The following is a 111,326-nucleotide window of genomic DNA, read 5'->3' as shown; positions in this document are numbered from 1 at the left end:
ATAAATTCAAAAAACTCGAAATCATTCCAAGCATCTTTTCTGACCATAATGCATTAAGATTAGATCTCAATTACAGGAGAAAAACTATTAAAAATTCCAACATATGGAGGTTGAACAATACACTTCTGAATAACCAACAAATCACAGAAGAAATCAAAAAAGAAATCAAAATATGCATAGAAACTAATGAAAATGAAAACACAACAACCCAAAACCTGTGGGACACTATAAAAGCAGTGCTAAGAGGAAAGTTCATAGCAATACAGGCATACCTCAAGAAACAAGAAAAAAGTCAAATAAATAACCTAACTCTGCAACTAAAGCAACTAGAAAAGGAAGAGTTGGAGAACCCCAGAGTTAGTAGAAGGAAAGAAATCTTAAAAATTAGGGCAGAAATAAATGCAAAAGAAACAAAAGAGACCATAGCAAAAATCAACAAAGCCAAAAGCTGGTTCTTTGAAAGGATAAATAAAATTGACAAACCATTAGCCAGACTCATCAAGAAGCAAAGAGAGAAAAATCAAATCAATAAAATTAGAAATGAAAATGGAGAGATCACAACAGACAACACAGAAATACAAAGGATCATAAGAGACTACTATCAGCAGTTGTATGCCAATAAAATGGACAACGTGGAAGAAATGGACAAATTCTTAGAAAAGTACAATTTTCCAAAACTGAACCAGGAAGAAATAGAAAATCTTAACAGACCCATCACAAGCACGGAAATTGAAACTGTAATCAGAAATCTTCCAGCAAACAAAAGCCCAGGTCCAGACAGCTTCACAGCTGAATTCTACCAAAAATTTCGAGAAGAGCTAACACCTATCCTCCTCAAACTCTTCCAGAAAATTGCAGAGGAAGGTAAACTTCCAAACTCATTCTATGAGGCCAGCATCACCCTAATACCAAAACCTGACAAAGATGTCACAAAAAAAGAAAACTACAGGCCAATATCACTGATGAACATAGATGCAAAAATCCTCAACAAAATTCTAGCATTCAGAATCCAACAACACATTAAAAAGATCATACACCATGACCAAGTGGGCTTTATCCCAGGGATGCAAGGATTCTTCAATATCCGCAAATCAATCAATGTAATTCACCACATTAACAAATTGAAAAATAAAAACCATATGATTATCTCAATAGATGCAGAGAAGGCCTTTGACAAAATTCAACATCCATTTATGATAAAAACTCTCCAGAAAGCAGGAATAGAAGGAACATACCTCAACATAATAAAAGCTATGTATGACAAACCCACAGCAAACATTATCCTCAATGGTGAAAAATTGAAAGCATTTTCCCTAAAGTCAGGAACAAGACAAGGGTGTCCACTTTCACCGCTACTATTCAACATAGTTCTGGAAGTTTTGGCCACAGCAATCAGAACAGAAAAAGAAATAAAAAGAATCCAAATTGGACAAGAAGAAGTAAAACTCTCACTGTTTGCAGATGACATGATCCTCTACATGGAAAACCCTAAAGACTCCACCAGAAAATTACTAGAGCTAATCAATGAATATAGTAAAGTTGCAGGATATAAAATCAACACACAGAAATCCCTTGCATTCCTATACACGAATAATGAGAAAGTAGAGAAAGAAATTAAGGAAACAATTCCATTCACCATTGCAACGAAAAGAATAAAATACTTAGGAATATTCCTACCTAAAGAAACTAAAGACCTATATACAGAAAACTATAAAACACTGATGAAAGAAATCAAAGAGGACACTAATAGATGGAGAAATATACCATGTTCATGGATCGGAAGAATCAATATAGTGAAAATGAGTATACTACCCAAAGCAATTTACAAATTCAATGCAATCCCTGTCAAGCTACCAGCCACATTTTTCACAGAACTAGAACAAATAATTTCAAGATTTGTATGGAAATACAAAAATCCTCGAATAGCCAAAGCAATCTTGAGAAAGAAGAATGGAACTGGAGGAATCAACTTGCCTGACTTCAGGCTCTACTACAAAGCCACAGTCATCAAGACAGTATGGTACTGGCACAAAGACAGACACATAGATCAATGGAACAAAATAGAAAGCCCAGAGATAAATCCACACACATATGGACACCTTATCTTTGACAAAGGAGGCAAGAATATACAATGGAGTAAAGACAATCTCTTTAACAAGTGGTGCTGGAAAAACTGGTCAACCACTTGTAAAAGAATGAAACTAGATCACTTTCTAACACCACACACAAAAATAAACTCAAAATGGATGAAAGATCTAAATGTAAGATCAGAAACTTTAAAACTCCTAGAGGAGAACATAGGCAAAACACTCTCAGACATAAATCACAGCAGGATCCTCTATGATCCACCTCCCAGAATTCTGGAAATAAAAGCAAAAATAAACAAATGGGATCTAATTAAAATTAAAAGCTTCTGCACAACAAAGGAAAATATAAGCAAGGTGAAAAGACAGCCTTCTGAATGGGAGAAAATAATAGCAAATGAAGCAACTGACAAACAACTAATCTCAAAAATATACAAGCAACTAATGCAGCTCAATTCCGGAAAAATAAACGACCCAATCAAAAAATGGGCCAAAGAACTAAATAGACATTTCTCCAAAGAAGACATACGGATGGCTAACAAACACATGAAAAGATGCTCAACATCACTCATTATTAGAGAAATGCAAATCAAAACCACAATGAGGTACCACTTCACACCAGTCAGAATGGCTGCGATCCAAAAATCTGCAAGCAATAAATGCTGGAGAGGGTGTGGAGAAAAGGGAACCCTCTTACACTGGTGGTAGGAATGCAAACTAGTACAGCCACTATGGAGAACAGTGTGGAGATTCCTTAAAAAATTGCAAATAGAACTACCTTATGGCCCAGCAATCCCACTGCTGGGCATACACACCAAGGACCAGAATTGAAAGAGACACATGTACCCCAATGTTCATTGCAGCACTGTTTATAATAGCCACGACATGGAAACAACCTAGATGTCCATCAGCAGATGAATGGATAAGAAAGCTGTGGTACATATACACAATGGAGTATTACTCAGCTGTTAAAAAGAATTCATTTGAATCAGTTCTGATGAGATGGATGAAACTGGAGCCAATTATACAGAGTGAAGTAAGCCAGAAAGAAAAACACCAATACAGTATACTAACACATATATATGGAATTTAGGAAGATGGCAATGATGACCCTGTATGCAAGACAGCAAAAAAGACACAGATGTGTATAATGGACTTTTGGACTCAGAGGGAGAGGGAGAGGGTGGGATGATTTGGGAGAATGGGAATTCTAACATGTATACTATCATGTAAGAATTGAATCGCCAGTCCATGTCTGACGTAGGGTGCAGCATGTTTGGAGCTGGTGCATGGGGATGACCCAGAGAGATGTTGTGGGGAGGGAGGTGGGAGGGGGGGTCTTGTTTGGGAACGCATGTAAGAATTAAAGATGTTAAAATTTTAAAAATAAATAAATAAATAAATAAAATAAAGAGTCCTCAAATACTACATAGAATATCAATATGTGATGACATAATTATGCAAAATTTTGAAAACATTTGATAAAAAAATTTTAACACAAAAAAAAAGAAAGAAAGAAATCTTCCAACAAACAAAAGCCCAGGTCCAGACAGCTTCACAGCTGAATTCTACCAAAAATTTCGAGATGAGCTAACACCTATCCTACTCAAACTCTTCTGGAAAATTGCAGAGGAAGGTAAACTTTCAAAATCATTCTATGAGGCCACCATCACCTTAATACCAAAACCTGACAAAGATGCCACCAAAGAAGAAAACTACAGGCCAATATCACTGATGAACATAGATGCAAAAATCCTTAAGAAAATTCTAGCAATCAGAATCCAAAAACACATTAAAGAGATCATACACAATGACCAAGTGGGCTTTATCCCAGGGATGCAAGGATTCTTCAATACCCACAAATCAATCAATTAACAAATTGAAAAATAAAAGCCATATGATCATCTCAATAGATGCAGAGAAAGCCTTTGACAAAATTCAACATCCATTTATGATAAAAACTCTCCAGAAAGCAGGAATAGAAGGAACATACCTCAACATAATAAAAGCTATATATGACAAACCCACAGAGAACATTATCCTCAATGATGAAAAATTGAAAGCATTTCCCCTAAAGTCAGGAACAAGACAAGGGTGCCCACTCTCACCACTACTATTCAACATAGTTTTGGAAGTTTTGGCCACAGCAATCAGAGCAGAAAAAGAAATAAAAGGAATCCAAACTGGACAAGAAGAAGTAAAACTCTCACTGTTTGCAGATGACATGATCCTCTACATAGAAAACCCTAAAGACCCCACCAGAAAACTACTAGAGCTAATCAATGAATAGAGTAAAGTAGCAGGATATAAAATCAACACACAGAAATCCCTTGCATTCCTATACACTAAAAATGAGAAAATAGAAAGAGAAATTAAGGAAACAATTCCATTCACCATTGCAACGAAAAGAATAAAATACTTAGGAATATATCTACCTAAAGAAACTAAAGACCCATATATAGAAAACTATAAAACACTGGTGAAAGAAATCAAAGAGGACACTAATAGATGGAGAAATATACCATGTTCATGGATTGGAAGAATCAATATAGTGAAAATGAGTATACTACCTAAAGCAATCTATAGATTCAATGCAATCCCTATCAAGCTACCAACAGTATTTTTCACAGAGCTAGAACAGATAATTTCACCATTTGTGTGGAAATACAAAAATCCTCGAATAGCCAAAGCAATCTTGAGAAAGAAGAATGAAACTGGAGGAATCAACCTGCCTGACTTCAGGATTTACTACAAAGCCACAGTCAGCAAGACAGTATGATACTAGCACAAAGACAGAAATATAGATTAATGGAACAAAATAGAGAGCCCAGAGATAAATCCACGCACCTATGGACACCTTATCTTTGACAAAGGAGGCAAGAATATACAATGGAGAAAAGACAATCTCTTTAACAAGTGGTGCTGGGAAAACTGGTCAGCCACTTGTAAAAGAATGAAACTAGAACAGTTTCTAACATCATACACAAAAATAAACTCAAAATGGATTAAAGATCTAAACATAAGACCAGAAACTATAAAACTCCTAGAGGAGAACATAGGCAAAACACTCTCTGACATAAATCACAGCAGGATCCTCTATGACCCACCTCCCAGAATATTGGAAATAAATGCAAAAATAAACAAATGGGACCTAATTAAAATTAAAAGCTTCTGCACAACAAAGGAAACTCTAAGCAAGGTGAAAAGACAGCCTTCAGAATGGGAGAAAATAATAGCAAATGAAGCAACTGACAAACAACTAATCTCAAAACTATGCAAGCAACTCCTGCAGCTCAATTCCAGAAAAATAAACGACCCAATCAAAAAATGGGCCAAAGAACTAAATAGGCATTTCTCCTAAGAAGACATACAGATGGCTAATAAACAAATGAAAAGATGCTCTACATCACTCATTATCAGAGAAATGCAAATCAAAACCACAGTGGGGTACCATTTCACACCAGTCAGAATGGCTGCCATCCAAAAATCTACAAGCAATAAATGCTGAAGAGGGTGTGGAGAAAAGGGAACCCTCTTACACTGTTGGTGGGAATGCAATCTAGTACAGCCACTATGGAGAACAGTGTGGAGATTCCTTTAAAAACTGGAAATAGAACTGCCACATGACCCAGCAATCCCACTGCTGGGCATACACACCAAGGAAACCAGAATTGAAAGAGACACATGTACCCCAATGTTCATTGCAACACTGTTTATAATAGCCAGGACATGGAAGCTACCTAGATGTCCATCAGCAGATGAATGGATAAGAAAGCTGTGGTACATATACACAATGGAGTATTACTCAGCCATTAAAAAGAATACATTTGAATCAGTTCTAATGAGATGGATGAAACTGGAGCTGATTATACAGAGTGAAGTAAGCCAGAAAGAAAAACACCAATACAATATACTAATGCATATATATGGAATTTAGAAAGATGGTAATGATAACCCTGGATGTGAGACAGCAAAAGAGACACAGATGTGTAGAGCAGTCTTTGGGAATCTGTGGGAGAGGGAGAGGATGGGATGATTTGGGGGAATGGCATTGAAACATGTATAATATCATATATGAAACGAATCACCAGTCCAGGTTCAATGCAGGATACAGGATGCTTGGGGCTAGTGCACTGGGATGACCCAGAGGGATGGTATGGGGAGGGAGATGGGAGGGGGTTTCAGGATGGGGAACACATGTACACCTGTGGTGGATCATGTTGATGTATGGCAAAACCAATACAATATTGTAAAGTAGAATAAATAAATAAATCCAAAAAAAAGGAAAGAAACACCAATGGCCTTACTGTCTGACTGTCTTGGTGCAGTGTGGGGTGCCTGGGTTCGTTGAGGTCCCAACCTTTGTTCTTTCTCCTTTCTCAGCCTTTGTATCTACTTCCCCATCAGCTCATTGCTCAGACCAATACTTGCCAACACAACCATGAGCAAACCTGGCAAATGGACTGTCTTGGTCAAACTGGAAGCACAGGTTCCAGAATATTTTGAGCAACACTGGTGGGGCCACTTGTCAGCAACTCAGGAGGCAAGCAAAGAACTCTCTGCCTACTTCTTCCTTCCTATCAGATTACACCTTTGAAATAGGCCCTGGCTCTTAAAACTCCATGAGCTTGTCAGTATACCCAAGATTCTCTAAATTAAAAAATACACTCTGCCATCAAAATAAAAAAAAAAGAAAGAAAGAAAGAAAATGACACCATTGATGATGAGCTTGGCCTTCTAGCCAAACTCTTGTCAAAGCAAAAATTTGCTTGTTGCCACTTGTTATCTGGTTGTAAATTTCACTTTGGACCTGGTTCTTGAAATGCAGTCTATTGAAACTTTCATACACCGTATTAGTACTGTTTGGGTTTGGAAGTCAAGGAAACAAAGGGAGGCAAGGAGTGTTAACAACAGCTATTTCCAAACCAGTGTCCTCTACTTATACAGTCTTTGCTTGGTACCCAAATGCAGAGGAGCACAGTGTAAACAGCTACATGTGCTGCCAGGTTATGTGTCGATGACTACACAGTTGGATTCTACCAGCTTTGTTCTTCACAGGTACAGTTCAGTTCAGTTCAGTTCAGTCGTTCAGTCGTGTCTGACTCTTTGCGACCCCATGAATCGCAGCACGCCAGGCCTCTCTGTCCATCAACAACACCAGGAGTTCACTCAGACTCACCTCTATTGAGTCCGTGATGCCATCCAGCCATCTCATTCTCTGCCATCCACTTTTCCTCCTGCCCCCAGTCTCTCTCAGCATCAGAGTCTTTTCCAATGAGTCAACTCTTCACATGAGGTGGCCAAAGTACTGTAGTTTCAGCTTCAGCATCATTCCTTCCAAAGAAATCCCAGGGCTGATCTCCTTCAGAATGGACTGGTTGGATCTCCTTGCAGTCCAAGGGACTCTCAAGAGTCTTCTCCAACACCACAGTTCAAAAGCATCAATTCATCAGCGCTCAGCTTTCTTCACAGTCCAACTCTCACATCCATACATGACCACAGGAGAAACCATAGCCTTGACTAGACAGACCTTAGTCGGCAAAATAATGTCTCTGCTTTTTAATATGCTATCTAGGTTGGACATAACTTTTCTCCCAAGGAGTAAGCGTCTTTTAATTTCATGGCTGCAATCATCATCTGCAGTGATTTTGGAGCCAAAAAAAAATAAAGTCTGACACTGTTTCCACTGTTCCCCCATCTATTTCCCATGAAGTGATGGGACTAGATGCCATGATCTTTGTTTTCTGAATGTTAAGCTTTAAGCCAACTTTTTCAGTCTCCTCTTTCACTTTCATCAAGAGGTTTTTTAGCTCCTCTTCACTTTCTGCCATAAGGGTGGTGTCATCTGCATATCTGAGGTTATTGATATTTCTCCCAGCAATCTTGATTCCAGCTTCTGCTTCCTCCAGTCCAGCATATCTCATGATGTACTCTGCATAGAAGTTAAATAAGCAGGGTGACAATATACAGCCTTGACATACTCCTTTTCCTATTTGAAACCAGTCTGTTGTTCCATGTCCAGTTCTAAGTGTTGCTTCCTGACCTGCATACAGATTTCTCAAGAGGCAAGTTAGTTAGTCGGTATTCCCATCTCTTTCATAATTTTCCAGTTTATTGTGATCCACACAGTCAAAGGCTTTGGCATAGTCAATAAATCAGAAGTAGATGTTTTTCTGGAACTCTTGCTTTTTCCATGATCCAGTGGATGTTGGCAATTTGATCTCTGGTTCCTCTGCCTTTTCTAAAACCAGCTTGAACATCTGGAAGTTCATGGTTCATGTATTGCTGAAGCCTGGCTTAGAGAATTTTAAGCATTACTTTACTAGCGTGTGAGATGGGTGCAATTGTGTGGTAGTTTGAGCATTCTTTGGCATTACCTTTCTTTGGGATTGGAGTGAAAAGTGACCTTTTCCAGTCCTGTGGCCACTGCTGAGATTTCCAAATTGGCTGGCATATTGAGTACAGCACTCTCACAGCATCATGTTTCAGGATTTGAAATAGCTCAAGTGGAATCCCATTACCTCCACTAGCTTTGTTCGTAGTGATGCTTTCTAAGGCCCACTTGACATCACAATCCAAGATGTCTGGCTCTAGGTGAGTGATCACACCATCGTGATTATCTGGGTCATGAAGATCTTTTTTGTACAGTTCTTCTGTGTATTCCTGCCACCTCTTCTTAATGTCTTCTGCTTCTGTTAGGTCCATACCATTTCTATCCTTTATTGAGCCCATCTTTGCATGAAATGTTCCCTTGGTATCTCTAATTTTCTTGAAGAGATCTCTAGTACTTCCCATTCTGTTGTTTGCCTCTATTTCTTTGCATTGATGGCTGAAGAAGGAATTCTTATCTCTTCTTGCTATTCTTGGAACTCTGCATTCAGATGTTTATATCTTTCCTTTTCTCCTGTGCTTTTCGCTTCTCTTCTTTTCACAGCTATTTGTAAGGCCTCCTCGGACAGCCATTTTGCTTTTTTGCATTTCTTTTCCATGGGGATGGTCTTGATCCCTGTCTCCTGGACAATGTCACGAACCTCCGTCCATAGTTCATCAGGCACTCTATCTATCAGATCTAGTCCCTTAAATCTATTTCTCACTTCCACTGTATAATCATAAGAGATTTGATTTAGGTCATACCTGAATGGTCTAGTGGTTTTCCCTACTTTCTTCAATTTCAGCCATCAACTACAGAAATATGGCCACAGTGTTAGTACAAATTTGGGGGCATAGTATTTCCAGTGAAATCAGTAATTTACAAAGCAGTTCTAAGTGAAGTACCCAGTGAGGAGCCAAGATTGGAAAGACTTTAAGAAATCCAGCAGTAAGAAACAAACAAGTACTGTTCTCAAGATGTATTAGAAACCACCCCAGAATATGAAACCACAAGGAAGAAATAGTAAGCCGTTATCATAAACAGCCCCTACAAAATAAAGGGCAAAGGAGGCCAAAATCTGTGAAGCAGGAAGTGCATAATCAAGTATCAGTCAACAGCCAGAGACCCTGAGATAGAGGGGAAAATCAGGAACCTAGAGAAGACACTTTCAGTGCTTTCAGCACTCAAACAACCTGAAATAACAGGCAGCAAATGGCTGGAGGGGGGGGGGGGGAAATGGAGAAAATTTAAAAGAGACAGATCTTCTCCAGGAGCTAAAAGATTTAGAATTGAGTCTTTTAAATATTCATAGAAAACAAGTTGCATACGAGAAATCAGTACAAATATATCTTCTTGTTAAATCTGATGGAGTGTTCTGAATATTCTTTGGCCCACATTTGTTGTTCACCTGCTATTTATTTAATATTCTGAATACACAGGAAAGGTTTTTTGTTCAATTAATTTTTTTCCAATGTGGGGAGGATGAGGAGTAAGATGTGTTGTTGTTTTTTCAACCAAAGCTTGTTGAACTAAAAGAGAGATATTACTATCTACTCAGGGACAGGATCTCATACATCAGTTAAAACCTCTTAAAAAGATTTTGTAAATATTTGCTTATTTAGCTGTGTCGAGTCTTAGCTGTGGTACACAGGATCTTTGCTGTGGCTCATGGGCTTAATTGCCTCAGGAAACATGGGATCTTTGTTACCTGACCTAGGATCAAAACCGCATCCCCTGCATTGGAAGGAGGTTTCCTAACCACTGGACCACCAAGGAAGTCCCTTTATTTGCTTTTTTTTTTAAGAGAGGAGAGCAAAGAAAAGTGAGTGACCAAAAAGGGAGAGGAATCCTGTGTGCTGACTCTTGTACTCTGCAGAGTCTCTGGTAAATTGTCTAAAACTGAAAAAAGAAAGAAAATGCTGAATATGAATAAATGTGTGTGGATGCTGGGTTTTTTTATAAAACAGTGAAAACTCTGAGTTAGAGTCATAGGCTGAAATAGAAAAAATGCATAATTTCATGGGAATGAGGAAACAGAAAAAGCTGAGGAAGAAGTAAAAAGAACTCAGAAATTGTGGGAAGGACTCTGAACTCTTACATTTGTGGTAATTACAGCCTAGACCAAATTTCACCAATTCATCAAAGAGTAGGGGATTTCAAGTGACATCTGAGTGACGAATCATAAATTGAGGGTCTTGGACATATTAAATATCAGGATATAATTCAAAACAGAGTCTTCTGTCACCAAGGATTTTACAATATACTTGGGGATACAGATAAGAAGTATTCATAGCAAGCCTGATCTGGGTGTGCAATAAACATGATAGAATCAAATAGGGGCACTTCAGTCAGTCTTGGGTGAGTCAGAAAACTTTCCTTTAGAATACGAGATGTAAGGGACTTCCTTGGTGATCCAGGAGTTAAGACTCTATGCTTCCATTGCAGGGAGCACGGGTTCAATCCTTGGTAGAGGAACTAATATCTCATGTGACACATGGCAAGGACCAAAAAAAAAAAAAAAAGTGAGATTTAAGATGAATATTCCATGATGAATTGGGGTCGTAGTCATCCACAGCATGTGTGTGTGTGTGTCTGGGAAGGTGTGGGGACTGGGAGAAGTGTGAGAGCTGCTGTAGGAAGCAATGCAGGCAGAAGGGCAGGAGCCTCGGGTATGATTGCAGGAATAAGAATAGTGGAGATCTGAATGGATGCCCCACCATGAAGAGCTTTGCTTAAAATACCAAGGAGTCTAGAATTTGTAAATCAGTTGAGAAGCATACAAGGACAATAAGTGAAAGGATATCATGACTCTATTTCTTCCTAGTTTATAGAGTGTTTTTATCATTAAATGGGTCTTGGATTTTGTCAGACTTATTTCTGTGTCTATTGAGATGATCATGTGATTTTTGCCCTTCATTCTACTGATATGGTGGAACACACTGACTGACATTCATATATTGAATCAATCTGGCTTTCCTTGGGTAAATCCAGGAATATACTTGCTCTTATAAGTTGCTGTACTCTATTAGTATTTTGTTGAGGGTTTTATGTCTATATTCATAAGGTTATTAGTCTGTAGTTTCCTTTTCTTGTAATATCTTTGTCTGGATAATACTGAGCTCATACAAAAGTAGTGAAGTACTTTCTCCTCTCACTTTTTGTTTGAGAAGTATTAGTGTTCAGTTAGTTCAGTTCAGTCACTCACTCATGTCTGACTCTTTGTGACCCCATGGACTGCAGCACGCCAGGCCTCCCTGTCCATCACCAGCTCCCAAAGCTTGCTCAAACTCATGTCCATCGAGTCAGTGATGCTATCCAACCATCTCATCCTCTGTCATCCACTTCTCCTCCTGCCTTCAATCTTTCCCAGCATCAGGGTCTTTTCCAAGGAGTTAGTTCTTTGCATCAGGTGGCCAAAGTATTGGAGTTTCAGCTTCAGCATCAGTCCTTCCAATGAATATTCAGAACTGATTTCCTTTTGGATTGACTGGTTGAATCTTCTTGCAGTGCAAGGGACTCTCAAGACTCTTCTCCAATACCACAGTTCAAAAGCATCAATTCTTAGCCACTCAGCTTTCTTTATAGTCCAACTCTTACATCCATACACGACTACTGGAAAAAAGTATTGGTGTTAATTCTCCCTTTAAATGTTTAGTGGAATTCATCAGTGATCTGGTTTTCCTTTGGGGGTAGTTATTTTAATTGCTAATTTAATCTCTTACATGCAGGTTATAGATATGTTCAGATTTTTTTCAATTTTACTCACATTCAGTAGCTTGTGTCTTTCTAGGAATTTGTCCATTTCACCCGTTATCTAATATGTCAGCATACAGTTGTCTTTGTTTTTCCTTATATCCTTTTTATTTCTGTAAGGTCGATGGCACTGTATTCTCTTTCCTTTCTAATTTTAGTAATTTTAGCCTTCTATTTCTTGGTCAGACTAGCCACAAAATTTTTGTTGATTTTTTTTTCCAAAGGATCAAGTTGTAGTTTCATTCATTTTCTTTATTGCTTTTCTATTCCCTGTTGCATTTATTTCTACTCTGAGTTTTATTGTTTTCTTTCTTCCACTTGCTTTATGTTTAGTGGCTCTTCTTTCTCTGATTTCTTAAAGTGGAAGACTACATTATTAATTTTTTAATAAAGACATTTACAACTTTATATTTCCCTCTAAACATCCATGTGTTAACTGCATCTCATAAGTTTTGGTATGTCTTCATTTTCATTCATCTCAAAATATTTTCTAAATTTCCTTGTGATTTCCTCTTTGGCCCATTGGTTATTGAGGAATGTGCTGTTTAATTTCCACATATTCCTGTCAGTAAGAATTCAACCCATTTTTTAATCAGATGGTTTGGTTGTGCATTTTTTCATATTAAGTTGTGTTAGTTCTTTATATATTTTAGGTAATAACTCCTTATCAAGCACATCATTTACAAATATCTTTTCCCATTTAGTATGTTGCTTTTTTGTTTTGTTGATTGTTCCTTAGCTGTGCAAAAGCTTTTAAACTTAATTAGGTCCCATTTGTTTATTTTTGCATCTGTTACCCTTGCCTGAGGAGACAGATCCAAAAAGATATTACTAAGACATGTCAGAGTGTTCTAACTATGTTTTCTTCTAGAATTTTTGTGGTTTCCAGCCCTATATTTAGGGCTAGGCTTCTCTGGTGGCTTAGATGGTAAATGGTGGCTTAGATGGTAAAGAATCTGCTGGCAATGCAGGAGACCCAGGCTCAGGTGAGGAAGAACCCGTGGAGAAGGAATGGCTACCCACTCCAGTATTCTTGCCTGGAGAATTCCATGGACAGAGGAGTCTGGTGGGCTACAGTCCATGGGGTCACAAAGAGTCAGATATGACTGAACAACTAACACTTCACTCACTTCACTTCACTTCAAGACATGTCAAAGAGTGTTATAACTATGTTTTCTTCTAAAATTTTTATGGTTTCCAGTCCTACATTTAGATGCTTAATCCATTTTGAGTTCATTTTCATGTGCCAGTACCATACTGTTTTGGTTAGTAAAGCTTTGTAGTATAATCTGAAGTCAGGGAACATGATACTTCCAGCTTTGTTCTTTTTTCTCAGGATCTTATCTTGTAGGGTAGTTCTGAAGTCAATAAATTCTTTCCACTTCTATCTGGGGATATTTTAAATCTTAATTTTCAAAGAACAGTTTTGCTGGATAAATACTGTGGGGTTGGCAGTCTTTTCTTTCAGCACTTTGAATGTGCCATCCTATGGACCACTGACTTCTATGGTTTCTGATGAGAAATTAGCTGTTAATCTTGTTGAGGATTCCTTGAATGCAATGTCTATTCTTTCTTGCTGCCTTCAAGATTCTTTCTTTGTCTTTGTCTTTTGTAATTTAATTATAGTGGATATGAGTTTCTTTGAATTTATCCTACGTGAAGTTCACTGAGTTTCTTAAAAGTGTAGATTAATGTTTTTCATCAAATTTTGGAAGCTTGCAGCCATTATTTCTTCAAATATTCTTCCTGCCTCTTTCTCCTCTCCCCTGGCAATGTACATCATTTTGCTCAGCCCACACATTACCCACCTCATGCAGGTCCCCAATGTCACCTGCTCAATCATGGGTAGCACCTTGGGATTTGTTCCCACATTTAAGCCAAAGGGAAGCTATGGCAAGAGGCACATAATGGCTTCTAGACTTTATTCCTCCTATGTACCTGCCTCTAATACCAGTTATTTTTGTTTGTCCTTGCTGTTGTGAAATGCTCAGAGTAGAAGATTCTTGAGTTGGCAGAGGCTAGTAAAGTGACTGTCACCCAGTTTAAAGGTCTTCATGCATCAAAGATGCAAAAACTTCATCAGAGTCAAAGTATCTAAACATCATTTCCTCTCTATGGAAGCATGATCTTCCCCCACATCAGAAAAATAAGAATCATGAGGAGGACATGAATTCATAATAAATTTCATCTTTATTATTTTACTCAACTGAATATATTTACACACACCTTCCAGAATTTATTAAGGGCTATACAGAGTACAAAAGTATTAATGATGACAGTCTATGCTCTTATAAATGGGTTAATCTTGAGATAATCTGAAATTTTGAAATTTTAAAAAAGCAGATGACATAGATCATGTCCTCAAAACATATATAAAGAGGTTAGTATTGAAAACATCTGACCTTACACCTAACTGGCAGATGTCATAGTTCTCATTTATCACCCACACTAGGTAGCTCTCAACATAATCTGCCTAGCCGTAAACAGGAACCAAGAAGCAACCTTAAGTATGGAGACACCCATGCCAATGAGGGGCAGAAAGGCAGAAAGACACTGGAATGTCAGTGCTACACTGGCCCCAAACTGCTTACTCCTGGATTTCTTGACATAAGACATGCAATAAACCCTTAACTTGTTTAAGCCATTATTATTTGAGTTCCTAAGCCTTGGGGAGGGGATTCTCAGTTGGCTCAGTGGTAAAGAATCCATCTGCCAATGCAGGAGACACAGGAGACTTCGGTTCATTCTCTGGGTTGGGAAGATCCCTTGCAGGAAGAAATGGCAACCCACCCCAGTATTCTTGCCTGGAAAATCCCATGAACAAAGGAGCCTGTCCACAGAAGGCTATAGTCCGTGGGATCATAAAGAGTTGGACATGACTGAGCATGGATGCACAAGCCTCAGGGAATGGGATGGGGGTGGAGAGAAAGAGAAAGGGAGATGAAGAGAGAAAGGAATGCAAAGGAGTTTTCAGTAACTTTTTCTGAAAATTCTAGAGGAAATCTAGAATTTTACTTAGAATTTTAAATTTTACAAGATTATCTAATTAGCAACTTTACCATGCTTCTAATTTTTGTTCTAGTCTGTGTCACCATGAATGATTAGCAATAAAGTCTTTTGATACTTCACAGATTCATGTCCATTTCCTCAGGGGGAGCAGAGGAGGGTAGACTGGGTACCACTTTCCACTCCAGCTTGGAACAAGGAAAGAAGTAAGAAGTAACCACATGAGGAAAAGAAGGTCCTGAGAGCGCCCCTGGGGGAGCTGGGGAGCTGGGAGAACCTGGCAAGCAGTGCCCAGAAACAGAGAGGCTCACAGAAGTCCAACTTCTCCGTTCTGCCATGCCCAGGAGTTAGCAGGACATTGTCTTACTCTCGTGTACTGAATCCCCTGGTTCTCATGTGACTATCTGAATTCTGACCCCAAGCTCTCCTTGGCCTTAGTCCCAGTGTCTGTCCTGACTCCAGTCTACCTACACAGGTGAAGTGATTCTTGTGACTTGACTCTGATCCTTAATATCAGCCTAATATCTGAAGCCCTTTAGCAGATTTCCCTACCTTATTTCTTCTTTCTCCTTTATTATCCCCTACTATATGCCCTGTCTGACTACTTATTTACCTACAAAGAGCTGAAGCATCACAAGCTGAGATGCATTCATCTCTCAAGCTCTCAAAGTCATGGTCCCTCTTCCCATCCCCCTGCCATGCCTCCCCCATGCTTGTAGCCTGAGGGTATCTTCAACTTAAAGAGACCCCATTTCATTTTCCTGGAAACTTTCCTTTAAATGACAGTAATTGGGAGAACTTTCTCTGAATATTTTTCTTATTTTTGCTTACATCCAATTTATGGCAATTTTTATTCTGTCCCCCGCAATTTATCACTTTACTGGCCATTGTCAAAAGCTCTGCTGCCTGGTCTTCCCTGGCTTGGCCAGTTTCTTTGTTATTAAAAGCACAATATCTCCCCTCACATTTTTTAATTATGCTCTTAAGATGCTTGTTATCTGTGTTATTAACATAATCATCAAGGTTCCCAGTCTCTAGCTCTTCCTTCCAGGTGAACAGCACAATCGTGTATTTCATAACTTCTGCTCCAAAGATGCGCTCTAGGTCCACCACTGCCTTTTTGTCCCCTGTAGTGATCCGTCCCAGCTGTAACACCACAACCAGAACTGTACTCCCTTCTTTATAGTAGGACCTACAGTCCTCGTCTGCCTTCTTGAGCTTGGATAGGTCCCCATCAGCTCTGGACTCCTGACAGAGTGATGGAGTGTCCACAACCACAACATCCTGCCCATTCCATGTTCTCCTGCCGACGTGGCAGCTCGTAGTGACCGGCTGTGCTTTCAGCTGAGAGTGGAACTCCGGGCTCCCGAGGATGGTGTTCCCAGTGGCACTCTTCCCAGTCCCGCTCTTCCCCACGAGGATAATGCGCAGGGGCTCTGTTGAAAAGAAAGCAGGAGACATTACCCTATAAATGAGATCAGAGATGCACAGAGCTCTTACAATACATATTATTGGGGTTTTCCTTATGACTTCGCACTTGTACCATGATCTCAGTCTTCCATTCAGGCCTCATAGTTCTCAATTGTGAATTTTACCAAGTTACTAATATCCACCTCAAAACAAAGATAGAAACCTATCTGATGCTCCTCTCTCCAGGAGAAATTATTGAATTATTTATCCTGAACCCACAATCTCATAGTTATACTTACAGGATTTTTAAAAAATGTATATCTTAAGTCCCTCTCTCATACCCTGAGAGAGTGTGGACACCACCTACCTCTACAATCTGGTCTCACTTCCCCATTCCACATCTAGATGTGTGAGCCCTTCATCTCCATCAAGACCACGCCCCTTGGTCCCCTCACAAGTAGATGCTCAGTTCTACATCCTTCCTTCAAGTTGCTAGTGTACCCTCTGGAGCTTTCTGCTCAGTCATCTAAACTCTATCCACTTCCCAAAGCCTGTTTCAAGTCAGGCTTCCTCCACGCAGCTCCTCTGACTTTCCCACATGCCTATGCTTTCAGGATCTCCATTAAGAATGTGAAAGGGCACACCGAACAGATACGCTCCTTTTGGTCTGATGTTCTTTTCAAGTGAGGATCTTTGAAGCAGAAGAGAATGGGATGAATAGAACTAGGCTGGAAGAATCCCAGCTCAGGTCAATAGAACTTGTAGCACTGAGTAGATGCGGACTTTTGCTTAAGCTGTGGGTAGGGTAGTGTGGTTGGATTAATCAAACCCACATAGGGCCATGTGGGGCATGACCCTCGGGAGCACCCAGGCTCCCTGTGCTTGTCCAGTAAAATGGCCCCCCTTCTCCAACAGAGGGAAGAGTAAAGAGCCAGGAGGCAGTCCTGGATCCTTTGTTCTACTCTTCTCTTCTTCCTCCCCTCTCCTCTCCTCCCCTCCCTCTGCCTCTACCTTTCCCCTGCCTTGACCTCTTTATCCACTCTCTTGGTTCTTTACTATCTCATCACCAGCACTAAGTGCTAAGCTCTGGGCAACAGATACACTGCAGGGAAGACAAGAGACTGGAAAAGGTCAACTTTTTCCCTCAAGATGTTCACCATCTAGTTGAAGGGATGGGAGAAGAGTCAGGAGAGAATTAGAGACCACGTCAGGACTTCCAGGTGGCTCAGATGGTAAAGAATCTGCCTGCAATGCAGGAGACCCAGGTTTGATCCCTGGGTCAGGAAGATTCCCTGGAGAAGGGAATAGAAACCCACTCCAGTATTCTTGCCTGGAGAATCCCATGGACAGAGGAACCTGTGGGCTACAGTCCATGGGGCCACAGAGTCAGACATGACTGAGTGACTAACACTTACTTACTTACAGTACAGTGCATGGAAAGGCACATAAGTTTAGTAAAATGCAGGCTTCCCTAGAGGCTCAGTGGTAAAGAATCTGCCTGCCAATACAGGAGACACGGGTTCGATCCCTGATCTGGGAAGATCCCATATGCCACGATTACTGTGCTTGTGCTCTAGAGCCCAGGAGCCGAAACTCCTGAGCCCACCACAATTAGAAAGTAGCCCCCGATCATTCTCTGAAACTAGAGAAAAGCCTTGGCGGCAACAAAGACCCAGAACAGCCATAAATAAATAGTTTAGTCCCTGGTGACTCAAGACAGTAAAGAGTCTGCCCGCAATGTGGGAGACCCAAGTTTGGGAAGATCCCCTGCAGGAGGGCATGGCAACCCACTCTAGTATTCTTGCCTGGAGAATCCCATGGACACAGGGGCCTGGAGGGCTATAGTCCATGGGGTCACAAAGAGTCAGGCACCACTGAGCAGGCATACATGTGGAGTTATTTCTGCTTCCCAGCAGGAGTGCAACATTGGGATCCCAGGCTGGAAGAAGAGGCTGAGTCAGGAAAGAAGCTGCAAGAGGCAAGCCCAGCTCTGAAACATTTGCAAGAAGGCTGGGGGCACCCATGCCGTGTCCAGAGCCTCTGCTGGTGCTGCTGCTAAGTCATTTCAGTTGTGTCCGACTCTGTGCAACCCCAGAGACGGCAGCCTACCAGGCTCCCCCGTCCCTGGGATTCTCCAGGCAAGAACACTGGAGTGGGTTGCCATTTCCTCCTCCAGTAGGTAGGTGCTGGTGCTGCACCTACTCACAAATGTTTGAGACTCCCTTGGGGACAAATTGTGGGCCCCAGCCTCAGCTAGGGCTCCAGGATGCATTATTTTTTTCCAGCTTTTTCCCAAAAAATATTTATTTTTAATTGGAGGATAGTTGCTTTACAATATTGTGTTGATTTCCGGCGTACATCAACATGAATCAGCCATAGGTATATATATATGGCCCTTCCCTCTTGAACCTCCCACCCCATCTCACCCCTCTAGATTGCTGCTGAGCCCTGGTTTGAATTCCCTGAGTCATACAGCAAATTCCCACTAGCTAGCTATCTTACCTAGGGTAATGTATATGTTTCCATGCTACAATCTCTCCATTCATCCCACCCTTTCCTCCCCACCCCCGCCATGTTCACAGGTCTATTCTCTGTGTCTGCATCTCCATTGCTGCCCTGCAAATAGGTTCATCAGCACCATCTTTCTAGATTCTGTATATATGCATTAATAAACGATAATTGTTTTTCTCTTTTTGACTTACTTCACTTTGTATTCTAGGTTCATCCACCTCATTAAAACGGACTCAAATGTATTCCTTTCCATGGCTGAGTAATATTCCATTGTATATATGTATCACAACTTCTTTATCCATTCATCTGTTGATGGACATCTAGATTGCTTCCATGTCCTAGCTATTGTAAATAGTGCTGCAACTCAATACCAGAAAAACAAACGACCCAATCAAAAAGTGGACAGAAGACCTAAGCTGGCATTTCTCCAAAGAAGACATACAGATAGCTAATAGACACATGAAAAGATGCTCAACATTGCTCATTGTTACAGGATGAGTTTTTGTTCTAACTTATCTAGATAATTTTCCACTTTATTTTGATGCATGATGCATTCAAAAGAATACAGATATGAGCTTAACAGTTTTTAAGGATTATCTTACCATGTGGATAGTCCTTCCTCTGAAATGTGTCTTCATTCACAGAATCCTAGAAAGAGAACAAAAAGGGGAAATGAGGCACACAGATCTAAAATCTCAGTTTTTCACAAAGTAAAGGAATGGAGACACAAGTATGTAATTCAGAGTAATTTGATAATTAGGATGTGATCAAATCATGGTCATGGTCACGGTCATGGTCCCTGCTAGCCTGTGTAGTTTTGTTCATGATGAAACTAATCTTAGGACCCCACTGTTGCTACTGCTGCAATAGGCTTCCCAGAAGTAAGAAGGTTGTGTTTCTCTTTGTTTATCTCTTTCTGACTTACTTCAGTCTGTATCTAGGTTCAGTTACCTGTATTCTAAGTTCATCCACCTCAATAAAACTGACTCAAAGGTGTTCCTTTCTATGGCTGAATAATATTCCATTGTATATATGTACCACAGCTTCTTTATCCATTCATCTTTTGACTGACATCTAGATTGCTTCCATGTCTAGGTGGGTTTGTGGGGCTCAGACGAGCCCCACAAATCCCATCTCACCCAGGAATTTTTCCTAAAGCACTTTCTAACTTTACTTCCCTGCAGTCCCCACTGTGAGCCATCAGGGAAGCCCATACTATTACTCCACTAGTAAGGTAATTCTTTCCAAAGTCTCCCAGGGTTCTTGCTATTCCTGGAGAAAATCCAGAAGCTTAGGAGAGCTTCTGGACTCCCTAGAAGAAGAAACTAGTCAAGTGAGGCCTGTGCAGTGCCTTTGAAGGACATGGAAGGGAGGAGATTGGAAATGAAGTTTCCCATGTTATCCCCAAGGTCTTCTTCCTTCACTGCACCCCCAAGAGAGAGATGACACTTCTAACGTGAAATCCAGCAGTTTGGATCCTTCCCCATCCAGACAGGCAACCGGAGACAATGAAAGATGGACAGTCAAACACACAATTAACATCCCCTTCACCTTCCTAGAGAAGCCTCACTCCCCACAGTTAAACTGGTATGAAATCATGGAACTTCCCTAGTGGTCCAGTGGTTAAGAATCTGCCTGAAAATGCAAAGGACATGGGCTTAATCCCTGGTTCAGGAAGATTCCATATGCTGCAGGGCAACTAAGCCCAGGTGCCACAGTTACTAAGCCTGTGCTCTAGAGTTCAAGTCCCAAAGCTACTGAAGCCCGTGATACTCTAGAGTCCGTGATCCACAAAAAGAGAAGCCACTGAAATGAGATGCCCGTGCACTGCAACTAGAGTAGCCCCCACTTGTCACAACTAGAAAAAGCCCACGGGTGACAATGAAGACCCAGCACAGCCAAAAATGAAAAATAAATAAATAAAATGTTTCTTAAATTGGCATGAAATCAGAAGTCTTAAAATCAACTAAAATAGCACTCCACCTATTTGTGTGAAGTGGGTGGGCGCGGGAAGGGAAAGGCCCAAGAATGAATGAGGGGGGAAATTGTTAGTAGAGTAATTGTAAAATAGTACAGGCAAGACTCCTTAAGAGTCCCTTGGAGAGCAAGGAGATCCAACCAGTCCATCCTAAAGGAAATCAGTCCTGAATAGTCATTGGAAGGACTGATGCTGAAGCTGAAACTCCAATACTTTGGCCACTTAATGTGAAGAACTGACTCATTTGAAAAGACCCTGATGCTGGGAAAGATTGAAGGTGGGAGCAGAAGGGAACAACAGAGGATGAGATGGTTGGATGGCCTCACCAACTCGATGGACATGAGTTTGAGTAAACTTTGAGAGTTGGTGTTGGACAGGGAGGCCTGGCATGCTGCAGTCCATGGGGTCACAAAGAGTCAGACATGACTGAGCGACTGAACTGAACAGGCAAGAGAAGAGGCTGACCTGGATTAGATGGTAGTCATGGTGACAGAGAGAAGCAGGTGGTTTCCAGGTGCCTCAGTCACACAAGATGATGACGCCCTGGAAGCCAAATGCCAGCTGGCAGTGGTATCAAAGCTGACATCTGAGCTTAGGTTTGAAGAGAATGGTGAGCAGGATAGTCATTGGCGGGATTGAGAAGAGAACTGAAGTAGAACAGATTTCAGAGGGAAAAACAAAAGTCTGGACATATTAATTTTGAGATCCGTCAAGAGGGCAACGTCAAATAGCAATCGGATGGATAAAGGAATCAGAACTCAGAAGAAGGACCTAGACTGAAGGGATTAACTTGGAAACTATTAGCTATAGCTAAAGCTCAAAGCTGTAAAAATGTGGAATTACCTGAGGGAGAAAAAAGTGTGAAGAATGGAGGAAGGGCTTGAACCAAGCCCTGAAAATGTCAGCTGTTAGAGGTCGCCTGAGCAACTTCACTTTCACTTTTCACTTTCACACATTGGAGAAGGAAATGGCAACCCACTCCAGTGTTCTCGCCTGGAGAATCCCAGGGACAGAGGAGCCGAGTGGGCTGCCGTCTATGGGGTCACACAGAGTCAGACACGACTGAAGTGGCTTAGCAGCAGCAGCAGAGGTCATAGAGGTGGATTCAGCAACCTCTTCGGTAGCAAGAGAGGAGAAGAAAACAAGGAGAGTGTGGTTTTACTGAAGCCAAGGGAAGAGAGGGTCTAATGAGTCATTTGTGTGTCCAGTACTATGAAGGTTAAAGTCAGAAAAGGACTTAAATGTATCTATTAATTTGCCAGTAAAGTAGCCTCATCTTCCCAGTTTATGGATAAATGTCCCCTTGTTGCTGTCGTTGTTTAGTCGATAAGTCATGCCCGCCATTTCCGTGACCTCATGGACTGTAGCCTGCCAGACTCCTCTGTCCATGGGATTTCCCAGGTAAGAGTACTGGAGTGGGTTGCCGTGTCCTTAAAAAACAAAATTCTATGCAACGTTTCACTTATTTGTGCCTTTATCTCACCAGCTCTAACAACAGAGATCCTTGGAGACCTTAACAAGAATTCTCACCTGGAATCTACTGTCTTCATCCCTTAAGTTCACTGTGTATGGTCCTTTGTTTCTCACCAAATCCTCGACCTTGCTGAGGAGCTCCTTCACCTGGACATCCTGCTCATCCTTACTTGCCTTGTTGTTGAAAGCGCAGTATTGACCACTAGAGCACTGAACCAAGTCCCGAATAGATGTGTTGTTTTTAACGTAGTCCTCCAGCGAGCCCTCCTCGTCCTTCCGAGTGAAGATGATAATGGTGTGCTTCCTGGCTTTCTCATCAAACACATTCTGAATGCGCTCGGCTGTTTGTCTGTCCTCCACCGTATAGTTGCCAAGGGGAATTACCAGAAGCAGGGCGTGGAGGCTGGGAGCCCAGAGCTCCAAGCAGCGCTTAATGTTATCCGAAGAGAAAATGTCGGGGGTGTCGATGACCACAACCTCCCTCCCCTGCGTGACCCCACTCCCTCTCTGGCAGCTTCTAGTCACCGGCTGCTCACTGAACCTGGACTCGAACTCGGCTTTGCCCAGAATGCTGTTTCCTGTGGCACTTTTCCCTGCGCCTCGCTTCCCTAAGAGAAGAAGCCTCACATCCATCCTGGAGGAGCCCCGCTTTGACTCGCTCTCCTGACTTGGGCTTCGAGTGCTTCTGCTGGGACAAAAAAGCAACACATCAGTAATCAAAGCTCAGCTGGTAAAGAATCTGCCTGCAATGCGGGAGACCTGGGTTCGATCCCTGGGTTGGGAAGATCCCCTGGAAAAGGAAAAGGCTACCCACTCCAGTATTCTGGCCTGGACAATTCCATGGACTACAGTCCTTGGGGTCGCAAAGAGTCGGACACGACTGAGCCACTTTCACTTTCAGTAATCAACTCACAGAATGAATAGAGGAACAGCATGAAAGTACCTTCTCTTTCTGACTCTTTTCTCTGAGAATTTGGACAACGGAAGTCCTAGATTCAGACTAGATGGGGACAAGGAATCTTGTTTCCAGATTCTTCTCTGTGCTCTTGTCTCTAAAACAAACCCAGGCTCTCGCTAGACCTCAACTCAGAGCTGGGTATTTCACCACCCTCCAGTGTCCTTTTTGAAAAGCAGACTGGGAGGAGTGGGGTTTATGAAGTTAGAAGTGTTTGTTGTAAAATGTGGGAAAACCTCAAAAATAGTGAAGGAGAAAATAAAATTCATCTGTACTCCCAACACCAAAAAAAAAGCAAAAACAAAATAAATTTAAAAATAAATCCATATTGGTAAAAACGTCAAAATATTGTTGATTGCCTAAACAAACACCAACCCTTTCTCTATACACATCACCAACTCTACATGCTGGAGGAAATCTACACACTCACTGAGATACACAGGACAAAGGTCCCCTTTTTAAAAAAGGAGAGGGGGGACACAGATGGCCATGTGCTAATTAATCCCTGTTGTGACCAAATGCATTACTTTACCTGGTACAGGGCTTAGCCAGTGTAACTAAGGACCTTGTGATGGGGAGATATCCTTGGGTCACTGTGGTGGTGGTAGTTTAGTCGCTAGGTTGTGTCCAACTCTTGGCAAACCCATGGACTGTAGCCTGCCAGGCTCCTCTGTCATGGGTTTCTCCAGCCAAGAATACTGGAGTGGGTTGCCATTTCCTTTTCCAGGGGATCTTCCCAACCCAGGAATCAAACCTGGGTCTCCTGCATTGCAGGCATACTATTTACCGACTTAGCTAAGAGGGTCACTGAGGTGGGCCCAATATAATCACGTTATAAGAGGTTCTAGAGTGAGAAGAGATGGGAGAACAGAAGCAGAGATCAGAGACAGAGAGGCTCGAAAATGCTACTCTGTTGACTTTAAAGATGGAGGAAGAGGTCATGAGCCAAGCTGGAAAAAGCAAGAAAACAGATTCTCAGGATCACAGCCCTACCCAGCACCTTGATTTTAGGACTTGCAACTTCCAGAGCTGTCAAATAATAAATCTTTGGGTTTTGAGCAATTAAGTTTGTGTCAATTTGTAACAGCATCAGTAGGAAACTAATACACTGTCTCCCAACTTCCCTTCCAGCTAAGGGTGTCCATGGGACCCCCTTCTCCCTGGTGAGAGCTCAGGGAATACTTGCTTGGGCCTTCTGGAAATGCTATTGTTTTCCTGATGGTAGGGGCAGACTCAAGTCGAGAGCTCCTGTTGTCACCCCTTGCCCCTTCTTCTTGCATGAAATTTTAATGTGATTGCAGGAATCACAGCAGATATTGTGGGCAATGAGGCAACAAATAAGAGGGACGAGACGTCAACATTCATCACCAAGCTAAAGGTGGTAGAGCAGAAAGATAAAGAGGGTCCCCAGTGATGTCATGGAGCTGCCAGAACACCCTCGAGACCCCTTGGTTAAATAAACAATTAATAGTCTCACAAGTTAAGCTGCTGCTACTCAAAATGGGATTCACAGACTAGCAATATTGCCAACATCTGGGTCCCTGTTAGAAACGCAGAGTCCTGGGCCCACCGCAGCCCCCTGCATCAGCACCTGTAGTTTCACAAATTCCAGGTGATTCCCGTGAACCTTCACGTTTGAGAAGCCAGGGTGGGAGTCACCTTTAGTTCCTAACTGACTCAGAATCCACAGAAAGAGCCAAGCTTCCTCATCCATTTCTCCAGGAGTCCATCCTTCCCAGATGATTCTGTCAGGTACCAGGGACCCCTATTGTCCAAGTGTGCCCCAAGGTTCTCTGTTGTGTCCCCTGGATTTGGTCTATTTGTGAACGAGAAAACCTTAATCACCAAAATCAATATGACTTCATTAGTATAATTTTAAAATAAAATTAAATAAGCTACTTTTCTGATCGAGCAAGTCCCAACCCCTTGCACATGTTCAAAATTTTCTTGCTACTCTCAGCTTTTTTATCTTCTCTAGAACTTTTCAATCAGTTGTCACTTTCCTGATGAAATGCTGAATATTATTGCATTGAATTCACAGCTTTGGTTGAAAAGAACTGACATCTCAATGCTGCTGCTTTTTGTTGATCAGTTTTAAATATGTTCTAATTTCAACTGTGATTTCTTTCCAACCCATAAATTTTAAAAAGTGATTATTAAAAAATATCTTGGGAGACTATCTTTTCATTTATTTTTGAATGTTATTGCTTTATGGTCAGAGAACAACATCTGTATGAAATAGCTGTCACTGGTAGAGGTTTTACATTTTGGCCAAATAAAATTTTTGTAAATGTCTCCTGTGGGCTTGGAAGGAATGTGCGGCCTATAATCATAGGTGCCTTTCACAATCAGGGACCCCACCTCACATCTGCTCCCTTAGTTCCAGTCCCCTAGTATGCACCCCCACCTCCTGTCTGCCTGGAAACCCTCCATTTTACACCACGAGATGGCAACCCACTCCAGTGTTCTTGCCTGGAGAATCCCAAGGGTGGGTGAGCCTGGTGGGCTGCCGTCTATGTGGTCGCACAGAGTCGGACACGACTGAAGTGACACAGCAGCAGCAGCAGCAGCAGCAGCAGCATGTCCCCTCCGTGTCAAGCCCCTCCTGGTTTTTCCAGATTGAACTGGACTTCCGCAATAACTTAACTTCCTGCTTCTACCCTTCTCCTAGAATCTGTCATCCTTCTACACTCAGAGACAGATGGTATCACTCATCAGCCCCAAGTCCCCCAGTGGCCTCCTACCCATTCAAAGAACAGGTAAAGCCTTCACGGTGGCATCACCAACTCAATGGACATGAGTTTGAGCAAGCTCTGGGAGCTGGTGATGGACAGGGAGGCCTGGCGTGCTGTAGTCCATGGGGTCACAAAGAGTCGGACACGACTGAGTGACTGAACTGAACAAGACCCTGCCCGATCTGGCCTCATCCACCACCTGTTTCCACCTTGCTTGTCTGCCTCCCTGATAGTCCTCAAACATGTGACCTTGGGGCTTCATGCTGGTGGCTCACCTGAGCTAGAACATTCTCCCCCCACACTTATGCCAGGCAGGTTCACTTCCTTTAGGTCTCCACCAGACATGTCTCTGTGGTTCAAGAGGCCTTCTTCAGTCATCCTATATTTAAAAGCTACTCTCCCCCCACACCCCGCAAACATATCCCATCTCCCTGCCCTGATTTATTTTTCTCCACAGCACCCACTTTCAATGAAAGGTGCATTCACTTGCTTATCACTTTCTTGTTTTGTCTCCCCATTACTAGAAGGAACTTGTTCTGTTTCATTCACTAGCATATCTACAACGTCAAGAAGACATTCAATAAATACTCGCTATGACTGAGCAGATGGTTACTGACTTGAAGGACAAGGAACCACAGCTGAAGAAAGTGAAGGAGAAAAGCCCTTATTCTGTGCAGCTATTTTGAAAGTTCCCACTTCTTATGAGAAGAGTATTGGTGGACTGTGAGGAAGAATCAGAGAAGATAGCAAAGGAAGGACATACACCTGCCCTCAAGAAGCTTCACCTTAGAGGAAATATAGGGCTGAGCTGAGGAGAAGCTCATCAGGGCCATGGATGGAGGCCTGGGCTCCTCCCTACAGGCATCTGCTGGATCTCCACATGATGCAAGAGGCAAAGCCCATCTCAGCTCAAAACACGCACCTCCAAGGTTACGGCAAGGAGAGAAGCCCAGTCACTGTTGGGACTCTTCTAAGAGCCTCTTCTGACCCAGACACACCCCTGTATAAAGACACCTTCACCCTAATTCCCTATATCCTGACTCTCCTTATTGCCATTGTAACACTGTTTCTATCTAGCATTATTTATTGTGTTTACTTTTTTCATTTTCTCTTTGGTGCCCTTAGCATGAAACTCTATAAGCGCAGAGACCATGCCTGTCTTGTTCTATGTCCCTGAGTTCTAATATTATGTCTGGCATATAGTATATGCTCAATGAATGGTGTGAAATAAATGGTAAGAGTGACAGACGTGAGGAAAGGAAGAAAAATTGTTTCTAGAAGTGGAGAGGGAGACTGAAGTGATGTCCCTTTGAATAATAAATAATAAAAGAGTAATAATTTGAATAACTTTGAATAATAAAAGAAAAGTGACTTTACATTGTTTCCTGATCAAGTGAAGAAGTGGTATATTTTTGAACATTAAATTTTTTAAAAGATTAGTGAGTAAATAAGCTTGAGGAAGCAAAGACCTATTTATTTCCCAAGTACACATCATTGTTTCATATGGTTCCTCATTATGATGAAATGTTTATTAGACCCCTTCCAGCCAATGATGCCATATTCAATCAGAACTAATTCTCTTTCCCTTTGTGTGTGTGTGTGTGTATATATATATATATATATATATATATATATATATACAATTGCCCAATCTGTACATTTTCTTCCAAAGGTACAGAAAATCCTTTTAAGGACAAAAGGGAACCAACCCACCCCCACTCTCTCCTTGATAACTCACATTTTCTCATCATCTCCCAGACCACTCTGGAGACCCCAACAGAGCAACAGAGAGAAAAGGACAGACAGACAGACTTTCTCCAGAACTCCTGCTGACATTCTGAGGCAGCCTCCACCTTCTTCTCAGGATATAGCCCAAAGGGGAACATGGCTTCAGGCATCCATCCAACCAAAGCTTCCTCCCATATCAAGGGCGGTCTATTTGCACTGAAAAAGGTGGTCAGAGAAGCTTCTGGAGCCCTTCTTGGAGAGCTCTCATTCCCAGCCCAGCAGGAGGAAGGGAAAGAGTTCACAAGTGACAGCCTGCTAAGTCACTTCAGTCGTGTCCAACTCTGCGCAACCCCATAGATGGCAGCCCACCAGGCTCCTCCATCCCTGGGATTCTCCAAGCAAGAACACTGGAGTGGGTTGCCATTTCCTTCTCCAACGCATGAAAGTGAAAAGTGAAAGTGAAGTCGCTCAGTCGTGTCCGACTCCTAGCGACCCCATGGACTGCAGCCCACCAGGCCCCTCAGTCAATGGGATTTTCCAGGCAAGAGTACTGGAGTGGGTTGCCATTGCCTTCTGAAAGTATTTTGGCTTTCTGACCAAACACTGACCACTTTCAATGCACAGTTAATGGAATCTTAATTGTGCAAGGGCTGGGAAATATCTTTTGATTTTTTTTTTTTTTTTTGAGCTTTTGAACTGTGGTGTTGGAAAAGACTCTTGAGAATCCCTTCGACCAGCCCATCCTGAAGGAAATCAGTCCTGAATGCTCACTGGAAGGACTGATGCTGAAGCTGAAGCTCCAAATGAGCTTTGGCCACCTGATTCGTAGAACTGACTCATTGGAAAAGACCCTGATGCTGAGAAAGATTGAGGTCGAGAGGAAAAGGAGACAACAGAATATGAGATGGTTGGATGGCATCACCGACTCAAGGGACGTGAGTCTGAGTAGCCTCTGGGAGTTGGTGATGGACAGGGTGGCTTGGCGTGCTGCAGTCCATGGGGTCGCAAAGAGTCGGACACGACTGAGCTACTGAACTGAAATGGGAAATAACAGGAAAGTGAATGTGGAAAATCAGTGTCCAAATGGCCAGGTTCCCTGCCCTCTGCTTCTCAAGGAGGCAGGCAGCTATCGCTGAATTCCCGAGGGCGGGGGTGGGAGGGTAGTACTCTGTGTCACAGCCGTGAAATTAGGGGATTCGAGGAGCCGGTCGTGCCCCCTGTTTTTCTTCCAGGCCTTCATAGGTGGGGAGAGCAGCCCCTCCCAGAACTGCCCCTTCCTGGGAAGGCTGCCCTCGGGCATGACTCCCGGAACGGCGGAAACCTCTGGGTGCCCCCTCCCCAAAAACCCGGCCCCGCAGGCTGGAGCGGGAGGGACATCCCAGAGCCCCTGAAAGCAAGCCCTCCAGGCGGCCCTGGGGGTCGGCCGCCTTCCCCTGCCCCGTCCCCGCCCGGCGCCCCGTGCCCAGGTACCCCGCCGCACACGCACCTCGGTCCAGTGCCCTGGTCTCTCACAGCCTCAGCGCCGCCGGGTCCCGCCGGCCGCTGCGCTGGGTGAGGCGGCCGCTCGGTCTGCTCAGGGGATGGAGGAGCCGCGCGGGTAGAGCAGGGCAGAGTCAGGAGCAATTCGGAGGAGGAAGAGGTTCCTAGAAATAGGTTTCGAGGGCGGTGGGAGGGGAAGTTCAGTAAAGCGACGCCAGATCAGCAGGGTGAGGACGTCAGCGTCAGGGCGGTCGGAGTCCAAGAGGGACAGCGCCCACCCAGCTCGGCGCGCCCACGGGCGGGGGCCCCCGCGGGACCGAGGGGCGGAGCCCCAGCCGAGCTTCCGAAGGGGCTTTCGGAGGAGAAGGCTGGCTGTGCCCAGGGCCCAGGACGGGGTGCCTCTGGGGGCAGCGCCAGCGGTGGGGAGGGCCCGCAGATCCCCGCCCCCAGCCTTCCTCTGGATCCGGGTGGAAATCCGCAAACACAGCTTACCTTCTTCTCCCACCGCGTCCCTGCCCTCCGTCGGCCCTGCAGCAGCGCTCCCGGCTTGCTGTAACAGCGGCTCTCCTGCCTTCCGAGGTGGGGGCCCTCCTTGAATCCCATCCCCGGAGAAACTGGGGCCTCGGACCCGCGCTGCTTCCCGGAGGAAGTCAATTTCTTTGCCCGGAGCTAGTCAAACGTTTGAAATGCTAGACTTCCGATGCTTTCCTAGAGTTCATAAAACGAAACCCTTTTCCCTGAGCCGTTTTCTAGAGGAGGAGGTCGAACGCAGAGGAAGACCTTATTTTATTTTATTGTGGTTAAAAAAAAAAACCCTCACACTGTTTAACACTGGATCCACTATCTTGGCCATTTTGAAGTGTACAGCTCAGCAGCATCACGTGTCTTCTCCACGTTGTGTAGAGTTCCAGAACTTCTCCATCCAAAAACCTGAAGCCCCAGGCCCATTCGATGCAAATGCCCCTCTTCCAGCCCCTGATAACCACCTTCTACTTTCTACGTCTATGATTTTGGACAACTCTGTATACTTCCTGAGACTGGAATCTGATGGTGTTTGTCCTCTGTGACTGACTTTTTCCGCTTAGCTTAACGTCCTTGCAGTGAGAGGACTTTCAGTCACCATGCAGAGGCCCTTGAGCTCACATTGCTACACCAGGCTGCAGGCCTTGAAATGTCTGACGTCGGTCGAGCCTCCAGGGACCAACCTGTGGAAGGAGGAGCAGTGTGAACTGCACTGGGTTTGAGGGGCTGCTCTGTCCCCATGGGGTCCCCCTCCCCTCTGGGCTGGTCTTCAAGTTCATTCTGCCACCAAGAGGGACACACCTTGGAGGGGAAACTGACAAAGGCTCGCCCATCCCCTATCCTACTTGTTGCTGTTCAGTCACTCTGTCATGTCCAACTCTTTGTGACCCCATGGACTGCAGCACACCAGGCCTCCCTGTCCTTCACCATCTCCCTGATTTTGTTCAAACTCACATCCTTAATTGAATCGAGGATGCCATTTAACTGTCTCCTCCTCTGTCGCCTCCTTCTCCTCCTGCCCTCAATCTTTCCCAGCATCAGAATCTTTTCCAATGAGTCAGTTCCTCACATCAGGTGGCCAAAGTATTGGAGCTTCAACTTCAGCATAAGTCCTTCCAGTGAATATTCAAGGTTGATTTCCTTTAGAATTGACTGGTTTGATCTTGCTGGCCAAGGGACTCTCAAGAATCTTCTCCAACACCACTCCTTAGTAAGGAGGACCCTCCTCCAAGAAGACTCTCTCCATCCTGCCTGGGGCACTGGGTCATTTCACATAAAATAGACTCATTAAAAACCATCAGGTAGAAGCCTGCCACTGGGTCAGTCAACATCCCAGCTGTGTCACTGCCCGAAGTGGAGGTCAGGTTATGGCTGGGTCACAGGCCGGATGGGATCTCATGTCCCCAAAATTGAGAAGACCATGAACTGAGATCAAGAAAAACTCCCTCCTTCTTAGATGAAATAGAAGCTGTGGTAAGCACTCTGAGGAATATCAAAGCTTCAAATAACTCATTCATGATTTAGCAACTTGGTTATTTGCTGAGTCGACCAGTTTGCAAAATGATCTTCAACACATTGGCTCCTGGAGAATGGACCTCTCTTCAGGGAAGGCGGCTGTTCCTGACTGGGCCCTGATCCAGGGAAGGATGGGACTTTTCTGCCCCCTAGTGGCCATGAGGGTAATGACAAGGGAAGCAAAACCACTCCCCAGAAGGCGGGAGGAGACGGGGACGACAGAGGATGAGATGGTTGGGTGGCATCACCGACTGGATGGACGCGAGTTTGAGCAAGCTCCGGAAGTTGGTGATGGACAGGGAAGCCTGGCGTGCTGCAGTCCATAGGGTCGCAAAGAGTTGGACACGACCGAGTGACTGAACTGAAGTGAGGGGGGTTCTGCAAGGGCTCTACCGGTAAGACACCCTTCCTCCCCTCCCTCCCCAGACTCTCACAGGCAGCAGCGGGAGGAAGAGGGGCTGGACTTCCAGAAACAGGATAAGCCAAGAAGGCACATGTTTTGCGAGAAAGGAAGAAGCTACCAGGACCAAGCACAGTGTCAGACACAGAGGTTCAAAGACTCTCCAGATGCGTCTCTGATTCAAGGAGCTCAATCAAATGAGGGAAAAGAGACTAAATGTGTGGTGGATACAAAATGCGTGTAGATGCTGCTATAGAGGTGTGTTCAGGGGGGCCATGGAAGCAAAGAGGAAGCCTGCCAACCCTGCAAGATGGAGGAAAAAAAACAAGTGGGAAAAAACTCATCAGCCGACCCATAAGCCAGCCATTTCCTGCAGCAGGTGCTAGAGTGAGGAGAGCGCGCACTGAGGACAAAGAGACTACATAGGGGCGCTCCAGCCCAGCCGCAGTCTTGACAGGCATCTGGAAATTTCCCCCAGAAGGACTTTCAGGCAGGAGAGGGGTCAATGCCGCAGGCAGGCAGAGTAAGGAGAGCAGCTTGAGCCCATGGAGGCAACAGGGTCAGGCTGCAAGACCAGTGAGAGGCTACTGCAATAGTCCAAGCTAGGAATAAAGACCTGAACTAAAACAGTGACAGGGAAATGGACGATGGAAAAAGGAATCGGTTTAGGAGCTAGAAATGGCACAAGAATAAAAAAGACTCATTCAGGATGGTTGTTACAAGCGTTCAAGTTGCCAGATCAAAGGGAGTGCTACTCACAACATAGACATTTCTTATTTCAGAAAAAAAAAAAGTATATGTTGTTTTCTTTCAAAAACAGGACATGTGTGTTTACTACAATTTTGGCAGATGGCAGTAAAAGTGTCTTGTAACTAAATTTGTATATTTTGACAGTTTGGGGATGAAATTAAATGTCTTACTCAAACAGAGTCCTTGTTTCCTACAATATTTATTATTAGGAAATAACATGCCTATTTATAAACACTTAACTTGAAGAAGAGGTATATTCTCATTTTATATAAAGGCTAGCGGTTGCCCCGGACTGACCAGCTGTGGGATGTCTGGGATCACACACTTTCTAGTGGCCTTTGTGGAGCTCAGGCTATGAGAGGCTGGGGTTTTCCAGGGAGATGAGCTTGTGGACACTGAGTTTAAGGTTCTAGAGTCATGGCAGGCAGAGAAATCCAAAAGGTCATTACTGGTCCCTATTTACCACATTATTCACACGAACCTCCCACTGAAAATAACTAAAACTAAACAGGATAAAGATGCTTAAATCTTCTCAAAAACGTCCAAGAAGCAAGAAGGCAATAAGGAGCTACCAGGTCAAAGCAAAAACCTAGACCTCCAAGGCATGCTTTTCCCTGTGGGCATGAGACCAGCCGGGAAGATGAGGATCTAGTCTTTGTAGCCTCCACAGCAGAGGGCAACAGAAACCAAACCCCGGGGGAGGCATCAAGACCAAGTGCAGCAGCCACTGTGGAAACAGTATAGAGGATCTTCAAAAAACTAGAACTAGAGTTGCCATAGGATCCAGCAATCCCATGCCTGGGCATATATCCAGACAAAACTGTAATTCAAAAAGATCCATACCCCTGTGTTCACAGCAGCCCTATTTACAATGGCCAAGATGTGGAAGCAATCTCAATGTCCAGCGTCAGATGACTGAATTAAGACGTGGTGTATAGGCATATACAATGGAATAGTACTCAGCCATAAAAAAAGAATGAAATAATGATATCTGCAGCAATATGGATGGACTTCAAGATTATCATACTAAATGAAGTAGGTCAGAATGAGAATGACAAATACAATATGCTATCACTTATATGTGGTACCTAAAATATGACACAAATGAGTTTATCTATAAAACAGACTCACAGAGAACAGGCTTATGTTTGCCAAGCAGAGAGGGAAGGGTTGGGAGTTTGGGATTGGCAGATGCAATCTCTTGTATATAGAAATAGATAAACAACAAGGTCCTACTGTATAACACAGGGAACTATATTTAATATCCTGTGATAAACCATCATCTGGAAAAGAATATATAGATATATGGAGGAAGGCATGGCAACCCACTCCAGTATTCTTGTCTGGAGAATCCCCAAGGACAGAGGGGCCTGGTAAGCTGCAGTCCATGGGGTCGCAAAGAGTTGGACATGACTGACGTGACTTAGCACACGCAGAAATTAACACACTGTAAATCAACTCTAAGTGAATAAGATAAATTAAGACAACAACCATGATTACCATATGCAAAATAGATGGCCAGTGGGAATCTCCTGTATGTTGCAGGGAGCTCAAATCCGCTGCTCTGCGACCACCTAGAGATGTGGGATGGGATGGGTGGTGGGCAGGAGATTCAAGAGGGAGGGAACATATGTACACCTATGGCTGATTCATGTTGATGTGTGGCAGAAACCAACCCAATATTGTAAAGTAATCATCCTCCAGTTAAAAATAAAAACAATAGCAACCACTGCAGCAGACAAAGGCAACCAGGCCAGGAAGACTATTCAAGGCTCTGAAAACAGGGACTAAGACCGAACTCAACCACTCAAACACCAGGATGGATGTTCAGGGCTGGGGTGAGCCGCTAGAAAAGCACTGGTGGGGGCTGGGGAAGCCTGTCACTGTGATGAGGCTGTGTGTGTTTGCTCACTGGAGCCCATCAAAGCCAGGCTTGACCCTCCTGGGCAGAAGAGAGATAGGTGGCTACATTTCAAAGGAGTAAACAGCTCCCACATCCTTAAGAAAGACAGTTCTGGGTTGTAAAACTGGCAGGAGGCTTTTAAAAAGAGTTACATCTCAAAGAGGCAGAGAAAGAATTTGGAATTACAAGTTTTCTCAAATAAATGATCCAAGGAAAAGGAGGTCAAGAGTCAGGAAGAGACAAGTCTGAAGCCGTCAGGGGGAGGAGAACATGAACAAACTGGGCCAAAGGTGGCCCGAGTCTCCCAACTCTCCATCAAGCAACGCAAATGGCCCCAGCAAAGACACAAGAACCTGCCCTGTCTTTACAGTCAGATCACCATTCTCAGCGGACTCTAAGAGGGCATCATCTCTCTGTGTCATAGTCCATTCATTCCCCCCACCCCCATCAACGCCCTCCTACCTTCTCCTCTCCCATCTTTAAAAAAGAATATTTTCTCAACCCACTTTCTCCTCCAGAGACCATCTAATTTCTCTCCCCCTTGCGGCATGTATTTGGAGAAGGAAATGGCAACCCACTCCAGTACTCTTGCCTGGAAAATCCCATGGACAGAGGAGCCTGGTGGGCTACATTCCATGGGGTCGCAAAGGGTCAGATACGACTGAGTGACTTCACTTCACTTTCTTTCTTGTGGCATGTGTTACTGATGTAGTTGTCTAGACTTGGGTGTCTCAAGGTGCTATAATCCCCTCGCTGGAAAGGAGATGGGATGACGAATGCCGAAGGCAGCTGCTCCATCCACAGGTTTTATCATCACACCCGAAGGATTTAATCAGAAGGACATCTGTCCCTGCTGCCTGGGCTGCTGGCTGGCAGGGAGGCAAGAGCAGGATTTTTAATAAGCAGATAAAGGCCACATTATTAATTATTAAAAAATCCTGCTCTAAGGCCACATGCTTCCCTGGTCGCTCAGCTGGTAAAGAATCCGCCTGAAGTGCAGGAGACCTTGGTTCGATTCCTGGGTCAGGAAGATTCCCTGGAGAAGGGATAGGCTACCCACTCCAGTCTTCTTGGACTCCCCTGGTGGCTGAGTCAGTAAAGAATCTTCCTGCCATGTGGGAAACCTGGGTTCGATCCCTGGGTTGGGAAGATCCCCTGAAGAAGGAAATGGCAACCCACTCCAGTGTTCTTGCCTGGAGAATCCCCATGGACAGAGGAGCCTGGTGGGCTTCAGTCCACGGGGTCAGAGAATCAGACATGACTGAGCCACTAACCACAAGTGCGAAGGCCACACGGGGGCACCGAGAGCAATAGTGAGGCCAGAACACAAGTAAGAAACCAGGAGGGACCTCGGAGGCCCCTTGCTTCTTACATCTGAGCCTCTGGTGTTCTGGCTTTGGGGGATTAAGGGCCAGGTCCCAGGCTCAGACAAACCACAGCCCAGCCATGGCCCACCTTCCAGAGCATTTTAGATAAATACGGATAGATAATGAAGAACAATTCAACACTCCTAAGAACTTCTGAGCTAAACAAAAATGTCCCCAGAAGCCTAGCTTGCCAATGGCGGCCTTGAGATTCCCACAAGACCTTCTTTTGTGCCCGGGCCTGAGTCAGCACTTTCTGAGAAGCAGAGAAGGAGGTTAATCGCATTATATACTTGGGAGTCGTTAAGAGATTTGATCACAAATGTTACTGCCACACACACACAAAGGTGAGGGGAAGAGGTGTTAACTAGCCTCACTGCGGCAGACATGCTGCAGTATATACAAAGATCAAATCATCGCAACATACAACTTTGTTGTGTGTTCAGTCGCTCAGTAGTGCCCAACTCTTTGTGACCCTGTGGACTGTAGCTCACAGGCTCATCTGTCCCTGGCATTTTCCAGGCAAGAATACTGGAGTGCGTTTCCGTTCGCTTCTCCAGGGTAATCTTCCCGATCCAGGGAGCGGAACTATGTCTCCTCCACTGGCAGGCAGATTAACTACTGAGTCACCTGGAAAGCCCAATCATACACCTTAAACTTACATATATTATATGTCAATAATAGTTCAATAAAGCTAGGAAAAACTTAGAAACTAAAAAGTCACCCTTCTATTTAAAAACATAAAGCTCACAGCAAAGATATGACACTCAGGCCCCCTGACTCCTGGTTACAGTGTCTTCTGTCCTTGATGAGATGCGTCCCGGAAGCCTAATGAATTATAAGAGAGCCCAGGCATGCAGTGTTCCAGAGGCTTCTCCAGGGCCCCACGGAGCACCTGGAATTAGTCTTTCATCAAAAGATGTTGGTGACTCTTCTAGAAATAACCCACCTAGAAATCACATTCTGCATCAGTACAAATAGGAAGCAGGTTCTATTATCTTGCTTCTAGAAAGTGGAAGCCTGCCTGGGGAGGTAAAGGAAAAACCTGCAGGGTCCCAGGTAGCAACATAGGCGCAGGTGTCTGGCCTCTTCCTGCAGCTCTGCACATGGTCTGACTTTTGGGCCGTGAACTTCCATCACCTCCCCCAAACGTTTAGTATGTTGCCTTCTCCTGAGATGCGCCTGTTCCAGGTGAGGCCTGAGATCCCCACCAAGTGGGGTCTCTCCAGCCCAATTAGTCCCCCTTGGCTCCCCAGTTTCTGGATGGCACTGTGCCCACCACAGCTTCCAGGCCTCCTCAGATTTCATCTGGTCTCAGGGCGATTCCACACAGAAAAGGAGGGTTCAGGCCTCACCGGATCTGCAGCATCTCGAAGGGAAAGATGAGGCGAGGACACTTCAGACTCAGCACTCACACCCCATGCAAAGGGGGCACTAGCAGAGAGGTTTCAAGCAAGGAAAACTCGCCTCCATCCTGTTCACGGTGGAAATGAAGAAAGCCTGGCTTCCATTTCTCAAACCCCTCGAATTAGAGAAACAGAAACTGCTCGGTTTATTCTTCCAGCCCGAGTGGGAGTTCTGGAGGGTTTGCCAAGGGCCTTTGGAAGTCCTGGAAATTCCGACCCGCTGATCACTGCATTGCCACACCCCTACTCAGGTGCAGATCCCCAGAGCCAGCCATGGCCCTCCCTGCTCAAGGGTCCCCCCAACTCTCCCCTCCATGCATCTCTTCTGCCTGCCAGGTGGGCTGCAGGCAGCCAGGGCGGGGTGGCGCCTGTCCCGCGCTGGGACGAGGATTCAGGGGTGCAGCCCTGAAATGGACACTGAAGGAAGTGCTTTGGAAGTGCACCTCACACTAAGTGAAGTAAGCCAGACAGGGAAAGGCAAATACCACCCGATATCGTTTAGGGGTGAAGCCTGGCGAAATGACACAGACCCACAGCATAGAAAACAAGCTTATGGTTACCAAAGGGTAACGGGGGGAGGGATAAATTAGGAGTTGGGGATTAACATATACACACTACTATGTAAAAAACAGATAACCAACAAGGACCTACTGTAGAGCACAGGGAACTCAACCCAATATTGTGCAATAACCCATAAGGGAAACGAATTTGAAAAGGAATATATATATAGCTTCCCAGGTGGCACTAGTGATAAAGAATCCGCCTGCCAGTGCAGGAGACATAAGAGACTTGGGTTCAATCCCTGGGTCGGGAAGATGCCCTGGGGGAGGGCTTGGCAACCCACTCCAGTATTCTCACCTGGGGAATCCCATGGACAGAGGAGCCTGGTAGGCTACAGACTATGAGGTCACAAAGAGTTGGACATGACTGCATCGACTTAGCACACACACACACACACACACACACACACACATATATATATATAACTGAATTGTTGTGCTACACCCTTGACATGAACACTAAAAATCAGTTATACCTCAATTGTTTTTTTTTAAGTTAGGAAATAACCAAAAAAAAAAAAAAACAGGAAGACACTCCCCAACAGGCATTCATGCCTTTCTTCGGGCAGAGAAACAGAAAATTCCCGTTAGGAGCCAGTTCACCCAAGATCACAGCTGGAAGTGACAGAGCTGGGATTCTAACCCAGTTTTAATACCAAGACTCACGCTCTTCCAACCTCAGCCATTTCCGTGCGGTGGTCACTGAAAAGTCAGTGGAAGCACCAGCAATACAAACAGCAGTCCCGTGGCATCCCACCGCCCATCCCACCTCATCCAGAAAGAAGACCCAGAGTGTGGAGCCCAGAACCTGTCTCTACTGGAAGCTGAATTAACGCTGCCTTTCTCAATACACTCCCTAGGCATTCCTAGCGTTCCTTAGAATTTTTCTAAGGTCAGGCAAACACCGAAATGACTTCCAAAAATTCAAAAGAGCAGCCATTCACTCAGAGAACTCTGTTACAGCTGAGCCTCAACCTCTGAAATCCAGGCAAGGGCTCAGCATCCCCCACCGGCTCTCTTGATATTTCAGAGGCATTGCACCCCACCTCCACCCCAAGGGATCAGACTCCTCTGTGATCGTAATCACGCCAAAGACCTAGGATTCTCTCAGAAGTGCTTTATGTCAGTTTTCCTTTTAAACACATTTAGTTCAACAACAACAACAAAAACCTTCAAGACATTCCAGCTTAGAACTGCCATTCTCGAGGTCAAAAATTGATTCATACTCAACTAGCTGATTGTCTTTAAGGCAATTTTATTTCCTCAGTAGCATTTGGGAAAGTTTTCAAATTTTCCGGTTAATGTATCCTTAAGTCGATTCGACCACGAAGCAATTTGGCCCAATTACCTATTTAATAATTAGATCATCTTTCCTCATCTTGAAGAGACCCGTATATGGCATCACCCCTTAAGAGAGCATCCTCTGGACTCCTCCCCATCCTCATGTTTTGGACAAAAGGAAAGGGCTCAAAACCAAGACTTTAAATCAGCCTCAATCATTTCCTCCCTGCCCCAATACTTCCGCTTTTTCAGAAGTATTAAGAAGGGAACATTCTAAGGGCTTGAAGGATTGGGCTCGAAGATACTTCACCTTGTTATTACAGAAATCTTCTAATACATGATAGTGGTAGACAAAACGCTGTAATGACCCCCAGTCCCCTCTTACCCAGCTTCAAATCATCAACACACAGTCAGTAGTTCCTCGTCTCTAGCTGCACCTTCTCACACCCATGCCCCAGAAGGTCTTGAAGCAAATTTCAGAGAGCATTGCATTCCCTGCGTAGGAACACTAAAAGTCCTTTCATTGTACAAGCACAATAACCTAGTTATTAATTCCATATTATCAAATATCCAATAAGTATTCAAATTTTCCTAATAACAGCCATATATTATCAATATTTTTATTGACATATAGATGATTTACAATTTTGTGTTAATTTCTGCTGTACAGCAGTGTTTCAGTTATATGTATTCTTTTTATTTTATTTTTTTTTTTACATGTTGATGTATTCTTTTTAATGTATTCTTTTCCATTATGGTTTATCACAGGATACTGAATATAGTTCTCTGTACTATATAGGAGGACCTTGCTGTTTATCCATGCTATATATAAAAGCTTACATCTGCTAGCCCCAACCTCCCACTCCACCCAGTCCTCAACCCCCTCCTCTTTGGAGGAGTCTGCTCCTATCGCCAATCTGCTCTCTATATCCGCCATTCTGTCTCTGTTTCATAGATGGGTTTGCCATGCTAAGCTGCTTCAGTCGTGTCCAACTCTGTGCGACCCCATGGACTGTAGCCCACCAGGCTCCTCTGTCCATGGGATTCTCCAGGCAAGAGTACTGGAGTGGATTGCCATGCCCTCCTCCAGGGGGATCTTCCTGACCCAGGGATCCAGCTGGCGTCTCTTAGGTCTAACCTGCCTTGGTAGGTGGGTTCTTTATCACTAGCACCACCTATGGGCGTGAAAGTGTAAGTGCAAGTCGCTCAGTCATGTCTGACTCTTTGTGACCCCATGCACTATACACTCCATGGAATTTTCCAGGCCAGAATACTGGAGTGGATAGCCTTTCCCTTCTCCAGAGGATCTTCCCAACCCAGGGATCGAACCCAGGTCTCCCACGTTACAGGCAGATTTTTTATCAGCTAAGCTACAAGAGAAGCCAACACCTGGAGTGGGTAGCCTATCCTTTCTCCAGCGGATCATCCCGACCCAGGAATCGAGCCCAGGTCTCCTGCGCTGTAGGCAGATTCTTTACCAACTGAGCTATCAGGGAAGCCCACCATACACAGGCTTATTTGTGCCACATTTTGGATGCCACATGTAAGTGTAACGTCTATATTTTAAATTTTTGCTTACAGACGAAAACAACCCACCATTTTCAGCTGGCCTTTGTTTTTCCCACTCTTACTACATTCTTCTTTTTCTCTCATCCTGTGGTCGACTCGGCAGCCTGTAGAGTTTGTGCCTCACCCCATTTGGGGCCTATTCCCGTTTTAAAAGTCCCTTTAAATAAATTTTGATGAGCAAACTTTCATCGCCAGATTTTTGGCTCATTCCCTTTGGAAAGTTACTCCATGTTTTCTTCTTCTCCCCTCTTGAAACTCAGACGAGAAATGTATGTTGAAATTCATTACCTCCATGTTTCTCTTCTCATCAGCCTTTGGGTCATCAACCTTCACTTCATCTCTAAGGGGACAGTTTACAGCTCTGATTTTTTTTTCACTCACTTCCATAGGGCACTCGAAAGCCTCATGGTTCTATTTATTCATCCAGCAAATATTTACTAACGGCCTGCATAGTCCCTGATTTGTACACTGTAATAAAAACGCGGCCAGGCAGGCCTCAGAAAACAAAGTCCAATTCACGCCACATCAGTTCTCGAAATGTGCGCTAGAGGGCGCGTCTTTCCCGTTGGCATCTGACAAGCGGCGTGGCTAACTATGTGCAGCCTACACCTCAGGACACAGTCAACCGATCATCTCACACAACTTGCACCTTAAAAACGAAGTAAATTCCATTTGCTGGATTCACGGACAAAAAGAGAAATATATAAATTACATAATTCCCCCCAAAAGGTCCAACTTTCCAGTAGACACCACAGGTAGAATGCTTGGGGCTTACAGGTTTTGCAAAATTATAAAAATGTTAAGGACTATTTTCATTCCAGAGTACCTAAAGAAAACTGAAAAATTGAAATCAATAAACTTTCAACTGAATGTCGATGAGAGTGACATATAAACTTTGCTGTTAACTGCAGACTCAAAAAGACTTCCTTATACTTAAAACAATTAACAAGTTTAATTCTCTAGACAGTAAAATTTCCTGAGTATGCCCCAGTAACGGCCAAGAAACCCAAGTCAGCTGACACAACCAGTATTTATACAGCACCTAACCTGTACCAGGCATTGTTCTGGGCTGTGGATGGACAGAGTCCCACTGCCCTTGGTACTTACATTTGAAGAGAGAGATAATGAACAAACCAACAAATAAATAAACAAGGTCATGTCTGTGATCACTGTGGCAGAGGAAATAAAGCTGTTGATAGGGAAAAGCACACATAGGGAGCTGTTGAGCCAAGCGTTTAGAAAATGTCTCCATGAGATGACAGCTATACAGATATCTCATTGACAAGAGAGCGCTGGGAATGTCTGGGAGCATAATTTTCCAGAATATTCCAGGAAGAGGGAACAGCTGCAAAGTCTTACCCATGAGAGGGTGAGTTTTTAAAAGATAAAGAAGAGTAGGAAGAGCACGAATAACAAGTAATCAGATGTGGAGAAAAGGGAACCCTCCTACACTGTTGATGAGAATGCAAATTGGTGCCATCACATGGAAAACAGTATGGAGATTCCTCAAAAAACTAAAAATATAGTTACCGTATGATCTAGTAGTCCCAGTCCTGGATAGGTATCTGAAGAAAATGAAAACCCTAATTTGAAAGGATACAGGCACCCGATGCAGTGGTGCAGTGGCCAAGAATCCCCTGCCTGTGCAGATGACGCAAGACTCACGGGTTCCATCCCTGGGTCGGGAAGATCCCCTGGAGAAGGAAACGGCAACCTGTTTCAGTATTCTTGCCCGGAGAATTCCATGGACGGAGGAGCCTGGTGGGCTACAGCCCATGGGGTCACAAAGAATTGGACACAACTGAGCGGCTGAGCGCCCACACACAATGTTTATAGGAGCTTTACTTACAATAGCCAAGATATGGAAGCAATCTAAGTGTCCACTGACAGATGAATGGATTAAGAAGATATGGTATATATATATATATATATATATATATATATATATATACACACACACACACACACACACACACACACACACACACAATGGAATACTACGCAGCCATTAAAAATGAAGTTTTGCCATTTGCAGCAAGATGGATGGACCTGAAGGGCATCATGCTTAGTGAGATAAATCAGAGAGAGAAAGACAAGTACTGTATGTTATCACTTATACGTGGAATCTAAACTATAAAACAAATGAAGAAATGTAACAAAGCGAACAAGCTCACAGATATTGAGAGCAAAACTAACCGTTACCAGTGGGGAGCAGGAAGGAGTGAGGGGCAAGATAGGGGTAGTAGCCCGCCAGGCTCCTCTGTCCATGGAATTCTCCTGGCCAGAATATTGGAGTGGGCTGCCATTCCCTTCTCCAGGGGATCTTTCTGACCCAGAAATCAAACCCAGGTCTCCTGTACTGCAGGCAGATTATCGTCTGAGCCACTCGCAGGTACAAACTAGAGGTATAAAATAAATAAGCTACAAACAGGCATTGTACAGCACAGGGAATATAGCCAGTATTTTATTATAATAACTTTAGAGTATAATCTATAAACAATTTGAATCTCTATGTTATATATCTGAAAGTAACATAATGCTAATATCAACTATACTTTCATTTTAAAAAAAATAGCAGAGGAGGAAGGCATACTGAGGTGAGGAGGAGGAAGGCTGCTTTTTCTGAATATACTGAGATGACCATGCCCTGTCTCCATTAATCTGTTGCAGTGGTATATTTTTTTAATAGATTTTCCTTATGTTGAAACCTCTTTATATTTTTTTAATAAACCCTTTTTGGTCATGATACATTTTTAAATATATTTCTGGATTTGACTTGCCAAGATTTTATTTTGGATTTTTGTGGAGAACCTCACATGTGAGACAGGCTGAAAATTTTCCTTCATTGTCCTGTCCTTGTCTGGTTTCATTTTCAAGGTTATACTAGCCTCATTAAAACATTTGGGGATATTTTCCCCACTATTCTCTGTTTATATATGAAGAATTATCATTAGAGGTTGAAAGCCTTCCCAAATAAAGCAATCTGAGCTCCTATTTTAATTAAATTTTACCTTTCTTATTATTTTTTCTCTTTCTTTGGGTATATTCTGTTGTTCTTTTCCTAACTTTTTAAGTTAAACTCTTGACTTCTTGATTTTCAAAATCAAGAAGTCCTCTCTTCTGATGAATATATTTAAGGGTTAAATTATGGTTGCATGACTCAAAGTTTGTAAGGTGGTGTTTTCACAGTCATTCATTCATTTTGTCATCTTTTTGTTAATCATAGGTGTACATCTTTTTATTGCACTTCACAGATGATGCATTTTTTTACAAACTGAATTTTTTTACAAACTGAAGGTTTATGGCAATATTGTGTTGGACAAGTCTACCTGTGTCATTTTTCCTACAGCATCTGCTCACATCCTGTCTGTGTCACATTTTTCTAATTCTCACAATATTGCATACATTTTCATTATCACGATATGAAATAATGTTAACATATTACATTACAGTGATCGGTGATCTTTGATGTTACTGTGGGACTTACTGAAGACTCAGATAAGGGTTAGAATTTTTTTGTAATGTAGTATTTTTAAATTAAGTTGGCATACATTGTTTTGTTTGAGGTATAATCCTACTGCACACTAAACAGACTATAGTGTAAACAGAATTTTTATATGCACTAGGAGACAAAGAATTCACGTGACGCTTCATTACAATATTCACTTTATTGCAGCGGTCTGAAAGCAAGCCCACAATATCTCGCAGGTGTGCCTGTATTTCTAATTTCATTGTATTCACAGAATACAACCTCTCAATGATACCTTTTTTTTTTTTTAACATCGTCCCATAAGTGGGACTGGAGAAGGAAATGGCAATCCACTCCAGCACTATTGCCTGGAAAATCCCATGGACAGAGGAGCCTGGTAGGCTACAGTCCATGGGGTCACAAAGAGTCAGACATGACTGAGCGACTTCACTTCACTTCATAAGTGGTACTGTTGTATTCACTGGCTCTGTCCCTTGATTTTCTCATATTGCAAGATTTCCTGACTATACTCAGAGTGCTGGCCAAGCTAACAGTCCCCCTTTATATAACCCTCTCCAGGCATTAGGGAGAAGGGACTGCAAATATTATCATATACCAGCCAGGCAGAGGTCATGGGAACAGAAAGAAGGTCCAATGGGGATTTTTTTGTTGTTGTTCCAACTCCAGCACCCTAACCAGAGCTAAAATCCAATCAAAACTAACATGCCCTCCACCTATCCCGGGGAGGGGCGGGGGGGAGGGGCGGGGGGGAGGGGCGGGGGGGAGGGGCGGGGGGGAGGGGCGGGGGGGAGGGGCGGGGGGGAGGGGCGGGGGGGAGGGGCGGGGGGGAGGGGCGGGGGGGCGGGCAGAGAGATTTGCACGTAAAAGTGAGGGAGAAACCAGAATCCAAGGCTGGACAAGTCAGACCCCAGGAGCCTGTCAGCTGACCCTCCCTTCCAGGAACACGTGCTCAGGCATCTCCGAGTTTCCAGGACTGAAACTTTCAGCAGGGCCACTGGGCCTGCGCCTGGGATGCCAGCTCTAGGCTCACAGGTCACATGGGAAGCGCGGGGAAAATGAGCTCTGTCCAAGGGACGGTGACTAGTCACATCAATCCTGTCCCTGGGATTCTGCAGCTGGAATAAAGAGGGGCACACAGGGCAGGCGGCCGGGCTGTCGAGGGCGTTGGCAGAGAAAACATGGTAACAGGCCCCCTGAGCCAGCACAGAGGCAAGGTGAGAAAGCGGTGACCAGTGTCCTGCTCCAGCAGCCTGAAACAGGCTGTTACATACAGACCAAGCGCTCCCCCGCCCCCAGGACTCTGTGGGGTCATTCCTCCCCAGGAGCCCACAGTGCACACCCCTAGTCATTTCTGGGGGTGCTCACGTGCGCCAGAGGCTGCCTGTCCCCTCTATCCTCCAGCCACTGTCTCTGCCACCTCTCGGGACCCACAGGCACCATCACACCACCCCACTCCCGAATCGCTCAGGCCCCACACCTGGACACAGTTCACGTTGCCCCTATCAACTCAGGCCTCCAGAACCCACACGCCTGAATCCTGATCCAGGGTGCTGCTTGTCTGCTAGCAGGTTTCCAGGGGCGGAGAAGGACCAGCTCAGCCCCTGGGGTCTTTCCGCATCTCCAAGCCACCTTGGTCCTCTGGTGCTCTGCCTAACAACAGCCTTTTAAAAATGATTTTTATTAAACACAAAGGGCTTCCCAGGAGGCACTAGTGGTAAAGAACCCACCTGCCAATGCAGGAGAGGTGAGAGATGGGGGTTCCATCCCTGGGTGGGGAAGATCCCCTGGAATTGGGCATGGCAACCCACTCCAGTATTCTTGCCTGGAGAATCCCATGGACAGAGGAGCCTGGCAGGCTACAGTCCATGGGGTCACAGAGTCGGACACGACTGAAGCAGCTTAGCACGCATGCCCAAACACAACAAGCTAATATGCTGGTCTGAGGCATCTGTGTTTGAAATGCTACCTAAGTCTAAGGCTGGCACGAGAAAAGCAATGGTTATCTGTTCTACGTGGGTTTCACCACCTCACAAAGAACACAACCACCTCCAATCTGTCCACCAGTGCTCTTTGATGAAAGCCCACAGCAGCAGGCAGAACTCGATACTAGTCACGATCTCATCTGTGCGAGATGCTTTGATCATGTAATTGAGCGTGTATGTCTCAGCAACACTGTCTTCGATTGAGGTCCTAAGAAGTGGAGGCTGAGCCAAAGATTCTGTTCAAGGGGAAGAAGAAGTGTTGGGAGGGGCTCTCAAGAGCAGGGGAGTGGGACACAGGCTCAGGTTGGGGAAGGAGCCAAGGATGTGGTCTCAGCAGGAGCCCAGTGTAGCCTGATCCCCAGAGCAGGCTGCCCTCAGATCTGGCCCCACACCCAGACACAGTGACTGCTGGGTCAGCGCTCACTCGAAGTGGCGGGGATGGTCTGGGAACAGCCCCCAGGCTAAGCAGCTGTGAAGCTGAGCAGTCAGTGCTGGAAGCAGCTTGCAAAGGGAATCTACAGGGTCCTGGCATTCTCCACTGTAGACATCCTCTCACCTGGGCATTACTAGGGTGAGGAGAGGGAGGCTTAGTGATGCTTCGAAGGAGGGTGGAGCGGGGAGTCAGGGAGGGTGCACAGACTGGGTGGAGGAGCTGCTCTGCTTTCTCAGGATCGGCCCTTTCCTGGACCTTTCTCTCCTGTGCTGTGCTCTGTGCTGATGGAAAATTCTCATAAAGCCAGGCTGGCCAGGCCAGGCTGGGCACCGCTGATGAATGCTCTGTCCCCTGGGGACGTGGGATGGAGGGGCATTATGTCTGGGATCCTGGACCCTGGAGGTTCCAGAAGGTGGAGACAGCGTCTTGTCTCTACACCCAAGCTGCTTAAGACAAATGGCATGCTTTAGTCTCCCGCCTCTTTGCACAGTAGGGTTGATGGCATGTCGGAGTCAAAAGGCCCACCCGAGAGAGGTGGGAAAGTGAGGTAGGGCAGACCACCTGCACACACGACAGCCTGGACCTCTTGTTAAAGGGCCGTTTCTGATTAGAGGTGGGAGGGGGCTGCAATTTTGCAGTATAACAAACCACGAGGTTGCTGGGTATAGCAGGGGTGCTGGACTGCCACTCGGAGTCCACTCGCCTGCCCTCTCAACTCTGGTTTTCCCTGGTGATTCGTCTCTTCCCACCCCGCCCCCCCCCCCCCACCACCACCACCCAACACACACACCACGGCCTCCAGGTGGAGCTGAGCCTCTTGGGGCGGCATGTGCCCAGGCCAGGCCATGCAACATGTGGCCCTCCCCAGATCTGCTGAAGCCACTGCTCTGGCAACAAGCATCAACAGATTCCGGCCGAGGATGGTCAGCCCTGCAGCTGGTTCTGACTCTCAGGGAAGGAACTGAGCCTGGGCAAGCAGAAGGCAGAGCTGCTGCCCGCTCCTTCCTGCCCTGCAAGACAGGGAGGCAGCAGAGAGGGAGATGGGCTGGGTCCCGGCACCACGGTCAAGTCCCCACCCTTCTCAGTTACAGATCCCATGGTTCCCCTTTAAGGTGTCAGTGGATCTGAGTTGAATGAGGTTCCTGCTTTGACTCACCCCGACCTGAGTCTGGTCTCCCAGGCCCTTGTCTGCGAGTTACCCCGACTCAAGACCCCCATCGGCTGATAGACACGATTGACGCAGCCCCAGGTGTGAGTCGAAGAGCGAGGCACGGAAGGAAGGTTCAGGAATGAGCCCATAACCATGGGCCATGACCAGGCCCAGCCCTCACCAGGGACTGGAGGAGAAATCACTCATCGAAGTCTTGGCAACCCCGCGGCAGGCCTAGCACAATGCCAGGCTCCAGCACCTCCTGCGCCAGGAGACCCTGGGCTGTGAAGCTGAAGCAGCGTGTCAGCAGCCGGACCTGCCTTTGGTGGGAGACGCAGCAGGATACGGCCCTCCCTCTGCGTGGTCTCTGCAGTGCATGCGGTACTTGTTCGAGTCTCAGAACCCGTGACGCAGGAGGAGCAGAGTCAGGAGAGGGACAGGACCGGCCAGGGCCTCCTGGTGGGGATGGGCTGGCGCCCAGGTGTCCCAGCGCTCAGGGACCGGCAGAGGGAACCACCTCGAAGGTTCTCTGCAGTTCTGCCTGGCCTCAAGCTGGGTAAGCTGCGGGGGCTTACTCCAAGGCGCCCTGATATCTATCTATTACCCAAATCCAGTAGCAGTCATTAGCCAGCTGGGGGAGCCCAAGCTGACTCACTGCTGTGACTTTGGAGCTCTGTGACTTTGAACGTAACCCCTAAAATGAAGGAGGCTGAGGTAGAGGCTTCCCTGCTCCCAGCTGAGCTCAAATGACCACTCCTCACACGAGCTGGTGTCGCGAAAACATCAATTCCTGTTAGTCAGCTCCGGCAGGCATCGGTCACTTAGGGAGACATCCAGCCTGAATGTCCAATGCCACACTCCTGAGGAGCCAGACAGGGAGGGGGAGGGGTGGCGGGGGCAGGCGGGGGTGGGGGGACGGGGTCTCTCCTGTCCCACTGCCCCAAGGAGGGGAGAACCAGAGGCCTCCCATGACCTCCCATTATTGTCTGGGAGACCAGCCCACAGCCCAGTAAAATGCACTCAGTGGGCACACCTCCCCCCCCAACCTCCCACCCCGTGGCCTCCTGCCCTGGACCCACCAGCCAGTGGGCAACTAATTCCTGGGTGTATGAGCCCAGCCCTGCTGTAGACCCTGCCAGAGTTCAAGAAGGAAGGACGCGACCCTCGCCTTCAGGGAGGCCCCCCCCACTGCCCCCGTCACACACACAGAGGAAACTTGAGTATAAGCCTGCACAGACCTCTCATGGGCGAGATGGTGTGTTAAAACAGGGACTGTTCCAAGGAGGGAGGGGTGTGTGCTAGGTGGTTCTAGAAGGTAGGCCTGGTGGAGAAGAGGGCTTAGGAGGGTGGAGCGGAGGTGGGCAGAGGGGCACAGGTCAGACCGGCACCAGGGGAGGTGGAAGATGAGCAGAGCAGGGGTGTCTGCGAGGGTCCCCCCAGGTGAGCCAAGGACCCAAGTGAGGGGAGTTCCAGAAGCGTGGGGCCTTGTTCTCTGACCTCCGCAGAGTGGCCTGTTATCCCAGAAGCTGGCGCATGGCAGGCGGTCAGTAAGAACCCATGTGCAAATTGCACCAGAGACCCATGGGGGCCCCCAGCAACCCTGACTGAACCCCAGCTCAGCCCTGGGAAACCCCCACCCCCACCTCAACACAATTCCCCCTCACCCCGGCACTCACATCCCTGGGATTTGACCTGCATATCATAACTAAAGTCCTCTCCCACCCCCGAGGGTTTCACTCTCCATAACCCACCTTACAAAGTCTGGTTGTCCCCAAAACCCCAGCCGGGCCATAGTCGGTCCCCCTTTTTCTGAGGGGCGGTCCACTCTGGGGAGGCCAGGGAGCTCCAGGCCAGGTGTGAAGCCCGGAGGAGCCCTCGCCCTGTGGCTGGCCCCAGCCTCGCCCTCCTCTTGTTCCTCTGTGCCCTGTGGACACCCGGAAACTTGTCTGCCAGCCTCTCTCCCTGCCCGGAGCTGGCGGGCACCAGCGGGGAGGTGCCGCTTCCTCCCCAGCCTCCCTCCTCACCCTCTCCGCATCATCCTGAGCCGGCACTCAGGAAGCCAGAACAAGCAACCCCAAACCAGAGGAGAGCAGAGCAGGGCCCCCCAAGCTTCCGGATGATGACAACGGCTGGGGAAGGGAACTGAGGCTCCTGATGCACCGACTGTGGGCTGTGCGAGAACAGAATGACTATTTGGGGTCCCTCCTCAGAATTCTTTATTCCTGAAAAGGGAACGAAGGTCGATGGGCACAGAATGGGGGAAACGAAATGTGACTCGAATGAAGACCCTGACCCAGGACTCTGTGTCAGCTCAGGAAGGAGCAGCGGGCTAGCCCCAGGGCCCAGGGATCTCAGCCTGGAGTCCCGGAGCTCCTGGAATCCCTCCTAGATTCTGCATCCCCAAGAGTATGTGCATCTTCCTGGGGAGAAGGTTCATAACCTTTGCCATCTTGCCAGAGGGCTTCATGAGCCCAACAGTGTGAAGAAACCACTGCCCCGAAAGGAGAGGGAAGCCTGCAGGCGTGCTCATCCCTGGGGGGATGGTCTTGCCTCTGGAGCCGGGTGTCTGCTTCCACTTGCTGTGTCCTCCCCAGAAGCTCACTTCCTGTCTCTGGTGGGCCAGGCGGGAGCACAGAAGTGGGTTCCCCACACAGGCACCATCGCTGCTACCACAGGAGAGGCCGGGCAGCCAGGACCACCTCTCCTCTGGCTGTAATTCCCAGCAGGCCCAGGGAGTTTTTCCACCAAGGCACAAAGTCTGTTTCCAATTCCAGGCTCCATCGGACCCTCTGCCTTCACCTCCCGAGGTAGGTCTTCTTAGGGGACATGTCCTCATGCTGGGGCGCAGGCCCAAGGCCCCATTCCGAGTCTTTGTGTCAGAGGCGCCCTGCACACTGCCCAGAGCTCCTGACCACTCCACATCTGTGCATAAAGACAAAGAGACCAGGGTCAGGTCTGGGGTGGAACATGGCCCCGCCCAGCCTTCCCGCTCAGCCAGGGCTAGGAGGGAGCAGTCATGGGCCCCCTGCACCCAGTTCAGGGTTTTGCATCCTCTTAGCCCCTACCAAGCACCCCAGGATTATAATCCCATTTACCAATGAGACATCGTGGGTTCAGGGTACTTGGTGACTTGGTTCCAGATGTCCCAGGTCCCGACTTAATCTCTTAATCTCCACCACTAAGCACTAGTCCACATTGCAACAGCCACCTACGGGCGGCAGGCAGAGGACAACTGATCCCCAAGAAGCCACATGGCTCTAAGGAAAGGGGGGAGGGCAGAGACAGGTCTCCAGCACTGAGCACCAGCCTGGGTGTGGAGCAAGGGCCCTGTGGAGGCAGGTCCTCTCCCAGCCCCCAGCTGCCTTCTTCTCAACCCACCACGCAGGAGGCCACGTCCCCTGCAGACACCCATATCTCCCACCAACGCCCCTGCCCATGCTCCTACTACATGGTCCCGCTTCCTCAAAGCCCCATTTTTCCCACCTGTAGGAGCATCTCTTAATGATGGTACAGGAGAGATACAGGGTCTTGGGGTCCAGAATCCAAAATGAGGTCCAGGCTTGCACTGCTGCACCACTAACTCCTGTGTGTGACTCAGGGCCAGCCTGGGGGAGCCTCACTTTCCTTGTCGACCACATGGCGGAGAAGCCCAAGCATCAGCCTGGAATCTGAGGCCTGGGGGACAGGTCATGGCTCACCCCTTTCTCACTGCATGACTTTGGCCAGTCCACTCAGGGAACCTCAATTCTCTTGCCCGGACGACCCCAGGACCCCGGCCCTACTTCCATCTCTCCTCCATGCCTCCAGTTGTCCTTGAACTACACTCGCGCTCACTGGGCTCTTTCCATTAAACATTTTGGTGTCCCCTCTCCCTGCCACAAATCCTTTGTAGAGCAAATATAAGCCTCCAAGTTCAGATGCCCACCTTAGAAACCTTCCATACTCTATGGAAGGTTCTATGTTCCCTATGAGTCCCCAGGACCCAGATCAAACCATCAGACTGTCTTGGGTGTCACCAGTCACCTCCCCACCCCCCAGAACACTTTTAAGTCTGTCCCCTACGGTAGCCGGCATCACCCTGTATGAGCACCCCAGGAACAGGGCTGTGCTCCTCCCAAGGACCCCACTCAGCAGACAGCTTGGCACACTGGGGCACTCAGTTAATGATGTCACCCCCTCTTATATGCTAAACTTAACAGTCCTCAGAACATCCCCGGGAGGAGGAGGCCCTCCTCATCTTTAGCCCCTACTTATAGATAAGCAAACTGTGTCATGAAGTGAAATGACTTCTCAAAGGTACTAAATACCTTGGGGCTGGGGGAAGCCTGAGGATTGTGGACAGTATCCTCTCCAGGTGGCTTTCAATGCTGGCATTCAGGGAATGAGGATCTAGTAAGAAGACAGTCCTACGCCTAGAAGCCCTGTGTGCCCCACCTTCCCCACGTGACCCCCAACAAGACCGAGAGGGCTCTGGCCAGTGCTAAGTCTCACCTGCTCTAAGCTGCGTGTGCCTGTGGAGGAAAACCAACACTGGGGCCCAAAGCAGCCGGGTGCAGCCACCCGGAGGGTCCTGGAGGATGAGCGGAAGGAGGCGGCCCAAGCTAGGCAGCGGCCCACTCCTTTTGAAACACCCCCCAAGCCAGCCCTCATGGTCTCCCAGGATCCCGTCCAGAGAGGGGCCCCCAGCCCAGCGGCATCTCCTGGGGTCACAGATGCGGCTCTGGGGCGGGGAACAGTCGACGGCGGCAGCAGGTTCTGCGCGCATCAGAGCACGCGGCCTAAATGGGCCGCCTGGCCCTCGGGCCCGTGGCCGTGGCTGCGCTGGTGGGTCTTGAGTGAGCCCTCGCGCGCAAAGCTTTTGCCACAACGGGCGCAAAAGTAGGGCCTGCGCTCCCCGAAGACGCCGGGGCGGCGCGGGTGCGGCGCAGGCATGCGCGCGTGGGTGCGCTGGTGGTTGAGCAGGAAGCGCGGCTCGCGGAAGCAGCGGCCGCATTGCGCGCACTGGTGCGGCTTCTCGCCGCTGTGGATGCGCTGGTGCGTGAGCAGGTTCTGCTTGAGGCTGAAGCAGCGCCCGCACTCGGGGCAGGGGAAGGGCCGCTCGCCCGTGTGGGTGCGCTGATGCACCTCCAGGTTGTGCTTGACGCTGAAGGCCTTGCCGCACTCCGGGCACACGAAGGCGGCTGCGCGGCCCGCCCCAGCGTGCGCCTTCTGGTGCCGCACCAGGCTGGGCTGCTGAGCGAAGGTCTGGCCACACAGCGGGCAACGGTGCAGCTGCTCCTCCGCCGGGTGGTGGATGACCAGGCCTCGATCGTCCCCCAGGCCCTCCTCCCCGTCCCCCGCAGGGGACCCGCCCCCGGAGGATGCCAGCTCGGTCATGGGCACGTCCGGCTGCAATCACCAGCCCCTGAGGAGGCAGAAGCAGAGAGAGGAGTCAGAGAGCACCCGAGGGTCGGCCAGCCCCCAGCCTCAGTGCCCATCACTCCCCAGTCCTGTTCGAGCCAGTGTCCCCCTGCTGGAATGTCCTTCTTTCTTCTCTACCCCTTAATCACATCCTACTCCTCCTTCAGGCCTTTCTCAGATGACACCTCCTGCTAGAAGCCTTCCTTGACCCTTCCAGCTTCTTTTGAGCCACGTGGCCCAACCCTGTGACCCTCATGCATCACACAGCACACGGGGTGGTCATGCCACCTCTGTCTCCCTAATCTGTGAGCATCTTAAGGACAGACCTGCTTCCGTTTATGACCCACATCAAACGCTGTGCCTGCCACACAAGGCATGGAGTAAATGCTGATGGGTAATACTCAGGGGCTTCCAGTCTTATAAGTTGTCCTGAACCCGGGGGCGCCTTATCCCTCCAACCAAAGTCTCGGGGAGGGGAGGGACAGACATCCCCAATCTGGAGGGAAGGGTGGGGTCGACAGTGGTTTAAAGATATTTTTGCAGAGCTTAAAAGAAGAAACAAAACAAAAGCCCTGTAAACTTGAAAGTAACCTCAGTTAAACATTAAAGGCAGCAGCTCTTTGTTTATCAAAATGAGGCATGCCTGTAAAAGGTTTGCAAGTCACTGAACCACAGTGTGAGCTCGCAGGGGGCGGGTCTCAGCTTGATTCCTCTTGGCAGCCCCCCAGGAAAGCCTGGCCCAAGGCTGAGGAACACTCTCAGCTCAACAAACACCCCCAAGTTCAGTTCCACCTCACACTGCTTCTCCTAAGGATCCTCTTTCCCAGGGTACTGTGTCCCTCTTAAATTGTTGCCCACACAGCCCTAAGGAAGGGGCAGGCTTATTGAACCCCAATTTATAGATGGGGAAACTGAGGCTCAGTGAGGTCGGCTTACTTGCCCAAGGTCGCCCAGCAAGGTGAACCGGGACTAGGCTGTAAATTTCCTCATTGTCAAAAGTTCTTCTCAAGGTACTAGCTGCTCACCAGCTAAGTGCCCCTCAAAACACACACACAGAAGACCACCACTCTCCTGGCCCCCACAGGTCATCAGGACCCAAAGGACCACTGCTTCTGGGGGGCGCTGTCTGTGGCCAACACCCTCACGCCTCCCCAAATCCTGGGCTCCAGCTCCTGCAGAGCACTGAGGCTTGCTTCGAGGGGTCGAGCTGACCTCCCCTCATGCTATTCCCCGCCCCTATCAGGGAAGCCTCCTGGCCCTTCACCTGGACCTCCATGCAGGCCTTCTCCACACTTGCAGATCTCCCTGCTTACCACCGCCTCAGTGGACCTACCAGCAGAGTGGGGTCTCAGAGGCACCCCCTCTGTCTCCCCCTACCCTCAGGCCCCCGGTGGAACATCACTTACCCCGGGGAAGGGGACAAGGACTACTTGCAACAGACCCCACCCCCAACTCTTTCCCCAGGCAGCTGCACGGATGTTTGCAAAGACATCATCTCTGTCCCCTTGGGCCAATCTCAGCCTGGCCTTGTCTCTGAGCCGCCTCCCCACTCCCCCAGCTATACCCCTGGTCGAGGGCCCCGCCCGCCGAGAGGGTCTCAGGCCACGGTCCCCAGTCTTTCCGGCGGCAAGTTCCTCCATCCCATCCCGCACTCACAGCCCAGGCTGCGCCCCAGGTCCTTCGGCCTCCGGCAGTGGCTCTTTCCTCGAGTCTGCGCTGCTCAAAGCAAATACGGTAACTCTCCGCAACGCCTCCGGGGGCCCCTTCTCCCTCACCCCCAGAAAGACGGCCAGCCTCCAGCACCGCTCTTCATATCAGATCGCGGAGTGGATCGGAAGAGCTGACCCCACCCACCCGAACCCCCGCACACAACCTTGCCAGCTCCTCGGGCCAGAGCGAGATCCTGGAGAAATATGGTAAACTCTGCGTCGCAACCCCACCCCCACGAAAATATGTAGGCCTCCCACTCTGCTGCAGCAACCCACCCCATTCCGCTGCAAGCCCTGGCTCCCTTAGAGGATTCGTGCAACCCACCCCGCTCCCGCAACGCCGGGGGTAAGGCGGGGAGGGGGCGGGGGGGGGGGGAACCACGCCACCCCGGATAAATACGTAAGTAAGTCGCGGGGCTCTCCACTCCCGGAGACGGTCTGCGCGGCTCCCGGCAAATACGGTAGCGCGCCCGCAGTGACCCGCCCCCAAGGGTCCGGCACCGGCCTGGGTAAATACGGTAATCTCCCTCCACGGCCTCCGCCCCGGACCCGGCCCGGGACTCCCGAGGCGCCGCCTCCCCGCAGCCCGCCGCTCCTTCGCAGCGCCGCAGCCGCCAACGTCGCCGCAGCCGCACAGCAGCCCCGTGAGGCTGGGAGGTCTAACTCGCCCACAGCCTGGCTGGAGCACCGAGGAGGGCTGCGAACGTGGCTCCCGCCAGGGGCAAGACAAGGAACCAGGCTGGGGGCCAGGGTGGGGGCTGTCAGGACGCCCAGGCCGGCGGATCGCCCCCGGTCCCCTTGTCCCAGCCATTCCCTGTTCAGGATTCCCCGAGGCCCCCCCGATTCAGCAGTTAGAGCCGCAGCCTCGCCTCCTTCATCCTACGGCTGTGTGCTCGGTCGCTCAGTCGTGTCCGACTCTTTGCTACCCCATCCATGGACTGTAGCCCGCCAGGCTCCTTTCCATGGAGCTTCTCCAGGCAAGAATACTGGACTGGGTTGCCATTCCCTTCTCCAGGGGATCTTCCCCCACCCAGGGATTGAACCAGGGTCTCCCGCAGTGCAGGGGGATTCTCTACTCTGACCCACCAGGGAAGCCGAGCTACCCTAGTCAGGCCCACAGACTGGCCCCAGCGCCTGGGAAGCCGCGTCTGGGGGCGCTGGAGGCACAAAGCCTTTCCTTGCAAGAAAGAGAAAGGTGTGTACTCAGGAAGCTGCCCCACCCCCACCCCCACCCCCGGGGAACCTTTCTGAGCAAGGGCTTCATGGGTGGGAGACAGAGCCCAGTCTACCATCAGGTTGTGCCATCAGGATGACTGGATGACTGGATGCCTGGGTGGAATAGAAGAGACACTTATTCCCCTACTATCCCATCCTTCCCACAAAGGAGGCCATTACAGTCAAGCTAAAGACCACCCATGCAAGAGTCACTTGTAACACCCCAGGAGGCAGCTGGTATGGACAGAGCTGGGCTGAATTCCAGCTTCCAAATGTCACTTAATAATACACCTTACCTAAACATTACTTCTCTCATTACAAAGCCCTTTCCCATGTATTATCTTGCAAGAGCCTTCCAATAACCAGTGCCAGCTGACCTATACAAGTGTTATTATCCCATTTCATAGATGGGAAAATAAAATAAAATTGAAACACAGAGAGGCTCTGCCGACACTCCACCCCTGCCTCTCCCCATCCCCCCTTCCCCACTGCTCCACACGGCAGAGTCCAGGTGGAAAGGCAGGCCCAGCTCCCTCTCCTTGGCATCACCCTGGTCCCTCAGCAGAGAAACAGAAGCAGCGTGCTGACCAGGATCAGAAGGAATAATCTCATCCCAAAGGGGAAAATCCTCCAAATTTACATTTTACAGATGAAGTAACTGAGGCTGGAGAAGGAAAATTATTTTTTAAATTAAAAGTGCTAGAGGAACATTCTGGGCTTCCTAGGTGGCACTAGCGGTAAAGAACCCCATCTGCCAATGCCTTATGTCTGGAGACATAAGACTCAGGTTTAATCCCTGGGTCAGGGAGATCCCCTGGAGGAGGACAAGGCAACTCACTCCAGTATATTCTTGCCTGGAGAATCCCATGGACAGAGGAGCCTGGCTGGGGGGGTGGAGGGTGCAGGGCGGGGTGGGGGGGGGACACAAAGAGTCAGACAAGACTGAAGCGACTTAGCATGCATGCATGCGCACACGCAGAGGAATATCAGTTGGCCCTTTCCACCCTGGCCCTCTGTAGCTGCCGGGTGGATAAAACTGCTAGGATTCTGGAAGGTCCAGGCAGGGCTCCTTACAGCAGACCGTGGATATGGCTGTTGGGGTGGCAACATCCCTGATGAAGGCTCCTGGGAGGCACGAGCCCCCCAGCCTCAGGAGGTGGCCCCCGCAGCCCTGCAGGCACCCAAGGTCCCTTCCAGGGCCTGGGAAATGAATTCCAGGTGGGGGTCCATCTGGGAGTAAAACCAATCCCTCATTCCCGACACCAGCTTTCACAGCTTACCCCATGGACCAGTTCATCCCAGCAGGTCCCACCTTGGGTCACTCTCAGCCTCTGAAGGACCCACCCCATCCACGCTGCTCCGGTAGCCCCTCACTGAGGTTTGTGGAGCTCCCCAGAGGAGACATCCCAAGGAGACTGCTATTTCAAATACACTCAGTGGTGGGGTGGGGGAGGAATTCTGGGAAAGCCGAAGACGTGAAGCCACCAGGGCAGATGTTTACTCCAGGGCCAAGTGTAGATCTCCCATGGTATTGACAAAAGGACCCTCTAACCACTGATGATAACCCACACCCACACCCCACCTGGCCCGTGGAGCTTGGTTCGTGAACAGCCATGCCACCCAGCTCTCTTTGGTTGCAAACATCACCTGCCAGAGCGACCAGCTTTCATCTCTCCCACAGGCTACAGGAGAAATGGGAACACTTAGGAAATGACCAGATTTCTCAAAAGCAAAATAATATACCTGAGGACGTCACCCTTATTTTTAGCATCTGTGCCATATTTCCGGGTAAGCTACACCAACATAGAAAGGGAAGGAACACAGCCGCGGGGGTTGGGGGAGGCAGACACCACCACCTAAAACTCATTGCTCTCAGTGAGATGCCCAGGGGTCCAAGAAGCCTCCTTCCTCGGCCCTGCCTGTGTGTGTGACTTCTGCTGACTCACTTCACTTCTCTGGTTTCATACACATACGCCCCCGCACACATCTCCCGCTGCCGTTGGCACGTGCTGTCGTGAGCACAATAGAATGACAGCGAGGAAGTATTCTGCAAACAGAGTCACGCTTCTCCGTCCAGGCAGGGCCAGGGGCTGGCATGGAGATCCCCACCACTCCACGAGGCTCAGGTGACAGCTGGACTCTGGATCCTAAAAAAAAGGCCCGGGCTGCTCACAGCCAAGAACAGCTGGCCCGTGAGCCCCCTCTGGGTGAGGCATGTCCAGCTCAGCTGAGTCCTGCCCAGGGCCCTGTATTCCCTCCCTCCACCACCTCCAGGGCACACTGGCTGGACCAGAGATCCCCGTGACTCCCCTGGACACGTGTGCTCCCTCGAAGAGGTCAGCCTGGTCACCCTGGGGCTCCCCCAGCTCTGGGCTGCAGCCCCAGCGCTTCTGCACTCAGTCCGGTGACCATGCCACCGGTCTCCATCAGCTCATCCCGTCTCCCCAGACTGGACGGTGATCCCTAACCTCCCTCTCCAAGGGGACTTAGCTCACTTTGGTTTTCCCACCAGCTCACGAGCTTCAACAGGCAGGGACTGTGTTCTCAACATCTCTGTATCCCAAGAGCCCAGCATATCATAGACCCTCAGTCAGTGTCTGCTGAATGAATGAATGCATGTCTGCCAATTTCACCTGGGGGAGGGGGTGGCCCACGGCCAGCAGGTGTGCTGATGTGATGTGTAAGGGGTGAGGGACTGCAGGCAAGTTACAGCCCCAGCCGCGGCTCCAAAGGCCAGGAGGCACTGTGAGACGATGGTGCTGTGGGGCTCTGGGCGCGAGTTCTCATCTGCTCCCATGTTCTCTTTCCTTGAAATTAAAACCCAAGATGTGACCTAGGACATCCATTCGACCCCTAAGCTTGCAGCCTGCTTGATAACAGCTAATTCCTATGGCAACTGAGCTCTGTTTGGGGAAAATGTTTTCTTCTCTTTCCATGGTACGACTTCCATTTCTACAAATGCCAGGCAAGTAGCCAGACATGGAGGTTCATTTTTTAAGTGACAACAGCAATCATTTATTGACTGAGTGCTGTGTACCAGGAACCCACACTACATACTCTACCTAGGTGATTTGCCCAAGGTCCCCCAGCCTACATGGTTAAGGCCAGAATTTAGCCCCAGAACAGAATCTATCCACTATTCCTAACAACAAAAGAAAGCTCTTTTTAGACTGGGGTGAGAGATGGGGGCAAGAGAAAACATTTCTACTTCTTCTCAATAGGAGCATTATTCCTAGGGCTGTACTGTCCAATAGCCACATGTGGCTCTTTACATTGAAATTAACTAAAATCAAACAAAATGGAAAATTCATGTTTTCTGAGGTCCTCCACCCCACGAGCTACAGCTAAGTGCTCCACAACCACACGTGGCTGGTAGCCATGGCATTGAGCGGCACAACATTGTTATACAAATGATGTACAACATTTCATCATCACAGAAACGTCTTCTGAACGTCACTGGTCTAGGGCCCCTCTCCCTCCAGATCTGGGAGACTCTGGTCTCTTTTTAACCCAAAGATCAACCTATGCTGGGATCATTCATTTCCCCCTGTCTGCTGGGATCATGTAAAAGCCTACTGTTTTCAGCCCCAAGGACTCCTCTTGCCAAAAGGTCAAGGCTATTTCTTTAGCAAACCCAGACTACTTTAAAAAGGAAAAGTAAAAAGCTCAGCAGAGGCTCCTCTCCTGCCATGCACTCCCTGCCAAGTCCCTGCTGGTTCTCTTTCCTCCTCTGGTCCCAGGACTGCTCTCTGGGGCTGGGCAGTGGGGAACCACACTCTCCCAAGAAGGCTGCCATCTGGCCGGCTGAGTCGAAGCTCATGCTGCTTGCCAAGGACAAGCATTTGCCCAGTACCTAAGTCATTTGTCGTAACTCCCAGCCTGCTCCTAACAAAGGACACAAGGATGCTGTAGGCAGTTACTGGAACCCCACCCCACCAAGCTCATCTGGTGTGTTGGAAGCTTGGCCCGGGGTAACCCCACTGCAGACTTGCACTTACCTGGCTGTGGTTAGGCTATAAATAAGTCTTTGAAGATCCTGATTTATTTACTCATGGTTGTTTTCTGTTCCCCCACACAAGCCTTTAATCTCAGCATGCTCTGGAACATTTTGAACTGTAAAACACGAGGCCAGGTCTGACCTTCTTGTCTTTGATTTTATGGCGTGCCTCTTCCTAAATTTTCTCTGACCTAGTTTATTTTTAAATGAAAGGGAATTAAAAATTGAAGCTGATGATGCCAGACCTCCCTTGGAGAAGCCTGAGCCTTGTGAAGGTGGAAGAGGTTGAGGCTAACAGGAAGTCTAGGACCTACCATCCACTGGCAAGGGGACTTGGTGAACTAGTCTGACCATCCCCACCCCCTCCCCATATCTCTGTCCTGCCCAGTTCACAGCTCACAGTGAGATGGCGAATAAGAAAACCTTGTTGGGAGAGCCAGGGCTGGGAATTAGTTGTTGATTAACTGTATATAGATTGTTCCAAGCTATGTATCAAAATGAACTCGAGAGCAGGGACTGTGACTGCTGTAGACTGAACTGTGTTCCCCAAATTTGTATATTGAATTCCTGACCCCCAGTATGATGGCATCTGGAGATGGAGCCTTTGGGAGGCAATAGGAATTAGGTTTAGACAAAGTTGCTCCAATACTTAGGCAACCTGATGCAAAGAGCCGACTCATTAGAAAAGACCCTGATGCTGGGAAAGATTGAAGGCAGGAGGAAAAGGGGACGACAGAGGATGAAATGGTTGGATGGCATCACTGACTCAATGGACATGAATTTGAGCAAGCTCCAGGAGATGGCGAAGGACAGGGAAGCCTGGCGTGCTGCAGTCCATGGAGCTGCAAAGAGTGGGACATGACTGAGCGACTGAACATCAACAAACAGTGCGAGTGAGGTCCGCCTGGAGAGATGAGTGTCTAAGAAGAGGAAGGGAGAGACCAGGTCCTCCCTCTCTTTACTTTTCCCTCTCCCCCTCCGTCCCACCACGTGAGGACACCAAGAGAAGGTGGTTGTCTGCAAGCCAGGAAGCAGGCCCTCACCAGGAAAAGAACCTGCCATCTCCTTCATCTTGGACTTCCAGCCTCCCAGACTATGAGAAGCGCATGTCCATCTTTGAAACACCTAGCCTGCGGTGCTGTTCTGCCAACCCGAGCTGACGAAGACAGTGGCTCTTCATCACAGCGTCCCTGAGGTCTGGTACAGTACCTGGCACACTGGAGGCTTGTTTAAGAAATCAGTGACCTGGTCAATGGGACCTGCACCTCAGTTACTCTTGGTCTGATGGACTTGGTCCTGTCCCCACTGTGACCCAGAGCACCCATTTGTGAGGGGGTGGTCACCTGGGGTCAGTGAACAGGCTTTCATTCTCATGACTTTGGTGGCCAGGGGTGGGGAGAGGAGGCAGTAGATGGGGTGCTGCAACCAGACCTCACTAACCTCAAATCCTACCAATACAGCTGTTTGATTGATCTGATCATCAAACACAGGACATTTGTGAATGGTAACACATTCACTGTACAGAAACTCCTGCCCAGGTGATCTCTTCAGTATCACAGACATGGTACCTCTGGGATGCTTCCTGGAGGAGGAGGGCTTGCATGAGTTGGCCTCAGGATTTGAGGAAGCGAGTTCCCCATCATTAAAGTGGGTTTTGATGAGATCCCAGGCGCCCAATTTCCCTGAGCAGGGCAGGCTGGGGGAGGCACTGAAGAAGAGCAGGACATCACAGGGACACAGCAGAGCCCCTGGGGCTGGGGAGGGCCAGAGAGCCTGCCCAGGAAAACCCTTCTGACTTGGTCTCCAGCTGGTCCTCAGAGCTGAACTCCGGATGGACACACCTCACCCATTCATGAGGTTTCACACAGCATGGTTTGCGATCAAAGGCCGGGACCACGAGTCAGCAGCCCTGGCTGCACATTAACCATCCCCAGCATTGTGTTACCCAGGGAAGCTGGATCACCTCCATGTCTTTTTGTGATGCTCCTGCCAGATGAAAGGGATTAAATAAAACCTGAAAAGAGGGGTGGCCGGAAGCAGGGTGACCGCACAGATCCCAGAGAAGGTCACACTTGTCTTAGTTCAAGGGAGAACCCTGCAGGCCCCTGGGAGGCAGGAAGGCAGAGCTCCTACTACAGAATCATCCTGGGGTCCCCCTTTTCCCTCCCACTTTCCAGCTACCCAACCCTGGTACCCCCATACCCACCCCCTCTGCAATTCCTTCCCCTCCCACGTGGGAATATGTGGTCCAAGGCCACAGTTGGGCTGGAGCCCTGGGTTCTCTGTTAGCACTAGGGCCCCAGATGGCTCTGCTTTTGGAAGGGTGTGAGTGGTGACCTCGAGGGATCTAGAGGTTGAGGGGGTTATGTGGGAAGCGATCAAATTGTCTGAGAAGGGGAAAGGGGGAAGAGAATCCTGCCCTCCACCCCCAGCAAGAACTGGCCACTGGGACTGGCTGCCCCTGGCCAGGGTGGGGGACAAATGGATCCCTCCGAGCACACAGGGACCCGGAGTTCAGGAAGGCAGCTTAGAGAGGACAAGGAGACCATGTGAGGCTGGCAGCCCTTCATTTCTCTCTTCTGCGACATCGGCATCAATAAGGGTCCCAGGTAGCGCCCCCCCGAGCGGGAGCAGCACGTTGGGTGCTCTCCCTCTGCAGGGCCCTCCCCAAGGAACCAAACCCCAGTGAGACCACCCTCCGAGTCCCAGCCATGACCATCACACACACACACACACAATCCAGTCCTAGGCTCAGGCCGCCCACGATAGCACCCAGGGCAGTGGGGTACTCAGGGTTGAGGGCCACCAAGCCATTCACGTCTTCCCAGCACATGTACTGAGTGGCCATTAAGTGCTGGGCGCTGGCTTCGCACTGGGCACATGCTTGCCCCTCCCCAGCTGCAGCTTCTAGCTCCCATCTGGGTATCGCTCAGTTTGTTGAGACTCCTCCCCAGGGATGGACCCTGGACGGCCACAGCTGACCAGTCCAGACTTGGGCCACCTCACCCAGGGCCTCCGACAGCCCCCTCATTCAATGCCTGAGAGCTGGGGTCCCACCTCCCAGGAAGGACACATCCAGGCTCCACAGTGCGGGATGTGATCTTACTTCTGCCTTCGGCCCTTCCCAGGACTTTTCCCGATCCCCTTTTTGGGATGCTCCAGGAATTTGTTGTCAGGTCTCGGAGCCTTGAGGAAGGCATCTTTGGAGAGGGTCTCAGCCCCTAAGGTTCTAAGCGTCACCATTCCTGGTCACTCGCCCACAAGCACCAGGCAAGCCTCCTCCCACCCCGCCCACGGGCCTGCGTTGGTCCAGCCTCACTAGAGCGCGTCTCCCTTGGCGCTGAGGGTGGGCGCCAGAGCCCCCAGGTGAACGCGCTGGTGCTTGAGCAGGTGCTGCTTCTGGCTGAAGCCGCGGCCGCAGGAAGCGCACAGGTAGGGCCGCTCGCCCGTGTGGTTGCGCCGGTGGCGCGTCAGGTTGGGCTTCTGGCTGAAGCGGCGGCCGCACTCAGGACAGGGGTAGGGCCGCTCGCCCGTGTGGATGCGCTGGTGGATGGTGAGCGCCGACCACCATGAGAAGCTCTTGCCGCACTCGTTGCAGATGAACTGGCGTGGCTCACCCGGCGCCCCGGCCCGCGCCCGGCCCCACGGCAGGTCTCCGGGTCCCCGAGAGGGCGAGGGGCCCCGGGGCGGCGGCGACAGGCCAGAGACGGCTTGGGCGGGCGGCGGGGCGGGGGCGGCGGGGCGCGCGCGAGGGTGGGCCCGCAGCGCGGCGCGGCCGGGGCGGGGCGCGGCCCGGGCGCCGGGCTGGTGCGTGCGCTGGTGCTTCAGCAGGTGCTGCTTCTGGCGGAAGCGGCGGCCGCAGTGCGCGCAGGGGTGCGGCCGCTCGCCCGTGTGGTTGCGCAGGTGGCGCGTCAGGTTGGGCTTCTGGCTGAAGCGGCGGCCGCACTCGGGACAGGGGTAGGGCCGCTCGCCCGTGTGGATGCGCTGGTGGATGTTCAGCGACGACCACCACGTGAAGCTCTTGCCGCACTCGTTGCAGATGAACTGGCGTGGCTCTCCGGGGGCGGCGGGCCGGGCCCCGGGCGGGCGCCACCAGCCCTGGCCGAGCCCCAGCCAAGCCCACTCGGGGCGCCCCCGCTGGGGCCCCGGCCGCGGGCGCCGGGTCCGGGGGGCTGCGGTGTCCCGCCGCAGCGCCTGCAACCCGGCGCGGGGGCCCTGGCCGTCCCGCGCGTGTGCGCGCTGGTGAATGCGCAGGCCCACCTGGTGGCGGAAGCAGCGCGCGCACTCGGGGCACGGGTGGGTGGCGGGCCGGGAGTGGGTCTTCTGGTGCTTGAGCAGGTGCTGCTTCTGGCTGAAGCACCGGGCGCACTCGGGGCAGCAGAAAGGCCGCTCGCCCGTGTGGTGCCTCTGGTGGCGCGCCAGGTTGGGCTTCTGGCTGAAGCTCTTGCCACACTTGCCGCACGGGTACGGCTTCTCGCCCGTGTGCGTGCGCTGGTGGATCTTCAGCGACGACCACCAGCTGAACCTCTTCCCGCAGTCCGGGCACACGAAGTGACCCTCGCCAGCAGGAAGAGCCGGGCTCAGGGGGCCGGGGGCCGCCCTTGGAGCCCGGTCTGCCGGCCCCACGTCCTGCTCAGAGGGAGGGGCCCACCTTGGACCCCCAGTCTCGTCCGGGCGCCCCCAGGCTCGAGACTTCCCCACCGCCGTCTGGCATGGTGGGGGGACCCGACGGGGCCGGAAAATGTTCTCCTTATCCTTCTGCGAAAGCGCGGCCTGCGTCTGCAGCAGCCACTCGGGCTTCTCCTGCTTGATCTTCATCACCAGCCCATCTCCTGCCGGAGGCAAAGGGAGAGAGGTCAGGGAGAGTCATTCGGTGGGTGCTGTGCTCCTAAGGTGGAGGGAAAGGGCGGGTGGGTGGCAGGGAGCATCAGGAGGGTAGGGCAGGGTAGAAAATGGGACAGGAGGAAAGAATGCGGACGGAATAGAGTAGAGGGAGAAGAGGAAATGGGGGAAAGGAGAGAGCAGGGAGGATGGGAAGGACAATAAAGTCAGAGGAGCTGGAGTGTGCAGGAGGGCAGAGAAGAAAGAAACGGTGAGTGTCACAGGTGCCAAGCACATCGCTGCCCGCCTCCTCTACCCTGAGGCCCAGGAGAGGCAAAGAAGGTAAGCCAATCCAGGGGAGTCTTCCGACTCAGGGAGCACGCAGAGAGTGGCCAAGTTTCAAAACATCTGGTTCTCGTCCTAAGAGGATGGACGTGCTGGGCGCTTGCTGGGTGAGTGCATGCCCAGTCCCCCAGAGGTTGGGCAACCAAGCCCGGCATCAATGCCAGGCGGCTCCCGGGCAGCAGCTGTGGTGCATGATCACCTCACCCGCTTGGCAAATTCTTCCTTCAACAAAACCAAGAACAAGAAAGCCAGCCAGAAAGCTCTCAGCACCCAGAACAGGTTAAGTGTTGCGTTGTCCTGTACTAAAGGAAGCCTGCACCCCAGCGGCACACTGTTGCTAACCCACCCTTTAGACTAGACTCAGGTTTGCTGGGAACTTTGCTTCCAGGCTCCTGGACATAAGCCATGATGGAAAAGGTCTGCTACAGACACCACATATACAGGCTATCTGAATTCCATTTATACAGAGGTCAAAAGCTGGCAACTAAAGGATGAGTTAGAGTTAAGAGTAATGCCCCTGACAGAGGGTGCTGTGGTTGGAAGGCGGCCTGGGGCACTTCTGGGGTGGACATATAGATATATATATAGATATATATAGATATATATCCATATATATGTATATACATATATATTCTGTGTTTTCTGTGTATATATATATGTTCTCCTTGTGGATCTGGGTGCTGGTTACATAGGCATGTTCACTTTGAGAATTTATAGAGCCCAAAACCTGTGCACTTTTCTGTGTGTTATATGTCAATAAAAAGTTTATGGCCTATAAAAATAGATGAAACAGGGACTGCCCAGGCAGTCCAGTAGTTAGAACTCCATGCTGCTAAAGCAGCAGATGTGGGTTTGATCCCCAGGCAGTGAACTAAGACTCCACATGCTGTGCAGCCAAAAAAAAAAAAAAGTTGAAAAAAAAATAACTGTGAACAAAGGAAAGAAACCCTAAACAACAGGTGCCCATATTAAAAAGACAGTGACGCAAACCCAAAGGAAGTAAGAGGAAAGAATTAATACAGACGAAAGCAGAGATTACAGGATAAAGGGAACATAAAGATAAAGAAAGGATTCTGATGAATCCCTAAAACCTATGTATAGACATATCAAGTTTTTTTAGACATATCAATTTGAAAGACCTATCAATTGAAAACCAATAGACATATTAATTGAAAACCAATTTGTAAAATGGATGATTTTGTGAGAAAATAAATTAACAAAACTGACTCAAGACGAGGTAGAAACCATGTCTGCATAAACATAGAAGAGACTGAAGAGAAAGCTAAAGTTAGACCTCAAAAGTGAGTAACAGGTCACTTAACTGTGCAAAAGTTCTGCTAAAACTTCAAGAGAAGGACTGTTCCCAGCTTACATAGACCATGACCATAACTAGGCAGGCAGGGCAGTGGGGTGGGGTGGGGAATGTGCTGGGGAAGCTTACATGATACATGACCCCAAAGAAGGCAAGGGTGCGGTAGGCAGGAAATTATAGGTTTATCATTCTTTGAAAGTAGATGTAAAAAAACAAACAAGCGAAAATACTGGCAAAGCAAGTTTGGCAATGTTAAGAGAACAACCTATCATGACTTTGCTGGATCTTCCACAGAAAAACAAAGATGACTCAACACAGTTCGTGACACTGACTTTTCAAATATTAAACACAGAGTACATCATGAGAAACACGGGGCTGGAGGAAGCACAGGCTGGAATCAAGATTGCCAGGAGAAATATCAATAACCTCAGATATGCAGATAACACCACCCTTATGGCAGAAAGTGAAGAGGAACTAAAAAGCCTCGTGATGAAAGTGAAAGAGAGAGTGAAAAAGTTGGCTTAAAGCTCAACATTCAGAAAACTAAGTTCACGGCATCTGGTCCCATCACTTCATGGCAAATAGATGGGGAAATAGTGGAAACCATGTCAGATTTTATATTTTGGGGCCTCAAAATCACAGCAAATGGTGATTACAGCCATGAAATTAAAAGACGCTTACTCCTTGGAAGGAAAGTTATGACCAACTTAGATAGCATATTAAAAAGCAGACACATTACTTTGCCAACAAAGGTCCATCTAGTAGTCAAGGCTATGGTCTTTCCAGTGGTCATGTATGGATGTGAGAGTTGGACTGTGAAGAAAGCTGAGTGCCAAAGAATTGATGCTTTTGAACTGTGGTGTTGGAGAAGACTCTTTGAGAGTCCCTTGGACTGCAAGGAGATCCAACCAGTCCATCCTAAAGGAGATCAGTCCTGGGTGTTTATTGGAAGGACTGATGCTGAAGCTGAAACTCCAATATTTTGGCCACCTCATGCGAATAGTTGACTCATTGGGAAAGACCCTGATGCTGGGAGGGATTGGGGGCAGGAGGAGAAGGGGACGACAGAGAATGAGATGGCTGGATGGCATCACCGATTCGATGGACAAGAGATTGGGTGAACTTCGGGAGTTGGTGATGGACAGGGAGGCCTGGTGTGCTGCATTTCATGGGGTCGCAAAGAGTCAGACATAACTGAGCGACTGAACTGAACTGAACTGAACCATTTCAATAGAGGTGGAAAAGGTGCACAATAAAATTCAACATCATTTCTGGAGGAAAAGGAGGAGGAGAGGAAGTTAGGAGGAGGAAGGGAGAGGGGGGAAAAGAAAAAAGAAAGGAAGAAGGCTCTTAGCAAGCTAGGAACAAGGAAATTTCCTGAAGTTGACAAAGGAGCTGCACTAGAAACTGTAGCAAATGTAATAACCAAAGGCAAAAAATTAGAAGCGTATTCCAGTTAGGAACAAGGAGAAAAAAGAAAGATATATATATAAATATTGGAGATTAAGAGAAAACTGTCATTTGCTGATTATTATTAATCTATAACTATCATTTGCATGAGAATCCACTGATGAAGTTTGTATTAGAAATTAAAAGTTTCAACAAAAATACCAGCTTAAAAAAATTAAAATTCATAACTTTTTAAAATGGCAGTAAAGAAAATATAAGCAAGGTGAAAAGACAGCCTTCTGAATGGGAGAAAATAATAGCAAATGAAGCAACTGACAAACAACTCATCTCAAAAATATACAAGCAACTTATGCAGCTCAATTCCAGAAAAATAAACGACCCAATCAAAAAATGGGCCAAAGAACTAAATAGACATTTCTCCAAAGAAGACATACGGATGGCTAACAAACACATGAAAAGATGCTCAACATCACTCATTATTAGAGAAATGCAAATCAAAACCACAATGAGGTACCACTTCACACCAGTCAGAATGGCTGCGATCCAAAAATCTGCAAGCAATAAATGCTGGAGAGGGTGTGGAGAAAAGGGAACCCTCCTACACTGTTGGTGGGAATGCAAACTAGTACAGCCACTATGGAGAACAGTCTGGAGATTCCTTAAAAAATTGCAAATAGAACTACCTTATGACCCAGCAATCCCAATTCTGGGCATACACACCAAGGAAACCAGAATTGAAAGAGACACATGTACCCCAATGTTCATCGCAGCACTGTTTATAATAGCCAGGACATGGAAACAACCTAGATGTCCATCAGCAGATGAATGGATAAGAAAGCTGTGGTACATGTACACAATGGAGTATTACTCAGCCATTAAAAAGAATTCATTTGAATCAGTTCTGATGAGATGGATGAAACTGGAGCCGATTATACAGAGTGAAGTAAGCCAGAAAGAAAAACACCAATACAGTATACTAACACATATATATGGAATTTAGGAAGATGGCAATGACGACCCTGTATGCAAGACAGGAAAAAAGACACAGATGTGTATAACAGACTTTTGGACTCAGAGGGAGAGGGAGAGGGTGGGATGATTTGGGAGAATGGCATTCTAACATGTATACTATCATGTAAGAATTGAATCGCCAGTCTATGTCTGACGCAGGATGCAGCATGCTTGGGGCTGGTGCATGGGGATGACCCAGAGAGATGTTATGGGGAGGGAGGTGGGAGGGGGGTTCATGTTTGGGAATGCATGTAAGAATTAAAGGTTTTAAAATTTAAAAAATAAAAAAATAAAAAATAAAAAAATAAACACACAGTTTTAAGCTGAGTCTAAATTAAAAAAAATAAAAAATAAAATGGCAGTAAAATAACTAAGTATACCTAATATATAAGCAAAACATAAAACTATTATTTATTGAATGAATAAAAAATGTAAATAAAAGAACAGGTATATCATATTTCTAGATAAGCTCTTCACTCCAAACAAACATTCAAATTCACTATAATCTTAATTAAGTAATTTATAAAATTTACTGTGTAGTAAATCACCCACAAATTCTAAAAATGATCAAGGAAGAATTTGACTTATACAACACTAAAAGGTAAAATACTATCACCGCACACCTGTTAGAATGGCTAAAATCCAAAACACCAACAACGCCAAATGCTAACAAGGTTGTGAAGCAACAGGAACTCTAATTCAGTGCTCGTAGGAATGCAAAATGGTACAGCCACTTTGGAAGACAGTATTGTCAGTTTCTTACAAACCTAAATATACCCTTACAATACAGTCCAGCAAATCATTCTCCTATATATTTACCCAAAGGTGTTGAAAACTTATGTCCACACAAAAAAAACCTGCCCACAGATGTTTACAGCAGCTTTATTTGTAACAGTCAAAACTCGGAAGCATCCAAGAGATGTCCTTCAGTGGGGGGATGGATAAACAGTGGTATACCATACAATGGGGTATTATTCAGCGATAGAAAGAAATGAGCTCTCCAGCCATGGAAAGACACGGAGGAAATGTAAATGCATATTACTAAGTGAAAGAAGCCGATCTGAAAAGGTACACTGTGTGATTCCAACTATATGACATTCCGGAAGGGGCAAAACTATGAAGACAGTAAAAAGAAGATCAGTGGTTGCCAGGGGCTGAAGGATCAGGGGGAAGGGATGAAGGAGGCAGAGCACAGAGGATTTTTAGGGCAGTGAAACTGCTCTGTATGATACTATAGTGGTGGGTATAGGACGTTAAGCGTTTGTCCACAGAATGCACAACGTAAAGAGTGAACCCTAAGGTAAAGTATGGACTTTATGTAATAAAAATGTATTAATAAAGGTTCATCAGTTGTAACAAATGCACCATCCTAATGCAAAATGTTGATAGTGGGAGGAAATGGGGACTTCCCTGGCAGTCCAGGGGTTAGGACTTCACCTTCCAATGCAAGGGGTGCAAGTTTGATTCCTAGGGAGCTATGATCCCATATGCCTCACAGCCAAAACACCAAAGCAGAAAACAGAAGCAATACTGTAACAAATTCAATAAAGACTTGAAATATGGCCCACATTAACAAAAAATCTTAAAAATTGTTTTAATAGGAGAAACTGGAGAGAGGGGGCATAGGGCACTCCTTGAACCTTCTGCATTTTTTCCTATAAACATAACACTACTCTAAAAAATAAAGTCCATTTTTTAAGTCTTGACAGATGCAGTTGTTATTGACATGGTTGCTCCATAGTGAGCCAGGTAAGGTGAGGCTGTGAGTGAGGGTCTTTCCCACCAAAAAAAAAAAAAAAAAAGCTAAAAACAATTATAAGTGTTGAATGCACATAACCAACAGATAGATCAAGAGAACAGAAATATTTGATAAGTGATACACGGTAGCATTATACACGGTAGCATTCCAAGTCAACAGTGAAAGGCTGGCCTATCCATCAGTTTAGGACTAACTAATTATTTGGGGGAAATATTCAAGTTAGATTTCTAGTTCATACAGTTTATAAAAATCAGTTCCAGATGGATTTAAGTGCTGATTTAAAAGAGGCAAATATAAGTAGTAGAAGAATTAGGAGAATTTGTTTAGAATCCAGAAGTAATTGAAAATCTTCTTAAATAGCATGCAAACCATAAAAACTAAATTTAAAACACCTGTATAACAAAATTCCCACATATGAGTAAAGTAGAAATGATTGTTTGGGGTGGCCTTTCCTAACAGAGCTTTCCACAAGAGTGAAAATGTTTTGTTGCATCCAAGCTGTCCAACACATGTGGCCTCTAGCCATGCATGGTTCCAGAGCACTTGAAATGTTGTGAGTACAACCCAGGACCTGAACTTATTTTCTTTCATTTAAATTAACTTAAATTTAAATAACCACATGTGGCTATTGGCCACCTACTGGATAGTACATGTCTAGGAGAACACATATATAGATATATAATAGACCAAGGATTAATATTAATAGACCAAAGGGGTTTCCCTGATAGCTCAGTTGGTAAAGAATCTGCCTGCAACGCAAGAGACCCCAGTTTGATTACTGGCTTGGGAAGATCCCCTGGAGAAGGACTAGGCTACCCACTCTAGTATTCTGGCCTGAAAAATTCCATAGACTGTATAGTCCATGGGGTCGCAAAGTGTTGGACACAGCTGAGCGACTTTCACTTATATAAAGGACCTCTATAGACAGATGAAAAGAGGCTCACCATCACTAGTAATTAGCAAAGTGCCAAATAACAGTGTAGCATCTCTTCACCCATCACACCAGCAAATACTGAAGAAATTGATAATATCCTGACTTCATGATACACATGGAAACTACACAGGAGGATAAGCACAACATGGATATGCTGGGGGCATAAATGAATTCAGACTCTTTGAGGATAACTTGACAGTGCTTATTAAAATTATAAATGTGTTCTATCTTTCTGTCATGTAAGGATGTGAGAGTTGGACCATAAAGAAAGCTGAGCACTGAAGAATTGATGCTTTTGAACTGTGGTGTTGCAGAAGACTCTTGAGAGCCCTTGGACTGCAAGGAGATCCAACCCATCAATACTAAAGAAAATCAACTATGAATTTTCATTGGAAGGACTGGTGCTGAAGCTCCAATACTTTGGCCACCTGATGCCAAGAGCCGACTCATTGGAAAAGACCCTGGTGCTGGGAAAAATCGAGGGCAGGAGAAGGGGATGACAGAAGATGAGATGGTTGGATGGCATCACTGACTAAATGGACATGAATGTGAGCAAACTCCAGGAGATGGTGAAGGACAGGGAGGCCTGGCGTGCTGCGGTCCATGGGGTCGCAAAGAGTCAGACATGACTGAGTGATACACTGACCGAGCGACCGACCAACAAGCCTTCACCTCTTCCGCCCAGCAGTTTCACTCTAGGTATTTATCCTAAGAAATACATGTGAGTCCAAAGAGGAATGTCCAAGCATATTCACTGAGGTGCTATTTGTAATAAGCGAAAGGGAGGATAACAACCAGATTACCTATCAATAATAATCTAATCCAATGTTGTGGGGGAACTGTGCAGAGACTGAGAAGAGCTACACGTGCCAATGTGAGAAGATCTCCAAAAGACGTTCAGAGAGAAGTCTGCTCCAATCTATGGAAAACAAAGCCATGCCTCTCTGTGTATATTCACATGCTCAATCCGGGCCAGTTTACACCAAACCCAAGATGGTGGTCACCTGGCAGGCGGTATGGACCGCAGCAGGACTAGATGGACAGGCAAAGGGGACTTGCATGTTGTATGTGTTATCCAAATATTCTCATAAAAATTCAAACATTATAGTTTGTAAATCTTTTAACTATCTTAGGAAATAAAGAGAAAACCTTCCCTTTAATCCAGTGGCCTTTAGTTCTGAGGCCAAAGAGCTCTGCTCCACTCCACAGCCTCACTGGCCCCACGAGAGCACAGAAACCAATGTGGTGACCTGGGGGTGGGGCGGGGGAGGGAAGTGGGGGTTCCCTTACAGAAAGCACCCGCAAGGAGCCAGCTCTCCTCCTGGCAAAGCAATGCCATGGCTCCTCCCCAGGTGCTGGTTGTGAGAAATCATTTTATCAGGAGTAGTAATTTGAAAATGAAAGCGGTGATTTAAATTGTGTACTGGCAGCAATCAAAAATGCATGCATAATGAGTTTCATCAATTATTAAAAACATTCCCTTGGAGGCACTGACTTGTTGGCCAGTGGACGTCTTTGACAGGCCCGGCTGTCCAGATGCTGGTTGGGTAGTGAGTCCAAAATACAATCAGGTCAGAGGGGCACCGCTGTCCCCAAGTGACGAGGCATCCATGAATGCCCCCACGTGTGCATGCTCAGCTGCTAAGTCGTGTCCAGCTCTTTGCAACCCTGAGGACTATAGCCCACCAGGCTCCTCTGTCCATCGGATTTCCCGGGCAAGAATACTGGAGTGGGTTGCCATTTCCTTCTCCAGGGGATCTTCCTGACCCAGGGATCGAACCCCCATCTCCTGTTTGGCAGGTGGATTCTTTACCACACCACACCGCCAGGGAAGCCCACGAATGCCCCCAGAACCCCACAAAAGCCACTGCCTTTCCCTGATTAAACCTGGCCTAACATCTATCATGCTGGCTGATGCCTCGGAAGGCTCACCCTCCCAGCAGACATACAGTGGAGCCTGAAAGCCCAGAGGATACCTGCATCCACTGCTCCAGGGCCCCGGAGGGTATACATGGCTGAGCTGTATGGGGAGGCCCTGAAGCCCGCAGTGGCGGGTATGGACCGTTGACCTTCGTGCTCTGGGACTTCAGTCATCCCGGGCACCTTCCCCTAGTGATCAGACACTGATACAGAGGGAGACAGGCCTCCGCCTGCCGGTTCCAAGGATACTGCTCCTCAAGTCAGCGTAAAGAAGCATCATTTTTTAAACGTCTTCATGGTTCATGAGAAGCAGAGAGGAACAGAGGGCTGTTGTTTCAGGTACAGGCTCTGACATTACGGGTCACTTCAGGAAATGGACGGTGATGATGCTGTGCCTCTATGTGAATGTGCTTCGTGCCCTTCAAAGTGGGCAAAGTGGTAGATAGATTTCCTGTTTTGTATGTTTCACTACAGTTTTAAAAATACATTCAAATACAAATAAAAAAGTAAAGGGTACTTAAAAGAGGTAAAGTCTCAATTATGTGCAAACCTTCGGCCATCCAGAAGTCATTCCTTCAGCCCAGCCAGCAGGCATGGGAGCCTGGAAGGCTGCGGCCTGAGGGGTCCCCAGGCCCCAGGGTTTTCCTACCTCTTCCTGGTGGAGGAGCTGCCGTATGGACAGAGAAAGCCTGGTGGAGCTCACTGCTCCTGTCTGAATGAGGACCCTCCTTATGAGTTTATGTGGGCAAAAGGGCCCTGCAGGGACAGTTAGGGACTTTGGGGAAGGTCATGGACACACTGCTATATTTAAAACGGCTAACCAACTAAGACCTGCTGGACAGCACATGGAACTCTGCTCCATGTTTGCCAGCCTGGATGGGAGGGAGGTTTGGAGGAGAATGGATACATGTATCTGTATGGCTGAGTCTCTTCACTGTTCACCTGAACCTATCACAACATTGTTAACTGGCTATACCCCAATGCAAAATGTTTTTGGTGTGAAAAAATTAAAATTTGGGGGACAAATGAGAGCCTTTCAGCTAAAACTTTGGAACCATCTGCGCTAGGTTTTCCTATAACTACTATAATGTCAGCATCTCACACACACACACACACACACAAGTGCTCTCAGCATTCAAAGTGACAGCCTGGGCGGGTGGGGAGACTGGGAAGTGGGTGGCTCAGCTCACTGCCAGGCGTCAGGACTCAGTCGCAGAACGGAAGTGTCACAGAGCATACTGGCCCTCTGAGCCAGTGTTTTCTTTCTTTCTTACTCTGTTGCCTGATTTTTGTCTCACCTTAGGTCCACCGTAGTAATTGTCCTGGGGGCGGGGGCTGCTCTGGGGCCTTCGGGGCGACTCCCCTGGAGGGAACAGGAGGTAAAGACACCTGGTCACTGTGCCCACAAGGGGCAGAGCGCCCGGGTCCCATGCCCCTCAGGCTCAGAGCGCCCATCGGCCAGGCCGCACCCTCTGCAGGGCCTGCTGCAGAGGCTGGGAGGGCGGGTCTCAGACCTGGGGCTGCTCCATCCTGGAAGCAGGAAGCGGGCAGCTGGGGAGGGGTCTCCAGAGGGCACTTCCCACGTTCAGTGGCGCCCGCCCCCTGCCCCGGAGACACCAGGACTAACTGCTGTGTTTCCCCCCAACCACCGGCTCTAAGTGCATCAGCTGAGACAGACCCAGGAAGCTTTCATGGACCGAACTAGAGATGCTCTCCTGATGGACAGACAGCAGAGCTTGCTTGTTCCAACCACGTGTCCTCCCCAGAGCTCTGGCTTTCAGTACATGACCAGCAAGAACACGGTGTACTCCCTGATCTAGCACTAACGGGGTGTGTGTGTGTGGTGGGGGGTGGGTGGGTAGGTGGGTGTGTGTGTATATGTGGGGTATGTGTGTATGTGGGGGGTGTGTGTATGTGGGGGGGTGTGTATGTGGGGGGGTGTATGTGGGGGTGTGTGTATGTGGGGGGTGTGTGTGTATGTGGGGGGTGTGTGTGTATGTGGGGGTGTGTGTATGTGGGGGTGTGTGTATGTGGGGGGGTGTGTATGTGGGGTATGTGTGTATGTGGGGTATGTGGGGTGTGTGTGTGTATGTGGGGGGTGTGTGTATGTGGGGGTGTGTGTATATGGGGTGTGTGTGTATGTGGGGGGATGTGTATGTGGGGGGTGTGTGTGTGGGTGTGGGTGTGCACCCCTGCCTGACAAGCAGGGGCTGGGCTTGTCCAGCTCTTAGCCCCTATTCTGTGTTTGCTCCATCCTTTCCGAGACTGTGGGTCTACTGGCCATCAGCAAGCCCTGCTCAGCTGCAGAGAAATGGGGTGGGGAGGAGGCGGCGGGGGGCTCCCACCTGCCCACCTGCTCTTACCTGTGCTGCCAGCCAGGCCCTTCTCCATCCCCGGAGGCCCGTCTGCATCAGCCTGGCTCCCCAGCTGGCCGTCTGTGGATGGGGTGGAAGCAGAAGAGGGTTGGCCTGAGACAAATGGACAGATGGACCTCACACAGGGCGGTCCCTTTTATTTTTTTAATTTGGCCACATCGCACAGCATGTGGGATCTTAATTCCCCAACCAGGGATGGAACCTGTGCTCCCTGCAGTGGAAGCATGGAGCCTTAGCCACTGGACCACCAGGGAAGTCCTCAGTCCCTCTTTCACGTCTCTCTACCTATGGCTTCCGTTGAAATGTGCAAGAATTTTCAGAGCGCATATATACCTAATCAGCAGGTAAAATGTGTACAATTCCCACTTTCTAAAGAAAAAACTGAGCCCCCTGACATCCACCCAGTCACGGAGGTGGCTGGATGGCACAGCTGGGCAGGGTCCTGGGGCTTCTGACGCCCACACTCTCAATACCTGCAGGGTGAGGTATGCAGGAGGCCACACATGAGAACCAGGAAACTCAAATAAGTCTAGAGAACCCCCCTTCGTGGGCATGAGGACACCCTGGCAGGGGGGCAGAACTGTCCCTCCAAAATCACCAGCCCCCTGTCCTTCAAAGCCCCCATCCATGTCCCAGTGAAAAACCCTCCCGGGGCCTCCCTGCCATCCCCCCCACCAGCACGGGAACACACACACGGCCAACCTGGGTCCCAGTGGCTTGGTCCTTCACCCGCCACTCTGGGCTCATGGTGAGCATTAAGCTTGGGTCTTTGGAGAATCTCCCACCTGGCTCATCTGGTGCCTGGAACACAGTCAGGAAGGGGTCCTGCTGCTATGTCACCTCTGCCTGGGGTGCCCCCTTCCCAGGTCCCTGTGTGGCCACTGCCCCTTCCAGGCCTGAAGGTCACCTGCTCCGAGTGGTCTTCCCTGGAGACCCTGTGTACAATCACAACCTTGACTCCACCTCCCATTCCTCCCTGACACTTCCGCCATCCAACAGGGTCTCCTTGTCTGCTTATCCCCAACATGTCCATGCCGGGGGCTGGCACCAGAGAGCCGTGTGTGGCACCAACAGGCTGCCAGCTGCGGGCACTCAGAGGTGCAGCAGCTGCCCCGTGGTGCTGTGGGCAGCCCCTCCTGAGGACACGGATCTCGTTTTCCGTGCAAGTACTGCCCTTGGCCCCCCTGCATTCCCAATGGGCCCCAGCCTCTGCCCCACATACCTGGGCTCTGCCACCACTCAGGCACAGGGGCCCCAGCCCCCCTTGCTCTGCACCTCAGGCCCCAGACAGCCTCCCCGCTTCCCTCTCCCAAGTCCCCTCCCCTCCCAGCAGCCACTCTGGGGCAGGGACCCAGGCTGGGAATCTGAGTGGGGGGGTCAAGGGTGTCAGGGAAATACAAATCTGATAGAAAAGTCTGTCCCCCTGCTGAGAAAATGGAAAGAGACTCCCTCCCCTTTCTTTCCTTTTCTTTAGAAATCTTCTAACTGGAAGCCCTTTCTCTCCCCCTTCAATGTAAATGTAAATCTTTTGAAAAGTTCACTCAGTCTCTTGCCAGGACCCTTTCTCAAGGACTTGGGAACCATCTCTTCAGAGTGCAAATATCAAGGGATCAGCAGCCAGTGTCCCCTCCCGTGGAAGGTGGGAGCCTAACTCAGCAGGGCCTGGCTCCAAGATGCAAACCTCCTCCCATCGTCACCGAGATCCTTCCTTTGCATGAAGGCAGTTAGCTCTCCTGGGTGGCCGTCAACTCCAGGTGAATGTAGGGCGAACTCTGTGTGACGAATGGTGCTATCAGGTCCCTTCACCCAGAACCGGTTATGCTTTCCCTCAAGAGCACGTGCGTAGTGGGGTCGCATCTGCTGGGCTATAAGGTATCATGACATTTCTCTCTGTCTTTGCAGTCTTAGTGTGTTGCCTGTGATGTGCATGTGGCTGGCTTAATGCCTATCCAGTAATAAGACTATTTCTTTCTCTTCTATCTTGGTGCAGAGCTTTCCAGGGTAGGAAGGAGATTTTGTTTTTAATTCTATTTCTCGCACATGGGTCTGTTATGTACTCCTGCTGTGGGTTCTCAGAGATGCTGAAACCTGCCTGAGGTGCAGAAGAAAGAGGGCCTCAGGGCCCCTGATGGATGCTGGTGCGCCTGCCTTAGCACCACCTCTTCCCTCCAGGTTACTCTACATCCCACACTGTGGGGCAGCTTCTCACCAACTGGAGATTCAACGTCTGCCCAAGGAGACTCAGAGGGCTGGTGAACAGGGAGGTCACCTCAACACAGGGAATCTCAGATGGAGGGTGGAGGCTCAGGCCACAATTCAGGACAAGGACAGTGGGTGGGTCTTGGCTTCATTCATGAAACCCCTACACAACATAACTGAGGCCTCTCCAGCCAAATCAAATCTGTCCTGGTTGATCCGTTCTGTCTTAGGAGATATCCAGGAACTCAAAATCGTCTCAGATGGCAGAAGGGCTTCGATTCTTGGTGACCAGTTCATGGGGAGTCACCAAGCAGCTCATGGTCCAACAAAGACCAGAAGTGGAAATGGAAGGAAGGGACCCTCATTGGCTGAGGGGAAGAAGGGAGAAAGGACAGGGCAGGGCACAGGAGGAGAGGCACAGGGGACAAGAGCGGGGACAGGGGCCGTGTCTCAGGCCGTGTGCTTGGGGGGATTTGTCTGGAACCCAGGCTGACAGGAGTCCTGCAGGCAAACCCTTGAGACGGCCAGACCTCGGAAGGACCCAGTGTGCAGCGGTATCTTTCCAGGATGGCCAGGCAATGGCATAGCCCGCCCTGCCACATGGCACTGGCTGCCCCTTCTCACCCACGAGCCACATCGCTCCACTGGCTGGAGGGAGACACGCCCAGGGACCCGGCAAGCAGAACACCCCAGCCATGGGGACACCAGTCCCCATCCACCAGCACCCCGACTCTGGCCTCTGATTACTGCTCCACTCCCTGCCCGGCAGGTCCCATGGGGGGCAGGACACCCACCAGGGCCAGGTCTAGGTTCAGGGCCCTGTCGCCTCCCCCTGCCCAGCCCCGGCTCCGGGTCAGGCCCCCGTGGGGACGAGAGCCCCAGACGGGAAGGCCTCTCGGGCAGCTGCCATGACAACCCCCAGGCCACATGATGCGGGACTGTGGTCCACGGCAGGGGCTGCAGTCTGAGGGGGCAGGGGAGGTAACAGAGGAGTTTTGGGCTCAGCAGGAATTTGAGGAGGGGGAGGTGCTCAGTGGCCAGGGTTGGACAAAGCCCATGGGCTGGAAGGGGCAGTGCAGGGACACATCCAGGCCACCCCGCCACGCCCTCCTGATCTCAGGGCCCTGGATCTTTCCCACCAGCCCAGGACAGCTCTCCTCACAGACTCAGGCCCCAGGTGAGGAAGAAGCAGATGGCACCTCGTGTGGCCTTTGTCATCAGTGGAGCGGGACTGGCCACGTGCCCTCCACTGGGAACTGAGGCTTCCAGGGTGGCACAAACCCAAACTCCAGCCAAAGTCCAGCTCCTAGGCCAGCTCCCCTCCAGGGTCACAACCAGGTCTTCATCCTCAGCCACTGCTGGCTTTGCCCAGACCCCTCCCCATGGGAAACTATGGACGGGGGCAGTCTTCTCAAGGTACCCTCCCCATCAAGCTGACTGCCCCTCTGCCCTCACACTAGCAGTCAAGACCCCTAGGGAGGAGCACAGGCCACCATTTAGCAGGGAATGGGAAAAGGCCCGTGGACTCCAGCCAGCCTCCACCCTGACAGTGTGCTCTCAGAGTCCTCTGGGGACACACAGACCCTGTCTGTCCTTACCTCATTCACTGGTGGCCGGGGGGCGGGGGGGCGGGCAGGGGGTGCTTCAGTGGACACCTCGGTACTGAGCTGGCTCTGGGAGGAAGAGGGGGGTGGCCAGCCAAGACTCATTAGGGACCGGGAGATGGACTGTGTACCAAGCACTCAGCAAGCATCGGCCGCTTCATCCTAAGGATACACAGCTCCAGCTCCGAGACATTGAGCAATTTGCTCAAGGTTACACAGCTAGGAAGGCTGCAGCCAGAACTGAACGAGCTGAGACGGGTCAGGTAGGTGGGCCCCCAGCCAGAGCGCCTTCTCCTGGACCACGGTGTCTCTAAGAATAGGTGAGGGATGCACCAAGCCTTAAGCTACCAGGACCTCATTCAGGAGTCTGGGCCCTGTACTCACATGTGGTTATTTAAGTGTCTATAAATTAAGTTAAAAACTCAGTTTCTCAATCATGCTGGCCATGTTTCAAGTGCTCAACGCCCACATGTGGCTAGAGCTACCATAACATCCAACGGAAGAAAAGATTTCCAAGTTCATGAAGTTCTGCTCGAGATATAAAGCTCCGGGGAGTGGGGGTGGGGGGGTCCCGCCTGCCTGGGCCCGAGATGGAGAAGGCGCTCAGTTTATACTGAATGAGGGCATGAAATGGAAGGACTGACGAGGAGGGTCCCCTGCCCCCAGGGCTTCATCACAAACGACAGACACCTCAGGATGAGCTAACGATCTCCTCTGCCTGGAAGACGGAGTTCAGTTCACATCAATGGATGTTTCATTTAAGGTTTACAGTCACAGGTGATTGCCAAGGGGGAGGGCATCGGGGGAGGGATGGATTGGGAGTTTGGGATTAGCAGAAGCAAACTATTATATAGAGGATGGATAAACAACAGGGTCCTCCTATAGAGCACTGGAAACTATATTCAATAACCTGTGATAAACTACAGTGGGAAATAGTAAAAAAAAGAATGTATATATATGCATGTATATATACAGTCTTCTTTATTATGTTTATATATGTATAACTGAATCACTTTGCTGTCCAGCAGAAATTACATCATTGTGAGTCAACTATACTTCAATTTAAAAGATATTGATAAAATACAATCATAGGCATATGAGAAGAAACTGATCTGAACACTCAATGCACACAAACACATTCAGACATAATACTATCTCACATCCAACACAGCTGAGTGCACACAAGTTTAAAGATACAGAAATGCAAAGATACGCACACATATAAGAACGCTTGCAAAACTGCATATGCAAAGTACAGAGAAACTGAAATAGGAAGAAACCCATGGACACCCCTACAGATCCACAGAGATACAAGCGTGCCACTGTGAACCACATGAGCACAAGTCACTGCCCTTCCAGCAATGTGACTCCCGGCTGACACAAGTGTCCTCGGGAGCTACGACCAGCCCTCCAGGTCCACTGCTCCAAGGAACGGAACTAGGGGGGCACCGAGGCCACAGGGAGCTGGGAAGCAATAGGGAACAGCCACCTGCTGGGTCACCTGTGGGGTGAGCTGAGGGCAGGGGCCGCATGAGTCAGCACGGGGAGAAGCTGGAAGGGCGCAGAAAGCTCTAGAAAGAAAATGAGGCTATGCCCAGCAGGCCAGGGCAGTCCGAGACTCAAGGCCAGGCTGGAGGGGTCCGGCCAGGAGGCGACAGCAGGCTGCGCCCCCCTCCCCTGGGAAGCTGAACCTCCAACTCTGCCCCTTGCAGTCCGCTCCCAGCGCTGCCCCCTACTCAGGCCCACGCACGCTGGGACCCAGAATCAGGGGCCCTGAGTTCTAGCCCCGCTGCCCTGGGCAAATGACTGCTCCTCTCAGCCTGGGTTCTCAGTGGTGAAGGTGACGGAAAACGCCTGCTCTGGGGGTTTGCTGCCAACATCAGGTAGGGAAACATTTGACTTCCTAAAAGCCTATAAACCATCTCTTCTCTCCCATCACTGAGGCCTGAGAACAACCCACGCCCAAAGGTTCTGAGCCCTCTCCCCAGACACCCTCCCTACCGGCTCACTCTAAACTGGCCCTCTTTAAGCGGCTTCAGAGTCTCCAGAGGCCCCCGGAGCCCACACGGGAACCCCACGCTCTGCTCAGCAATGGGAGCTGGCCTCCCAGGGGGGCAGAGCGTAGACTGCTTGCAGAGCCAGGCTCCACAGAGCAGGAGGCTGAGCCGGAGGATGGTCTCCTCCCACCTGATTGGGGCAGGGCCTGAGCGCCAGCCAGGGGGCTGGATTAAAGAGCCCTGGACGCTCTGCCGGCTCAGCTCAGGCGAGCCCCAGGACCTCACACCCAGACTTTACTGGGGGGAAAGGGGCTCATCCAGCCTCTGTCTCCCAGGAGAGAGCCCCCAGGCTCTCTTCCAAAGCCGATCCCAGGCAGGCCACTCGCACAGGAGGCCTGATCCCAGGGCGTGGGCTCTGGCTAGCCCCTCGATAATCAGCACCCTTTCTGAACAGCCATCCCAGGACCCACCAGACCTGACACCTCCCTCTCCTCCAGAGTTTATGACCAAGGAGAACACGCAAACAAATCCCCAACAAGTGGCTTTTAAATGATATCAAAAAGGCAGGGCAACTGCCGTTCCCACTTTCTAGGGCCCGGTGCTGAGGACAGACAGGCAGGCCGAGGTCCTAGGCCAGCCCACGTGAGCATCACCTCCGCCCCGACCTGCAGGCCCTTCTCTACCCCACGTGCCAGGATCTTTCTACAAGTCCCACAGCACCTCCCGAGCCTCTCCGGGGCCCCCACCCCATCTTCCTGTCTCATCGCCCTCCCTGTCCCACCCTCGTTCCTGGGGTCTATTCACCACTGGATCAGGTGTCCCCCTGCACGCCTGCTGTTATGGCTTCTAAGTGCTGCCCCTTCCCCTCCTCCTACACCAGCATCTTCAGGCCTCGGGCTCCCAGACACCGTGGTCCTCAGTCCCAGGAGAGGGGATGGAGGTGGGCAGGAAGGGGGCGGGGCAGGCCAGCACCCCCCAGAGAGACCAGGCGGTAGGAAGGAGGAGCCCAGCACCGGGAGGCCTGAGACCTGGGGACCCAGCTTACTTCTGTTTAGCCAGGTGGCCCTGGACCAGCCAGTCTCCTTCCCTGGGCCTCACTGTCTCCACCTGCAAATGGAAATCAGGCTTGGTCCTCTGTGGAGAATGGTTCCACCAAGCAGTGCCCGCAAACATTGTGAACGGACTCTGGGAAAGGTTCACGAGGTGCAAGAGGAGTTCTTTTCAAGTCGCTGCAAGGCCATCACCCCCTCCCTGCTCCTCAGCTGGACCTCAGAATGGTACCCCACGGCTGCCCTGACAGGAACAGCCCAATTTAGGGACTTCAGTCTCAACATTCCCTGGGAACCAGGTCCACGGCCGGCCAGGGCAGCTCCCCTATCCCATTACGCCCGCCCACTTCCCAGAGGTCCCGGGTCACACACTAGTCCCCAAGGGACCACCTTCCGGGACTCCTGCCCCCCCCGGCCCTGCCCAAAATGCACACCTTTGCTGGGACTGTCCCACCCCCCGCCTCCCCGCCCCAGGCCTGCCCCCACCCATGGCATCCACATCGCCAGTCTTTGCTCACCCATCTCCCTTCAGAAGACAGAGCAGCACCATATTCTTCTGCCCCCAGTCCAAGACTCAAGCACCTGCCAGGGTTTGGGGACCCCAGTTACCTGACCGAAGACAAGGGATAAAACCAGCTGCTAACAGCACTCTGAACAATTATCACATTTTAATTCATAAACACTTTTCCATCCCTCACTGTATTCACAGGAGCATGACAAGGATAAGGAGAGTTTCCCCCTTTTTGGATGAGTTAGAGCTCAGGTCTCCTTCTGCACAGCTTGTCTGCTACTTCCCTGCAGGCCACCCCCATCCTAGGAAACCTGAGATTCCACAGCTTACCCCTCACCAACGGGTAAGCTTGCACCAAGGGGTGCATAGATCAGCTCTACACTTTGCTCTAGGCATCCCTTGCCCCTCCAGTGGGGACTCTGCAGGCCTCTCAAAACTCTCACCACCTTTCAATACTGCAGAGTGCAGCCCTCACAGTTCACAGGCTACTAAATCGTACTAGTGCTGTTTTAATACCTCCAACACCTGCAGCGGCTACAAGCTTCAGCTCACCTGGAAGCAGCACCCATATTACAGCTCACCTTGCTCTCCAATCCATCCGCCATCCAGACTCATAGCAAATTTCCTAAAATTACAATTTAAACATGATACTCCTTTGCTTAAAAACTTCAGGGAGTCCCCAGTACTTTCAGGTTATTCTACAAATTTTTTGGCAAGACCATTTAAAATCTGGCCTCTGAGCACCTCTCACTGCACCATCAACCTACCCCATTGTCCCCAAAAGGAGCTCCCTGACCTTGCTGTGTCTGGAACACCTGTCATCAGTCTTGGAATACCCTTGCCCAACTCCTCTTTGCCCAGACCAAACCAGGGATCACTTTCACCAGGATATCCGTGTGGATTCACCAGGCTCAGAGCAAGGACCTTCTCCATCTAACCTGTGCACCCACCCAACCCAGTACCATCCACACGGTACAATAATATAATCTGTCTCAACAGCATGACTGTAAACATCTTAACACAGGGAGCCTTTCTCTCCCCAACACCCAGCACGAGATCCAGCATGCTGTAAACCATTAATAAAAATGTTAACAAAGGAATATTTAAATAAAAGAAACGTAAGGCCAAAACAGATTAGAAGCACAGAATCAGGGAACCTTAGAGCCGAAAGGAGACTAATACCCTCTCACCTCTTCATTTTACAGATGAACCCTGGGACCCAAAATGGACACCTAATAGTGGAGTCTGGCCTCGGGGCTTTGGCCGCACCCCACCCCAGGTCGGGAGGACCAAGCACGCACCAGGCTCCATCCTCCCAAAGGGCTGGAGCGGGACCGCATCTCCATATACTCCACCTTCAGGAGGGAAGAAACCCCCAGCGCCGACCCCCATCCCTCCTAAGATCTTGGCTTCTTGTGCCCGTCTTCCTGGAATGGAGGTTTCGGGTAAACCCCTACACACACACACACACCTCTCCGATTTCCGTGGTGCTTCCCTCTCATTGTTCTCTCCCCCAAGCTCAGGCCCACTCATTTAATCATTTATTAAGCACCTACTATGTGTCACTCTGCGGCGAGCACTGGGGTTCCCGCCCCTGCAGGAACTCGGTCTCTGGGGGAGGCTGGCATCACTCCCAAACATCGGGACCCTCTCTGGCAGAGCGCGCCCAGAGCCGGGCGGGCGAGGCCGAGGGGCAGTCCCCCCTACCCCAAGCTCACCTCCCCGCCTCTCCAGCTCTCACGCTCCCCCTTCCAGCTCTGCCCCGGCCTGCAGCCCCTCCCCACGCACGACCCGAGCCCCTTTTTCCAGGGGAGCTGTGCGGGGGTGGGGAAAGTTAGGGACTGAGGGCGCGAGGGGCGGGGGTCTCGGGGGACCCCGGAGGCCGCCCCCAGCCCGAGGCTGAGTGGAAACGGCGCGGGGGGGGGGGGGGCGGGCGCTGGCTCGCGACACGGCCCGTCCCTCCGCACGCCCCTCCCCGCCCGGATTCAGAGGGACTCGGAGGGAGGGGACGGGAATAAATACCTTTGACTTTGTGGCTAAGGTTAACGGGAACTGCCACCCCGGGGCGACTTGGGCACTGCGCTCCCCCGGCCCCGCCAGTCCCGGGGCGGGCGGGGCGGGCCCGCGCCCCTGATTGGCTGGCGGGCCCGGTCTTCTCCGGGACTGCTCCGCCATCTGATTGGCTGAGCCTCTCAGATGACCAGTTTAGCCCTATCGGAGCAGCCTGCGGGGCGGCCCCTTTGTTCTCCAGAGCCAATGGCTGGGGCGGGCCGGCTGACCCCGCCTCCAGTGAAACCAGCTCGGGCCCAGCATGACTTTAAAGTGCGGGACGGCGGGCGGGTGCGGGGCTCTGGTCTCCCGGTGGGGGAGGAGGGATGGGGATGACGCCGGGTGACTGGTGACCTGACGGTGCCGCAGCACCCGCTCCTCCCATCCGCCGAGCTCTCCCCTCCAGGTCCTTGCCCCGCAGACGCGCGCTCTGAAACCGATCCAGTCGCTGGGCCACTCTCGGTCCGACGCCAGCTGCGCTCCCGCACCGCCCTAGGTGCCGGGATCTGGAGGAAAAAAAAAAGACACACGGAGCCTCCTCCAACGCTCACACTCGAGTGTGCATGTATCATGGTGGTGGCACTTTGCACGACAGCACACCAGGTGTTAGAGTGAGATGTTCGCGTCTCGTGTGACCAGAGAGATATCGCCCTCCGCACCCGCGCGGCCCTAGACACGTCGTAGGCGCTTGATAAATGGCCCCGGGGTTTCCAGGAGAGACTTGGACTTCATTAAATCCAACCCCTCGCCCTGCAGTTGAGGAAACACTGACTTAACGTTCCTGGGTGGAGTGCGACTGCTGATTTAGAGGCAGCGTTCAGATGGCCAAGCAGGGTCTTAGTCCTTCACAAGAGAGGATTTTCTCATCTACCCACCCTGATCGGAAGGCAATGCTCCTTTATAAAGTCAATAAAATTCCTCACTGCCAGCTCAAAGCGGGCCGGCCACCTAGGGCAACTCCCACGGGCACACTCTCTCCGGAACTGCTTAGAAACTGCCTTTGGGACATGAGGTTGATACGGAGGAAAACCGGCCTCACTCTGAGACTTCCTACAAACCTTACTGTTAAGCCGTTGGATCTTACTCTAATCAGTCAGCAACAGTCTACTAAGCGTTTGCCCCGGGGCTCAGCTGTTGTTTAGCCTCATATCACAAGAGGAACCGGAAGCCCAAGATTCTATCTTTTGCCACAGTCTTCCAGTGCAGTTTTGTTCTGTTTTAACAAAAGATATTTTCTGTCCCTGGACTTTGACTTATTCTTCTGTAAGAGTTAATAATTTCCTAGTTACAGTCAGCTTTCCATATCTGCCAATTCCACATCCATGAATTCAACCAATAGCCCAATAAAAATATGCAGACGGAAATAAAAGATAGTTCCAAAAAAAGCAAAATTTGAATTTTCCCGGGCGCAGGCAACTGTATATAGCATTTACATTAAGTATTATAAATAATCTAGAGGTAATTTAAAGTATACAAGAGGACATGAGCGCATAAGGTTATATGAAAATGCAATGCCATTTAAAGAAGGGACTCCAGCATCCAAAGATTTTGCTATCCAGAGGAGTCCTGGAAATAATCCCCTGAGGATCCTGAGAGACCCTGGGTTTTTGCAGGACCCTAATTGGTTCTACGGTCTACAGAAGCATTTGTAAAGTGTAAAACCCTACCCAGTGGCCAGACATCCCTAGGTTCAGTTCAGTTCAGTTGCTCAGTCATGTCCAACTCTTTGCGAACCCATGGACTGCAGCATGCCAGGCCTCCCTATCCATCACTAGGTTATCAATCCTTTAAAGAGTCTCCGTCATCTTATTTTCTAGAGTACCTAGGGGGAAGTTCAACCAAGACTTAACGGAATTCCTGTGTTATAGTTCCGCTCTGCCACTGGCTGTGAGTGGGAAAGTCATCTCCACTCTCTGGCCTGCTCCCTCTTTCAACAGAGTGAAAGACTTCCTCCAGATGGACATTTCATGACCAAGGCTGCTTCAAGGGTGGAAAACAATAAAGCACATCTGGGATCCTATTTCCCTTGATGGAAAACAAGAGGGAGGCTGCACATGCGTGTTTGGGAAGGCACAGAGAAAATGTCAGGAAGGCCACCCCCACACTCTTTACTGGATGCAGAGAGAAAAGCCACAAAGTGGGGGGGAAGGGGAGGGGGGCTGGAGCGGGAAAAAGTAAAGGATAACTTTCACCTTAAAAAACCTAAATATCTCTTCATTGTTAAATTTGATAATTTAATACTTTGTAATTGTAGAAGGAGGGGAAAACAAACAAACCTGGACTCTTTAGAAGGGGAGGTCCTCTTAGCGTGTTGACCCCTCCAATGGGGCCATCCCTCACATGCCCTGCTGAGCAAGGACTCAGCTCCCACCAGGCCCCCTGAGGGACTCAGGAAGGAGCCACGGGCAAGTTCACTCTGTCCTTGCCCCCGTAAGGTCACTTCCTTGGCTTTCCCTGAACTTTGGTCCTCTCCTCACCCTCTGCCCCCAAAGCAGTGGGCAGGCATGTTTCTAGGGGACCCACCGCCAGGCATTTCCTATACAAGTAATGACTTCTCAGGAAGTCAGGAACCCTGATCACATTCCCTCTCCTTCATCCTTTTCCCCAGTCACCCCCTCCCAATCCTTGATGCCTGAAGACTGTTTCCTGCCATCATCCTCAGACATCTAACTATTCTCCTGATCACTTGAAAAAAAGCTCCCTTCCCTAGAAACTCTGCACTGCCCTGGCATGGCATGTGCATTCTCAGTCATGTGCCTGTTCAGTCACGAGAGCGCTCCATCGAGCCCAGCTCTTTAAAACCCCAGGGACTGTAGCCCACCAGGCTCCTCTGTCCATGGAATTCTCCAGGGAAGAAATACTGGAGTGGGTTGCCATTTCCTTCTCCAGGGGATCTTCCTGACTCGGGGATGGAATGTGCATCTCTTGCACCTTCTGCATTGGCAGGTAGATTCTTTACCTCTGGTACCACCTGGGAAGCCCTGAGCTCCCTTAAAAAGACATATTTAGGTGGGGCTTTCTTGAGACCATGTTCCTAGGCTCTGAGAGATCATTTGCCCTCAATGACACAGGTTTTGAAGTGGCCCCATCACCCCATAAACCTCTAAAAAACTTTGAAGCTGTCTGCTTCCATCCTACACATTTAGAACCCACCCCACCCCACATCCATCTCTCTCTATTCACAATCTGGGGATAGGAATAGGTCCTCCCAGACTTAGGCCTCTTAGGGGGTAAGATTGGGTCTTATTTTTGTAAACTCCCAGTTTCCACTGCATCAAGCACACCATAGACATTTAACAGTTGTCTACACCAAAAGCAGCAGCCCTGCATTTGTCTAATAAACATGCAGTGGTGGTCAACAGCATGGTTTTCGGGTTGAACAGACCCGGGTTTGAACTGCTTCTGGTGATTAACGGTTATATGACCTTGAGCAAATGTTTTCATCTGGAAAGAAAAAAAAAAAGACAAAACGAGTACCTATTGAACTCCTAAGTTGTTAGATCATTTAGGTAAACTTTGCAAGGTGCCAGTCATATAGACAAATGGTGGTTGCACCAGACTCTGTGCAGGGTGCTGGAAGTCTATATAGAAACTAGTAAGGCAGTCAGAAGAGCCTGTCAAAAACAGGCACTCAAATGCATGTGAAACAACCAGTGCAGCGAAGCATACACTGTAACAGACATGAGCACTGCGGCAGGCGAGCCAGGGAGGCCCAGGAGAACAGCAGCAAGTCAGACCTTCTCTCCCAGAGGACTGACACTGAGCGGGGCTGACCTGACCCCACACAAGGCTGGACTCCTAGAGAAGAAACCTCACTTGCTGAGGGTGCCTGACCCTAAATTGGGGCGGGGGTTACAGCCAGGGGTAGTAGAGAAGCTTGAATCCAGCCTTCACCCATCCCAGCCCCCAGTGGTGTGGAACAGCTGCCCTTCCCTCCCCAGGACAAAGGAACACTTACAGCCACCAGCTCTAAAACCAGATCTTTATTCTCTAGTTGGAAAAGGAGGGTTAAGTGGTTGTGTTTAGTTCCAGAGAACAAGGCCCAACAGTAGAAATTACAGGGAAGCGGACTTCATTCATTATAAGGAAGAATTTCTAACAATTAGAATTATTCTACAACAGAACCAGGGCCTCAGGAGATTCCCTGTCACCGAAGTGTTCAAGCAGAGGTTGGGGATCCACACGCTAGAATGCTGGAAGGGAAACTCACTCCCACTTCCCATCAGCTGGCCTTCTGTTAGCAATGGAGCAGTCCTCCCCACAATGTGCTGAGCTCTGAAGGGAGTGAAGGCAGGCTGGGGTATTCGGACAAAAGCCCTGACACAGGGCGGCGGACAGCCATGGGATTGCTCTAAGTGCTGGGAAGGTGGTTGGATGAAGGCAGTCGCAGCGTGGGAAGATGCTCTTGGGGGGGGGGGGGGGGGGGCGGTGCGGAACTGATCTTTCGGTAGAGGAAGGGGAGCCAGGGCACTAACAGGAGACGGGTCTCTCCAAATCTGGGTGCCTGTGCAGGGGCAGGAGCGAGGGGCCGGGCTGGGGCAGGATGGAGGAGCTCGGCTTTGCCTCCCAGGACTGGAAAAGGCCCAGGTGCTGCCCAACAAGGCTGGCAGGTTCTCCCAGGTGTGCCCAGCTGGTCCATTGATCTTCCTGGGCATTCATTCACTAAAGGCTGAACCACACCTACTTGCAAAAAAAAAAAAAAAACGAGCCGAAGGAACTCATAATTAAGAGACGGGACGTTAAGGCGTTAACACCAGAGGAGAGGGGTCCTCCTGTCCACTGGTGGCCCCTCCGGCCGGAGGGCTCTAAGGGGTGGGTGGAGCTGCTATTGCTACTTTTCCAGGGCACAGGATAGTCGGACCGAACCTTAGCAAACACGAGCGGGAGGCCGGGGTCCCTGCTCTGCAAGTGGACTCCCTGATTACAGCGGGGGACCTCCCTCCCTAACGGGGCCGGCTCACCCCACCTCGCCACCCCCTGCGCCGACAGCAGCAGCAGAGGGCACAGTGTGAACGACGCCCCGGCCCGCCCTCCCTCGGCCTCCGCCGCCCCGGCCCGCTCAGACGTCGTGCTTCTTCTGGTGGGCCAGGAGCTTCCCCTCGTCGTCAAAGGTCTGGCCACAGATGGCGCAGCAGAAGGCGCCGTCCCGGATGTGGCTCTTGCGGTGGGTGATGAGGTTGGACTTCTGGCTAAAGCTGCGGTCGCAGTCGGGGCAGGCGTAGGGGCGCTCGCCCGTGTGGATGCGCCGGTGGGACACCAGGTTGGACTTCTGGCTGAACGCCTTGCCGCACTCGGGGCAGACGTACGGCTTCTCGCCGGTGTGGATGCGCCGGTGTGCGGCCAGATAGGGCTTGTGGCGGAAGGCCTTTCCGCAGTCTGGGCACACGAAGGGCCTCTCGGGCGCGTGGTCGCGCCGGTGGGCGGCCAGGTGGCTCCCCTGGGAGAAGCGGCGCCCGCACTCCTCGCACGCGAAGGGCCGCTCCCCCGAGTGCACCCGGGAGTGCGCCACTAGGTGCGTCTTCTTGCCAAAGTGCTTGCCGCACTCGGCGCACGCGAAGGGGCGCTCGCCGCCGTGCTGCCGCTGGTGCGCGCGCAGGAAGCGCTCCAGCCGGAAGCCCCGCCCACAGTCGGCGCAGGTGTGGAGGGAGGGCGGGGCCTCTGCCGCGGCGCCTGGCGGCCCGGGCCCAGCCGGGACTTCGGCGGGCTCTGGGGCCGGCTCCGGAGGGGGCTCCGGGGCGCGCTCCGGGGCGCTGGCGGGCGGCTGGGGCCCGCCCTGCGCGGACCCCTCGGAGCGCTTGTGGATCTTGCTGTGCGACAGCAGGTTGGGCTTGTGGCGGAAGCGGCGGCCACACTCGGTGCACGGGTACGGCTTCTCGCCCGTGTGGATGCGCCGATGCGAGGTCAGGTAGGGCTTATTGGTGAAGCGCTTCCCGCACTCGGGGCACTGGTGCGGGCGCTCGCCCGTATGCACGCGGCGGTGGGCGATCAGGTTGGGCTTGTGGCGGAAGCGCTTGCCACAGCAGGCACACTGGAACGGGCGGTCGACGGCGTCCCCGCCCGGCCGGGGCGCGGTCACTGCTGGGCGCCCCCGGGGCCGCGGCCCCAGGGCCTTGGCCGCCGTCTCCTCCAGCGCCTCGGCCACGTGGACCCGCTTGTGCGTCACCAGCTGGTCCCACTGAGCGAAGCTGCGGCCACAGTTGCCGCAGATGAAGGGCCGGGCCTCGGGGGCCGGGGGGTGGCAGCGCCGCAAATGGGCCCGCAGCTGCTTTCTCCGCCAGAAGCGTCTCTCACAGGCGGGACAGGCGATGGGCCGCTTCGCCGCCGAGTGGGCCCGCAGGTGCAGAACCAGGGCCACCCAGCCTCGGAAGCCGTGCCCGCACAGGTGGCAGGCAAAGCCCAGGTCTGGGGTGGCGGCGGCATGGACCTGGCAGTGCAATGCCAAGAAAGGGGCGTGGCGGAAGCGGCGGCCGCACTCGGGACACGGCCGGGGCAGGCGGGCCTGGCAGCGCCGGGCATGAAGCCAGAGGGCCACCCAGCCGGGGAAGTGCCTCCGACAGTGGGCACAGCGATGAGCCCGACCTAGGGGCTGGCCGCCCGACTGGGCCGCGGCGGTGCTTCGCGACCTCAGCCCTTGGGGCTCCTTCTCCAGGGTCTGGGGCGACTCCTGGGAGGGCCCGGAAAGGAGTCGGGGCTGGACCGGGCCCATGGCCACGGGGCCCCTGCAGCGACGTTCCAGCATCGGTTCTTCCTCTGCTAAGGGTGGAAAGGCACAGTCACGCTGGAGAACCACACAACCTGCACCCCCTCAGCCCCTCCCAGCGGACCCAAGAGGAACCTGCCCCCTCCACTCCTCCAGCCCTGGAATTAGGACCACTAGACTACTCTTCTGCTTCCTCCTATTACGTTATTTCTATCTTGGGTTTCTAGAAAGCATTTCAAGTGGATCTGCTGTTAAGTCTTTATTGGCCCTGGAAACGACTAGAAGGAAGAACCCTGACCCTTCTTGGAATCCCCCTCCGGCATGGAGTAAACACGCCAGGGCTGGCTGCACAAAGATTGCTGCCTTGGGACTCACCAAAACACGCAGTCACCTCCCCCTTCAGCGCTTTATATGCTTTCCCGAGTGCTTCCCTCTCCTTGTTTCTATTTGCTCTTGTCACATCCGAGCTCCGCAGCAACTCAGTGAGGCTGGGCAAGAGATACGAACTCCCGGTCTGATGGATGAAGCCACTGTCAGGAACGACAGGGTGACGGGACTTGCCCCAGGGGCCACAGAGTAAACCTACAGCAGAACCCGGACGAGGGCTCCAATCTAACCCCGTCTTAGGGAAGGCACTTTGACCTCCCGAGCCTCAGCCTCCCACGGCCAGGAAAGCCAGTGAGAACGGCCCCTTCTCGGGAGCAGGAGAGAGCTCCGGATGCTACTGCCAGCCCAGCGCGATGCCAGGCCACTGCCTGCCCAGACTGTGCCCGCATTCTGCCCGCCTGCCCTCCTCCGCCCCCGCACGTGATGAGGACATTGCAGGAAGGAGAGCGCTCTTGAATCCAAAGAACGCCCACAGCTTGCTGCCCTCGGGGGTGAGCCTGCCTCGCTGCCTTCCCTCGGGGGACTGGGATTACTGGGGCAAAGAAAGGGAAGGAGATTGTAATCTCTGTCCCTTGTCCCGGCCTGCCCCAGCCCCGCCAGGGGCTGCCCCATGGGCAGCTCTTCCAGAGCGGGAAGAACCCAGACTCCTGCAGGGGAGTCTCCTACACCCACTGCCAGATGGGGTGGTGATGAGACTCCTAAGGGACCTTCACTGCCTGCTCACAAGTTCCCCCGAAGTTCCCCCAAACCTGTAGTCCTCTCCAGGAGCACAGACATGACTCATTCCCAACGGCCAGACTGAGCCCTGGGAAGACTCCCAGGATGTGATGAACGTGAAACTTCCCCCCTCCTCCCTCCAGCGCCCCCCCCCCAACCCCCGCCGTAGTGGGGCACTGGGGCCATGAAATGGTTCGAGAATCCAACAAAGAAGCCCACACTCTACCCTGGAGGCTGTGGAGCTGGAGATGAGGCTTGGCCCAGCTCCTCCTGGGGCTGTTCCCGAGGATACTTCTGCGGCTGGAGCGCCTGCTTCGGCCCACACTCGGGTAGCCCCCGGATGTCAGTGAAAACTGCAGCAGTAAAGACACCCCTACCCCCATGGCAGAGCTCAGACCTCCGGTGGCAGAGAGGCCAGCCTTACCTGCGGGGAGGGGAGAAGACGCGTGCGTGAGGCTCAGCGCTCCCCGAGGGAAGTCATCTTTGTGTCCTCGGCAGCCACGGCCCCCTCCCCCACCCCGGCACCCCGCGGGGCAGAGTGACCTCAGTGGCCATCGGATTAAAAACTGAACGTGCCCCCTACACCAAGGAAGCCCGGGGCTGCGTTGGAGGCTCACTTCCTCCCCTGGTAAGGTCACAGCACGAACTGTCCATGCTGATGGCCAAAGGCCCCCGGGCCGAGGGCAGGAACTCTGAAATCCCCGCTGGCTCCCCTTCCCCCACCCTCCTCCCGACAGGAATTCCAGGCCGGGTTCCCAGGGGGGGCTGCCAGGCGCGCTCCTGTGACGAGGACTCGGGCAGAGTCCCCTGCCGCGTCCCAGGTGGCAGAGGGCCGTGCAGACCCCCACACTCCCCCTTTTTGTATTCGAGCGTGTGCTTTGCCCCCCTCCCCCCCGTCTACGTTCGCGGACACACGGTTCCGCGCTCTCCGAAGGGCCCCCCCCCTCCGGTCCCCACGCAGAGCGCGGCTCGCGGATCCTGCGCGCAGGTGCGCGGACTCGCCCCCCGACTCGGTCCAGCAGTGCACCCCCCCAACACAGCGCGCACCCGGTCACGCGCCCCGCAGGTAGGGCCCCCCCCCCCTCGAACCACCACCACCACCACGGGCCCGCGTGGAACCCCGCGCCCTGCCCAGGACGAACCTCTCCACCGGGGAGCGCGGAGGCGCGTCGCGCGTCCATGAGGCCCGAGAGCCGGCGCCGGCCGCGCTCGCCACCCCGCCGCGGCGACAGCAGCAGGTTCGGGTTCACCACCGCCAGGCCCGTGCCCAGCCCCCCCACCCCCGCCCGCCCCGCCGGTTCCCAGCGCCACGTGACTACAGGAGCTGCCGAGGGTCAGTCGCGGGCTCGGGCCGGCGGCCGAGGCCGGAGGGCGGGCCGGGCCGCTGGGCCGGCCGCGCGGGGCCCCTCTCCCGCCCCCAGCGCCCCCTCGCGGGCCGCGCGGGGGCCCGACTCCGTTACTATGGCTACCACCGGCCGGATTTTTCCCGGACTGGCCCGGCTCAGGTTTCCCCGACCCTTTGTCCCTCCCGGCGAGCGCGGGTCCCTGGGCGACCGCATGGCCGGACCGCGGTCACTCGGCGAGACCCGACCTCGCTGGCCCGAGCCTTGGCGAGGGCGCTCCTCGACCCCCACCCACCCGGCCGTCCCCCTCCGCTTCTCCGACCACCTGGACCTTTGGCCGCGCCGCAGAACGTGAATAGCGCAGCGGCTGAGCCCGGGCTGGGGGCACGGCTGACCCGAGAAAGTCGGCTTCTGGGTAGTTCAGAGCTGGAGAAAAGGAAAGGCCCGATGGGGTGAACTTTGAAAACGGGCCGCCCTCGCTTCCAGAAATCAGCCTAGCGCAGGCGCGGGCGGTCCTGGCACCTAGGACGCTGCGCTTGGAAACGCACCGCATCCCAAAGGCGAGTGCGGAGGCAGGTGCGAGTCTGCGTCCCTGACTCACCGTCTAGCAGGTGGCCTTGGCTTTCCCAACGAAACACTTCATGGGTTTTCTAGACTTGGACAGTCTCACGTATTCTTATGCTTTTCAACACAGGCAACTTTATAATTGTACATTTTTTTAAAAAAACTTTATTTTGTATTGGGGAGTGTAGCTGATTAACAAGATGTGACAGTTTCAGGTGGACAGCAGAGAGCCGTATGCATACATGTATCCGTTCTCCTGTACGATTATTGTTTAAAACACAAAGTCTGTTGCATTAATAGGAAATAAAATATGCAGATTTCTCATACTTACCTCATACATTTACATTAAATGTAACGTAAAATGTCAGTTACATTTAATGCCTTGGTATGTATCACCATCAGGAATCCTTTTGGATATGAATTTGAGCAAACTCCAGGAAATAGTGGAAGACAGAGAAGCCTGGCATGCAAGAGTAGGACAAGACTTAGCGACTGAACAACATAACGTATCATCGGGCATTTTTTCTGGGCTTGTCTATGCTGTTTGAGGTTGGGGTAATGCCTCACAAAGATGTATTCTGCCTTTCTCGCTTAACAATGTTGTGAATTTTCTTCTGTCCTATTAAATATTCTTTTATAACAAGATTCTTAACTGCAACATAACTGCACATACATTTTCTACTTTTCTGTATCATGGATTCATAGTTTATTGCAGATGGCTGATTTAAAAATTCTAGAAGTGGGGAACTGGCAGGTCAAAGGCAAAGTATATTTTTCAAACGTTTTCTAAACTATCTTTGAGAAAAGTTTATTGGTTTTATTATGAGAAATGCCCTCTTTTCCATATCCTTGAAAATACAGGCAGTTTTTTCAAATTTAAAGTTGTTCTTTCTCATTGTTTTGAATGTTGCTTCTTAAATTACTAGTTAACTGGCTTGTTTTTCATGTAGTTATATATTAACTGTATTTTCTCTTTTGTGAATTTGCTTATGTCCCTTTGCCCACTTTTCTGTTTGTTCATTTTAAAAAGTTGGGAAATTGACTTCTGGGTATATGTCTGAAGATAATTCAAAAAGATACATGCATCTCAATGTTGATAGCAGCATTATTTACAATAGCCACGATAGGGAAGCATCCTAAGTGTCCTCCAACAGACAAAAAAGATAAAGAAGTTGTGGTGTACATAAACAATGGAATACTACTCAGCCTTAAAAGAATGAAATGTTACCCTTTGCCGCAATGTGAATGGATATGGAGGATATTATGCTTAGTGAAATAAATCAAACAGAGAAAACCAAATACTGTTATGTTATCACTCATAAGTTAAATCTAAAACATAAGAAAAAACAACCTACTGAATATAACAAAAAAGAAACTGACTCACACATACAGAGAACAAACTTGTGGCTACCAATAAGGAGAGGGAAGGAGGGAGGAGCAAGATAAGGGTAGGTATACTACAGAGATATAAATAAGCTACAAGGATAAATTGTATCCTTTTATTTATTTCTTTTATTTCCTATAAGATCACAGGGAATATAGCAAATATTTTACAATAACTATAGAGTATAAATTATAAAAATTTTGAATCACCATGCTGTATACCTGAAACTAATATGATATTGTAAATCAATACCTCAAAAAAAAAAACAGTTGGGAAATTGGTTTTATTTCACTTTGTTTGGGGGTGGGGGGCACTCCTTTTAAAGTAAAAGGCTTCTATGGTTTCTGCCTTATATTTAGAGAGATCACACCACCCCTCCCCAAATTAAATTTTATGTTTGTATTTTTATGACAGAAAATGTTTTAATGTTTTTAGTGTAACTACTCCCCTTATACACAGATTTCCTTTTTCTCTCCAAAACTTTCTTAGCTAAAATGACTCATTTATCACTTCTCCTTTTGAGATGGTCCACACTTTGTCTGTGGAGTGTGTTTCTCTCTCAATAAATCCGCTTCTTACCTGAATGAATAAATAAATAAAATCAATCATTTATTCTTCTAAATGAACTTTAGAATTTCTTGTCAATATTTAACATTTTTTCTTGTCATTATTTAAAAAACCCAGATGAAGAGAGTTAAGATTCATGTCCCTCTATTTGTCCAGGCTTTATTTTACCTCTAATAGTCATTTTCTATTTGCTGATTAAATAGTGTAACTTTTATACTTATCCTATACAAAATTTACAAATATGAGAAATCTCTGTCAGAAACTTTGTCAGAGTTTTAAGGTTGAGAAAATATGGTAGAATGGATATTGTAGCACATAAGCTAAGTCTGATGATTATAGAATGGATTTTCTATGCATGCAATCAGAAAATGCTTGAGTTTTTACTGAAATACTTACTGTGTGTTACTTGCTCAGTCATGTCCAACTCTTTGTGACCCCATGAACTATAGCCTGCCAGGCTCCTCTCTTTATGGAATTCTGCAAGCAAGAATATTAGAGTAGGTAGCCATTCCCTTCTCCAGGGCATCTTCCCTGACCCAGGGATTGAACCCAGGTCTCCCACACTGGAGGCAGATTCTTTACCATCTGAGTGACCAGGGACCCCAAAATGCTTAATAATAATAGTTAATATTATTGGGCAGAATAGAGGACAGAAATGGTATGGACCTAACAGAAGCAGAAGATATTAGGAAGAGGTGTCAAGAATACACAGGAGAACTATACGAAAAAGATCTGCATTACCCAATAACCACGATGATGTGAACACTCACCTAGAGCCAGACAGCTTGGAGTGTGAAGTCAAGGAGACCTTAGGAAGCATCACTACGAACAAAGCAAGTGGAGGTGATGGAATTCCAGCTGAGCCATTTCAAATCCTAAAAGATGATGCTGTGAAAGTGCTGCACTCAATATACCAGAAAATTTGGAAAACTAAGCAGTGGCCACAGGACTGGAAAAGATCACTTTTAATTCCAATCCCAAAGAAGGGCAATGCCAAAAAGTGTTCAAACTACCGCACAACTGCACTCATTTGACATGCCAACAAAGTAATGTTCAAAATTCCCCAAGCTACGCTCAATAGTACGTGAACCAAGAATTTCCAGATGTTCAAGAGTTGGACTATAAAGAAAGCTAAGCACCAAAGAATTGATGCTTTTGAATTGTGGTGTTAGAGAAGCCTCTAGAGAGTCCCTTGGACTGCAAGGAGATCAAACCAGTCAATCCTAAAGGAAATGAGTCCTGAATATTCATGAAAAGGACTGATGCTGAAGCTCCAATACTTTGGCCACCTGTTGTGAAGAACTGACACATTGTAAAAGACCCTGATGCTAGAAACAATTTAAGGCAGGAGGAGAAGGGGACAACAGAGGATGAGATGGTTGGATGGCATCACCGACTCAATGGACATGACTTAGAGGAAGCTCTGGGAGTTGGTGATGGACAGGGAGGCCTGGCATGCTGCACTCCATGGGGTCGCAAAGAGTCGGACATGACTGAACGACTGAACTGAACTGAAGCTGGATTTAGAAAAAGCAGAGGAACCAAAGATCAAATTGCCAACATCGATTGGATCATAGAAAAAGCAAGAGAATTCCAGAAGAACATCTACTTCTGCTTCATGACTATGCTAAAGCCTTTGACTGTGTGGATCACAATCAACTGTGGAAAACTCTTTAAAGAGGTGGGAATACTAGACCACCTTACCTGCCTCCTGCGAAACCTGTATGCAGATCAGGAAGCAACAGTTAGAACCGGACATGGAACAACACACTGGTTCCAAATTGGGAAAGGAGTATGTCAAGGCTGTATATTGTCACCCTGCTTATTTAACTTATATGCAGACTTCAGTTCAGGCGCTCAGTTGTGTCCGACTCTTTGCGACCCCATAAAATGCAGCACGCCAGGCCTCCCTGTCCATCACCAACTCCCGGAGTTGACAAAGACCTTTGTTGACAAAGTAATGTCTCTGCTTTTTATGCTGTCTAGGTTGGTCATGACTTTCCTTCCAAGGAGTAAGCATCTTTTAATTTATATGCAGAGTACATCACACGATTGGCCAGGCTGGATGAAGCACAGGCTGGAATCAAGATTGCCAGGAGAAATATCAATAACCTCAGATATGCAGATAATACCACTCTTATGATAGAAAGCGAAGAGGAACTAAAGAGCCTCTTGATGAAAGTGAAAGAGGAGAGTAAAAAACCTGGCTTAAAACTCAACATTCAAAACATGAAGATCATGGTATCTGGGCCCATCAGTTCAGTTCAGTTCAGTCACTCAGTCGTGTATGACTCTTTGTGACCCTATGAACCGCAGCATGCCAGGCCTCCCTGTCCATTACCAACTCCCGGAGTCCACACAAACCCATGTCCATTAAGTTGGTGATATCATCTAACCATCTCATCCTCTGTTGTCCCCTTCTCCTCCTGCCTTTAATCTTTACCAACATCAGGGTCTTTTCAAATGAGTCAGCTCTTCGCATCAGGTGGACAAAATATTGGAGTTTCAGCTTCAACATCAGTCCTTCCAGTCAACACCCAGGACTGATTTCCTTTAGGATGGACTGGTTGGATCTCCTTGCAGTCCAAGGGACTCTCAAGAGTCTTCTCCAACACCACAGTTCAAAAGCATCAATTCTTTGGTGCTCAGCTTTCTTTATAGTCCAATCTCACATCCATACATGACCACTGGAAAAACCATAGCCTTGACTAGACAGACCTTTGTTGGCAAAGTAATGTCTCTGCTTTTTAATATGCTGTCTAGGTTGATCATAACTTTCCTTTCAAGAAGTAAGCGTCTTTTAATTTCATGGCTGCAGTCATCATCTGCAGTGATTTTGGAGCCCAGAGAAATAAAGTCAGCCACTGTTTCCACTGTTTCCCCATCTATTTGCCATGAAGTGATGGGACCAGATGCCATGATCTTCGTTTTCTGAATGTTGAGCTTTAGGCCAACTTTTTCACTCTCCTCTTTCACTTTCATCAAGAGGCTCTTTAGTTCTTCACTTTCTGCCAAAGTCATCTGCCTATCTGAGGTTATTGATATTTCTCCCGGCAATCTTGATTCCAGCTTGTGCTTCTTCCAGTCCAGCATTTCTCATGATGTACTCTGCTTATAAGTTAAATAAGTAAGGTGACAATATACAGCCTTGACGTACTCCTTTTCCTATTTGGAACCAGTCTGTTGTTCCATGTCCAGTTCTAACTGTTGCTTCCTGACCTGCATACAGATTTCTCAAGAGGCAGGTCAGATGGTCTGCTATTCCCATTTCTTTCAGAATTTTCCACAGGTTATTGTGATCCACACAGTCAAAGGCTTTGGCATAGTCAATAAAGCAGAAATAGATGTTTTTCTGGAACTCTCTCTTTTTCCATGGTCCAGTGGATGTTGGCAATTTGATCTCCGGTTCCTCTGCCTTTTCTAAAACCATCTTGAACATCTGGAAGTTCATGGTTCACGTACTGCTGAAGCCTGGCTTGGAGAATTTTTAGCATTACTTTACTAGCATGTGAGATGAGCGCAATTGTGCGGTAGTTTGAGCATTCTTTGGCATTGCCTTTCTTTGAGATTGGAATGAAAACTGACCTTTTCCAGTCCTGTGGCCACTGCTGAGTTTTCCAAATTTACTGGCCTACTGAGTGGAGCACTTTCACAGCATCATCTTTCAGGATTTGAAATAGCTCAACTGGAATTCCATCACCTCCACTAGCTTTGTTCGTAGTGATGCTTTCTAAGGCCCACTTGACTTCACATTCCAGGATGTCTGGCTCTAGATGAGTGATCATACCATCATGATAATCTGGGTCATGAAGATCTTTTTTGTACAGTTCTTCTGTGTATTCTTGCCACCTCTTCTTAATATCTTCTGCTTCTTTTAGGTCCCTACCATTTCTGTCCTTTATTGACCCCATCTTTGAATAAAATGTTCCCTTGGTATCTCTAATTTTCTTGAGGAGATCTCTAGTCTTTCTCATTCTATTGTTTTCCTCTATTTCTTTGCACTGATCGCTGAGGAAGGCTTTCTTGTCTCTCCTTGCTATTCTTTGGAACCCTGCATTCAAATGGGTATTTCTGTCCTTTTCTCCTTTCCTTTTCACTTCTCTTCTTTTCACAGCTATTTGTAAGGCCTCCCCAGACAGCCATTTTGCTTTTTTGCATTTCTTTTCCATGGGGATGGTCTTGATCCCTGTCTCCTGTACAATGTCACGAACCTCCATCCTAGTTCATCAGGCACTCTGTCTATCAGATCTAGTTCCTTAAATCTATTTCTCACTTCCACTGTATAATCATAAAGGATTTGATTTAGGTCATACCTGAATGGTCTAATGGTTTTCTCCACTTTCTTCAATTTAAGTTTGAATTTGGCAATAAGAAGTTCATGATCTGAGCCACAGTCAGCTCCTGGCCTTGTTTTTGCTGACTGTATAGACCTTCTCCATCTTTGGCTGCAAAGAATATAATCAGTCTGATTTCAGTGTTGACCATCTGCCGATGTCCATGTATAGAGTCTTCTCCTGTGTTGTTGGGAGAGGGTGTTTGCTATGACCAGTGTGTTCTCTTGGCAGAATTCTGTTAGCCTTTGCCCTGCTTCATTCTGTACTCCAAGGCCAAATTTTCCTGTTACTCCAGGTGTTTCTTGACTTCCTACTTTTGCATTCCAGTCCCCTATATGAAAAGGACATCTTTTGGGGGTGTTAGTTCTAGCAGGTCTTGTAGGTTTTCATAGAACTGTTCAACTTCAGCTTCTTCAGTGCTACTGGCAAAGGCATAGACCTGGATTACCATGATGTTGAATGGTTTGCCTTGGAAACGAACAGAGATCATTCTGTCATTTTTAAGACTGCATCCAAGTACTGCATTTTGGACTCTTGTTGACTATGATGGCTACTCAAATTTTTCTAAGGGATTCTTGCCTGCAGTAGTAGATATAATGGTCATCTGAGTTAAATTCACCCATTCCAGTCCATCTTAGTTCGCTGATTCCTACCATGTTGATATTCACTCTTGTCATCTCCTGTTTGACCACTTCCAATTTGCCTTGATTCTGGGTCCATCACTTCATGGCAAAAAGATGGGAAAACAATGATAACAGTGACAGACTTTATTTTCTTGGGCTCCAAAATCACTGCAGATGGTGACTGCAGCTGTGAAATTAAAAGACCCTTGCTCCTTGGAAGAAAAGCTATGAAAAGCCTAGATAGCATGTTAAAAAGCAGAGATACTACTTTGCTGACAAAAGTCTGTGTAGTCAAAGCTATGCTTTTTATAGTAGTCATGTATGGATTTGAGAGTTGGACCATATAAAAGACTGAGTGCCAAAGAATTGATGCTTTTGAACTGTGGTCCTGGAAAAGACTCTTGAGAGTCCCTTGGACTGCAAGGAGATCAAACCAGTCCATCCTAAAGGAAATCAGTCCTGTATATTCATCAGAAGGATTGATGCTGAAGCTGAAACTCCAATATTTTGGCAACCTGATGTGAAGAGCCAATTCATTGGAAAAGACCCTGATGCCAGGAAAGATTGAAGGCAGGAGAAGGGGACGACACAGGACGAGATGATTGGGTGGCATCACTGACTCAATGGACATGAGTTTGAGAAAGCTCCAGGAGATAGTGAAGGACAGGGAAGCCTGGGTGCTGCAGTCCAGGAGGCTACAGAATTGGACAGGACTTAGCAAGTGAACAACAACAAGAGCAACTACTCTGCAGTCCCCGGTCCTGACTAGAAGTATCCTCTTGTCCAGTCAGAAGTTTTCCATCCACTGTACCTTCATCTTTTATGAAGGGAACTTATATAGAACCACAGGGTCTTCCCTCGGCAGAGAGGAAACGCACAGGAATAGAGAGGGACTCATGACCTTCACTCAGGCAGACATTCTAGAACCTTGGCATGCGGGGATTCACCACTCAACATACTTTAGGGAGGCACGGTTCTACGACCAGCCAAACGGCCAAATGGCCTAGCCTTGTGGACACTGTCTCAGCCTCAACATGCCTGTGAGAAAAAGATAGGCCTGTACAGGGTCAGGGGCCCAGTGGACAGTGAAACTAGAGAGGGACACTGGGAGGCTTCTTCTTCCCTCTCACTGGCGCCTGAACCCACGACCACACCCACTACTGGATTACATGGCAAGGCAGGTGGGCTTGCCAGGGGTACAGGGGGCAATGTCTCCAGAAATCCCCTGTGAAGACATTACCAAACCAAACTTGGATCCACTCGCTGCCTGCACGCTGTGAAGCCAATCGACCCCAGATTGTGGTGAAGTAAAATGCAGCATTTAATTCAGGCACCAAGCAAGGAGTCCAGGACAGCTAGTGCTCAAAAAACCTAAACTCCTTGATGGGTTTCAGCAATGCACTTTTTGAAGCGTTAATAAGAATATTTTAAAATTAATTTTTATTAAAATATAGTTGCTTAGTAGGGAAAATCGCTAGACCATTCAGGTATGACCTAAATCAAATCCCTTATGATTATACAGTGGAAGTAAGAAATAGATTTAAGGAACTAGATCTGATAGATAGAGTGCCTGATGAACTATGGAATGAGGTTCCTGACATTGTACAGGAGACAGGAATCGAGACCATCCCCATGGAAAAGAAATGCAAAAAAGCAAAATGGCTGTCTGGGGAGGCCTTACAAATAGCTGTGAAAAGAAGAGAGGCAAAAAGCAAAGGAGAAAAGGAAAGATATAAGCATCTGAATGCAGAGTTCCAAAGAATAGCAAGAAGAGATAAGAAAGCCTTCCTCAGCGATCAATGCAAAGAAATAGAGGAAAAGAACAGAATGGGAAAGACTAGAGATCTCTTCAAGAAAATTAGAGATACCAAGGGAACATTTCATGCAAAGATGGGCTCAATAAAGGACAGAAAGGGTATGGACCTAACAGAAGCAGAAAATATTAAGAAGAGGTGGCAAGAATACATGGAAGAACTGTACAAAAAAGATCTTCACGACCCAGATAATCATGATGATGTGATCACTAATCTAGAGCCAGACATCTTGGAAAGTGAAGTCAAGTGGGCCTTAGAAAGCATCACTACGAACAAAGCTAGTGGAGGTGATGGAATCCCAGTTGAGCTGTTTCAAATCCTGAAAGATGATGCTGTGAAAGTGCTGCACTCAATATGCCAGCAAATTTGGAAAACTCAGCAGTGGCCACAGGACTGGAAAAGGTCAGTTTTCACTCCAATTCCAAAGAAAGGAAATGCGAAAGAATGCTCAAACTACCGCACAATTACGCTCATCTCACATGCTAGTAAAGTAATGCTAAAAATTCTCCAAGCCAGGCTTCAGCGATACGGGAACCGTGAACTCCCTGATATTCAAGCTGGTTTTAGAAAAGGCAAAGGAACCAGAGATCAAATTGCCATCGTCCGCTCGATCATCGAAAAAGCAAGAGAGTTCTAGAAAATCATCTATTTCTGCTTTATTGACTATGCCAAAGCCTTTGACTGTGTGGATCACAAGAAACTGTGGAAAATTCTGAAAGAGATGGGAATAGCAGACCATCTGACCTGCCTCTTGAGAAATCTGTATGCAGGTCAGGAAGCAACAGTTAGAACTGGACATGGAACAACAGACTGGTTCCAAATAGGAAAAGGAGTACGTCAAGGTTGTATATTGTCACCCTGCTTATTTAACTTATATGCAGAGTACATCATGAGAAACGCTGGGCTGGAAGAAACACAAGTTGGAAACAAGATTGCCAGGAGAAATATCAATAACCTCAGATATGCAGATGACACCACCCTTATGGCAGAAAGTGAAGAGGAGCTAAAAAGCCTCTTGATGAAAGTGAAAGAGGAGACTGAAAAAGTTGGCCTAAAGCTCAACATTCAGAAAACGAAGATCATGGCATCCGGTCCCATCACGTCATGGGAAATAGATGGGGAAACAGTGGAAACAGTGTCAGACTTTATTTTTTGGGGCTCCAAAAATCACTTCAGATGGTGACTGCAGCCATGAAATTAAAAGACACTTACTCCTTGGAAGAAAAGTTATGATCAACCTAGATAGTATATTCAAAAGCAGAGACATTACTTTGCCAACAAAGGTCCGTCTAGTCAAGGCTATGGTTTTCCCTGTGGTCATGTATGGATGTGAGAGTTGGACTGTGAAGAAGGCTGAGTGCCGAAGAATTGATGCTTTTGAACTGTGGTGTTGGAGAAGACTCTTGAGAGTCCCTTGGACTGCAAGGAGATCCAACCAGTCCATTCTGAAGGAGATCAGCCCTGGGATTCCTTTGGAAGGAATGATGCTAAGGCTGAAACTCCAGTACTTTGGCCTCCTCATGAGAAGAGCTGACTCATTGGAAAAGACTCTGATGCTGGGAAGGATTGGGGGAAGAAGGAGAAGGGGACGACAGAGGATGAGATGGCTGGATGGCATCACGGACTCGATGGACGTGAGTCTGAGTGAACTCTGGGAGATGGTGATGGACAAGGAGGCCTGGCGTGCTGCGATTCATGGGGTTGCAAAGAGTCGGACATGACTGAGCGACTGAACTGAACTGAACTGAATAGTTGCTTTATGATATTGTTTAGTTTCTGTTGTACAGGAAAGTGAATCAGCCATGCATATGCCTATATTCCCTCTTTTTTGGATTTCCTTCCCATTTAGGTCACCACAGAGCAGTGAGTAAGAGTTCCCTTTGCTATACAGTAGGTTCTCATTAGTTAACTGTTTTATATTAACACAAAGGACTTCCCAGGTGTCGCTAGTGGTAAAGAATCTGCCTGCCAATGCAGAAAATGTAAGAGCCTTGGGTTCGATCCCTGGGTTGGGAAGATCCCCTGAAGGAGGGCATGGCAACCTACTGCAGTATTCTTGCCTGGAGAATCCCATGGACAGAGGAGCCTGGTGGGCTATAGTCCATGGGACCAAAAAGAGTCAGACAGGACTGAAGCGACTTAGCACACATGTCGTATTAATAGTATATATGTGTCAATCTCCATCTCCCAATTCATCCCATCCTCTTTTCCCCACTTGGCATCAGTATGCTTCTGTGTCTCTGTTTCCACTTTAGAGCCAAGCGTTTCATTTTTTTTTTCCACTTTATTTTTTTTGGAGGCTAATTACTATACTAATTTCTATATTGTATTGGTTTTGTCATACATTGACATAAATTCGCCACAAGTGTACATGTGTTCCCCATCCTGAACCCCCTCCCACCTCCCTCCCCATGAGCCAAGCATTTTTAAAGGACAGGTGAGGGAGGGGAGTCTTGGTGTGTGGTCAGCCTCTGGTTGATGGTGGAGTAATAGAGCTGTGTCACAGGAGTTAATCCATGACCAACTCTCAAGCTCATGGTCATCAAATAGTTAAATTCTTCCTTGTGGGGCGGGGGGGGGGGGAGTGGTTGTAGCTGTAAAACAACTCAGGAAATGTGCATCAGATACTGTTATCTAGGTACTTCAGAGAGATGCTACAGCCGAGAATTTGGTGGAGGGCTCTGTCCCCGAGAAGTCCCCACAGGGTCCTGCCCAGTTCCAAGACACCCAGGTATTGGTTAGCAGGAGGCTCGCATCCACAAGAAGGAAAACTGCATCCCTCTAGCAGGTACAGTATCCCAGCCCTGCTCTGAGGCCTTGCTCATGACACCCAGCAAATATGTTGTCATCGCCACCACCTGCTGCTGGGCCTGACCAAGAGCCCAACAGAAATGGTCTGTGCTGCTTCTCCTTGGTGCAGAAGGATGCTTAGAGGAAGTTGGTTTAACGATGGAAGTACCTCTTGGGTTCGTGTGCGCACGTCCAAAGTTGCTTCAGTCGTGTCCGACTCTTTGCGACCCCATGGATGTAGCCCACCACGCTCCTCTGTCCATGGGATTCTCCAGGCAAGAATACTGGAGTGGGTAGCCATTCCCTTCTCCAGGGGATCTTCCCGACCCAGGGATCAAACCCGTGTCTCCTATGTCTCTTGCGTTGGCAGGTGGGCTCTTTACCACTAGCCCTACCTGGGAAGCCTCTTGAGTTAGTACTTCATATGAAATAAAGCCAAATACTTGTTGCTGATTTCTGAAAGAACCAATAGGGAGCAAGAGAAGAGAGAGGAAACTTCGGTTCACTGTATCTTTTTCTCTGGCTTCAAACAGCATCCCCAAGACCGATTCGGAAACTCTCAGGGCTCATTTCCCGGGCAGCAGACAGTGAGGGGAGGAGGCAGGAAGCTCCTCCCCGCTGACCATGGTGGAGGACACGTCTGCAGGGGGGTGTCACGTGGGCGCCATCACCCCTGGGTGCTCTCGCAGTCTTTGACTCCCGGAGTCTTCCCAGCCTCCCACAGGGAGACCAGGAGTGGAAGCCAGACTGTCCAAGGCCAGCATCCTGCGTGAAAGGGGTCTTGCTGGGTCCTATGGAAACTTCAGGAAAAGGTCATAGTGCTCCTCCCTCTGCAGTTCCCAAACCATCCTTAAATGCAGGAACGTGACCTCAGGACACAAGGCAAGCACAGACCCTGTACAGAATCCAGGTTGAGATCAAATGTCATCCCTCCAGCCCTGTGGCCAAGTGCCAACAAAGTGCTTCTGTTGTGGGTCTAGTTCCAGGGGTCCGTTCGCCTGAAAGAAAAGAACACAGTTGATCCAAAGAAAACCGGGTTTCCTGCCGGCTGACTGCTCCTGCCCTGCCAGCTGCCGTTTGCTCTCCCCACCCTGCCCCGGCCACCCTGAGCCCAGTCTCCCAGACCATGTAATCCTTTTAAACAGAGATCGGTGGCTCTCTCCCCATGTGACAACATGGCAATAGGCTGCCTGGGCCTCTAAGGTTCTGCAGGATCTGACCTCCCACCAGATGCTTGGGGTATCCTCAAAAGCCCATCCACCGCAGGGAGAGCCTCTGGAGTCCCTGCTTCGTCTGCCTGAGTTGTTCTTTCTCCAGCTCTTTGTAGTCACTCTTTCACTTTGTTCAGATTTGGGCTCAAGTATGGGTCGGGAAGATTCCCTGGAGAAGGGATGGTACCCACTCCAGTGTTCTTGCCTGGAGAGTTTCATGGACAGAGGAACCTGGTGGGCTACAGTCCATGGGGCCACAGAGAGTCGGACACGACCAAGCAACTAACAAATGCACACACCTCATGTCCTCACAACATGCTCCCCAATGACCCTCTTTCCCTTCTGCACCCCCACCTGGGTGAGATCACAAATGACAAATGACCACAAACTCCGTGGCTTCAGACAACACACATTTATTCTCTCATGGTTCTGGATGTCCGAAGTCCCCCAAACCAGTTTCAACTGGGTGAAAAGCAAGGTGTCAGCAAGGCCACATTCCCTGCAGAGGCTCCCAGGGCTAAGCTGGGCCTGCCTTTTCCAGCTCCCAGCACTGCCTCCCAGCACTGCTCTGCAGCTCAGGGCCTCTTCCTCCATTATCAGAGCCCGCAGGGTGGCATCTGGGTTCGTGGCCACATCTGTCTCTGCTATAGTCAACCCTCTCTCTGCACCTCTCTAATGAGGACACTTGTGGTTACACTTGGGGGTGGGGGGAACCCAGATCTCTCAGGGTAATGTAAGGGAAGATACAAGTGCAAACAAAGAAAAACATTCTAATTCTCCCTGGTGCTAAAAGGGGGAAAAGTCCCCCTCCCACTCTATCCCTAGGGGCATTTTCTTTAGAAAACTTCTAATTGGAAGTCCTTTCTCTGTGCCTTTGAGGTGTATGTAAATATTTTGAAAAGCTCACTAAGCCTCTTGCCAGATTTACACCCAGGACTGTGTTTTTTGAGGACCTGGGAGCCATCTCTTCGAACAGCAAACATCGAAGGAACAGCAGCCAGTGTCCCCTCCCGTGGGAGGTGGGAACCTAACTCAGCAGCGCCCGGCTCCAAGATGCCAACCTCCTCCCATCGTCACCGAGATCCGTGAAGTGTGTGCTTCCTTTGCATGAAGGCAGTGAGCTCTCCCTGGTGGCCGCCAACTCCAGGTGAATGTAGGGTGAACTCTGTGTGATGAATGGTGCTATCAGGTCCCTTCACCCAGAACCAGTTATGCTTTCCCTCGAGAACACGTGCGTAGTGGGGTTGCACCTGCTGGGCTATAAGATAGCATGACATTTCTCTCTGTTTTTGCTATCTGTTTTGTGCATCGCCTGTGATGTGCATCTTGCTGGCTTAATGCTTATCCAGTAATAAAACTGTTTTCTTTCTCCTCTACCTTGGTGCAGAGCTTTCCGGGGCAGGCAGGAGATTTTGTTTTTAATTTTATTTCCCTAACATAATCTCCCCATCTCAGAATTCTTGACTTAATCACATCTGCAAATCCTTTTTGCCTTAGGAGGTAACATTTCCAGGTTGTAGGGATTAGGATTGGGCAGGGATTAGGGTCTGGAAAGGGATTAGAGCCATGATTCAACCCACCGCCCACTCCTACCCCATCCCCTTCTCGCCCCCTACTCAGTTTTATTGCTCTCATAGGTTTGATCACCTACCTGACATTATTGGACATGTGTTCAGTTAAATAGGGATCTTCTCTGGTGGCTCAGACAGTAAAACATCTGCCTACGATGCGGGAGACCTGGGTTCGATCCCTGGGTCTGGAAGATCCAGGAAGGACAGAGGAGCCTGGTGGGCTACAGCCCATGGGGTCACAAAGAGTCGAACACGACTGAGCAACTTCACTCATTCACTTCAGTTGAATAACTCTTGTTTAGTTACCCAGCACAATATAAGCCATATGAAGTCAGGGATTTGACCTTTTTTATGCACTACATGGTTTCAGTGTGTCTGCCGTCTGATGCCCTCTTTGCATTGATCACTGAAGAAGGCTTTCTTATCTCTTCTTGCTATTCTTTGGAACTCTGCATTCAGATGCTTAATCTTTCCTTTTCTCCTTTGCATTTCGCCTCTCGGCTTTTCACAGCTACTTGTAAGGCCTCCCCAGACAGCCATTTTGCTTTTTTGCATTTCTTTTCCATGGAGATGGTCTTGATCCCTGTCTCCTCTACAATGTCACGAACCTCATTCCATAGTTCATCAGGCACTCTATCTATCAGATCTAGGCCCTTAAATCTATTTCTTACTTCCATTGTATAATCATAAGGGATTTGATTTAGGTCATACCTGAATGGTCTAGTGGTTTTCCCTACTTTCCCATCACTTCAGGGGAAATAGATGGGGAAACAGTAGAAACAGTGTCAGACTTTTTTTGGGCTCCAAAATCACTGCAGATGGTGACTGCAGCCATGAAATTAAAAGATGCTTACTCCTTGGAAGAAAAGTTATGACCAACCTAGATAGTATATTCAAAAGCAGAGACATTACTTTGCCAACAAAGGTCCGTCTAGTCAAGGCTATGGTTTTTCCTGTGGTCATGTATGGATGTGAGAGTTGGACTGTGAAGAAGGCTGAGCGCCGAAGAATTGATGCTTTTGAACTGTGGTGTTGGAGAAGACTCTTGAGAGTCCCTTGGACTGCAGGGAGATCCAACCAATCCATTCTGAAGGAGATCAGCCTTGGGATTTCTTTGGAAGGAATGATGCTAAAGCTGAAACTCCAGTACTTTGGCCACCTCATGTGAAGAGTTGACTCATTGGAAAAGACTCTGATGCTGGGAAGGATTGGGGGCGGGAGGAGAAGGGAACAACAGGATGAGATGGCTGGATGGCATCATGGACTCGATGAACGTGAGTCTGAGTGAACTCCGGGAGATGGTGATGGACAAGGAGGCCTGGCGTGCTGTGATTCATGGGGTCGCAAAGAGTCAGACACGACTGAGCGACTGAACTGAACTGATGCACTACATGAAAAGTGAAAGTGAAACTGTTAGTCATTCAGTCATGTCCGACTGTTTGCCCTCCAGGCTCCTCTGTCCATGGGATTCTCCAGGCAAGCATTCTGGAGGGGGTTGCCATTCCCTTCTCCAGGGGATTTTACCCACCCAGGGATTGAACCTGGGTTTCCTGCTTAGCAGGCGGATTCTTTACCGTCTGAGCCACGAGAGAACCCTTTAGACAGCCAGCCTCTAGAAAGGTGCCAGCCCCTGGAGGGAACTCCATGAGTGTTTGTGGACCGAATGAAAGAGGAAATGTGAGTTCTCGACTCCATGGGGAGGCGAGTTTGATTAGACCACTCAGAGCACCCCCAGCTGTCAACCAGTGACCTTCAAACCTCCTGCCTTGGCTATTGCTTGTTAAGCAGTCGATGGAGTTGGACAGAACTTTTAGTGAGAGAGGAAAAAAAAACAAAAACACTTTTTTTTTTCTTGCAGAAAAATTCCAATCAGTATGTGAGTGAGGCAAAGAACAAG

At 49.0% G+C, this 111,326-nt stretch overlaps 4 protein-coding genes and 1 long non-coding RNA gene across 51 annotated transcripts; 1 reads left to right on the top strand and 4 right to left on the bottom strand.

Moving 5' to 3' along the window:
* Positions 1–14,378: 14,378 nt before the first annotated feature.
* Positions 14,379–49,755, bottom strand: GIMAP8 (GTPase, IMAP family member 8). 3 transcript variants are annotated; one of them, XM_069588672.1, is made up of 6 exons: positions 49,559–49,755; positions 29,975–30,687; positions 29,490–29,646; positions 22,643–23,270; positions 19,737–19,782; positions 14,379–16,649 (listed from the first exon to the last, which is right to left on the bottom strand). In XM_069588672.1, exons 4-6 carry the CDS (start codon positions 23,216–23,218, stop codon positions 15,967–15,969), a joined length of 1,305 nt encoding a protein of 434 aa, XP_069444773.1. In that variant the 5' UTR covers positions 23,219–23,270; positions 29,490–29,646; positions 29,975–30,687; positions 49,559–49,755; the 3' UTR covers positions 14,379–15,966. The 3 variants fall into 3 exon arrangements, with proteins under 3 accessions (XP_069444773.1, XP_069444775.1, XP_069444774.1); XM_069588674.1 differs by lacking the exon at positions 49,559–49,755 and having other exon boundaries at positions 22,643–23,273; positions 29,975–30,128; XM_069588673.1 differs by lacking the exons at positions 29,975–30,687; positions 49,559–49,755 and having other exon boundaries at positions 29,490–29,862.
* Positions 49,756–49,999: 244 nt separating this feature from the next.
* On the bottom strand, positions 50,000–55,481 carry LOC138438969 (oocyte zinc finger protein XlCOF26). Of its 5 annotated transcripts, none has more exons than XM_069587128.1 (4): positions 54,864–55,481; positions 51,291–53,211; positions 50,903–51,015; positions 50,000–50,729 (listed from the first exon to the last, which is right to left on the bottom strand). In XM_069587128.1, the coding sequence occupies exon 2, from the start codon at positions 53,181–53,183 to the stop codon at positions 52,572–52,574; it is 612 nt and encodes a 203-aa protein (XP_069443229.1). In that variant the 5' UTR covers positions 53,184–53,211; positions 54,864–55,481; the 3' UTR covers positions 50,000–50,729; positions 50,903–51,015; positions 51,291–52,571. The 5 variants fall into 5 exon arrangements, with proteins under 5 accessions (XP_069443229.1, XP_069443227.1, XP_069443230.1 ...); XM_069587126.1 differs by having other exon boundaries at positions 50,903–51,064; positions 54,864–55,480; XM_069587129.1 differs by having other exon boundaries at positions 52,299–53,211; positions 54,864–55,480.
* Positions 54,703–61,791, top strand: LOC138438970 (uncharacterized). The gene is made up of 3 exons (XR_011256517.1): positions 54,703–55,123; positions 57,813–57,919; positions 60,342–61,791. It is a non-coding gene; the product is annotated as an uncharacterized lncRNA (long non-coding RNA).
* An 887-nt stretch (positions 61,792–62,678) lies between these two features.
* On the bottom strand, positions 62,679–85,506 carry ZNF775 (zinc finger protein 775). Of its 12 annotated transcripts, none has more exons than XM_069587122.1 (8): positions 85,398–85,505; positions 83,957–84,000; positions 83,383–83,446; positions 82,861–82,922; positions 76,718–76,816; positions 76,004–76,075; positions 74,939–75,003; positions 62,679–64,960 (listed from the first exon to the last, which is right to left on the bottom strand). In XM_069587122.1, exon 8 carries the CDS (start codon positions 64,944–64,946, stop codon positions 63,447–63,449), a length of 1,500 nt encoding a protein of 499 aa, XP_069443223.1. In that variant the 5' UTR covers positions 64,947–64,960; positions 74,939–75,003; positions 76,004–76,075; positions 76,718–76,816; positions 82,861–82,922; positions 83,383–83,446; positions 83,957–84,000; positions 85,398–85,505; the 3' UTR covers positions 62,679–63,446. The 12 variants fall into 12 exon arrangements, with proteins under 12 accessions (XP_069443223.1, XP_069443219.1, XP_069443221.1 ...); XM_069587118.1 differs by having other exon boundaries at positions 83,383–83,473; positions 83,928–84,000; positions 85,398–85,484; XM_069587120.1 differs by having other exon boundaries at positions 76,718–76,840; positions 83,383–83,473; positions 85,398–85,484.
* A 3,886-nt stretch (positions 85,507–89,392) lies between these two features.
* On the bottom strand, positions 89,393–97,114 carry REPIN1 (replication initiator 1). 30 transcript variants are annotated; one of them, XM_069587098.1, is made up of 4 exons: positions 94,903–95,067; positions 93,455–93,652; positions 92,500–92,654; positions 89,393–92,177 (listed from the first exon to the last, which is right to left on the bottom strand). In XM_069587098.1, exon 4 carries the CDS (start codon positions 92,161–92,163, stop codon positions 90,484–90,486), a length of 1,680 nt encoding a protein of 559 aa, XP_069443199.1. In that variant the 5' UTR covers positions 92,164–92,177; positions 92,500–92,654; positions 93,455–93,652; positions 94,903–95,067; the 3' UTR covers positions 89,393–90,483. The 30 variants fall into 30 exon arrangements, with proteins under 30 accessions (XP_069443199.1, XP_069443203.1, XP_069443204.1 ...); XM_069587102.1 differs by having other exon boundaries at positions 92,500–92,638; positions 94,903–95,049; XM_069587103.1 differs by having other exon boundaries at positions 93,455–93,581; positions 94,903–95,043.
* Positions 97,115–111,326: the final 14,212 nt, after the last annotated feature.

Source organism: Ovis canadensis, chromosome 4, assembly GCF_042477335.2.
Source record: "Ovis canadensis isolate MfBH-ARS-UI-01 breed Bighorn chromosome 4, ARS-UI_OviCan_v2, whole genome shotgun sequence".
NCBI classification, from domain to species: Eukaryota; Metazoa; Chordata; class Mammalia; order Artiodactyla; family Bovidae; genus Ovis; species Ovis canadensis.
This window is presented reverse-complemented; position numbering and strand designations above follow the sequence as displayed.

What these genes read in the sequence shown, in the direction of transcription:
- LOC138438969 (XM_069587128.1), bottom strand. Translation starts at nt 53,183, where the DNA reads ATGACCGAGCTGGCATCCTCCGGGGGCGGGTCCCCTGCGGGGGACGGG.
- ZNF775 (XM_069587113.1), bottom strand. Translation starts at nt 76,031, where the DNA reads ATGGAGAAGGGCCTGGCTGGCAGCACAG. An exon ending in GGGCCTGGCTGGCAGCACAG is followed by an intron (nt 64,961 to 76,003) that starts GTAAGAGCAGGT and finishes TGCCTCCGGCAG; the next exon opens with GAGATGGGCTGGTGATGAAG.
- GIMAP8 (XM_069588672.1), bottom strand. Translation starts at nt 23,218, where the DNA reads ATGGATGTGAGGCTTCTTCTCTTAGGGAAGCGAGGCGCAGGGAAAAGT. An exon ending in ATGAAGACAGTAGATTCCAG is followed by an intron (nt 19,783 to 22,642) that starts GTGAGAATTCTT and finishes TTCTCTTTCTAG; the next exon opens with GATTCTGTGAATGAAGACAC. An exon ending in GAGGAAGGACTATCCACATG is followed by an intron (nt 16,650 to 19,736) that starts GTAAGATAATCC and finishes TCTTTTCAACAG; the next exon opens with AGCCCCTGCGCATTATCCTC.
- REPIN1 (XM_069587081.1), bottom strand. Translation starts at nt 95,124, where the DNA reads ATGCGGTGCGTTTCCAAGCGCAGCGTCCTAGGTGCCAGGACCGCCCGC. An exon ending in GTTCTGCGGCGCGGCCAAAG is followed by an intron (nt 93,582 to 94,902) that starts GTCCAGGTGGTC and finishes TTACTGCTGCAG; the next exon opens with TTTTCACTGACATCCGGGGG. An exon ending in CCAGCTCCACAGCCTCCAGG is followed by an intron (nt 92,178 to 93,454) that starts GTAGAGTGTGGG and finishes TTCCACCCTTAG; the next exon opens with CAGAGGAAGAACCGATGCTG.